The sequence below is a fragment of the Cornus florida genome, unplaced genomic scaffold (assembly GCF_030987335.1).
Source record: "Cornus florida cultivar Cherokee Brave unplaced genomic scaffold, ASM3098733v1 CherokeeBrave_3.0.0_Hap2_Chr04, whole genome shotgun sequence".
NCBI classification, from domain to species: Eukaryota; Viridiplantae; Streptophyta; class Magnoliopsida; order Cornales; family Cornaceae; genus Cornus; species Cornus florida.
The window spans coordinates 26,093,638-26,237,816 of record NW_026775574.1 but is presented as its reverse complement, the minus strand read 5'-3'; the positions used below and the strand labels follow the sequence as shown (position 1 = coordinate 26,237,816).

Genomic DNA, 144,179 nt, shown 5'->3' with positions numbered 1-144,179 from the left:
TTTTATGGCGTGCATGGTGGTTACACCTTCCATCATTCGTAAGGTTTTACAAGCACAACTCACCGATCAGCAGTATATCAACAAAGTTGTAGAGGTAGCTTCTAGGGAGGTTCCATTCTACTATGTTGGGACTGATGGAGGTTTAAGGTACAAAGGACAGTTAGTGGTACCTTCTGCTGATGATTTAAGGAAGGATGTGATGACTAAGACTCACCACTCTGACTTCTCTATTCATCCAGGAGGCGATAAGATGTATCAGGACATAAAGCGGCAATTTTGGTGGGCAGGTATGAAGAGGAACATTGCTCTTTTTGTCTCACGATGTAGTACTTATCAGATGGTTAAGATTGATCATCAGAGGCCGCCAGGACCTCTACAGCCACTACCGATTCCAAAGTGGAAATGGGAGAGCATATCTATGGATTTTGGGGAAGGATTGTTGAATTCTTTCAAGGGGCATAATTGTATATGGGTTATTGTGGATAGATTGACCAAATCAGCTCATTTCTTACCTATTTGCACTGATTTCACTTCGAAGCAGTTGGCAAGGCTTTACATCTCAGAGATTGTGAAGTTGCACGGCATTCCATTGTCTATTATATCGGACAGGGATTCGAGCTTTATGTCTGGCTTTTGGAAGAGTTTTCAGCAGGCTTTGGGTATGGAATTGCACCTTAGCACTGCTTATCATCCCCAGACTGACGGGCAGACTGAGAGGGTGAATCAGATTATGGAGGATATGCTTCGATCATGTGTTCTTGATTTCAAGGGCCACTGGGAGGATTACTTGCCACTTATGGAGTTTGCGTACAATAATAGTTTTCAAAAGACTATTGGAATGGCACCATTTGAGGCATTGTACGGTCGACCGTGTCGATCACCTGTTTATTGGATGGAGGTTGGAGAGAATCAATTCTTGGGTCTTGAGTTCATCAAGGATACCTCTGAAAAGATTGCTCTTATTAGAGATCGCATGCGTACTGCCTAAAGTCAGCAGAAGAGCTATGTTGATCGTCGTACTCAGGCATTGGAGTTTAGGGTTAGAGATCAGATTCTACTCAAAGTGTCACCTATGAAAGGTGTCATGTGCTTTGGGAAGAAAAGGAAGTTGTCACTGCGGTTTGTCGGTCCATTCATGATTACGGATCGAGTTGGAGCTGTGGCTTATCGGTTGGCACTTCCGGATAACTTGGATCGCGTTCACAATGTGTTTCATGTTTCTATGTTGTGAAAATTTTTACGAGATGAGGATCGGTATCAGCATATCTATGTTGGGGAGATTGAGTTACAGCCGGATGCAACTTATTTGGAACCACCATGTCGTATTGTCAACTGTCGGGATCAAATCCTTCGTAATAAGGTTATCCCTTTAGTTCGTGTGCAGTGGAGTCATCACAATGAGGCTGAATCCACTTGGGAACGGAAGGATGCCATTCGCTCACAGTTTCCTGAAATATTGGAAGAAGATAAGAGCGAATTCCGAGGACGGAATTCCTTTTGTTTAGGGGGAAGAATGTAATACCCCTAATTTTAAAAGGATAGTCCTGGCATTTATTTAATTATTTAATCCTTTATTTAATTGTTTAATTGCGTGTTATTTTATTTAATTGGTTATTTTAATTGTGTGTTTCTTCCATAGTTATATAAATTTGGCTTTGTTTTAATTAATTAATTAAAGTGTTTTATTTTCTTTTATTAAATTGTTTTATGATGTTTTATTTGACATAATTGATAATTGGTTTTATTTAATTAAATTGGTTTAAATTAGGGTTGTGTTTTCTGTGTATTCACGTATTAGCCGACCTAGGTTATAACTTAGGATATTCTTGGGCCGACTAAGTGTTGCATTAGGGCTTAACTTATACAAGGATTAGGGTTGGATTACTACGCCTATAAATATGACCTTATGTGGGTTTAGAGTTGGAGAAAAAAATACATAAAACTCTATTCCCGTATACAGTGATACAGAGAGTTGTGAGAGCAGAGAAATAGAGAGGGATTAAGGAGAGAAGCTAGGGTTGTGGGCTTCAACTAAAACTAAACCAAGAGTGACAGAGGTGGAACAACAGTCGGAAACTTCGTTGGAAAATTCAGGGGATGACAGTTTAAAGTTTCAAATCTGAAACTTAAGGCAAGTCTTGTTCTTCTCTATCTCTTTAATCTGTGTTCTGTGCATGATTAGCTAGACTCCAGGGATTAAATAAAGGCTAAAATGAAATAGTAATGCAAGTGTAACTGGACTAAAACAGAGACTTTCATGATTATATATGCTTATTCATGTTTTCTTTATTTCTTTGATCTTTAAGCACGAATTGTTGTTTAAATTGAATCCTTGCCTACTAAAACATCTAAAATAATTTAGTATAGACGTATGGGACATAGGTGGAAGCTTAGAGGACTTAACAATGAAGTTTTAGGGTTTATAGAGGCTAAACAGACGAAAAAGGCAGCTTCAGCACCAACTTAACCGATTCAGTTAGAAACTGAGCCGACTAAGTTGGCAACTTAGCCGACTCTGTTGGGAACTGAGCCGACTAAGTTAGCAACTTAACCTGCTCAGTTGTAACTTAGCTTGCTCAGTTGGGATTTTTGGTTTTAAACGCCCAGATTGGGTTTTTTGTGCACTGTTTGGAATATATAGACTGTTAGCACTTCGTTTAAATTGTTTTAAATGATGTATATTTTTGTTTTAGACCTTTAAGAATATAGGTAAATAATGATTAATGAATGGATTAAGGTATGGGCAGTGTACAGTTAAGGGAAGATCCTACATGTTGAGCTTTGAATGTTAATCAGCTTATACTTTGGAACTTGGAGGATTGTTTATATATGATTTAAATTTTAATTAATCATATTTAGATAGGATTATAAGTAACATGGATTACTTGAATTTAACCATGCTTGTGTTGGATCAAATTAATTTTCACTTTACTATACATCTGCATCAGTTTATGGATAATTTGGAGGATGTGAACGCTTATACTTGTTTTAGCTGTATACATTATTGGAATTGGATTTTTAGGCTCTATAATGATTGCCTAATATTGTTATATATGTGTTAATTTATATTGATGCATGTTTTGAAGGATGGTTGTTGGATATATATAGTGTCATTTTATTAACTATGCTATCTGGAGGATTGTATGCACCGGTATGAAACAGTGACATACTGGGTATGGACTAGTTCAAACACTGTGTTCTACCTAACTTAGATTGAGTTATGGATTAATCACAAAGGTTAAGTCCATCACCTATATGTGTCATATCAATTGTGAATGGAATGATCCACTATCGTTTCAGGATGGATTTGTTATACATATATCAGACCACTACACAGATGGATGGTATTTTGTATTAGGAGAAGTACGGACTTTATATATATATTATATGGTGTCGTGTTATGAGCTTGAGTCTCATGACCATGGTTAGGGCGCATATATCGCCTAGGATGGATAACTGGACATAGGTGTTGTTCCCTGGTAGGTCTAGGTACTCATGCCCACCTTAGGGTGCGTATTCGCATGTTGCCTTCTATTCAGGCTGAGACAGACCTACTGGACTAGCGAGCATCATATAGTGTGTACTATATATTTATATAGACTACTCTAGATATTATTGAGTCTTCTTAGGATGTATCTGCGTATCGGATTACTGTTTAGATTGTAGTAGATTAGGACTTGCATGTAGGCCTAACCCACTTCTTTATTTTTCAGGTGTTCGTCAGTTCCAGGGTTAGAGCTTGGACGTGCAGAGCAGATACAGATATTCATTCCTCCGACTATGTAGGAATCTTCTTTATGTTAGCTTCAGACTTTATTTCTATTATTTCAGTTTCAGTTTGAGAATCTTTAATAAGGGGTCCAATGGATGGATTCCCAAGTTGTAAACCTATGGAGTTTGGATTTAACAGATTAAAATAATTATATTATTTTAAGGATTTTCAATTAGCATTCTTTCAGCTTATTATTTTTATTTTTGTATTTTATCTTGTATTCTGTGTTCGGTTACATATTAATTGTTTGATATCCCTCGGGTTTGGGCCTGGGCCTTATCAACCCGTGTCTCGGATCCGAGGGGTATCACAGTTGGTATCAGAGCACTCCAGGTTCAAGTGTCTCTAGGATTCTATCGTATAAGACTTCCACGTAGCGTTCTCTATTGTTTAGAGCTTAAGTTTAGGATTCTTTGTAATCTTTACGGTTTGGTTTAGTCGTGCTGATGTCTGTCTTTTTATGTTGACAGAATGGCTAACGCAAGAACCAGACGGAATAGTCAGCAACGAAGGGAAGCGGCCCGTAGGCAGCGTTAGGAGAATGAAGGTCAGTTCTATGAGGAGCAGGAGGAAGTTCAGCAGACTCGGGATCAGGGAGGAGATCCAGAGTTTCCTCCTCACCTCAATGACCTTATTGCTCGGAGTATAAAAGCAGGGGTAATGGCTCCTCTTCGGAATCAGCCTCAAGTACAGCCGGCACCGTTACCTGCACTGGTACCAGCACCAGTTGTTCAGGTTGATACATAGGAGAAGGATATGAGTTCTTTCACAAAGGGAAGCCCACCTAAGTTCACAAGCTCCACCGATGCGAGAACAGCTCACCAGTGGAAATAGGATATCGAGCGACATCTTCACTTAGTTCAGTGCACGGAGGTTCAAAAGCAGATGCTTGCTACATTTAAGCTAGTGGGGGATGCACTACAGTGGTGGGAGTCAGTTACCACCATAAAATAGAGGATGGCTTTGACTTATGATGATTTTAGTGCACGCTTTGAAGAAAAGTATTTTCCTTATGCAGTCAAGGCAGCCATGAAGATTGAGTTTCTCAATCTGCAACAGGGAAACATGACAGTAACAGAGTATGAGCAGCAGTTTACATGTTTGTCTCTCTTTGCACCGGAGGAGGTGGATACAGAGGAGAAGAAGCGCAACAGTTTCGTCAAGGGACTGATGTGGTTTATCAAGAGAGCTATTACAGGTAGTCCAACCTATACTACCTATGCTCAGGTGGTAGACGCAGCGCTACAGCAGTATCAGTTAACTATGGAAATCAAACAGGCCAAGGGTGAGAAGCGGGGTGACAGAGACTCTGCTAATCAGTCAGCTGAGAAAGGGAATGGGAACGGACACCGACAGAACGACAAGCGCAGATTCCAGGGACAGCAGCCTTGGAAGAAGCACAAGGGTGGTTCAGATGCTCCTAAGGATGTGGCACCTATTCAGCGTCAGCAGAATGGGGGACCGCAGGTAGGACAGGGTAGTTGTTATACTTGTGGAGAGTATGGTCACACTTCCAGGTAGTGTCCTACAGTTAGACAGGGACGGAGACAGTGGTAAAGACAATATGTGCAATAGGGGCAGAGGGCGCCAATGCCTCTACCAGCTCCACAGGGTCCTCGAATTCAGGGACACACTTATCCAGCATTACCAGCTCCGCCGCAGTCTCAGGGACAGGCACCGCAGCAGTTACATTATGTCAGGGTGTACTACCCTAAGCCACAGGATATGTAGGCACCTCAGGGTGTTGAGGGTAAGTTTCTTATACATGGTTTTTATGGGCGTGTTTTATTTGATACGGGTGCTACACACTCATTTGTAGCTAGAACTTTGGTTGTTTTATCTGGGATGAGGACGAGGGTATGCACTAGACCTCGGGGTATTTCTACACCATTGGGTGATACAGTTATTATATGTGAGAGTGATGGACCTGTGACACTAGATATTGGCAGACTCAGATTTCTAACCAACCTATTGGTCCTAGACATGCACACTTATGATGTGATACTTGGGATGGATTGGTTGTCTCACTACCATGCCCAAGTTACTTAGTTTGATAGGTCTACTGTGTTTACCATACCTGGTCCGGACATGTATGTTGTCGCTATGCCGCGTTCTAGCGGAGTCACTAGTACCTATTTGTTCCAAGTGGAGGAAGAAACGGAAGAGGTGACTACTGTATCATTGGATAACGTACCGATTGTATAGGATTTCCCGGATGTATTTTAGGAGATTCTAGGGTTACCACCTAGTCGCAAGATTGATTTTGTGATAGACTTAGTTCCAGGCACTACGCCTATTGCTAGGGTACCTTATAGGATAGCACCAGTGGAGATGCGCAAGCTGAGGGATCAGATTCAGCAGCTACTCAGCTAGGGTTTCATTCGCAGGAGTACTTCACCCTGGGGAGCACCAGTGTTATTTATGAAAAAGAAGGATGGTTTGTTCCGCTTGTGTATAGATTATAGGGAGTTGAACAAGGTTACGATTCGAAACAAGTATCTTTTGCCCAGGATTGATGACTTGTTTGATCAGTTAAGAAGAGCCATATACTTCTCCAAGATTAATCTGCATTCTGGGTATCATCAGCTGAGGTTTAGGGAGTAGGATGTTCCTAAGACAGCATTTCTCACGAGATATGGTTCTTATGAGTTTCGTGTTATGCCGTTTGGGACGACTAACGCACCAGCAGTGTTCATGGACATATGAACAGAGTCTTCCGGGCTTATTTGGATCAGTTTGTTATTGTCTTTATTGATGACATCTTGATCTATTCTCGGTCGGAGGACGATCATGCTAGGCATCTACAGATAGTGTTGCAGATGCTTTGTGAGCACCAACTGTATGCCAAGTTCGAGGAGTGTGAATTTTGGCAGCGGGAAGTGAAGTTTCTGGGTCATGTGGTGTTAGAAGGGGGGATAGCGGTTGATCCAGCCAAGGTTTCAGCTGTGGTAGAGTGGGGATAGCCTACTTCACCTATTGAGATTCGGAGTTTTCTCGGTCTGGCAGGATATTATCTTCGGTTCATCCAGGGGTTTTCTAAGATAACAGGAGCACTCACTCATCTGACCAAGAAGGGTGTATAGTTCATGTGGGATGAGCACTGTCAGCAAGCTTTTGATGAGCTCAAAAGGAGGTTGACTTCTGCACTGGTTTTGGCTACTCCTCAGAGCAGGATCGAATATCTTGTTTAAACGGATACTTCATTGCAGGGTCTTGGATGTGTTTTGATGCAGGAGGAGTGACCGATTTCTTATGGATCTCGGAAGCTTAAGCCTCATGAGCTTAATTATCCAACACACGATTTGAAGTTGGCAGCAGTAGTCTTTGCCTTACGTATTTGGGGGCATTATCTATTGGGTGAATCCTTCAGATTATTTAGTGATCACAAGAGTCTGCAGTACTTGTTCACTCAGTGGGAGCTAAATACGAGATAGTGCAGATGGTTGGAGTTTGTGATAGACTATCACTTTTCTATAGAGTATCATCCAGGGAAAGCAAATGTGGTGGCGAATGCACTCAGTCGCCGACCTGTTGGTAATCTTTCTGCTCTATTCACTACTGAGTGGAATGCTTTAAAGAATGTAGATGAGTTATCAGATGCTTTTATGCCTTGCATGGTGGTTACACCTTCCATGTAACGACCCGGTCATTTGCCTCCCTTTCCTTTTTCTTGAAATTTTACGAATGAATTTTTTTCGTTTAATTTTCTTTTCTGAGCTCTGTTTCGTGTCGCTTAGTGTCATCTCGAGTGCTCAGAGTTGGTTTCTGAGACTGTTCATGTGAATTGACAACTTCCTTTGAGGACCGAGTCATTTTCGCATTGTTCGTTTTTCGGACACTATGTGCTATTTCGTCTTTTCCCTATTCTGTTATTTTCCCTATTTTGTCTTATCTCTGTTTGTCAGTTTTTGGCACAACCTCACTTCTCATGCTCGGAGTTGGTTTTTGACTTCACGTGCCTTCATCTTGAGTGGTTTCCTCGAAATATGTATCTTTACTTTTGCAAGAAAGTACTCTAGTTGCATCCGGTGTCCATAGGGGCATGAATGCAAAGTTCTTTGAAATTATTTTCTTTTCTTGGGGTGTTTTTCATAAATATATTTTGAAGATATATTATTTCAGGGGTTTTTAAGAAAATATTTTTGGAAGATATTTTCATTCTGGGCCATAAGTGCAGTTTTCACTTTTTGGAAGGGCCATTGTGCAATTAACGAAAGTTATTGCAAAATGTCTCGTCTGGGACCTGGATCCTCGTACGGGATTCATTTTCACATTTCGTCGAGTCATGGACTCTTAGAATTTCCTTCTGGTCATTTTTTTCCAATTTTAGGGTTTCTGGCCCCAGTTTGCGCCAAACTTGTTTTGGGCATAACTTTCTGCTCGGGACTCAGTTTTTGACGCCGTTTCTTCCGTTATTCATATTTTATTATTTTAAATCTTTTTCATTCACAAAGTTTTTTCGTTTGAGCGCGTCTGCTCAAATTTTACTTTTTCGGACCCGGTAGGGCTCGTTCGGGGCACTTTTAGAGATTTCTATAAAAGGGGGGTGAGATATTTCATTTTTCGTCTTCTCCCCTCTTCTTGCACGACCTGGAGCTCCCATGGCAGCCCAAGGGATGCTTCCATCTTCTCTCTCCTCTTTTGGTTCACTTTTCCTTGATGGAAAGTCTTCGGCCTTAACGTTTGTTGTTCCCCTCGCCGTGCTCTACCTTTCCCCCTTATTAGAATTCAGTTTTGACCATTTCTTGAGTTTGGTTTTGAGGTCAAGTTATGATTTTGATGGGGCTTTCATGGGAGTTATGTTCACGGCGTTGTCCCCGACAAAACCTAGTAGTTTTGTCGAATTCGGAGCACTTTTATTTTGGTGGGCCTTTGGGATTTTCATCTCAAATTGAGGTAGGAGATGTTCTAGGTTTAAATTCTTGTTATATAGTATGCTTGTGATGCTTATACTATTTGTTTGCATGATTAAATATAAAATCTAGAGATTTTATTATTTATTTTTCTTGTACGGGATCTAATTTTCCCGGTTGCTCATGACTTGGTTTAAACATGTAGCATGATTTTATATTGCCCCTTGATATGCTCATTGTCATGTATTAAAATTGGAACATTTGAATAAGTATTAAAGATTTTATTTAATATTTATCTTAGGTGAAAGATTAATTCACATAGCCTTAACTAGCTTAAAATCAATATGTGTTAGTATATTAAATTAGGCCTTAGCATGCTCTCCAACATAGTTGAATTTGAAAGTGATTGGAGGTGTTTTGAAAATTAGTAATTATTAATTAATTTGATTAATTAATTTGCCCCGAGTGCACTATTTACTCTATTTAAATTCCAACTTGATATTCTTGACTTACATGCATATAGCTTCACATATGTTTGATTTAGAATATTCGGTTAGGTTTTCAAACCTTTCATTTAATTAAATTCCTTGTTTAAGATTTAATCCTCATGGTGATATACAACTTGGAATTGTATTGTGGCATACTAGAAAATTAAGTTTTGGTATGGTTGTTCACATATATTAAATTGGGATTAATTGCATGAGAATTGCAACTTTTAATTTATATTTAACTTTAGTGAAAGGTTAAGTCACATGGTCTTAAATTGAATGAAATAAACTTGTAATGTGATATTACATTAGTCCTTGGCATATTCTCTAAGATATGTTAAATTGAGAGCATTTGGTTAAGTTTAAAAATCTAGAGATTTTAATTAAAAGAATTAATTAAAATCTATTTTGTGGTCCCATTAGCTTAATTATGGTTTTAACTTGATATTTGTATTGGCCATGACTTGTTTACTAGTATATATTAAATTTGGGACTATTAGAAGTTGTTTTAGAATCTTGGTAATTAAATTAGCATGATTTAATTAAAGTTCTATTTTGTTGTTCCAACAATCTAATTGAGTTTTAGAATGGATATAGGTGATGACCATGCCATGTCCTTTAACATGTATTAAATTGAGATTATTTGGAATTGAATCGGAATCTAGAGAATTTAATTGTGTTTATCTATTTAAATTCTTTTAATTTTCTCCATGATCTAGTTGTGTTTTAGAAGTGGTTTCTATATTCAAATCATAAACTTAGACTTGTTGTATATTCATTTGGTTATGTTTTGAACATTGGATAACATAGTTGCTATGTTTGTATTCGTGATAATATGTTTTCCTTATTGAATATATTGTTGCCTTGTGTAATGATTTGCACACTTCGTGTTTAACATCTTTCATGCATAGCGTGTAACGAATCGCACATTGAAGATTCGACATTCATCATATCATATTAGTTGTGAATTTAGAGCATGTATTGTATAGGTTTCCAAATTTGGTTGTGCTTAGTAGATAGTTGATTATCTTACATATTCCTGTTGACATATGCGTTGTTGCACAACTTGTTGATTTTGGAAACTTGGGGATGTCGTTATTTGACTATGGCTAAGACGTGGTTCTAGTACGGGGGATAGTCCCTCTATATGGTCTAGTGCGCACATAGAGAGGTTACCCATGGGCTAGTAACCCTAAAGTAACTATGTTGTCGGTCTGATCCGGCGTGACGTCCGAGTATCCACTTTATTTGATTTCGCATTTCATTTTCAAGTTGATAACTAGATGATGTTGTAACTTGTTGCTTCTTATTTGTCGTTCCATTTTAAGTTACAAGATGTTAACTTTGCGAAATTATGCTTTATGTGTTGTATTGGAAGTTCCAATGTTGGTTAAATTGCATCGATACTGAAAATCGTGTTTTGACGTTCTAAAAAAGCTTAGGATTGATCCTATTGATTCTTTTATAACATAGACGTTAGGTGGCATAAACCACTACTGTTATTTTGTGCTTTAGATTCTAAGTTGATGGCTTTGAGAACTTAAACCTTGTTGTATTGTATAACATACTCTTTTGTTGTTGAATTGCATAGATAATGTGATTCTTGTTAACTTGTATTCAAATATGCTTTTGTCATGTTGTATGGATTACTCTAGACCTAGTTCAATTGTATTGAAAATGCAATTCATGTTAATCTATGCTCAAGCATTCTTCTTGTCGTGTTCTTTGGATTATCCCAACCATGATTCGTTTCATACACGTATGTATATCATGATTCTTGTTGCTTAGACTCTAAGGTAGCTTAGGATGCTCCCCGAGTCTCACTTGGACACAGACGTTAGGTGGCATGAGCCCCTTTAACATGTTTCACCTTAAGGTGATAAATTTGTAAAATGCTAGGTCGATGCATGCTCATCTCCTATGAGTAGCTTTATGTTACTCACCCCTACGATACTGTGGCATATTTCAGGTATAAAGACTTGGTTCGTGAAGCCTAGCATTCCTTGGATGTCGTGTAGCTTTCAAGTTTCCATTTCATGCAAATGTTAGCATGAAATGTCATTTTGTAGACTTATATGTCCAAATATGTATATTTGATTCCATGTATGTAATGTGTACATAAGTGCACTCCTTTCAATGTATTTGACATGTATGAGATGAGGCCGGAGGCCAATGACATGTGTATTGTATTCTATACAACTTTTTAACTTCATGAAATATTATGAAAACCTTGAAAAATCGCAAGTCATTGCTTCACCATGGTTGCATCGGGTGTGGGAATTCCATTTTCATTCTTTTATAGGGTCCTATTAATCTTGTATGAAGTGTGACCAAGGGCCAAATGGTCATTTGACTCCATTTTACACTTTTGGATTCTGAGTTTTCATTCCAAGTTCCATTTTTGCCTTTTTGCCCGTTGGGGGGTCGGATTTTGTATCGGTGCTATTTTTAAGTTGTGGACCATTGTAGCACGTCCAAATAGGTAAGTTACGTTTGCGTGCATGGTCGTTTCCGGGAAAAACCTTATCGTTTGTGTTTTGAGCCTCTTGTGAATTCATTTCGCATTTTTTTTTTTGAATATTCTGATCTAGGGGCATTATGGACCTTTGACATCAGTTTTATTTTTTTCTTTTGACATGGTTGAATAGAAAACATGATTTTAGGGGGGGTTTCTTCTTCGTGTTTTTCCAGAAAAACTCGTCTTGACCTCCGTTTCAAGCCTCAGTTCTGGGCAGATCAAAAAAAATGTAGCAGCAGCCAAGGGCTGCCACCAGCCGTGTCTATGGGCGCCGGCATGCGCACCGGTGGGCTCGCGCATGGGCGCCGTGTGCGCCATGGCCCTCGTCGGGCCGCCGCGACGTCAACTCTTCTTTTGGGCTTTTCTCCTTCGTCCGGATTCCGATTCAAGTGAATTTTTTTTTTAACTTGACTAATTTTTTGCTGTCTTTCCAACGGTGTGCTCGGTTGCACCTGGTTCTTCCTGAATAATTACCAGTTTACCCTTTCTGCCTTAAGTGCTCGTTTTTCTTCGTCATGCCGTTTCTCCTTCGTCCAGACTCCGAATCATGCGATTCTTGAGTCCATCTTGATTAGTTTTTCGTTGTCCTTCCAGTGGTGTGCCCGGTGGCACCCGAGTCCACAGTTTTCAGAAATGACTATTTTGCCCCTAGGGGCTTATTTGTCATATTTTTGGTCTTTTGCTTCCGCGTCAATTCTCATTGAGTTCCACGACCTCATAGAAGGTCATTTTGACTTCTTGGAGTCTTGTTTTTTGTTTTTGCTTCCGCATATCGGATCCATTATCGGGTCAATCTTCGGTTCATCACAGGACACGCTGGCCTAAAAACCAGGGTCGTCACATTCCATCATTCGCAAAGTTTTACAAGCACAACTCACCGATCAGCAGTGTATCGACAAAGTTGTAGAGGTAGTTTCTGAGGAGGTTTCATTCTACTATGTTGGGACTGATGGAGGTTTAAGGTACAAGGGACGGTTAGTGGTACCTTCTACTGATGATTTAAGGAAGGATGTGATGACTGAGACTCACCACTCTGAGTTCTCTGTTCATCCAGAAGGCAATAAGATGTATCAGGATATGAGGCGGCAGTTTTGGTGGGCAGGTAAGAAAAGGGACATTGTTCTTTTTGTCTCACGATGTAGTACTTGTCAGATAGTTAAGATTGATCATCAGAGGCCGCCAGGAGCTCTACAGCTACTACCGATTTCGGAGCGGAAATAGGAGAGCATATCTATGGATTTTGTGGAAGGATTGCCGAATTCTTTCAAGGGGCATAATTGCATATGGGTCATTATGGAAGTCAGTTCATTTCGTGCCTATTTGCACTGATTTCACTTCGAAGCAGTTGGCAAGGCTTTACATCTCAGAGATTGTGAAGTTGTGTGATACCCCCCCCCCCCCCGAATTTCCGAATGCGGGTTGGCCAGGCCCACGCCCGAATACCCGAGGATATCAAAGCAAATTGATAATAAACGAACACAAACTACAAAAGAATAAAATAAAATAAAATAAAATGCTGACAAGAAACTAAAATGATAATCTAATAATAAACCTCAGAATATATTTCCATTAATTAATAAACTCTTCTGATACAACTGATCCTCCAAAATACAACTTGGGAATCCATACTGTGTGGACCCCTAGAAAATCCAAACTAAAGAAATGACAGCAATAACTGTCTAAATCAGGAAACTGAAACATAAAAGAACTCCTATGTAGCATCGGAAGAATGAAGTAGACTGATCCCTGCTCAGCACGAACAACCTCTACTCTTGACGAACACCTCAAAAATAATGGTGGGTCAGGCCCACAAACAAGTTCTACTCTACTACAGTCCAAGCAGAGATCCGATACACGTATATATCCTAGTCAATCCAACAGTAACTAGTAGTCCGTATATATATATATACACACATACTAAAGGAACCTCACTAGACTATAGGGTTGTCTCAACCAGAATAGTAGGCAACATGCAAAATGCACATATAGTAGGCATGAATACCTAGACCTACCAGGGTACACAACTACACTATATCTAGCTACACATCCCTGGCGAACAGATATGAACCAAATTCCTAAAACCTATATTCTAATCCAATTAAACATACATAATTATTTAATTTTATGTGTTTAATAAATCCTGAAATTTCCTAGGCATGTACAGAAACACGAATCAAAGGGAAAGAGATAGAAGAAGAACTTGTCTTAAACTTTCGAATCGAAAGTTAAACTTCTTCTTCCTTGATCTTCTCTCTACAGAGTTTTCTCCTCCTTCCTTCCTCTTTCACCTTCTCTCTTTAACTCTTTCTCTATAGAACATATTACGTGATATATTTTCACTCCTTTTTCAACCTATAGTTGCGTATTTATAGGCTAAATAATAACCCTAATCTTTTTCCCAATCCAAGTCAACTTAATAAAGAAAAATGAAAAATGAAAATATTAAAAAGGTAACTTAAAATATGTTACGTATATAATCTATGTATATCCTTATTAATTAAATAAAATATATACATTAGATTATTTATTAATACTAAAGTTACCATAATATTAAAAGGTAACTTAAAACATGTTACGTATATAATCTATCATATCCTTATTAAATAAATAAAATATATACATCAGATTATTTATTTATACTAAAATTACAATAATATTAAAAAGTAACTTAAAACATGTTACGTATATAATCTATCAGTATCATTATTAAATAAATAAAATATATACATCAGATTATTTATTTATACTAAAGTTACCATAATATTAAAAAGGTAACTTAAAACATGTTACGTATAAAATATATGTATATCCTTATTATATAAATATATAAAATATGTACATCAGATTAGTTATTAATACTAAAGTTACTATAATATTAATAAATAACTTTCCTTTTTATATATATGTATATACATATATATCAATATATATACATATACAACTACCCATGGGTAATTATCCATACCCATCTAACCTCCTATCCAAGTAGTCCATGGGACCCAATTAGTTAGCCCATTACCACTAACCATAACCATAAAATAAAATAAAATAAAACATTTAATCATTTAATTTACAATTAATTACAATTAATTAAATACATCATTTAAGCACCCAATCAAATTAAACAAATAATACAAATAACACCTACACAAAATACAAATAAAACATAGATAAGTAGCCAATTAATCAAGTAACACTTAATTCAATTAAACACATAAACAATTAGTCAAATAATCAATTAAACAATTAAAAAATACAATAAAATAAATAAATAAATACCGAGACTATCCTTTTAAAATTAGAGGTATTAATACCCGAGGATATCAAAACAAATTGATAATAAATGAACACAAAGTACAAAAGAATAAAAAAGAATAAATAAAATGCTGACAAGAAACTAAAATGATAATCTAATAATAAATCTCAAAATATATTTTCATTAATTAATAAACTCTTCTGATACAACTGATCCTCCAAAATATAACTCGGGAATCCATACTGTGTGGACCCCTAGAAAATCCAAACTAAAGAAATGACAGCAATAACTGTCTAAATCAGGAAACTGAATCATAAAAGAACTCCTATGTAGCATCGGAAGAATGAAGTAGACTGATCCCTGCTTAGCACGAACAACCTCTACTCCTGACGAACACCAGAAAAATAATGGTGAGTCAGGCCCACAAATAAGTTCTACTCTACTACAGTCCAAGCAGAGATCTGATACACGTATGCATCCTAGTCAATCCAACAGTAACTAGTAGTCCGTATATATATATATATATATATATATATATATATATATATATATATACACACACTAAAGGAACCTCACTAGACTATAGGGTTGTCTCAACCTGAATAGTAGGCAACATGCAAAACGCACATATAGTGGGCATGAATACCTAGACCTACCAGGGTACACAACTACACTATATCTAGCTACACATCCCTGGCGATATACTCGCCCTAACCACTGATCCTGAGACTCAAGCTCATATCATGGAACCATACTTATATATATATAATCTAGTAACCATCCTATCCGGTATAAATTAATCCTCCATAAGTCATTCAACTTGTTCAGCTGACCGGACTTGAATATAAGTAGGACTTAACATTTTAGTTAATCCATTCCCTTATATAATAAATTAATCATCCATAAGTCATTCAACTTGTTCAGCTGACCTGACTTGAATATATGTAGGACTTAACATTTTAGTTAATCCATTCCCTTATATAAAATAGGTAGGACTTAACTGATAAGTTAATCCGTCCCTAGAATGCCACCGTCCCATACCGGTGCATTAAACCACACAATCCAACAATTAATGTAACGATTAAGGAAATACATCAAACAATCAAGAAATCACAATGATAATATGATATCAAATTATCACAAAAATGAATGACTTATTATTTATTTAAGCTTCCTATATCATATGTCCTACATAAACTGAATCTTATACATATGATGATATTTTATTATACCATCAAATAAGCATTCTCCATATCCAATTCATCCTACACATTTAATCTCAATTGCTAAAACATATTAACAGATTAAATTCATTTGTTTGTTTAAAACATTCAAATAGCAAGCATCATTATGATAGAGTCTATTTAAATTTATTTAAACCCAAACCTAATTTCTATTTAATGTTCAGGAATCCTAGACATGTTTTTACGTTCATCTTTCCACAGATATGAAAAATACATAATTTAACCATGTAAAAACTCACACCGGAAATCAAATCAAAATCATGGATTTATCAATTCATAACACAAGAACAGATATGAACCAAATTCATAAAACCTATGTTCTAATCCAATTAAACATGCATAATTATTTAATTTTATGTGTTTAATAAATCCTGAAATTTCCTAGGCATGTACAGAAACACGAATCAAAGGGAAAGAGATAGAAGAAGAACTTTCCTTAAACTTTCGAATCGAAAGTTAAACTTCTTCTTCCTTGATCTTCTCTCTACAGGGTTTTCTCCTCCTTCCTTCCTCTTTCTCCTTCTCTCTCTAGCTCTTTCTCTATAGAATATATTACGTGATATATTTTCACTCCTTTTTCAAACTATAGTTGTGTATTTATAGGCTAAATAATAACCCTATTCTTTTTCCCAATCCAAGTCAACTTAATAAAGAAAAATAAAAAATGAAAATATTGAAAAGGTAACTTAAAATATGTTATGTATATAATCTATGTATATCCTTATTAATTAAATAAAATATAAACGTTAGATTATTTATTAATACTAAAGTTACCATAATATTAAAAGGTAACTTAAAACATGTTACGTATATAATCTATCTATATCCTCATTAAATAAATAAAATATATACATCAGATTATTTATTTATACTAAAGTTACCATAATATTAAAAAGTAACTTAAAACATGTTACGTATATAATCTATCTGTATCCTCATTAAATAAATAAAATATATACATCAGATTATTCATTTATACTAAAGTTACCATAATATTAAAAAGGTAACTTAAAACATGTTACGTATAAAATATATGTATATCCTTACTATATAAATATATAAAATATATACATCAGATTATTTATTAATACTAAATTTACTATAATATTAATAAATTACTTTCTTTTTTATATATATGTATATACATATATATCTATATATATACATATACAACTATCCATGGGCAATTATCCATACCCATCCAAACTCCTATCCAAGTAGTCCATGGGACCCAATTAATTAGCCCATTACCACTAACCATAACCATAAAATAAAATAAAATAAATCATTTAATCATTTAATTTACAATTAATTACAATTAATCAAATACATCATTTAAGCACCCAATCTAATTAAACAAATAATACAAATAACACCTACACAAAATACAAATAACACATAGATAAGTTGCCAATTAATCAAGTAACACTTAATTCAATTAAACACATAAACAATTAGTCAAATAATCAATTAAACAATTAAAAAATACAATAAAAGTAAATAAATAAATACCGAGACTATCCTTTTAAAATTAGGGGTATTAATACCCGAGGATATCAAAACAAATTGATAATAAACTAACACAAAGTACAAAAGAATAAAAAGAATAAATAAAATACTGACAAGAAACTAAAATGATAATCTAATAATAAACCTCAGAATATATTTTCATTAATTAATAAACTCTTCTGATACAACAGATCCCCCAAAATACAACTCTGGAATCCATACTGTGTGGACCCCTAAAAAATCCAAACTAAAGAAATGACAGCAATAACTGTCTAAATCAGGAAACTGAATCATAAAAGAACTCCTATGTAGCATCGGAAGAATGAAGTAGACTGATCCCTGCTCAGCACGAACAATCTCTACTCCTAACGAACACCTGAAAAATAATGGTGGATCAGGCCCACAAACAAGTTCTACTCTACTACAGTCCAAGCAGAGATCCGATACACGTATACATCCTAGTCAATCCAACAGTAACTAGAAGTCCGTATATATATATATATATATATATATATATATATATATATAAATACACACACTAAAGGAACCTCACTAGACTATAGGGTTGTCTCAACCTGAATAGTAGGCAACATGCAAAACGCACATATAGTGGACATGAATACCTAGACCTACCAGGGTACACAACTACACTATATCTAGCTACACATCTCTGGCGATATACGCACCCTAACCACTGATCCTGAGACTCAAGCTTATATCATGGCACCATACTTATATATATATAATCTAGTAACCATCCTATCCGGTATAAATTAATCCTCCATAAGACATTCAACTTGTTCAGCTGACCTGACTTGAATATAAGTAGGACTTAACATTTTAGTTAATCCATTCCCTTATATAATAAATTAATCATCCATAAGTCATTCAACTTGTTCAGCTGACCTGACTTGAATATAAGTAGGACTTAACATTTTAGTTAATCCATTCCCTTATATAAAATAGGTAGGACTTAACTGATAAGTTAATCCGTCCCTAAAATCCCACCGTCCCATACCGGTGTATTAAATCACACAATCCAACAATTAATGTAATGATTAAGGAAATACATCAAACAATCCAGAAATAACTATGATAATATGATATCAAGTTATCACAAAATAGTAATGACTTATTATTTATTTAAGCTTCCTATATCATATGTCCTACATAAACTGAATCTTATACATATGATATTTTATTATACCGTCAAATAAGTATTTTCCATATCCAATTCATCCTACACATTTAATCTCAATTGCTAAAACATATTAAAAGATTAAATTCATTCGTTTGTTTAAAACATTCAAATAGCAAGCATCATTATGATTGAGTTTATTTAAATTTATTTAAACCCAAACCTAGTTTCTATTTAATGTTCAGGAATCCTAGACATGTTTTTACGTTTCATCGTTCCACAGATATGAAAAATACATAATTTAAACATGTAAAAATTCACATCGGAAATCAAATCAAAATCATGGATTTATCAATTCATAACACAAGAACAGATATGAACCAAATTCATAAAACCTATGTTCTAATCCAATTAAACATGCATAATTATTTATTTTTATGTGTTTAATAAATCCTGGAATTTCCTAGGCATGTACAGAAAAAAAAGTAACTTAAAACATCATATTATACTAAAGTTAAACAAATAATATACATCAGATTATTTATTTATACTAAAGTTACCATAATATTAAAAAGTAACTTAAAACATGTTACGTATATAATCTATCTGTATCCTCATCAAATGAATAAAATATATACATTAGATTATTTATTTTTACTAAAGTTACCATAATATTAAAAAGGTAACTAAAAACATGTTACGTACAAAATATTTGTATATCCTTATTATATAAATATATAAAATATATAAATCAGATTATTTATTAATACTAAAGTTACTATAATATTAATAAATTACCTTCCTTTTTATATATATGTAAATACATATATATCTATATATATACATATACAATTATACATGAGGTATTATAAATACCCATCCAACCTCCTATCCAAGAAGTCCATGGGACCCAATTAGTTAGCCCATTACCACTAACCATAATCATAAAATAAAATAAAATAAAACATTTAATCATTTAATTTACAATTAATTATAATTAATCAAATACATCATTTAAGCACCCAATCTAATTAAACAAATAATACAAATAACACCTACCAAAATACAAATAACACATAGATAAGTAGCCAATTAATCAAGTAACACTTAATTCAATTAAACACATAAACAATTAAAAAATACAATAAAAATAAATAAATAAATACCGAGACTATCCTTTTAAAATTAGAGTTATTAATACCCGAGGATATCAAAACAAATTGATAATAAACGAACACAAAGTACAAAAGAATAAAAAAGAATAAATAAAATGCTGACAAGAAACTAAAATGATAATCTAATAATAAACCTCAGAATATATTTTTATTAATTAATAAACTCTTCTGATACAACTGATCTTCTAAAATACAACTCGGGAATCCATACTGTGTGGACCCCTAGAAAATCCAAACTAAAGAAATGACAGCAATAACTGTCTAAATCAGGAAACTGAATCATAAAATAACTCCTATGTAACATCGGAAGAATGAAGTAGACTGATCCCTGCTCAGCACGAACAACCTCTACTCCTGACGAACACCTGAAAAATAATTGTGGGTCAGGCCCACAAACAAGTTCTACTCTACTACAGTCCAAGCGGAGATCCGATACACGTATACATCCTAGTCAATCCGGCCAACAGTAACTAGTAGTCCGTATATATATATATATATATAGACACACTAAAAGAACCTCACTAGACTATAGGGTTGTCTCAACCTGAATAGTAGGCAACATGCAAAACGCACATATAGTGGATATGAATACCTAGACATACCAGGGTACACAACTACACTATATCTAGCTACACATCCCTCGCGATATACGCACCCTAACTACTGATCCTGAGACTCAAGCTCATATCATGGCACCATACTTATATATATAAAATCTAGTAACCATCCTATCCGGTATAAATTAATCCTCCATAAGTCATTCAACTTGTTCAGCTGACCTGACTTGAATATAAGTAGGACTTAACATTTTAGTTAATCCATTCCCTTATATAATAAATTAATCATCCATAAGTCATTCAACTTGTTCCGCTGACCTGACTTGAATATAAGTAGGACTTAACATTTTAGTTAATCCATTCCCTTATATAAAATAGGTAGGACTTAACTGATAAGTTAATCCGTCCCTAGAATGCCACCGTCCCATACCGGTGCATTAAACCACACAATCCAACAATTAATGTAATAATTAAGGAAATACATCAAACAATCCAGAAATAACTATGAGAATATGATATCAAGTTATCACAAAATAGGAATGACTTATTATTTATTTAAGCTTCCTATATCATATGTCCTACATAAACTGAATCTTATACATATGATGATATTTTATTATACCGTCAAATAAGCATTCTCCATATCCAATTCATCCTACACATTTAATCTCAATTGCTAAAACATATTAAAAGATTAAATTCATTCGTTTGTTTAAAACATTCAAATAGCAAGCATCATTTTGATTGAGTCTATTTAAATTTATTTAAACCCAAACCTAGTTTCTATTTAATGTTCAGGAATCCTAGACATGTTTTTACGTTCCATCGTTCTACAGATATGAAAAATACATAATTTAAATATGTAAAAATTCACACCGGAAATCAAATCAAAATCATGCATTTATCAATTCATAACACAAGAACAGATATGAACCAAATTCATAAAACCTATGTTCTAATCCAATTAAACATGCATAATTATTTAATTTTATGTGTTTAATAAATTCTGGAATTTCCTAAGCATGTACAGAAACACGAATCAAAGGGAAAGAGATAGAAGAAGAACTTGCCTTAAACTTTCGAATCGAAAGTTTAATTTATTCTTCCTTGATCTTCTATCTACAGGGTTTTCTCCTCCTTCCTTCCTCTTTCTCCTTCTCTTTCTAACTCTTTCTCTATAGAATATATTACGTGATATATTTTCACTCCTTTTTGAACCAATAGTTGTGTATTTATAGGCTAAATAATAACCCTATTCTTTTTCCCAATCCAAGTCAACTTAATAAAGAAAAATAAAAAATGAAAATATTGAAAAGTTAACTTAAAATATGTTACGCATATAATCTATGTATATCTTTATTAATTAAATAAAATATATACATTAGATTATTTATTAATACTAAAGTTACCATAATATTAAAAGGTAACTTAAAACATGTTACGTATATAATCTATCTATATCCTCATTAAATAAATAAAATATATACATCAAATTATTTATTTATACTAAAGTTACCATAATATTAAAAAGTAACTTAAAACATGTTACGTATATAATCTATCTGTATCCTCATTAAATAAATAAAATATATACATCAGATTATTTATTTATACTAAAGTTACCATAATATTAAAAAGGTAACTTAAAACATGTTACGTATAAAATATATGTATATCCTTATTATATAAATATATAAAATATATACATCAGATTATTTATTAACACTAAAGTTACTATAATATTAATAAATTAATTTCTTTTTTTATATATATGTATATACATATATATCTACATATATACAAATACAACTATCCATGGGTAATTATCCACACCCATCCAACCTCCTATCCAAGTAGTCTATGGGAACCAATTAGTTAGCCAATTACCAATAACCATAACCAAAAAATAAAATAAAATAAAACATTTAATCATTTAATTTACAATTAATCAAATACATGATTTAAGCGCCCAATCTAATTAAACAAATAATACAAATAATACCTACAGAAAATAAAAATAATACATAGATAAGTAGCCAATTAATCAAGTAACACTTAATTCAATTAAACACATAAACAATTAGTCAAATAATCAATTAAACAGTTAAAAAATACAATAAAAATAAATAAATAAATACCGAGACTATGATTTTAAAATTAGGGGTATTAATACCCGAGAATATCAAAACAAATTGATAATAAACGAACACAAAGTACAAAAGAATAAAAAAGAATAAATAAAATGCTGACAAGAAACTAAAATGATAATCTAATAATAAACCTCAGAATATATTTTTATTAATTAATAAACTCTTCTGATACAACTGATCTTCCAAAATACAACTCGGGAATCCATACTGTGTGGACCCCTAGAAAATCCAAACTAAAGAAATGACAGCAATAACTGTCTAAATCAGGAAACTGAATCATAATATAACTCCTATGTAACATCGGAAGAATGAAGTAGACTGATCCCTGCTCAGCACGAACAACCTCTACTCCTGACGAACACCTGAAAAATAATTGTGGGTCAGGCCCACAAACAAGTTCTACTCTACTACAGTCCAAGCGGAGATCCGATACACGTATACATCCTAGTCAATCCAACAGTAACTAGTAGTCCGTATATATATATATATATATACACACACTAAAGGAACCTCACTAGACTATAGGGTTATCTCAACCTGAATAGTAGGCAACATGCAAAACGCACATATAGTGGATATGAATACCTAGACATACCAGGGTACACAACTACACTATATCTAGCTACACATCCCTCGCGATATACGCACCCTAACTACTGATCCTGAGACTCAAGCTCATATCATGGCACTATACTTATATATATAAAATCTAGTAACCATCCTATCCGGTATAAATTAATCCTCCATAAGTCATTCAACTTGTTCAGCTGACCTGACTTGAATATAAGTAGGACTTAACATTTTAGTTAATCCATTCCCTTATATAATAAATTAATCATCCATAAGTCATTCAACTTGTTCCGCTGACCTGACTTGAATATAAGTAGGACTTAACATTTTAGTTAATCCATTCCCTTATATAAAATAGGTAGGACTTAACTGATAAGTTAATCCGTCCCTAGAATGCCACCGTCCCATACCGGTGCATTAAACCACACAATCCAACAATTAATGTAATAATTAAGGAAATACATCAAACAATCCAGAAATAACTATGAGAATATGATATCAAGTTATCACAAAATAGGAATGACTTATTATTTATTTAAGCTTCCTATATCATATGTCCTACATAAACTGAATATTATACATATGATGATATTTTATTATACCGTCAAATAAGCATTCTCCATATCCAATTCATCCTACACATTTAATCTCAATTGCTAAAACATATTAAAAGATTAAATTTATTCGTTTGTTTAAAACATTCAAATAGCAAGCATCATTTTGATTGAGTCTATTTAAATTTATTTAAACCCAAACCTAGTTTCTATTTAATGTTCAGGAATCCTAGACATGTTTTTACGTTCCATCGTTCTACAGATATGAAAAATACATAATTTAAATATGTAAAAATTCACACCGGAAATCAAATCAAAATCATGCATTTATCAATTCATAACACAAGGACAGATATGAACCAAATTCATAAAACCTATGTTCTAATCCAATTAAACATGCATAATTATTTAATTTTATGTGTTTAATAAATTCTGGAATTTCCTAAGCATGTACAGAAACACGAATCAAAGGGAAAGAGATAGAAGAAGAACTTGCCTTAAACTTTCGAATCGAAAGTTTAATTTATTCTTCCTTGATCTTCTCTCTACAGGGTTTTCTCCTCCTTCCTTCCTCTTTCTCCTTCTCTTTCTAACTCTTTCTCTATAGAATATATTACGTGATATATTTTCACTCCTTTTTGAACCAATAGTTGTGTATTTATAGGCTAAATAATAACCCTATTCTTTTTCCCAATCCAAGTCAACATAATAAAGAAAAATAAAAAATGAAAATATTGAAAAGTTAACTTAAAATATGTTACGCATATAATCTATGTATATCTTTATTAATTAAATAAAATATATACATTTGATTATTTATTAATACTAAAGTTACCATAATATTAAAAGGTAACTTAAAACATGTTACGTATATAATCTATCTATATCCTCATTAAATAAATAAAATATATATATCAAATTATTTATTTATACTAAAGTTACCATAATATTAAAAAGTAACTTAAAACATGTTACGTATATAATCTATCTGTATCCTCATTAAATAAATAAAATATATACATCAGATTATTTATTTATACTAAAGTTACCATAATATTAAAAAGGTAACTTAAAACATGTTACGTATAAAATATATGTATATCCTTATTATATAAATATATAAAATATATACATCAGATTATTTATTAATACTAAAGTTTCTATAATATTAATAAATTAATTTCTTTTTTATATATATGTATATACATATATATCTACATATATACATATACAACTATCCATGGGTAATTATCCACACCCATCCAACCTCCTATCCAAGTAGTCTATGGGAACCAATTAGTTAGCCAATTACCAATAACCATAACCAAAAAATAAAATAAAATAAAACATTTAATCATTTAATTTACAATTAATCAAATACATGATTTAAGCGCCCAATCTAATTAAACAAATAATACAAATAATACCTACAGAAAATAAAAATAATACATAGATAAGTAGCCAATTAATCAAGTAACACTTAATTCAATTAAACACATAAACAATTAGTCAAATAATCAATTAAACAATTAAAAAATACAATAAAAATAAATAAATAAATACCGAGACTATGATTTTAAAATTAGGGGTATTAATACCCGAGAATATCAAAACAAATTGATAATAAACGAACACAAAGTACAAAAGAATAAAAAAGAATAAATAAAATACTGACAAGAAACTAAAATGATAATCTAATAATAAACCTCAGAATATATTTTTATTAATTAATAAACTCTTCTGATACAACTGATCTTCCAAAATACAACTCGGGAATCCATACTGTGTGGACCCCTAGAAAATCCAAACTAAAGAAATGACAGCAATAACTGTCTAAATCAGGAAACTGAATCATAAAATAACTCCTATGTAACATCGGAAGAATGAAGTAGACTGATCCCTGCTCAGCACGAACAACCTCTACTCCTGACGAACACCTGAAAAATAATTGTGGGTCAGGCCCACAAACAAGTTCTACTCTACTACAGTCCAAGCGGAGATCCGATACACGTATACATCCTAGTCAATCCAACAGTAACTAGTAGTCCGTATATATATATATATATATACACACACTAAAGGAACCTCACTAGACTATAGGGTTGTCTCAACCTGAATAGTAGGCAACATGCAAAACGCACATATAGTGGATATGAATACCTAGACATACCAGGGTACACAACTACACTATATCTAGCTACACATCCCTCGCGATATACGCACCCTAACTACTGATCCTGAGACTCAAGCTCATATCATGGCACCATACTTATATATATAAAATCTAGTAACCATCCTATCCGGTATAAATTAATCCTCCATAAGTCATTCAACTTGTTCAGCTGACCTGACTTGAATATAAGTAGGACTTAACATTTTAGTTAATCCATTCCCTTATATAATAAATTAATCATCCATAAGTCATTCAACTTGTTCCGCTGACCTGACTTGAATATAAGTAGGACTTAACATTTTAGTTAATCCATTCCCTTATATAAAATAGGTAGGACTTAACTGATAAGTTAATCCGTCCCTAGAATGCCACCGTCCCATACCGGTGCATTAAACCACACAATCCAACAATTAATGTAATAATTAAGGAAATACATCAAACAATCCAGAAATAACTATGAGAATATGATATCAAGTTATCACAAAATAGGAATGACTTATTATTTATTTAAGCTTCCTATATCATATGTCCTACATAAACTGAATCTTATACATATGATGATATTTTATTATACCGTCAAATAAGCATTCTCCATATCCAATTCATCCTACACATTTAATCTCAATTGCTAAAACATATTAAAAGATTAAATTCATTCGTTTGTTTAAAACATTCAAATAGCAAGCATCATTTTGATTGAGTCTATTTAAATTTATTTAAACCCAAACCTAGTTTCTATTTAATGTTCAGGAATCCTAGACATGTTTTTACGTTCCATCGTTCTACAGATATGAAAAATACATAATTTAAATATGTAAAAATTCACACCGGAAATCAAATCAAAATCATGCATTTATCAATTCATAACACAAGAACAGATATGAACCAAATTCATAAAACCTATGTTCTAATCCAATTAAACATGCATAATTATTTAATTTTATGTGTTTAATAAATTCTGGAATTTCCTAAGCATGTACAGAAACACGAATCAAAGGGAAAGAGATAGAAGAAGAACTTGCCTTAAACTTTCGAATCGAAAGTTTAATTTATTCTTCCTTGATCTTCTCTCTACAGGGTTTTCTCCTCCTTCCTTCCTCTTTCTCCTTCTCTTTCTAACTCTTTCTCTATAGAATATATTACGTGATATATTTTCACTCCTTTTTGAACCAATAGTTGTGTATTTATAGGCTAAATAATAACTCTATTCTTTTTCCCAATCCAAGTCAACTTAATAAAGAAAAATAAAAAATGAAAATATTGAAAAGTTAACTTAAAATATGTTACGCATATAATCTATGTATATCCTTATTAATTAAGTAAAATATATACATTAGATTACTTATTAATACTAAAGTTACCATAATATTAAAAGGTAACTTAAAATATGTTACGTATATAATCTATCTATATCCTCATTAAATAAATAAAATATATACATCAGATTATTTATTTATACTAAAGTTACCATAATATTAAAAAGTAACTTAAAACATGTTACGTATATAATCTATCTGTATCCTCATTAAATAAATAAAATATATACATCAGATTATTTATTTATACTAAAGTTACCATAATATTAAAAAGGTAACTTAAAACATGTTACGTATAAAATATATGTATAATCTTATTATATAAATATATAAAATATATACATCAGATTATTTATTAATACTAAAGTTACAATAATATTAATAAATTACTTTCCTTTTTATATATATGTATATACATATATATCTATATATATACATATATAACTATCCATGGGTAATTATCCATACACATCCAACCTCCTATCCAAGTAGTCCATGGGACCCAATTAGTTATCCCATTACCACAAACCATAACCATAAAATAAAATAAAATAAAGCATTTAATCATTTAATTTACAATTAATTACAATTAATCAAATACATCTTTTAAGCACCCAATCTAATTAAACAAATAATACAAATAACACCTACACAAAATACAAATAACACATAAATAAGTAGCCAATTAATCAAGTAACACTTAATTCAATTAAACACATAAACAATTAGTCAAATAATCAATTAAACAATTAAAAAATACAATAAAAGTAAATAAATAAATACCGAGACTATCCTTTTAAAAGTAAGGGTATTAATACTCGAGGATATCAAAACAAATTAATAATAAACGAACACAAAGTACAAAAGAATAAAAAAGAATAAATAAAATGCAAATAAGAAACTAAAATGATAATCTAATAATAAACCTCAGAATATATTTTCATTAATTAATAAACTCTTCTGATACAACTGATCTTCCAAAATACAACTCAGGAATCCATACTGTGTGGACCCCTAGAAAATCCAAACTAAAGGAATGACAGCAATAACTGTCTAAATCAGGAAACTGAATCATAAAAGAACTCCTATGTAGCATCGGAAGAATGAAGTAGACTGATCCCTGCTCAGCACGAACAACCTCTACTCCTGACGAACACCTGAAAAATAGTGGTGGGTCAGGCCCACAAACAAGTTCTACTCTACTACAGTCCAAGCGGAGATCCGGTACACGTATACATCATAGTCAATCCAGCAGTAACTAGTAGTCCGTATATATATATATATATATATATATATATATATAAATACACACACTAAAGGAACCTCACTAGACTATAGGGTTGTCTCAACCTGAATAGTAGGCAACATGCAAAACGCACATATAGTGGGCATGAATACTTAGACCTACCAGGGTACACAACTATACTATATCTAGCTACACATCCCTGGCGATATACGCACCCTAACCACTGATCCTGAGACTCAAGCTAATATCATGGCACCATACTTATATATATATAATCTAGTAACCATCCTATCCGGTATAAATTAATCCTCCATAAGTTATTCAACTTGTTCAGCTGATCTGACTTGAATATAAGTAGGACTTAACATTTTAGTTAATCCATTCCCTTATATAATAAATTAATCATCCATAAGTCATTCAACTTGTTCAGCTGACCTGACTTGAATATAAGTAGGACTTAACATTTTAGTTAATCCATTCACTTATATAAAATAGGTAGGACTTAACTGATAAGTTAATCCGTCCCTAGAATGCCACCGTCCCATACCGGTGCATTAAACCACACTATCCAACAATTAATGTAACGATTAAGGAAATACATCAAACAATCCAGAAATAACTATGAGAATATGATATCAAGTTATCACAAAATAGGAATGACTTATTATTTATTTAACCTTCCTATATCATATGTCCTACATAAACTGAATCTTATACATATGATGATATTTTATTATACCGTCAAATAAGCATTCTCCATATCCAATTCATCCTACACATTTAATCTCAATTGCTAAAACATATTAAAAGATTAAATTCATTCGTTTGTTTAAAACATTCAAATAGCAAGCATCATTATGATTGAGTCTATTTAAATTTATTTAAACCCAAACCTAGATTCTATTTAATGTTCAGGAATCCTAGACATGTTTTTACGTTCCATCGTTCTACAGATATGAAAAATACATAATTTAAACATGTAAAAATTCACACCGGAAATCAAATCAAAATCATGCATTTATCAATTCATAACACAAGAACAGATATGAGCCAAATTCATAAAACCTATGTTCTAATCCAATTAAACATGCATAATTATTTAATTTTATGTGTTTAATAAATTCTGGAATTTCCTAAGCATGTACAGAAACAAGAATCAAAGGGAAAGAGATATAAGAAGAACTTGCCTTAAACTTTCGAATCGAAAGTTAAACTTCTTCTTCCTTGATCTTCTCTCTACAGGGTTTTCTTCTCCTTCCTTCCTCTTTCTCCTTCTCTCTCTAACTCTTTCTCTATAGAATATATTACGTGATATATTTTCACTCTTTTTTCAACCTATAGTTGTGTATTTATAGGCTAAATAATAACCCTATTCTTTTTCCCAATCCAAGTCAACTTAATAAAGAAAAATTAAAAATGAAAAATTAAAAGGTAACTTAAAATATGTTACGTATATAATCTATGTATATCCTTATTAATTAAATCAAATATATACATTAGATTATTTATTAATACTAAAGTTACCATAATATTAAAAGGTAACTTAAAACATGTTACGTGTATAATCTATCTATATCCTCATTAAATAAATAAAATATATACATCAGATTATTTATTTATACTAAAGTTACCATAATATTAAAAAGTAACTTAAAACATGTTACGTATATAATCTATCTGTATCCTCATTAAATAAATAAAATATATACATCAGATTATTTATTTATACTAAAGTTACCATAATATTAAAAAGGTAACTTAAAACATATTACGTATAAAATATATGTATATCCTTATTATATAAATATATAAAATATATACATCAGATTATTTATTAATACTAAAGTTACTGTAATATTAATAAATTACTTTTCTTTTTATATATATGTATATACATATATATCTATATATATACATATACAACTATCCATGGATAATTATCCATACCCATCCAACCTCCTATCCAAGTAGTCCATGGGACCCAATTAGTTAGCCATTACCACTAACCATAACCATAAAATAAAATAAAATAAAATAAAACATTTAATAATTTAATTTACAATTAATTACAATTAATCAAATACATCATTTAAGCACCCAATCTAATTAAACAAATAATACAAATAACACCTACACAAAATACAAATAACACATAGATAAGTAGCCAATTAATCAAGTAACACTTAATTCAATTAAACACATAAATAATTAGTCAAATAATCAATTAAACAATTAAAAAATACAATAAAAGTAAATAAATAAATACTGAGACTATCCTTTTAAAATTAGGGGTATTACAAGTTGCACGGCATTCCACTACCTATTATATCGGACAGGGATTCGAGCTTTGTGTCTGGCTTTTGGAAGAGTTTTCAGCAGGCTTTGGGTACGGAATTGCACCTTAGCACTACTTATCATCCTCAGACTGACGGGCAGACTGAGAGGGTGAATCAGATTATGGAGGATATGCATCGATCATGTGTTCTTGATTTCATGGGCCACTGGGAGGATTACTTGCCACTTGTGGAGTTTACGTACTATAATAGTTTTCAGAAGACTATTGGAATGGCACCATTTGAGGCATTGTACGGTCGACCGTGTCGGTCACCTGTTTGTTGGATGGAGGTTGGAGAGAATCGATTCTTGGGTTTTGAGTTCATCAAGGATACCTCTGAAAAGATTGCTCTTATTAGAGATCGCATGCGTACTGCCCAAAGTCAGCAGAAGAGCTATGCTGATCGTCGTACTCGGGCATTGGAGTTTAGGGTTGGATATCAGATTCTACTCAAGGTGTCACCTATGAAAGGTGTCATGCGCTTTGGGAAGAAAGGGAAGTTGTCACCGTGGTTTGTCGGACCAATTATGATTACGGATTGAGTTGGAGTTGTGGCTTATCGGTTGGCACTTCCGGATAACATGGATTGCGTTCACAACATGTTTTATGTTTTTATGTTGCGAAAATTTTTACGAGATGAGGATCGGTATTAGTATATCGATGTTGGGGAGATTGAGTTATAACCGGATGCAACTTATTTGGAGCCACCATGTTGTATTGTTGACCGTCGGGATCAAATCCTTCGTAATAAGGTTATCCCTTTAGTTCGTGTGCAGTGGAGTCATCATAATGAGGCTGAATCCACTTGGGAACGGGAGGATGTCATTTGCTCACAGTTTCCTGAAATATTGGAAGAAGGTAAGAGCGAATTCTGAGGACGGAATTCCTTTTGTTAGGGGAGAAGAATGTAATACCCCTGATTTTAAAAGGATAGTCCTAGCATTTATTTAATTATTTAATCCTTTATTTAATTGTTTAATTGCGTTTTATTTTGTTTAATTGGTTATTTTAATTGTGTGTTTCTTCCATGGTTATATAAATTTGACTTTGTTTTAATTAATTGATTAAAGTGTTTTATTTTCTTTTATTAAATTGTTTTATGATGTTTTATTTGGCTTAATTGATAATTGGTTTTATTTAATTAAATTGGTTTAAAGTAGGATTGTGTTTTCTGTGTATTCACATATTAGCCGACATAGGTTATAACTTATGTTATTCTTGGGCCGACTAAGTGTTGCATTAGGGCTCAACTTATACAAGGATTAGGGTTGGATTACTACGCCTATAAATATGACCTTATGTGGGTTTAGAGTTGGAGAAAAAAATACATAAAACTCTATTCCCGTATACAGTGATACAGAGAGTTATGAGAGCAGAGAAACAAAGAGGGATAAAGGAGAGAAGCTAGGGTTGTGGGCTTCAACTAAGACTAAACCAAGAGTGACAGAAGTGGAACAACAGTCGGAAACTTCGTCGAAAAATTCAGGAGATGACAGTTTAGAGTTTCAAATCTAAAATTTAAGGCAAGTATTGTTCTTCTCTATCTCTTTAATCTGTGTTCTATGCATGATTAGATAGACTCCAGGGATTAAATAAAGGCTAAAACGAAATAGTAATGCATGTGTAATTGGACTAAAACTGAGACTTTCATGATTATATATGCTTATTCGTGTTTTCTTTATTTCTTTGATCTTTACGCATGAATTGTTGTTTAAATTGAATCCTTGCCTACTAAAACATCTAAAATAATTTAGTATGGACGTATGGGACATAGGTGGAAGCTTAGAGGCCTTAACAATGAAGTTTTAGGGTTTACAGAGGCTAAACAGACGAAGAAGACGGCTTCAGCACCAACTTAGCCGACTCAGTTGGGAACTGAGCCGACTAAGTTAGCAACTCAGCCGACTAAGTTAGCAACTTAGCCTGCTCAGTTGTAACTTAGTTTGCTCAGTTGAGATTTTTGGTTTTAAACACCCAGTTTGGGTTTTTTGTGCACTGTTTGGACTACACAGAGTGTTAGCACTTCGTTTAAATTATTTTAAATGATGTATATTATTGTTTTAGACCTTTAAGAATATAGGTAAATAATGATTCATAAATGGATTAAGGTATGGGCAGTGTACAGTTAGGGGAAGATCCTACATGTTGAGCTTTGAATGTTAATCAGCTTATACTTTGGAACATGGAGGATTGCTTATATATGATTTAAATTTTAATTAGTCATATTTAGATAGGATTCTAAGTAACATGGATTACATGAATTTAACCATGCTTGTGTTGGTTCAAATTAATTTTCACTTTGCTATACATCTGCATCAGTTTATGGATAATTTGGAGGATGTGAACGCTTATACTTGTTTTAGCTGTTTACATTATTGGAATTGGATTTTTAGGCTCTATAATGACTGCCTAATATTGATATATATGTAATAATTTATATTGATGCATGTTTTGAAGGATGGTTGTTGGATATATATAGTGTTGTTTTATTAACTATGTTATCTAGAGAATTGTATGCACTGGTATGGGATGGTGACATACTGGGTATGGACTAGTTCAAACACTGTGTTCTACCTAACCTGGATTGAGTTATGGATTAATCGCAAAGGTTAAGTCCATCACCTATATGTGTCATATCAATTGTGAATGGAATGATCCACTATGGTTTCAGGATGGATTTGTTATACATATATCGGACCACTACACAAATGGATGGTATTTTGTATTAGGAGGAGTATGGACATTACATATATATTATATGGTGCCGTGGTATGAGCTTGAGTCTCATGACCATGGTTAGGGCGCGTATATCGCCTAGGATAGATAACTGGACATAGGTGTTATTCCCTGGTAGGTCTAGGTACTCATGCCCACCTTAGGGTGCGTATTCGCATGTTGCCTTCTATTCAGGCTGAGACAGACCTACTGGACTAGCGAGCATCCTATAGTGTGTACTATATATTCTTTCAGCTTATTATTTTTATTTTTTTATTTTATCTTGTATTCTGTGTTCGGTTACATATTAATTGTTTGATATCCCTCGGGTTTGGGCCTGGGCCTGATCAACCCGTGTCTCAGATCCGAGGGGTATCACACTTTGTTTATGGATTGCGAAGTTGCACGGCATTTCATTGTCTATTATATTGGACAGGGATTCGAGCTTTGTGTCCGGCTTTTGGAAGAGTTTTCAGCAGGCTTTGGGTACGGAATTGCACCTTAGCACTGCTTATCATCCTCAGACTGACGGGTAGACTGAGAGGGTGAATCAGATTATGGAGGATATGCTTCGATCATGTGTTCTTGATTTCAAGGGCCACTGGGAGGATTACTTGCCACTTGTGGAGTTTGCGTACAATAATAGTTTTCAGAAAACTAATGGAATGGCACCATTTGAGGCATTGTACGGTCGACCGTGTTGGTCACCTGTTTGTTGGATGGAGGTTGGAGAAAATCAATTCTTGGGTCTTGAGTTCATCAAGGATACCTCTGAAAAGATTGCTCTTATTAGAGATCGCATGCGTACTGCCTAAAGTCGGCAGAAGAGTTATGCTGATCGTCGTACTCGGGCATTGGAGTTTAGGGTTGGTATTAAGCGCCGAATATTGCATATTCAAGCGCCCTTAATTGCATTAGTTAAGTCCATTGTTCGTTTAATTATGTAGATTACTTTCATTTGTATGTTTTTGTGCATTTTTAGGTTCAATTGCAATAAAGGAGCAAGAAGGGTGTTTTGTAGAGTTTTTGAATATCAAGGTGCCAATTCTGAAATTCTGGCAGTAGTGAAGCTCGAATTTTGTTCACTATTTTGACCTACCAAACTCGAGAACTGGACTTCCCTCATAACATGAAAGATTTAGAGCTCTGAATCAGCTTTCCAAATCTTTAAGCAGTTCATCATTCGAAGTTCAGAGCAGAGAGTTATGATCTTCTTATTAGAGGTGCTCAGAACTGCCTGGCAGCAATGAAAGTCTGCCTTGTTCTTCAATTTCGACCAACCAGACTTGAGAATTGGATCTCCACCAAAAATAAAGTTTTTAGACCTCTGAATTACCTTTCCAAATCTTCAAATGGTTTATCATTCGGATTTGGAGCACAAAGTTATAGCCATTTTACCAAAGTAGGTCCGGGCAAAGCAAAGCAAGCATGGAGCAATCTGCTCCAATTTCGAGTGCTCGAGGCCTTGCTTTGAGTGCTCGAAATTCAGGCAGAATTGCCTTCGGGAATTCTCAGTTTGGCAGCCACTTGTGCATTGGTTTCCTCATTTCTACTTACTTCTTTATGAGGTGGTTGGGGATGTTTTTGGAGGGGAGAGAGAGGCCTTACCTATACAAAAGAAGAGAAGGGAGGCCACACATGATATATCTCACTTTCGGATCTGATTTTTGGGAGAGAAGAAGAGAGCAAGGACGAGGGGGTTCTTGGAGCAAAAAGAAGGGAGCTCGAAAATGGAAGGAGGATCCATGCTTCTTCCTCCATCTAGGGCCACTATGGGTAACTAAACCCTCTTCTAGGGAGGTGATGAAACTCCTTCTTGTAAGCATGTCTTGTTTTTTATTTACATTTGGGGATGTAATGTATATATATGACCTCTCCATGAACTAGAGCTTTATTTGATGTGAAGAGCTTCAATGTCTATTAATGATCATTTTGAGTTTAAGATCTTGTCTTAAGATTGTTTCCTCTTATGATTATTTTGCTTCCATTTTCATAGTTACAATGAAGATGAGTTTATGGAAATGTTTTTATTGGCATGATGCTTGGGAAATTTGATAGTCTATAGCTTAGGATTCTCTTTTGATAGATTATTCTTGATTCCTAATGTCATGTGCTTCTACTATGTGATTAAGGGCTTGATAACTCTATGCTTAGTGAGTATGTCTAAGGTTGCAACCTAGTTTAGGTAACCAAAACATGCAATACTTTGAAAAGTTATTCTTGCCTATTGATTTCATAAAAAATTCTTGAAGGTAATGTAGCAATTTTATGTTGTTGCATTTCATGGTTATGTGTATATATTATTCCCCAAGTAAATCATATCCTAGCATGCTTATTGATGGTTGTGGAGTCTCTTCCCTATTCTCTTCTCTATTGTTCTATCTCATCTAATTCTTGCAAGTCACTATTGTTTGATGCACATTTGAATTTGTAGTTTAGTGACAAACAAAACAAACCCTCTATGAACACCCCTTATCACTCTAAAATGACTCTAGACACTTAGGTTGCCATAGATTAGCGCAGTCCCAGTGGTTCGACTTACCCGACCAATAGCCCTATTTTACAATAATTCGTACTATTGCGAAGGTTGATGTTAATTGACCAACCGATCAGTTGAAGATCAGGTTCTACTCAAAGTGTCACCTATGAAAGGTGTCATGCGCTTTGGGAAGAAAGGGAAGTTGTCACCGCGGTTTGTCGGTCCATTCATGATTACGGATCGAGTTGGAGCTGTGGCTTATCGGTTGGCAATTCTGGATAACTTGGGTCGCATTCACAACGTGTTTCATGTTTCTATGTTGCGAAAATTTTTACGAGATGAGGATCGGTATCAGCATATCGATGTTGGGGAGATTGAGTTGCAGCCGGATGCAACTTATTTAGAGCCACCATGTCGTATTGTCGACCGTCGAGATCAAATCCTTCGTAACAAGGTTATCCCTTTAGTTCGTTTGTAGTGGAGTCATCATAATGAGGCTGAATCCACTTGGGAACGGGAGGATGTCATTCGTTCGCAGTTTCCTGAAATATTAGAAGAAGGTAAGAGCGAATTCCAAGGACAAAATTCCTTTTGTTAGGGGGGAAGAATGTAATTCCCCTAATTTTAAAAGGATAGTCCTAACATTTATTTAATTGTTTAATCCTTTATTTAATTGTTTAATTGCGTGTTATTTGGTTATTTTAATTGTATGTTTCTTCCATGGTCATATAAATTTGACTTTGTTTTAATTAATTGATTAAAGTGTTTTATTTTCTTTTATTAAATTGTTTTAAATTAAATTGTTTTATGATGTTTTATTTGACTTAATTGATAATTGGTTTTATTTAATTAAATTGGTTTAAATTAGGATTGTGTTTTCTGTGTATTCACGTATTAGCCGACATAGGTTATAACTTAGGTTATTCTTAGGGCGACTAAATGTTGCATTAGGGCTCAACTTATACAAGGATTAGGGTCAGATTACTACGCCTATAAATATGACCTTATGTGGGTTTAGAGTTGGAGAAAAAAATACATAAAATCTATTTCCGTATACAGTGATACAGAGAGTTGTGAGAGCAGAGAAACAGAGTGGGATTAAGGAGCGAAGCTAGGGTTGTAGGCTTCAACTAAGACTAAACCAAGAGTGACGGAGGTGGAACAACAATTGGAAACTTCGTCGGAAAATTCAGGAGACGACAGTTTAAAGTTTCAAATCTGAAACTTAAGGCAAGTCTTGTTCTTCTCTATCTCTTTAATCTATGTTCTGTGCATGATTAGCTAGACTCCAGGGATTAAATAAAGGCTAAAACGAAATAGTAATGCATGCGTAATTGGACTGAAGCAGAGAGTTTCATGATTATATATGCTTATTCGTGTTTTCTTTATTTCTTTGATCTTTATGCATGAACTGTTGTTTAAATTGAATCCTTGCCTACTAAAACATCTAAAATAATTTAGTATGGACGTATGGGACATAGGTGGAAGCTTAGAGGCCTTAACAATGAAGTTTTAGGGTTTACAGAGGCTAAACAGATAAAGAAGACGGCTTCAGCACCAACTTAGCTGACTCAGTTGGGAACTGAGCCGACTAAGTTAGCAACTTAGCCTGCTCAGTTGTAACTTAGCTTGCTCAGTTGGGATTTTTGGTTTTAAACGCCCAGTTTGGGTTTTTTGTGCACTGTTTGGACTATACAGAGTGTTAGCACTTCGTTTAAATTGTTTTAAGTGATGTATATTATTGTTTTAGACCGTTAAGAATATAGGTAAATAATGATTCATAAATGGATTAAGGTATGGACAGTGTACAGTTAGGGAAAGATCCTATATGTTGAGCTTTGAATGTTAATCAGCTTATACTTTGGAACTTGAAGGATTGTTTATATATGATTTAAATTTTAATTAATCATATTTAGATAGGATTATAAGTAACATGGATTACTTGAATTTAACCATGCTTGTGTTGGATCAAATTAATTTTCACTTTGCTATACATCTGCATCAGTTTATGGATAATTTGGAGGATGTGAACGCTTATACTTGTTTTAGCTGTTTACATTATTGGAATTGGATTTTTAGGCTTTATAATGATTGCCTAATATTGATATATATGTGTTAATTTATATTGATGCATGTTTTAAAGGATGGTTGTTGGATATATATAGTGTCGTTTTATTAACTATGCTATCTGGAGGATTGTATGCACCGGTATGGGAGTTCAAACACTGTGTTCTACCTAACTTGGATTGAGTTATGGATTAATCGCAAAAGTTAAGTCCATCACCTATATGTGTCATATCAATTGTGAATAGAATGATCCACTATGGTTTCAGGATGGATTTTTTTATACATATATCAAACCACTACACAGATGGATGGTATTTTGTATTAGGAGGAGTATGGACTTTATATATATATTATATGGTGCCGTGGTATAAGCTTGAGTCTCATGACTATGGTTAGGGTGCGTTTATCGCCTAGGATGGATAACTGGACATAGGTGTTGTTCCCTGGTAGGTCTAGGTACGCATGCCCACCTTAAGGTGCGTATTCACATGTTGTCTTCTATTCAAGCTGAGACAGACCTACTGGACTAACGAGCGTCCTATAGTGTGTACTATATATTTATATGGACTACTCTAGATATTGTTTAGTCTTCCTAGGATGTATCTGCGTATCGGATTACTGTTTAGATTGTAGTAGATTAGGACTTGCATGTGGGCCTGACCCACTTCTTTATTTTTCAGATGTTCGTCAGTTCTAGGGTTAGAGCTTGGACATGCAGAGCAGATACAGATATTCATTCCTCCGACTATGTAGGAATCTTCTTTATGTTTTCTTTAGACTTTATTTCTATTATTTCAGTTTCGGTTTGAGAATCTTTAATAAGGGGTCCAATGGATGGATTCCCAAGTTGTAAACCTATGGAGTTTGGATTTAATAGATTAAAATAATTATATTATTTTAAGGATTTTCAATTAGCATTCTTTCAACTTATTATTTTTATTTCTTATTTTATCTTGTATTCTGTGTTCAGTTTCATATTAATTATTTGATATCCCTCGGGTTTGGGCTTGGGCCTGATCAACCCGTGTATCAGATCCGAGGGGTATCACACTTTGTTAATGATGATTTGACAAACTTTTTCCCTACATTTGAGAAATGTGCAAAATATGTTGGTATGCTTCCAATCATTTTTTCCTAAAAAAAAGATGGAATGCTTAGGCCTTTAGATGATTTTGGACTAGAAAAAATTGATGATGGTGGCCCATGGACTTGACATGATAATGGTGATGATTATTCCTAGTGTCATATCTAAGTGTTGGAGAAATAGATATGTCAACCCTAGTATGTATACATACAAACTTATCATGGAGTTGGGTGAGTGAATCATTTATATGACTCATGACATGCTACACTATTTGAATTATCTCTTTATGTTTTGTTGCTTCTCCCATTTCTATTTTTGTTTTTGTTATGGTTTTGTGGAGTTTGATCGCGCGTTGATTACGTGAAGTATTTGGGAGGTTTAAGCCTATTGATTGTGTTTCTACATTATCTACTGGTATGTTTGAACTGGTTCAGGGGACTTTGAACCAGTTCAATTGGAGGTGCAAATTTAACTTTGGCTACTACCAACGTTGAACCGGTTTAGCTTCTTTTAAATCGGTTCAAGTGGAGCTAAACTGGTTCAACTCCCCTGGGAAGCTACGTGAAGTGGTTTCCTTATTGGTTTTGGACTCTACAAAAGACAAGTTCTTGTAGGACAAGATGTGTTCCATGGTCTAGGACTATATATACATCAACCCTAATAAGATTTTAGGGTATGACTTGCTGATGAAAGGTTTATCTTACGTGTTGTATGATTGATTAATTTGTGCCAACACAAGAGAGAGCAATTGAGAGAGATTGAGAGAAAATTCTCCATTGTAATTCTTCATCTTTTTCATAATAGAATTTGTTTGGTGCGCTTTATGGACGTAATCCTAATATTTGGGTGAACCATGTATATCTTGTGTTCTTGTGTATTATTGTTTTTATTCTTTATGATTGCTTGTGTTTATTCCTCAAATAGCGTTGTTTTTGCGTTTTCGCCACAACATTTTTTCTCACCAATTCAATCTATCATGCCTATATATTCACTATGTTCTCACACTCTCTGTCTATATTTTCATCCCATTCTTCTAGTCTATCTATTCTTTTGTTTTCTTATCTCTTTCTTTCTTTCTTTCTAGTTACTTGTGCTACGTCAATTGGTATAGAGCAAAACGATCAAGTTTATGAAGACAAAAGGTCCAAGATTAGTTGTAGTTAGTGTTCATCAACCCTAGAACAAATACCTAAACAAACATCCAAACAAGCCCTAACCCATCAACCAAAACCTAGGCGTTACTATTCTGCAACCATTTAAATCACCATTAAAACACAAATCAAACACATTTACCAACCTTTGTTCTCTAACCAAACATATTATACACATAAAACCCTAACTTTATTGGTCACCATAATAACCATAGTCACCATCTGCAACCACTAGAAATCAACCTCACCCAAAATAAACCAGTCCACTCTTCCTGTCCTTGCCATTAGAAAGATTTTTGTCATCATCGAAAACCAGTCGCAATCGTCTTCTAGGAGTTTGCTCTCACCGTCACTACCTTGCTGCCAGAGATTTAAGGTGCTACCATCATTGGTAAGTTTGGTGGTTATTATTTTGTCATGCCAGAGATCTCCAAAATTTTAACAGCGCCTTTGTAATTTTGAAAAGTCAGCTTTGGATTATTATGTGTAGTTTGGAAAGTTCTGATTTGAGTTTGGAAAGTGATGCAGAATAATAATTTTCATATGAGTAATGATACTATGTCCGATCAAATTGGCCTACTCCAAGTCTGAACCCTAGGTGTAATTGCCATATAATTACCTAAATCATTGATATTTTGTTTGCGTACTAAAGATACCAAAAATAAATATGAAAAGAAGCTAAAGAGGTTTTGATGACCCCTCTCTATCTCTCTGATTTCTATATTCATCTTCTTCGTTCTACTGCTTCCTTAATTCTTTCTCTCTTTTACTCACGATTTTCTCTTTCCTCACTTTGCAAATATTAAAGAGAGATCACATCCACTTCGTAATAAACTTTTGAAGTTTTTATTTATTTATTTATTTATTTTTTATCAAATCCCCAAAATTGATACAATATACAGAAGCCAAAATTTATATTGAACCAAAAAACAATATATACATACCTTCAATTTTATTAGGGTTTGTTTTTTTCTCTTCAAGCAAACATACACGTTTATATGTATTTTCTCCATTGATTTTATGAACCAATAGAGACTTATCCATACTTTGTTTTTCCTTCAATTTTGCAAAGTGTAAAAGAGAGAACCATTAATCAGAGAGAAAAAGAATTAAGGAAGCAGCAAAGCGAAAAAGATGAATAGAGAAAAAGAAACGTTATTCAGCTTCTTTCCATATTTATTTTTGATATCTTTAGCGCGCAAATAAAACAATTTAGGTAATTACGTGGCTGTTACACATAGGATTCGGACTACGAGTATGCCAATTTGATCGGACAGAGTATCATTACTCTTTTCATATATATAATATAATACTACATATAATAATGAGCAATTCAAAAATGTTACTGGTTTGTAGGTAAATAAAGAGGAAAGTTCAATTATTTTCTCTGAGTCAGTGAGAGGTAGAAGAAGGATATCTAATATATTGCAGTTCCAAACTGAAAATTTTCCTTTCAAGTACCTTGGGTTGCCTTTGTCCAATAATAATATGAGAGCTGGGGGTTTCAGAATGCTTATGGATAAGATTAATGGGAAGTTAACTTACTGGAACACTATCAATTTGTCTATAGCAAGGAGGCTTGAATTGTTGAGATCAGTACTATACTCATATCTCTACCATTGGGTTTTTGGCTTTAAAATCCCTTGGGAGGTCAAGGTTGGATTAGAAAGGAAATTCAAACATTTCTTGTGGAGTGGAAAACAAGATGTTAAAAAGATGTCTTAAATAAAATGGAGTTAAGTGACTTCCAATTTCAGAGGGAGGTTTCAACCTTAGAAGAGTTCAAAACATAGATGTAGCTGCAAAAATGACCTTGTGTTGGGATTTTGTTCAAAAGAAAGATAAGCTTTGGATCAAATGGCTGCATGCAATGTACCTTCAAAGAGTTTCATTTTGGAATGCAGTCCCAAAACCAACTGATTCTCCTATTTGGAAGCAACTTTTAGGGGTTAAGCAGTTGATTTTACAAAATATTGAGTTTAGAATTGGAGATGGGATGAAATTCAAACTGCTTACTAGCCCTTGGTGTGACAAGCTTTATTGGGAGAGATTATTGTTGATGGTAGATGGGAAAGGCCTGATTATATTCCTGAGAGAGTTTTTAATGTTATAAAAAGGATAAGAATTATACCTGGTTCAGATATTATTGGCTGGAAGCATGGTGGCTTTTCTTTAAAATCTGCTTAGGATTTATGTAGGTATACACATCAAATTGTGAATTGGTGTGACATTTGTTGGAAGCATTGCAGACCTCGAATTGCTATGGTGGTTTGCATTATTTTACACAACAAAAATTTATCTTTAGTGAATTTGCAGAAAAAAAGGCATTACCTTAGCTGCAATCTGTCACAATTGTATGAGGAATGTGGATTCTAATGACCATTTGTTCTGTACTTGTATTTATGCAAACAAGGTCCGGACAGAGATTTTTCATTTACTACATATAGTGTATTTAGGCTGTGCTTCTGTGCTGCAGCTGGTCGATTGGTTTGGTTTGCAAACCACTACCAATTCTACTAAATAGGAAGTGTTGAGTGCAATCTTTGCAACTGCTATTTGGAAAATTTGGGCTGTTAGAAATGAATCTTTGCACAAGGGAGGTCACGAGCAAGCCACACATGTTGCTCAAATTATTGTCTAGGAGGTTCTATCTCATCTCAAGATTCGATTGGAAGACTTACTTATCATTTTTTAATGTTGCGTTTTTCTCTGGTCTTATTGACAAACTTCAGTTTGGTCAATTGGAATTGGAGTTTATCTCATTGAATTTCATGATTGATGTTTGAGAAGGCCTTTGAATTTCTCTGTTGTTGAAGTTTTTTTTCTCTTATATTCTCAATGCTACTGGTTTGAGGGAGATTGTTGCAGAGACGTAAGCTTTAATGGATTTTAAGATCAAAAAATTTTAGAGCAGGATTTTTTTTAGTTCTGTTTTATTTTGCTTTTGTTCCTTCTGGTTCACTCTAGGCTAGCTTGATTTTCTTTTGCTGGTTTGAAAATGGACTTAGTCCATTACTTGCTTTGTACTGGAAGACGTCCTCCATGTTTTTGTAATTGTACTATTCTATTTTTTTTTTTCTAATATAAAACAAAAATCCCATTCAGGAAAAAAAAAAAAAAATGTTGTTACTACTATTTAATAAAAATTATAACTATTATAAAAGTATCATTATTATATATTATTAATATTATTTAAGTATTATTATTATATTATTTACACCCATTATTATTATTATGTTAAATACTATATTGATGATATAATTAAAATGTTACAAAGTCGTATGTCCATAAAAGGAGTTTTCTACTGGGAAAAATCACCTACAGTGAAATAGTACAACCATTTGCTCTAATTTTGTGAATCAACAGTACTTACCATTGTGGGTAAAAAATTGTATTTGTTTTATATAGAATTTTTGTATATATATATGTATGTATACCCTGTTCAAATATACGCGTTCTTTCCTCCCTTATTTCAGCACCCATTTGAAATAAAATTGAAATCCCGCCACCCAGCTACCCTTCTTCTCTCCCAAAATATTAATCAACCTAGTTTAGAATTTGATTTCTTTCCAAATCGAAGTAGAAGTAGGCTTTATTTCAAAATTGAATAAGCGATTCTATTTCCAAAATGTAAGTCAGATTGAACGTCTCCAAATCGAAGTAAGAAGTACGATTTCTTTGTTTCTGCCATTCTTATGGAAATAAGAGGATTTCCTTGAAAATAAAATCTGAAAATTATAGTTGTATCCCAAATTATCCTCATTCGCTGCATCACAACAATTTTTCAACCGCATCACAACAATTTCCCAACATTTTCTTAACATATATCCTAATGTATTTGTAAAGTTATGCAACACAACATTTTCCTAGGATACATCGTAACATTTTTGTACAAACATCCCAACTTATTTGTAAAGTGCATTCCAATAGTTTCCTAAGGTGAATCCCAACATTTTCCTGAGGTGCATCCCAACATTTTAATTGCTAGTGTACCATTAAAAATGGTACTATTTCCTTCTTCTTCTTCGTCTTAGACCGCCATTCTTCACTTCTTCTTCTTCGCATCACCGCCGTTCTGGTGTATCCTAATATTTTCCTATGGTGAATCCCAACATTCCAACCTAGCCTCAGACCTTCTCCTTTCTTCTTCATTTTCCCTTCCCTTCTTCTTTATCTTCGTTTATTCGAAATTCAAACCCTAACCCTCAAACCTTACTTCTTCCCTTCTTCTTTTTCTCCTCAGACCTTCGATCTTTGTGATACCCCCGAATTTCCGAATGCAGGTTGGCCAGGCCCACGCCCGAATACCTGAGAATATCAAAACAAATTGATAATAAACGAACACAGAGTACAAAAGAATAAAGAAGAATAAATAAAATGCTGACAAACTAAAATAATAATCCAATAATAAACCTCATAATATATTTTCCATTAATCAATAAACTCTTCTGATACAACTGATCCTCCAAAATACAACTTGGGAATCCATACTGTGTGGACCCCTAGAAAATCCAAACTAAACAAATGACAGTAATAACTGTCTAAATCAGGAAACTGAATCATAAAGGAACTCCTATGTAGCATCAGAAGAATGAAGTAAACTGATTCCCGCTCAGTACGAATAACCTCTACTCCTGACGAACACCTGAAAAATAATGGTGAGTCAAGCCCACAAACAAGTTCTACTCTACTATAGTCCAAGCAGAGATCCGATATATGTATACATCCTAGTCAATCCAACAGTAACTAGTAGTCCGTATATATATATATATATATATATACACACACACACTAAAGGAACCTCACTAGACTATAAGGCTGTCTCAACCTGAATAGTAAGCAACATGCAAAAAGCACATATAGTGGGCATGAGTACCTAGACCTACTAGGGTACACAACTACACTATATCTAGCTACACATCCCTGGCGATATACGCGCCCTAACCACTGATCCTAAGACTCAAGCTCATATCTTGGCACCATATTTATATATATATATAATCTAGTAGCCATCATATCCGGTATAAATTAATCCTCCATAAGTCATTCAATTAGTTCAGCTGACCTGACTTGAATATAAGTAGGACTTAACATTTTAGTTAGTCCATTCCCTTATATAATAAATTAATCCTCCATAAGTCATTCAACTTGTTCAGCTGACATGACTTGAATATAAGTAGGATTTAACATTTTAGTTAATCCATTCCCTTATATAAAATAGGTAGGACTTAACTGATAAGTTAATCCGTCCCTAGAATGCTACCGTCCCATACCGGTGCATTAAACCACACAATCCAACAATTGACATAACGATTAAGGAAATACATCAAACAATTTCGAAATAACTATGATTATATGATATCAAGTTATCACAAAATAGAAATGACTTATTATTTATTTAAGCTTCCTATATCATATGTCCTACACAAACTGAATCTTATACATGATGATATTTTATTATACCGTCAAATAAGCATTCTCTATATCCAATTCATCATACACATTTAATTTTAATTGCTAAAACATTTTAAAAGATTAAATCCATTCGTTTGTTTAAAACATTCAAATAGCAAGCATCATTATGATTGAGTCTATTTAAATTTATTTAAACCCAAACCTAGTTTCTATTTAATGTTCAGGAATCCTAGGCATGTTTCTACGTTCCATCATTCCATAAATATGAAAAATACATAATGTAAACATATAAAAACTCACACCGAAAATCAAATCAAAATCATGCATTTATCAATTCATAACACAAGAACAGATATGAACTAATTTCATAAGACCTATGTTATAATCCAATTAAATATGCATAATTATTTAATTTTTATGTGTTTAATAAATCCTAGAATTTCCTTGGCATGCATAGAAACACGAATCAAAGGGAAAGAGATAGAAGAAGAACTTGCCTTAAACTTTCGGATCGAAAGTTAAACTTCTTCTTCTTAGATTCTCTTCTCTAAAGGGTTTTCTCCTCTTCCTCCTTCTCTCTCTAACTCTCTCTCTCTAATATAAAATCATGTACTATATTTTTGAATCCTCCTACAGACTTATACTTATGTATATATAGGCTAAAGAAAATTAACCCTAATCCTAATTTCATTCCAAATAAAGAAAAATTAAAATTAAAATATAAAAAGGTAACGTAAAATATGTTACGTATATAATTTATTGTATATCCTTATTAAATAAATAAATTATATATATCTCATTATTTATTAGCAGATTATCTAATAATATTTAAGTTACCATAATATTATAAGGTAACCTAAAACATGATATGAATATAATTTATGTATATCCTTATTAAATAAATAAATTATATATATCCCATTATTTATTAGCAGATTATCTAATAATACTTAAGTTAACATAATATTATAAGGTAACCTAAAACATAACACATATCAAATCTATGTATATTTTTATTATTTAAATATAAAACATATACATCAGATTAAATATTACTGTCCAAGTTACCATAAAAGTAATTTATAAATTATTTTCCCTTTTATATATATTAAAAAAAAGTAAGTAAAATATGTTACGTATATAATTTATGTATATCTTTATTAAATAAATAAATTATACACATTCTATTATTTATTAATGGATTATCCAATAATACTTAAGTTACCATAATATTATAAAGTAACTTAAAATATAACACGTATCAAATCTATGTATATTTTTATTATTTAAATATAAAACATATACATCAGATTAAATATTACTACCTAAATTACCATAAAAGTAATTAATAAATTACTTTCCCTTTTATATATGTATATAATATATATCTATATATATACATACACACCTACCCATGGGTAATAATCCATACCCATCTAACCTCCTATCCAAGTAGTCCATGGGATCTAATTGGTTGGCCCATTACTACTAACCAAAACCATAAAAGAAAAATAAAATAAATAATAAAATAAAAGAAAATATTTAATTTATAATTAATCAAAACACGATTTAAGCACATAATTTAATTAAACAATTAACACATAGACAAATACAAATAACACGTAGTCACATAATCAAATGATCAAGTAATACCTAATTCAATTAAACACATAAGCAATTAGTCAAATAATCAATTAAGTAATTAAAAATACAATTAAAACAAATAAATAAATACCTAGACTATCCTTTTAAAATTGGGAATATTACAATCTTCACTTCTTCTTCTTTGCCTTAGACCGCTGTTCTTCACTTTTTCTTCTTCGCCTTGGACCGCTATTGGTACTATTTCCTTTGTATCTTTTAGAGAGAGAAAGGAAGAGAGCCATGCATAGCTTTAGAGAGAGAAAGGGAGACAGCCGTATGTAACCTATTTTAGAAACAATATTTAAAGTTTATATATATATGAAATACAATATTTAAAGGAGTAGTAAAAAATTAGTTACCCAATTTTTTTAATTAATGTGGCACATTCTCAGCCACTTATTTCAAATGGTGGAAATTGTTGCATTATGCAACTGGAGGTGATCCTGGTCCATTTTCTACCATTAGTATATGATATTTTTGGGAGATATGACAATATTTTTTAGGGGAAAAATTACATAACCCCGTGTTATCATTTTCGTCCAAAAAAATCTCTACTAAAATTAAACACTTCCTGAACTAAAAAAATGTTATCAAGTTACCACATGCTCATAACCGACCCGTTTATTATATTGTGAAATGACAAAATTAACCTTATGATTTAATATTAAATTAAAAATTAATATTTATTGTGAAATTATAAAAATACCCATTATCTTCTTCTTCCTCTTCACTATCTCTAGAACTTTTATCCCGCTCTCTAAAATTAGACCCATCTCCACTCCTTCACCTGCATCAACAGCCTCAAGAAGCTTACGGAGTTTGACTCGGCCAGATGCAGAAGCTCACCGATTTAACAACTAATCATCAATCCAGTTTGAACATTTACCTCTGTGTAATTCAATTCAGCACAACAACTAATCATCAAAGAAAAATAAAATCCTCCACCATCCTCATAGTGAAGGGCATAATCAGTGTAATTGATTGTTTGACCTATGTTTAAGAGCTGTAAATAGTTTTGTCACAATAATTTAATAATTTGGCTTCCTAAAGAGAAATTCGATCAACAGGGCCCCAGAATCGCAGTACCCAGTATGAGGAAGCTTTGGATATTTCGAAATGGAATTGATTGGATAAATAATTATAACATTAATCTACGATCGTCAACATAGATATATGAAATGATCAATGGTCGAAACGCTTTTTCTTTGTTATCAGCACCTGTACGTGGAAGCATCGCAATGATTTGGAGTTTAATTCTGATAAGTTGGACCATGTTCTTCTTGCTGATCGATAGAGTTGTCAGAGATTTTCACGAATACTCTGATCTTCAGAGGCAGAATCTGAGATTTAATATGCCTGTTCAAGTTGACCCTCCTCCTAATCTACGATGGCGTTCTCCTCCTGTGGGAGTTTTGAAACTTAATTTTGACGCTGCTTTTAAAGTTTGGTCCATCTACAATTGGAGCTGCAGTCTGTACACTAGGTTATCATGATGATCTAGTGGTTAAAATTATTCTGTATTCAGCATGTATACACACTACTCTTTTCATATAATTCTATGTTTATTAAAATTTTGTACTAGTTGCGAGAATAAGCTAAAATAAAGAGCAGTGATAACCTACCACTCCAGAAGCACCCAACAACTGATTTTGATTTGTTTCCCCTACATTCACACTCATATATCTCAAATATATACACACGTATATGTATATATATACATAAAGATAAAGCTAAAATGTGCAATACAATATATGAGCGTCTAAACGAATACAAAATTACAGATCAATACAACTGTGTTAGAGAAGAAAGAGCCCGCAGAGAAACTTTCGAAGAGGAGAGAGAGTCGTATTGGGCCTTCCCAGTTTCTTAATCTCCGCTGGATCGCTTGGATTAGGAACTTGTGGAATGATGAAGCCCACGGGAGTTTGGCTCGGAGATGGGTCTAATTTGAGAGAGGGGGAGGAAGAAGAAGATAATGGGTATTTCCGTAATTTCACAATAAATATTAGTTTTTAATTTAATATTAAATCATAAGATTAATTTTGTCATTTCATAATCTAATAAACCAGTCGGTTACGGGTATGTAATAACTTGATAACATTTCTTTCATTCAGGGGTGTTTAATTTTAGTTGGAGTTTCTTTGGACAAAAATGATAGTAGAGGGTTATGTGATTTTTCCCCTAGTTTTTGTTGGGTTTGGGAAAACTTTGAATATAAGACTAGTACAATATTATCTCTCTTCGGACATGCTTGAAGAAGTCTACTGGCAGATATGGGTTGTATCAAGGAGCCATATTGGACCGATATTATCTGCATGCCGAGAGGTCATACGACTTAATGACAATGCTCGCATGTCTCTCATTATCCAGACCCCAGACCGATTCTTTCTAACTTATTTTATTATTAACGGTTTTCTTAATTTATATAATTGTGTTAATATTATATTGGTGAATTATTTGTGTTATTGAAATTCTAAATTCATTATTATATCCATGTTTTTCCAATTGATGTAATATTCATTTTAATAAAAGTATTTGGGATTTCTATATCAATTGATATACTCTTCTTTTTTTTTTTCTTTTTTTTGTTATGACTCGTGTATGATTAAATTTGAATATGTTATATTTTTAACGTGTTATAATTTACTTGCAAATTTTTCGACACATATATAGTTAGGGGTGACAAAATTTGACACGGCCTGCCAACATGATTCGAACACGACACAAATTAAATTAGTTTGGGTTAACTTTAAACAAGTTCAGATTATAAACGGATCAACACAATTAATCCGTTTAATTAATCGTATCGTATTTGGGTTATAGAGTTCAACCCGTGTAATCCGTTTATACATATTTAACTATATATGTTGTAAATAAATTCCTATTTAAGTTCTAAAATTACTATATGAACTCGTGTATTATAATTTAATCTTTTATAAATTATAAATTATTTAGTAATCTGGTTGATTAAAATTTATATTTTTTTAGTATTTATTATTTTATTGAGTATTATTAATAATTTAAATAATATAAATAGGTCATTAAACGGGTTATACGTGTAACCCATTTAATAAATAGGTCGGGTTAGTATTGAGAATTCCTGACACGATTATTAATCGGGTCGTATTTAGATTGAGCTATTTAATATGATACCCTAAAGTTAACACGATTACTGACCCACGAACACGTATTGCCACTCCTATTATGTTTCACAACAATAAAGGGTGTGTTTGTGTGCTAATATACATACATGTAGTAGAAGTGTGATGATGTCATAGTTAGAAAATTGCATGACTGTGTCAAGGAGATCGATCAAAGAAGAAATTCACAAGCTAAAGAAATAGTGTACTTAGTGGTGGAGATATAAAGATATATTTTGGCTGCAATACCAACGCAGCCAATGAAGACTTGTTTGGCTGGAGTGAATTAAATGCGTAGAAGAAAAGTAATGAATTTTTTTTTTTTTTTTCGCAAGCAAGAAAACATATTTATTAATTAGAATCAAAAGTTACATCCAAACTAGCTTTATGCAAAACAAACTCTGGGAAATTATCATCTCATAAACATGTACTTTTCTCTTGTAAAGCATAAGCAGCAACTGCATGAGCAACCTCATCCCTGCTCTAGGCATATACACCAAATCAAAATCAAGGTGATGATGAAGCCATTCATGGATATCTTCTACTAGAGGGCTAAGTAAAAGAGATGCAGACCCATCTAACATCACAGCCTTGACAATGACCTCGTCATCAATCTCAAACACAATACGACTGTAACCCCAATGAATAACCTGGTCCATAACCTTTCGAAGCACCAAACCTTCAGCCAATAATGGATCTAAAACTCTGTGAAAAAAAAAAAGACGCGAACCGCAACACCTTTCCCCTATGATCAAGCAGAACCATTCCACCTCTAGCCTCACATAAGACTTTACAAAATGATGCATCAGTATTAACTTTAAGCACGTCCACTGAAGGAGCTTGCCACCTAACAGGATTCTCATAACTGTTTTGCCCTGTACAGTGTGATCTCATAGTAGCAAAAGGAGCAACATTACAATTTAGAAATTCAAAACAGTGAGCTTCTCCAATTCTAACTATCTCCATTGCATCCCACCATTTTTGCTCAAACACCCAAGCATTACGCGCCTTCCAAATCTGCCAACAAAGAAAAGTAACCATACTTTTTATCGAGTACTCCTCACTTGAGCCTGACCAATTCTCCATTTTTGATCTCCACCATCTATCCCACTGTCCATGGCCAACTTCCTCCCCATCTAATCTAAGCTTAGAAAGCTTCCAAACCAACTTGGCTCTTGGACACCTATAGAGAAGATGACTAACTAATTCAGGTTCCAACCCACATACTTTACATATAATATCATCCATCATCTTCCTCCTGCCTAAACTTTCTAGGACAGCCACATCCTCATTTAAACAAAGCCAAAGGAAATGTTTAATTTTTGGCATAACCTTCAACTTCCATAGATGTTTCCTCTACTGTTGACGTTCTTCTATCCCACTTGTGCCACATTCACCTCTATTGGCATGCCGCATCCCACTTCTTTTTAACTTAAGCGCAACCTGATATGCAGATTTTACACTAAAAGAGCCATTTGCTGAAAAAAAACCACCATGTTTATGCACTCCTTCTGTAACCCGCAATTGGATCTGTAAAATTCTTTTCCAATCTTCTTCTTTAAAAATCTGTTTAATCAAGAACTCATTCCATCCTCCTATAGATTGATCCACCAAATCAACTACTCTGTAAATGCTAAAATTAGAAGGTTCGGGAGTACAAAGAGTAGAATTGTTTTTATCAGGAATCCACTTGTCCTCCCAAATTCTAACACTTTGACCATTTGCAATCTTCCATGCCAGCCCATTCTCAATCACTTTTCTGGCTGAGAGAAAACTTTGCCAGGCCCATGAAGGATTTGAACCTTTTTAAGCTCTGAGAAAATCACAATGAGGGAAATATCTACTTTTATAAATTTGAAAAAACAAACCTTTCCGTTCCACTTGTAGACTCCATGCTTGTTTTGCTAACAAAGCTGTATTGAAAGCTTCCATGTCTTTAAATCCCAACCCCCGTTCTGCTTTATTCTCTATCAATTTCTTCCAGCTAGCCCAATGAATTTTTTGTTTCTCCAGATTACCACTCCACCAGAACTGGGAAATATTTCTCTTTAGCGTATTACAAATTTTGTGAGACACCTTGAAGCATGACATTGTATAAGCTGGAATAGCCTGAAGTACACTTTTCACCATTGTTTCCTTCCCTCTAGTCGATAAAAATTCTCCTTGCCACCCTTTAACTTTAGCAGAAATCTTCCTTTCAATATAGGCAAAAACTTTAGATTTAGATCTTCCCACAACTGATGGAAGACCTAAATATTTTTCATTCATACCATCTCTGGAAACCCCAAGAATTGTGCGGATATAATCTCTATCTGAAAGAGGAGTGTTCTTGCTGAAAAATAATGCTGATTTATCCATATTAATAGCTTGGCCGGATGCCAATTCATACTCCTTCAATATCTCTGCCAATCGTTGAACTTCTTCAGTCTCAGCCTTGCAAAAAAGGAGACAATCGTCTGCAAAAAAAAAAAAGATGAGAGATTGTGGGAGCTCGATGACAAATTTGAACTCCAGAGAGGGAACCTTGTGATAATTCAGCATGCAGAATATTAGAGAGACCTTGGGCACACAAGAGAAAAAGATAAGGGGATAAAGGATCTCCTTGTCTCAAACCTCGAGAAGGGATAAACATCCCATGGGGACTGCCATTCAACAACACTGAGTAACTGACAGTAGCCAAACAAGTTTTAATTAACTGCACCCATTCCTTTGCAAAGCCCATCCTCTCCAGAATTGCTAACAAATAATTCCACTCAACCCTATCATAGGCTTTACTAATGTCCAATTTCAAGGCAACAAACTTGTCCTCTCCGCCCCCCCCCCCCCCCCCCCCCCCCCTTTATGTTTCAGAAAATGTACAATCTCATGAGCCATTAAAATGCTATAAAAAATAAGTCGATTTGGCACAAAAGCACATTGGTGAGCATCAATGACCTTCTCAAGCAAAGGTTTCAATCTATTTGCCAACGTTTTGGAAAATATTTTATAAACCACATTGCATAACGCAATAGGTCTAAATTGTAACACTTTGGTTGGACTTTTCACTTTAGGGATAAGAACGAGGTTAGTATGATTCAAACATTTAAGTAAACTCCCTGAGCTTAGAAAATCATTAAAAGCTCTCAAAATATCATCCTTAACCAAACCCCAATACCGTTGAAAAAATAAAGGAGAGAAACCATCAGGTCCTGGAGCCTTCAGAGAATCCATAGCAAATAAAGCATCCTTTAACTCCTCTTCTGTACCCAATCTCATCAAATTGTCCACCTCTAAAATAAGCGAAGTGGTAGCTTGAAGGAAATTATTGAAATCATAATCTTGCTCTGGTTTATACAGATCTTGGAAATAAGTCAGTATGATATGACAAACCTGATGATCATCCTCACACCAAACGCCTTTAGAATTTTCAAGTCCAGAAATAGGATTCCTCTTCCTTCTCTGCTGCGTTTTAGCATGAAAAAACTTCGAATTTTTATCGCCTTCTTTAAGCCATTGAACCTTGGACTTTTGTTTCCAAAACATCTTCTCGCTTTTCCACAAATTCTCTAAATTTTTACTAACCTCATTAGCTTTGTTTGCATCAAAACTACTACTCTGATGAAGCTTCTTCAGGTCCTCCTCAGTTTCTCGAATCAATTTTCCTGAATTCCATCGCTTTCTCTTGCTCCACTACTTCAACTCTTCCTTACATTTTGAAATTTTAGATCTCATCCGGAATATTTTGAGTTTGAGTTTTGTTAAGTAATAAATTTTTTTAAGTTTTTATATTAATATTGATATATTAATATTTTATTTTTTTATTAATTAATAAAATTTTTAATTTTAATACTGGAATATTTGAGTTTAGCAAAGTAATAAATTCTTTTTGGTAATTTGAATTTTTTTAGGTAATTTGTAATTTAAATTTTATTAGTTAATATTTTAAAATATATATATATAAATAATAGTACAGATTTGAATTTTATTAGGTAATTTGTAATTTGTAATTTGTAATTTGAATTTTACTAGGTAATTTGAAATTTAATATAATTTTAAATTTACAATAGAAATTCAATTATATTAATTTTTAATTAAATTTTAAAATAGAAATTCAATTGAACTAATCAATTATTAGATTGAAATTGATATAAAAATTTATTATATGGAGTTTGTGGTTTTTTTTAAAGACCCTAGGTTATATTTTATTTTCTTTAAATATATCCTTGTCTAATTAGATTTAATTTTATTAAGAAAATCATAATAAAAGTTAATTTGTGGTAGAATTTTAGAAAAATTATTTTATTTTATATATCAATTAATAAATATTTTATATATTAATAATTCTTGTCTAATTAGATTTTCTTTTATAAAAAAATTCACAATAATAAATAGATAAATGGGTTAATTTAAATTTTACTAAGTAGATTTTTGATTTTTATAGAGCTTTTATTATTATTATTTTTTATAAAAACTATTTTCATATCAATTAATAAATATTTTTTTTAAATAAATAAATAAATACTTAAATACTGAAACTCCTTGCACATTTAATAATAGTATGCATAAAAACTCTTTTTATATCAATTAAGAAATATATTTTTATATATATAAATAAATACTGAGCTTCTGTATTTTACTCTGAAATTCTAAATTTCTAGAATTCTCAATTTCAGTACCCATTCCTCTATTTATAGACTTCTTGGATTAATAGGATGATTAATAGGCCGCTTATACTGTGATAGTTATCCATAAAAAATAACTATTCTTTTTATTTCAATTAATAAATATTTTATTGTTACTGATTTTATTAGGTAATTTTTAGAGTTTTATAGAAATTTTTTTTATATCAATTAATAAATATTTTTTTATATAAATAAATAAATACTGAAACTCTTTGCACATTTAATAGTAGTGTGTGTCTATACACACACACATATATAGATATATATATTTGAAGTATGAAGCAAAATGGGGAATGAAAAATTTTATTGTTTCCTTTTTTTTTCTTTTTTTTTTGAAAAGTTAAACTCAGTTTATTATCTTGTTTGAGCTTTTGCTATGTGTTATCTCAGTGAAATTTATTTCTCTTCCCTTTCTTCAGCTACGTTAGAAAGGATATATTTTGTTTCCTTATAAACCACCTTTGACCAAACTCAAATCTAAATTAAAGTCAGATTTAGCCTGATTCAGAAAGTTTCAATGTGATCCAAACTCAGCCGCTCCAACCCAAATTTGGTTAAACTTTGCTTAGTTCCGTTGCGTTACAGCTTTAGTGACAACCAGCCCAGCCTAGAGTTTATAAAAAAACAGAAGAAAAGCCCAGATTTGGTTACAAGTTGGAATTATTTTGTTTGGCCCAGTTCAGTATTAAATCCCATCCTATCCCAGAACCAGACATTTTATTTACTGCCCAGATCAATTTCAGAACCAGATCATAGTAGAATCTGTGAGGCCTGGTACAAGTGTGGACCAGAGCCCAAAAAACACAAATCAGAAAATTAATTTCAAGCGGATCGTCCTACTTCACTCTTTGGAACAACTTTTGGAGGCTTCTTTGTTGGATAGTTACTTCAGACTTCAGTAAAGGCATCGAAGACTAAACGAATTCGGATTATTATTATTATTATTATTATTATTATTTTATTTAGTAGTTTTTTATAATTAAATTTCTTAACTTATATAATCCGCCGAAGAGCGTCCCGCGTAGCTACTTTGATTCAAGATATTTTTGTGCTAAATTTGTCAATAATAGATTGGACTCAACAACAAATAAGCCAGAAATCAATATTTTTAATAATAAATAATATAAAAGATAACAAAAAAAAATTGTCTCATACCGACAAAGTCACTATCATCCACGTTGCGTGTTTCACTTCTTTATTGCTCAACCAATGAAGAATGCAGAAAAATAATGACTCTCAGTCCAAACCGTGATTGCCCCACCATCTTAAGTGGACTGTGCATATGAGAAAGTCATATATACATATATATATATATAGATAGAGAGAGAGAGAGAGAGGGTGTGTGTTCATACTTCATAGTAACTAATATATATACGAGACTAGAGAGTGTGTGTTGATAGTAGTTGTGTTGAGAGAGAGAGATGTGGAATTTAGGGATTATAGGAGTGCTGTTGGGTACGGAGAGCTTGGAGGTGGGATTAAACACCTTAAGCAAAGCAGCAATGAGAAGTGGAATGAGCAACCTAATCTTTGTTTTGTACCAAAATGCCCTTGCAATTCTCTTCCTGGCTCCTTTAACCTTCATCTATCACAGGTTCTTGAATCATAAATTCATTCATCTTCATCTATACTTAAATTGAGACTTTTTTTTTTTTTTTTTTCTCTTTTAATTTATAATATTATTATTCATTTACAGAATAAGATCTCCTCCACCTAGACTCACCTTCTCCATACTCTGCAGAATCATCCTTATTGGCATTGTCGGGTATGCATATACGTACATAATTTATTTATATATATATATATATATTTGTATGCAACTTTATAATAGTGTAATTTAAATTTAATTAAATTTTTTTTTTAATTTTTTTGTTTGGCAGAGGTTGTTTGCAGGTGTTTACTTTTACTGGGATTAGGTTGAGCTCCCCAACTCTGGCTTCAGCAATGTCCAATCTTACCCCAGCTTATACCTTCATACTTGGTGGTGTCACCAGGTACTAGTTTTTTAATAATGAGAACACTCTTTCTGATTTTTTTAATTTTATTTATTTATTTATATAAATGAATAAAATAAATCCTTCATTCTCTCACTATTCCTATTTTTTAACTTTCCAAAAATTTTTAAAATTAGAATCGAAAAAAAAATTAATTCAGAATTTCAACTAATTTTTCTCCCTATCTCAAAAGCAGCATTAATCTGTATTATTATATTTCACAAGTTATTTAAGTGTTTATCCAAACTTCAATTCCTAAACGTGTGTGGTTGAAGTTGGTCCATCCATGTGGTAAAATCAGTAGATTTGAATCACTTATTTAAAGATCTATCGTGCTTGTCTTGGTAGGTCATTATTACTCACTATCCTCTAATGCTTTTATTAGAATAAAACAAAGACTAGAACATTGATATAGGATGAAAATGACCCATCACCGACCTGTACAAAAACAACATTATTATTATTATTTTTTTTTGTGACAAAAAAACTCATACACCCATGATGGAATTCAAGATATTCAACGTGTAAGATTGTTAAACACGTACATGTTCTATTTTAGGCAAAAAAAAATAAATAAATAACTAAATTCTTCTTCCTTTTATAATGAATAACTAAGACACTCATTTTACCTCTCTCATGATAGGTGGACATCCAGTTTTGGAGATATAAGAGATATTATCGAATTACAACATTTTAAGCATTAAATTATGTCAATTTCTATAAAGCTCGGGCGCTATAAAAAAATTTTAAAAATAGTAAAATTTTTCTATAAAATTCTTGATATGTGATGGGATGGGCAAAGTAGAAAACATGTGCGTCCTTTGGTCCTATACCTAAAAAGTATTTGATTTCTTTCTACGCTAGCTTTTGTTGTGTGGTAAATTTATTTATGAAAATGTAAGTATGTGAACATGTTTCTTGTCTGTGTTAAAAATATGTGAACATGTTTCTTGTCTGTGTTAAAATAAAAAAAAATAAAAAATTTGGAATTAAATACTTATACTAATTCCTGTTTTGAGTTTTTAGCCCCTAAAACATAAAAATATTATAATTACGTGAATATTTATTATAGGGGACAAAAAGTGAAAGAAAAAGAAATGGACTTTTAATTTGTGATTCAGTAAGAGCACAGACCTTGCTCATCTAAAGAAGCAATTATGAAATCAAAATTTTATTTTTCTCCTTATTAATTACCATGTCATTTACTTTAACAGAAAAGAAATAATGAAAAAAAAAAAACATTGAAATCGATATGAATAATGATAGATTAGTTGAAAAGGCCATTCGTCATGGAGTGTTCTGTGTGGTTATTACAACTGATAGGTGGTCTGGAATTCATCATTGACTCTTTAGGTATGTAGCACGGACACGATACAACATGATACGTTGGCATGTCAAATTTTTTTCCTAAATAAAAGAAATTTTCATTAATATAAACAATATGCTACAAAAACATCATAGGGGAAAAACCTAAACTAGGAAAACATCAAGATTACATCTTGCAAGCATATGCCTAGAATATCAAGAACCTCCCACATAATACATTTAGCTAACTCCTTTGGACTAGAAAACTTGTCATTATGTAACCTGTCATTCCTTTCCTTCTAAACGAAGTACAAAGCAGCTGTAAAAACCAAATTGCATAATTTATTTATGATATTATTCACTTTAAACCTCTGGACAAAACTTCAGCCATTCCTTGTAGTGTTTGATATCTCTGTAACTGCCAATGACAAATAGCAGCTAACTCCAGCCAAACCTACCAAGTAAAATCACAGCAGCAAAACAGGTGATCCACATCTTCATTCTCCTTGTAGCACAACCAGCATCTGGATACTAAACTCACACCCCTTTTTTGGTAAATACGCACTTGTAAGAATACCATTCTGCAACACCAAAACTGAATGAGAAGACCATCTTGGCCTTCCCCCATTCCTACACAATCCAGCCCAAAAAAACTTCGTTTCTTCTGATTCTACAAGCATTCCAGGCATCCTTAAATGTAAACTCCTTGGACTGCCACTCTATTTTATCCTCACCACCCATAATTTGGAACTGCATAATAAATTGGAGAAACCCATTAGTAATATTATCAAATTTACTCCCATCCCAACTACATGCTTCAATAAAATGTCCTACATTTCTCTGCCTATTTCTGCTAAGATGAGATAAAACCCTATGATTAAAAACCTCTGAGAAATTCTTTCATAAACTTGTTAATGTTCACAAAAGGAGCAACCACATTGGGAGGATTAGGGTGGATGGGGTGAGTACTTTGCGACTTTGTTCACTGAGTCAGCTGATTGGCGTCTTTTGCTTGATGGACTTCATTTTGATTCTATTTTGGGAGAGGAGGGCTCTGTATTGGAAGAGCCTTTTTCAGAAGAGGAAGTTCTCTCTGCTCTGAAGAGCTGCAATGGGGATAAAGCTCCTGGGCCGGATGGTTTTACTATGAGGTTCCTTTTGGAGTGTTGGGAGGTGGTTCGGGAGGAGGTTATGGGCTCTTTTCATGCCTTCCATGCTCAGGGCTCTTTTGAGAAAAGTTTGAATGCAACTTTTATTGTTCTTATTCCGAAAAAGGGAAAGGCATTGGATGTCAGAGACTTCCGTCCTATTAGTTTGGTGGGATGCTTTTACAAGTTAATTATGAAAGTCTTGGCTTCTAGGTTGAAAAGGTGATGGTTTGTGGGAGGTCGGCAGATTTTGGATTCTGTTCTCATTGCTAGTGAATGTGTTGATTCCCGTTTGAGTAGTGGTGTTCCGGGTGTTCTTTGTAAGCTAGATATTGAAAAGGCATACGATCATGTGAGCTGGAGTTTCCTTCTCTACTTGTTAGAGAGGATGGGATTCGGTGGGCGGTGGAGGAGATGGATTCTTTTTTGCATCTCTAGCGCTCATTTCTCTGTCCTTGTGAAAGGAGCGCCGACGGGTTTCTTCTCTAGCTCGAGGGGTTTGAGATAAGGGGATCCGCTCTCCCCTTTCCTGTTCCTTTTTGTGATGGAGGCTCTTAGTAGATTGCTTAAAAGGGCTGTGGAGCTGGGTTTTTTGAGAGGCTTTCGGGTGGGTAGGGATGGTGCTTGTCAATTGGAGGTTTCTCATTTGATGTTTGCAGATGACACTATCGTATTTTGTGATGCGGATGCGTTCCAGCTGAGGTATTTGAGATGCGTTCTGATTTGGTTTCAAGTTGTTTCTGGCCTTAAGGTTAATGTTAGAAAGAGTATTCTTGTTCCTGTTGGGGATGTTCCGGAGATTGAGTTGTTTGCTCACATCCTTGGTTGCTGCACTGCTCCTTTCCCATTTCTTATTTAGGATTGCCTTTGGGAGCCCCCTCGAGATGTGTGGGGAGCTGGGATCCGGTTGTGGACAGAGTCGAGAAGAGGTTGGCGGGTTGGAAAAAGTAGTACCTGTCTAAGGGGGTAAGGGTTACCCTGATTAAGAGCACCCTTTCTAGCCTTCCTACATACTTCATGTCTCTGTTTCATATTCCTGCTTCAGTGGCTGAGAGAATTGAAAGATTGCAGTGCAACTTCCTTTGGGGGGGGGGGGGGGGGGGGGGGGCGCAAAGGAGATGAGTTCAAATTTCACTTGGTTCGATGGGATCAAGTGTGCCGTCCAATTTGGTTTGGAGGCTTAGGGTTTCGGAGGTTGTTGCCGTTTAATAAGGCTCTTCTCGGTAAATGGCTTTGGAGGTTTGGGATCGAGAGGCATTGGTTATGGAGGAAAGTTATTGCTAGCAAATTTGGGGGAAGTCGTGGTGGGTGGTGCTCCCTGGAGTTGCGTGGTCCAAGGGGGGTGGGAGTTTGGCATTTCATTCGGAGGGGTTGGGATGATTTTTGCAAGCATATTCGTTTTCGTGTTAAAGATGGAAGGAGGATTAGTTTCTAGATGGATCTCTGGTGTGGGGATCTTCCTTTTGCTCTCGCGTTCCCTCGGCTTTATAGGATTGCCTCTCATCGACAGGCCATGGTTGTTAACTGTTATCATCTTGATAACGGGAGACTGTCTTGGAATGTTCAATTCAGGAGGCATTTTCAGGATTGGGAGATCGAGGATGTTTCTCGTTTTCTGGAGCTATTGTACAGTCCGGTGATTTCTTTTGGGGGATCGGATTGGTGGTTCTGGATTCCTTCCTCGCATGGCCGTTTTGAGGTTAGGTTCTTTTTCAGATGCCTTTCGGTTGGTCATGGAGATCTCATCCCTTGGAAGTCTATTTGGCGGTCCAAGGCTCCCCGCAAGGTTACCTTTTTTGCTTGGACCTCTGTTCTGGGTAAGATTTTAACCCAGGATAATTTGAGGAGGAGGAATCAGGTGGTGGTTAATCATTGTACATGTGTTTGTGTAATGAGGAGACTGTAGATCACCTCCCGTTACATTGCAGCATGGCCAGAGATTGTTGGGATCTGATGCTTCGTTTATTTGGGGTCCACTGGGCCATGCCCTTTTCCTCTAGAGGGTTGATTGAGGCTTGGAGAGGCATCTCTGTTGGGGCTGGCATTAGGAATGCTTGGAGGGCTACGCTACTTTGTATCTGGTGGTGTATTTGGCTTGAGAGAAATAGGAGATATTTTGACAGGAAAAAGAAGCCTGTTTCTTTGTTTAAGTTTTCTGTTATTTCTACTCTTTTTTGTTAGGTTTCAGGGAGAGATTATAGATCTATGGAGGATATTATTATTTTTTTGGCCTCTCTGAAGGTCTAAGGAACCCTTTGGCCTTTTTGTTCCTTTTGTTCCGTTGGGTTTCGCTCCCCTTTTTAGAGCATTTTTTTATAAAATCTTACTTATAAAAAAAAAAAAAAAAAAACCTCTGAGACCAGCTTCCCGTCATACCAAGGATCCAGAAAGAACTTAATCTTCCTGCCATCCCCAATTCTGAATTTACAATTAACTTTAATGATGTCTCTCACAACAATAATACTCTTCCAAATGGAAGAATGTATATCTCTAGGGCACCTGCCAGTATGATGTATTCCTCAAATAAATATTCTGAAACCAAGATACCCATAATCTGTCTTTAGATAACAATAAATCCCAGGCTAACACACATTTAGATGATCTGCCCACATCTCGAATTCTTCTAATTCCCATACCTCCTTCCTCCTTTGGAATTGCCAACTTCTTCCAATTCAACCTATGCATCTTAATTCTGTTTCCATCATGTCCCCACACAAATTATCTCATTTTTTTCTCAATGATATTAATCACAGGATCAGGCAATGTATAAGCTGAAGTCCAGTAAATGTATCAGAGGAGCGATAACAGCCCTACACAACTCCACTCTACCAGCCAAAGAGATACTAAAACCATTCCACTTGGTTGTAGAAGCATTAACCTTATCAAGCAAATTAGCACATTCACCCCTTTTAAGCATTCTATCAGAGACGAGGAGTCCTAAGTATGTGAAAGGAAGAGCACCTGTCTTGCAGCCCAAAATTCTAGCACTAGATGCCTTTCTTCTCACACTTCTAGTTAAATAAATCTCAGACTTATCTTTGTTAACAAAAAGGCCAGACAAATTAGAAAAGTTTTCCATTATTCTCTTAAGAGTCATCACTGATCCCATATTAGCTCTGACCACAAAAAACAAATCATCTGCAAAGAACTGATGAGTCACATTCACCCCTACTCTCCTAGCACTATCACACTTCACAATCTTCCCTTCTTTCTCACTAGTGACTAGCCTCTACCATACCAGAAAAATAATCAGTTATAATAGTAAAAATAAGAGGGGATAATGGGCACCCTTGTCTCAATCCTTTCTCAGGATGGAAATGTCCATATGGACTGCCATTTATCAGTACTGAAAACCACACTGAAATGATACATTCTATCACCCAATAAATCCATTTACCTCCGAAACCATACAGTTGTAATAAATAAAATAGAAAACTCCACTGTAATGATATTATCTTGTATCATCCTTCCCTTCAAGAAAACATTTTGTTCCTTTCTAACTAAATTTCCCAAGACCCTAGCTAAACTATTTGCAAGAATCTTTGAAATTACTTTGTAAAATACATTACATAATGATATTGGTCTGTAATCCTCCACCTTGATGGCATCCTTCTTTTTCTAGATGAGTGTGATGAATGTACTGTTAACTCCTTTGCCCAGAGATGGATTCTCAAAAAGAACTTAACTGCATCAGTAAAATCATTCCCTACCACAGACCAGTATTGTTGAAAGAACCTCATTGTAAATCCATCAGGTCCAGGAGCCTTGTCTGGGCTCATGGATAATACAATGTGCTTCACTTCCTCATAAAAATCAACCCTTCAAGCGCTGCCATATCTTCCACTGCAACTGTGATGGCCCAAGTTTTTCAACCTGGTGCGTCAGTGATGACCCAAAAGTTAACCCGGTAACATATCAGAAATGTGGAAGCGAAAGATAAAACCAAAGTCTCTAGAGATATAAATCATCCCTAAGACATCAATGTGACCTTCCATGAAGTCACGGAACTCAAGGAGAACGAAAGAGCGAACGAGAGTCAAAACGGGCAAAATCTGTTAATCAAGGGCAAAATGGTCAATTTGTAATTAAGAAGGGAAATTTGACTTCAAGCAAGTCAAATAAGGTCCATACAACATAAACTAATCATTTCACAACATTCCAAGAGGTTCTAAGAATTTTGGCCAAGAATCCTACAAGATTCTCATTCCCGGTTGAAGCAAAATCTAACACTGTCTCACTAAAACATGCATAACTCCCACTGTGATTTGAATCTGAGAATGACATTGGTACCATTGGAAATCTGACTCAAAATCCTTGAATTTAGGCTCAAGAATCACCCCATTTGGATTAGAAATGAAGAAATTATGACCATTTGAAGTCAGAGCAACAATGCTGTCCCAAAATTTGAGAATAAGGAAATAAAGCATTTAAGTCGACCGAAATGAACCCAGAATGGCCCAAAAAGCTGAAAAATGAAGGAAAATCATTTAGGTCGACCAAAATGAAGAATCGGTCAATTGAAATGGACCCAAACAGTGTTTTTAGCTACTAGAAAGTGAGTTTTACTGTGCAAACAAATCCTAAAAGCCATCGGTCGACCAAATTGACCTTTCAGTCGGTCGAAATGACTCGAAATGGTGCTGAAAGACCTGTTATACACCAAAAATGTTGAGGCTTAACCCCAAGCCTCAATTCCCATCGTGAATTGGTCCAAAAACAAATCTTTAAAGCTGTGCAAGCATGCCAACAAACGTACTTTACATATTGAAATGTGTTACAATGGCTCATGGTCTCATTACATATCATTTACTCCAAATCACATGGCAAACCTCCAATGTTAGAAAAATTACATTTCAAAGGCAAAACTTGGAATTTAAATGCATACACTTGAACTTTAAAGTTTGTGGCCTTTAGCCTCAAATCGTACGTATCAAATAGGTTCCAAATAGTGTATCTAAGTACACTTTACATAACATTAGGCAAAAATGGCATATTGAATCTAACTAAGTATTACAACTTTAAAGGTAAAACTTAATCATGCTAACACTTGCATGTGAACAAGAATACATTTAAAAGAACTTCAAATCTAGAAATCACCCAAGGCAAATGCAGATTCCCAAATCTTGAATCCTGTACCTGAAAAATGTCCCCGGTAACTTTGGGGTGAGTAACATACAGGTACTCGTAGGAGATAAGCATGCAAAGACCGAATGTTTTACAAATTTGCATAATTTAATCATTGTGGTTCATTCCACCTAGCGTCTATGTCAAGAGTGAGACCCAAGGAGTATCTTAAGCTATCTCAAAACATTTCTAACATAAACCACATTTTTATGCAATTAAACAGTATAGGAGCATAAGGTATAACACAACAAGATATAGATTATCAAAGTTATCAACTTGAAATCTAAAATACGAAAAGAACCAAAGTGGGTCATGCCACCTAATGTTTATGTTCCAAATGAGTCTATAGGATCATTCCTAAGCTACACTTGAACAATATAGCATAAATGTACTTAACAACATCAAGGTTGCAATGATTCATTAAAAATCATAATGCATAAATGTACTTAACAACATTAAATTGCCAATAACCAAAATCACAAGTCACAATTAAACATTAGTTGTCAACTTGAAATTGAATGCAAAATTAAATAGTGGAAGACTTGGACATCAAATCTCGGAGTAAAACCAAGACCTAAACGGTTATTTTGGGTACTAACCTGCTGGGAATATCACCCTAGTACGCACTATAAAATGGGGAGACCTCATACCTCCCGCACTAGAGCCAAACTCTAGCCATGTCTTTGTAACAATTTCCCAAGTGACTCCAAATCAATAAATAAGTTCACAACTTATACGCAATTAAATAATCCATGCACAAGTAGGTTGAAACCACATAATCCATGCTTTAGAGTTTCAATTCTAAAGTGACATATATAATGTCAAATACAAGTGTGCAATTCATTACACAAGAGAATAATATATTCAATATTGGAACTTGTTCTCATGAATATAAATTTAACAACAATGTTACTCAATGCTTAAAACATAACCAAGTGAATACACAACAAGTCCAAATCCATTATTTAAATATAGAAACAACTTCTAAGACATAATTAAATGCATGGAACAAGTAGATAGAATTTAATTAAATAAAATAATTAAATTCTCTACATTTCAAATCAACTTTAAATAGCCTCAAATTAATGTATGTTAAAGAACATAGTATGATCATTAACAATATCAAGTTAAAAATCCAATTAAGTGAACAAAACACTTAAAATGAAATTAATTAATTAATTTCCTCTAGAATTTAAAACAACTTCAAATGTCCTCAAGTTAACATAGGTTAAAGAACATACCAAGGCCTATTTTAATATCACATTATAAGTTGATTTCATACTAGTTATAACTATGTGAATTAAACTTTCATAAGAAATTATTAAATAAAATGTCTCAATACTTATTCAAATGTCCTCAATTTAATATATGTTAATAAGCATATCAAGGCCTAATTTAATAGCATGCCACAATTTAATTCCATCACATATACAACCATGTGAATTTAATCTTACACAAGAAAATAATTAAATTAAATTCTAGATTATGAACAAAAGTATGCATACAAGTTGTATAAGCATCAATAACATGCAAGACAACACAAATATAAACTTATAACATCCCCTACCTTAATTTGAGATGAAATCAAAAATCCCTACCGAAAGAAAAGTGCTCCAAATCTGACGATACTTTGGGGTTTTGTCTTTGTCGAGGACAACAAGGTGATCATTAAACACTAAGGAGGTCATACCAAAATCCAAACTTGGCTTCAAACCCGAATTTAAAAAATGGCCAAAACAAGATTCCAATCGGTTGGAATCGAAGACCTCGTCAAGGCGAACATTAAACATTAAAGCACTACGACATTTTACTAAAAGGAAGTGGTTGGAAGAGAAGAGAGAAGGGTGGCAGCCCCTTGGCTACCATGGCTGCTGGCTAAGAGAGGAAAGAGATGAGAAAGTTGACTTTTCATTTACTAACCCCCTATTTATAGAAAAACCCTAAAAGTGCCCCGAACGGGTCCTGCCAGATCCGGAAAAGTGAAATTTAAGCAGACGCGCTAAAACGGCAAAACACTGTAAATGAAAAAGAACCAAAATGAGATAAAATAAATAACGAAAGAAATGACATCGAAAATCGAGTCCCGAGCAGAAAGATATGCCCCGAACAAGTTTAGCGGTAACTGGGGTCAGAAACCCTAAAACTAGGGTAAACGACCAGAAGATAATTCTAAGAGTACGTGACTTGAAAAAAAGTGAAAATGAATCCCATATGAGGATTTAGGCTCAAAACGAGGCATTTTGCAATAACTTTCATAAATTACACAATGGCTTCTACAAAAAGTGATAACTGCAAAATTGGCCCAGAATGAAAATATCTTCCAAAAGATATTTTCTTAAAGACCCCTGAAATAAATATGTTCAAAAGATATTTATGAAGAACACCCTAAGAAACAAGAATGTTTCTGAAGAATCCTTTCATCCATGCCCCTACGGGAAAAGGAAACAACCGGCCAGTTTTTCTCCAAAAGTAAAGTTACGCGTTTCGAGGAAATCAGCTGAAATGAAAACTCATGAAGTTAAAACTCAACTCCGAACATGAAAAGTGAGGTTGTGCCAACAAAGAGACGAACGGAGAAAAGGACGAAAAGTGAATAGTTTTTATGAAAATGTGGAATTGACTCGGTTCTTAAAGGAAGTTGTCAATCTAAAGGAAAAAGTCTCGGAAATCATTCCCGAGTACTCAAGATGACACCAAGTGACGAGAAACCGAACTCAAAAAAGAAAAGATAACGGAAAAAAAATATCCGTAAAAATCTGAGAAAAGGGAAAGTAAGGAAAATGATCGAGTCATTACAGCAACTCTCTTTTTGATAAAGTCAACACTTGGTACCAAAGTAGCTGGAATATCATTAGTAAATCCCTTCTTGAAATGCTGAATGAACCTATCCTGTATCACACAAGGATTATGAATGAGCTCTCCATCAACATTTTGTATAACTGTAATATTATTCCCCACTCTATGCTCCTTGATTTTCTAATGGAAGAATTTAGAACACCCATCCTGCTCCTTTATCCACCCAACTCTGGTCTTCTGGTGCAATAATATATTTTCATTTGAAACATCACTTTCCAGCTTCTGCCTGCAACTTTTCTCCTGATAAATTAGCTCCTCATTCATGAAATTACAAGCCAATTCTACCTGTACCTCCTCCAACCTCCACCTACAATTAATAACCTCCTCATACACTGACCCCAACTTATCTATATTCCATTGCTTAACTACAGTTTTGGCTAATCTAAGTTTATACAAAATACCTTGTATAGGATATATGAGATATAAGTTTTGTTACTGCAGCCTGTTTATTCCACAACTGCAATAGCCTAAATGGCTTAGGTCTATCTGCTACCTGTAATGGGAATTTAACAAACAGTCCCCAATGGTCTGATATCAGATGAGGAGTAAGAAAAATTTGTGAATTGGGAAATGTATTAGTCCATCCCTCATTCATAAGCCCTCTATTCAATTTAGCATATATCCTTCTCTGTAAAAACCTATTGTTACACCAAGTGAATATCCCATTGACAGTCAGCCTGTCCACTAGACATAGCTAATGAATGAGATGGTTAAAATCATGCAGCACCGTAGGAGAGAGTCTGCGCCCTCCTTTCTTCTCTGAATTATACCTAACAACATTCCAGTCCCCATTCAGCAACCAAGGGCCATTTATCAAGTGTTAACATTCAACAAGATCTGTCCACAACTATCTTCTTTCATTGTTAATATTCTCAACATATGCAAAAGCAATAAAAAACTACACTGAAGTCCCTCTAACTTCAACCTTAAACAGCATCATCTAATGTCCAGATTCCAAAATCCTCACATCTAGCCTCAAAAAATCCTATCCAAACCAAATCCTCCCACCATCCACAGCATTGTAATTATTTGCCCAAGCCCAATTAGGCCTGATCCTTGAAATAATCCTTTGGAAGTTATGACTTCCTGTTCTGGTTTCAACTGAACTACCTATACCAATTGAGAACTTACTTAACCAGGCCTTAACTTCCACCTGCATGCTCTGCCTGTTGAGTCCTTTAACATTCCACATCCCAATCATTAAATAATAGGTGGTGGGATACTCCCACTTGCCATCATTCCCCTTGTGATTCTGATAGTGTTAGGGTCAATCTCCACTTCTCTTCTTAGATTTACTCCTTTGTTTCTTAGAAGACCCTCCCCCTACCGGGGACTCTTCTAAATTAGTATTTGTAGAGACACTTGTTTCACTTATCTGCATCACATCCCCTTGGTCTGTGCCTACCATTTCTTCTTCTCCAACAACAATATTACTCTTTTCCATCTCTATCTCTTCCTCCCATTGTATCCCTCTTTCAGTACCTTCATCAAGCAATTGGAAGGCATTAATAGAAGCTACTTGTGTATGCACTACCATCACACCTTTATCCTTAGCCTTCAATCTTGAATTAGCCATGACTTGAATAAGCCTTCCTTATCCTCCTTTTGACTGATAATCTCTTGCTGTAAAGAGATTCCCAATTCCTCTGAAGGACCTTCTACATCAGAACCCTTTCCCACCCTTTATTCTGTAATCTCAATTGCCTTAGCATTGTTTTTAACCACCCACTGTCCAACAACCTTAGGTTTCGTAGTTTTATTCTTTGAACAAGTTTTCTCATTGTGATCAGTGCTCTTGCAAATCTTACAAAACACTGTCTTCCAATCATACTCAACTTGTACCTTGCATTGACAATCATGTAGCATTGTGTTTATAACTTCTGGAAATCCTTCTGTAACCTCCATCTCAACCAACACTCTCACATACAATCCCCTTTCTTTACATTGTTTAATATCATCCATAAATAATGGCTTAGCTATATTCAAGACAACCTTTGAAATCGATGTACCACTTCTTGCATGCACAGGTAGATCATATAGGTTCATCCAAACCGGTACCGTTGCTAAAATATCCCTCTCCAGAAGAATACTTTTGTGCCACTTCTTGACAATCACTGTTCTACCTTGAAACTTATGGAAGCGGGACAAAATCTGCATAACATCTTTTTCGTCTGTTAATCTAACCTGAAAGAAGCTGTCCTTTAACGAAACCACAACTGCACTCTTATTCCATCTATTTTGAACGTAATTCTTGAAGTGAGGAAAATATGGCTTGGACCCTAACACATAGTAGATCACAGAATTCTCCCAAAACCGCATTTTATCTTCCATATCCGCATCCTCAATGATCACACAATATTTGTTTCGATTTTCACTATAATAAGTCAATGGCGTAAAACCTGTTTTAGAAGAGCCCTGGAATAAAGAACTCCAAGAAGGACTAATGGGGGAGGAAAAAGGAGTGGTTGGGATACTACCCGCAGTAGAAGAGGAGGGGAGGCCCTCCTCCATTGAGGTCGTCTTCCCTATAAACCCTAGTAAACCCTAGGTTCGCCCTAAAGAGAGAATCGTATAAAAAAAAAAAAAAAAAAAACTTCAAATTTTAAAAAAGAAGGACACGAGTATGGCATGGACATGGCTACATGTAAATATAAATATTTATTTTTATACATCTATTCAGTAATAGTATTGTAAAACTTTAATTCATTTACAATTTCTATACTAAGAGTTGCTCTGAAATGAATTAGAAAATGATATTATGTTATTATTGTAATGATTTTTATATCATATATACCAGTATTTCACTACTTTGTCATGATAGTATTCATATTATTTTCAAGATTAGTGGGTAGACTTGTGTTAGAAATATCCAAAAAGTAAGTGTCAACGAAGTGTCGGTGAAGTGTCCAAAGTAATAAAATTAATTTTTATTTATGGACATGTATATGAAGTGTCGGACATGTATCTGAGGAGCTTCATTATCCGACACGGGTATGGCTCCTTCGTAGAAGTGTCCGTGCTTCCTAGCTCTTAAGAATGGAAATCGATCATTTTTGTTGTTTTAGTAATACATAGAGAAATTTATTGTCTCTTAAATGCTTTATTTGTTTTATATTGGTTATTGCTGATATTCTTACATATATAAATTAATCTGGAATTTGTTAGTACCCAAAAAAAATATTACACAAAAATAATTGGCTGCAGAATCTACTCATCCGAGAGAATTTGGTTTTACAATTTTTTTTTTAATTTTTTCGAATGGTGAAACAAATACATTCTTTTTGTCGACGTCTAGGTTCGACCCCCTCTCCTCCTCTTTGAAGATAGGAAGATTATGGCGCTAGGCCAAAAGCCCTTTCGTAAATTTGGCTACGTTTTAAAAGGATTTCTGGAATCTAGATTGAAACTTGATGCTTCCTCACAACTATTTCTCATACGAGCAAGTCTATATCCCGAGGGTGTGAATTCACGTGAGAACGCCCTCATGTATTTTTGGAAATAGTGAAGTTTGAATTTCAAAAAAGCAAACCTAGAAATCTAACTCTGTGGAGTGTTAAAATGACTACTTTTTGCATATTTCTCATTGAATCTAATGGATGGATTTAGGATGGAAAAGATAAACCTGAAAATGAAGAGCAGTCAGATGAAGTCTGTCGGTACCATAGTATCAATCATAGGGGCATTTGTTGTGACTTTCTACAAAGGCCCTGCAATCATTTTCGCGCCATCGCATTCTACCTCACTGAATGATCAACTTCTTCAGTCCCCGCGATCGAACTGGGTGATAGGAGGATTTCTCCTTTCTGCTGCTAGCTTCTTGATTTCAGTATTGTTTATTGTCCAGGTATGAGTATACTTGTTTGTGTTCTTTCAAGAACTTTCTATGCAGGCATTACCGGTTCAAAAATCATCTAAACATGTGTCCATTTTACGCCTCTAGACGTGGGTTATGAAGGACTACCCTGCAGAGCTGATGGTATCTCTCATTTCTTGCATATTCGCGACAATTCAAACCGCCATTATTGCTCTGTTTATGGAAAGGAACCCGTCTGCTTGGAGAATAAGGCCTGACATAGAGTTGGTTACTATTGTGTATTCGGTAAGCACGTTGAAGAATCTCGATTGATTTTTCGTGTCTTGTTTCTAACAATCTTATTTATTTATTTGCATATGCAATGACTGATATACATATGCTGCTGAATCTCTAGGCAATTTTTGTGATTTCACTTCGAAATGTTGTTTATTCATGGGCTTTACACAAGAAGGGGCCTCTATTTGTGACAATGATTAAGCCAGTTGGTATGGTCATTGCAATTGTCATGGGGACTACTTTTCTTGGAGACACACTCTATATTGGAAGGTACATTCTTTATATTTTTCATATCTCAGGCTTTGTGGTTTGGTTTGGTTAGATAGAAATAGTAAGAAAAGAAAGGAAATAAATTTTTTTTGAAAACCTTACAAGTTTGGTTAGCAGGAAAAAGAAAAATTTGAAGGAAAATTGCCTTCGATAACCACTCGACTTTTTCATAATATTTTCCTACTAAAAACACTAGAATGTTTTGATTTCTTGAGAAAGTCATATGAACTTACAATAATGCTTTTTTTTTTGGTGAGTTTCATGCTATTCAAATCATAAAATGGTAATTTTTATAATTTTCTTAATAAAATTTATGGAAGAATTTATTTTCTTTTCATTCAGTTGACTTTCTTTTATTTTCACTTTCCACTATTAATTTTGATCTAACAAAACGGAGCCTCACTAATTGAGCTGGTTTTTTTTCACTTGGGATGTCATTGCAATATCTTTGATTGAAAACAAATATATCTGTGTTTTTCATGTCCGTGTTTCTAATTGTTTGGATGTTTTCATGTCCATGTTTCTAATTGTTTGGATGTAAAATATTTTTTATTTTTATTTTTTGGTTGTTGTAAAATATTTACGAAAAAAAAAACATTAAAACCTAACAAAATAATTTAATTAATTTTCGACAAGTTATTTTATACATTCCATCTACTTAAACCTTTACCAAATACTGAAAAAGTAAAAATTAAAAAAAATCTTTTATATGAAATAGAAAAATCTCTTCCTAGAAAAAATCTTTCACGCTGAAACTGAGCCAATGCCAGAGGAATATATGGGTAATATGATGGCCTTGATCACTTGCTTTGCTTTTCTACTTGATAATTAAGTATGAAAATAGTAACCATTATGGTTTAATTGAAATGATGTGCAGTGTGATTGGAGCAGTCATAATAGCACTTGGTTTCTATTCTGTAATGTGGGGAAAAACCGAAGAAGAGAAGATTGTTGAGGATAATTCACTCTGTGATATTGATGCTTGCACTGATAAAGTTCCTCTTTTGCAAACGAAGGGCATGGTGGTATAGAATTTCTATACAAAGTAATGGAAGCTATGTTAAACACATTTTTTTCAAGTGTTTGATGATGTGAAGACCAGACCCTGCATCTATTTACTAATTCGATATACAATGATAATCACTTTGTATTGCTTTTGCATAGGAATTGTTTGTACAAGATTATTTTACTTTAATATTGTGAATGTATAAGAACTGAATCGAAAGAGTAATGCTACAATTTACGATTGTTTTTTTGGTTGGTTGTTTGTTTTGTTTTTTATTTTTTTGTTTTTTTCATTTTTTGTTTTATTTTTGGCGACTCCAATCATTAGTGATCAATAAAAATTCTTATTCAGTGATAAATAAAAATGAAATTTCTCTCGTATCAAAGTGTTTAAATTAATAAAACACACATCTATAATAATACCTATAAGGGGTTTTTATCATTTTTTTAAAATAAAAAACACTAACACTCAAAAGAGCAACAACTAAATTGTTATACAGCCAAAAAAAAAAGAAAAAATTTGTGAAATGCCATTTTTTTAAGGTAAAATGTAAGTAACCCCCTCAAATATTGAGGTTTTGCAAGAAACCTCCTTAAATTACAAGAAATTCCCTCAATTATTATTTTGTTGTATTTTACACATTAAGTCACTGGAAAAGGCAAAGGACAATTTTGTCTTTACCATAGAAGGACGCGAGTTTGATATATTGTCATCTTTAAGTTGTTAACGTGGCAAAGAAATCCCTCCAACCAATGGGAGACAACTCACCAAAAAAAAAATGCAAAAGAGACCTAAACTAAAAAAAACGACATAGTCTAAGGGATTTCACACAATAGCACAAGAAAATATACGTGACCTAAAAATCTTCTAACCAGCGTGACCGACACAGACAACACCACCACGTCAATCACCACCATCTCCCCCACCTCCACCACCAGCAACATCACCATCACCGCTCATCTACGTGACCCACTTAGAAACTCAAACAGTTCATGTTGAACCACAAACCATTGAACCCAATCGAACCACAAACCCACTGCAACCACCATCAACACCACCTCCATCACCGCTACCTCCAACCTCAACCTATCCAACCACGACACACACACACAGACAAATAGACTATGTGTGTGTGTATCCTAATCAACCCTAAGCCACAACCCAATCATCTTCCAACCCAAATCACGCCGGCACCAGTATATAATCTGCAAACCATTAACCAAAAACAACCCAAACCCAACCCAAACAACATGAATTGAAAACCATCAGGCATACTATCATAACTATATGTATCTGTTATTGACCAAGTATTCAAGTCCCAACTACACATGGATGCCAACTTCCAACAAAAATTGGAATTGGAAACAATAACAGTAAACGAAGTTGCAACTACAGATGGATATATGCCAACTTAAAAATAAATTCGAAATCAACAAAAGCGAGGGATATCTCGATACACACACACCCCCAGTCATGCATATCGCATGAATTGATAAAAGTAGTTTTTCCGGAATAAAACCGCCAATAACAAACTATCTAAATTGTTATTTTCAGTCTACTAAACCTCAGGGAACAAACATAATGGCCATTATAAAGTTGGAAAGCCCAAGCTTACCTGCTAGTGCCAAGCCATAGCTGTCATGATTCAAACCGTACAATAATCCCTGAGCATATCCCTAAAATCAGAATTCAATTCCACAGGGTAAGCATGTACCAATAAATATACAAATTACACTTCACAAGCGCACATAAGCCAATGGTATCCAAACGGGTCATGCCCTAAGGTCCAAATACTACCATAGTATACTCATAAATGCAATAATACAAAAAAGAGCAATTGTTACCAAGATACCTTATTTTAGCTCATTTAAACATTTCGTCAAAGGATATTAGTATAATAACTTGATATTCACATATAAGCGTGCTATCCAAGACTACAACATCGCAAGTGAGGTAAATGCATAACCACCTAAGCAATTATAAGAATTCACAACAATTCAAGTAAGTCAAAACATGTAATACACCTAGTTTTCGGGGTCTTTATTTTATTTGGTTTAATTGTTCTAATTGATTTATGTGGCCATATTTGTTGTTTTGATTATGGGTGTTAATTAAATTGCTTATTTGTTATTTGTGTGATTAATTATTTAATTGGTTTATTATTGGTTTATTTATTTTAGTTGGTTGGGCTTTGATGGAGAAGGCTTTAAGAATGTAAAGCCTAGATGGGCGTATATCATAGGCCCATGGTTATGTCTATGTGTGTGTGTGTATATATATATATATAATTGTTGATAAGCACTAAAAAATACGTATTTAAACCCTTTAAGTTTGAGTATACTAGGACCTTATTCTATCTTATTTTTTCGCTTTAGTCTAATTTTATGTTTTTTTCCTTTTCAGGTACTTAACCCCAAAACAAGCCAAATCAGTTGAATTAGGGCATTGGAGGAAGCAATCCAAAATCTAGTGAAGAGAAGGAGAAAAATGGAAGCAAAATGGTGAAAATTGTCTCTGTACGATCGATTGAACTATGTTATGATTGATCACGTTGTGATCGTTCCAACCCTGCCTTGATGGATCGAGCTTTTGTTCTTATCCTCAAGAAAATTTCCTCTTCGATCGATCCAACCTTTTCTTTGATCAATCAAACCCTTTGATCTTATCCTCATAACCACTTTTGTCCGTTTCCCCATAAATATCTCAACCTTTGTCCTTATCTAAATAAGTGCGCTGCCATGCTTCGATGATCGAAGCAATAGCGTGATCGATCGAACTTCCTAAAAAATTGTGCAAAACAGATTTCAAGCCTAATTGAAGGTGTACTCGTGGTGCAATCATTTGGAGGTCCTACTGAACAAGTTCTGACCATTTGGGGGTGTCATTTGAGCTACCTATATGAGGGATTTGGTTATTTTTAGAAAGAGAGGTTAGTTAGCTGGATACTTTTGGCTAGAAATTAGAGAGAAACTAGACACAATTTAGGAGGATTCTCTCTCTATTTTCTAGGGTTTCTATCAAGAACACCAAGAGGAGGAAGATGAATTCAACCATGAAGACAGCCCTTGAGGGTTGGATGACAACAACTATAAGTGGTTAGATCATTCTCTTGGGGCTAGAGATATACCTAGGCTTACCTCCTAAACTTTAGTATTTTTTAATTAGTGGGGATTTATGTTGTAAATATTGTATTGACCTCATGCTTATATAAATATTGTTTTTACATGATTTGTGTGATTAATCTTTCAATTATATTCATATGTCTATGTGTGATGGAATGGATGGTTATGTGCTTACACTTGATTCTTTACATGAGATGCATGTCTACGTGTATTAAAATTATGCATTTTAATTCTATTTATACATGGTGCTTAATTGATTACTCTTGTGATTTATTTGATGGATTATGCTTATTTCTTGATGGATTGTGCTACCTCCTTAGCTTAATTAGTTTAATTTCCTTATCATTAGTATAATTGTAGTTTAGTTGCTTTAATTTTCTAGATAGGTTGACAATCCATGCTTATTGTTTGATGATCCATGCTTATGATGCAAGTAGTGCATTTCTCTAGATTTTTGTATGCTCCAATTGTTGATTTATTAAATGGATTAATGGCTTTAGCTTGATAATTTGTATTACACCTTAGCGTAGGTAGACAAGTTACATTTGTTATTGCCATCCACACTTATTGATTCAATTGGTAGCACACACAAACATTTGTTTTACAACATTTAATCCCCCTAAATTGACAAATACTAGATGTTTAGTGAGGTGAAGCTTAGTGGTGAACTTTATATCCTAAGACCCCTCTCTCATTCTTTACACCTCATTTACTTTAGCTTGTTTTACATTGCATTGCTTTTAATTAAATTGTAGTATAATTCAATCAATAAACCACTTAGTTTGATCATTCGACCTACTAATCCAACTTTGATTTCTGTAATACCTTGCAAATCCATTGGGACGATCCCTTTTCACTCATACTACATAATATAGTGTTAAGTGGTTTTTATAAATTTTGTGGTGGCCACTTCACACACTTACACTTTTTACATCATTTTGAGCACTCGGTTGAGACCACACCATGTTTTTAGTGCCATTGAAATGATGTATGTGATTTGCATTCCTACATAAAATTATGTTGATATGTACCTCTTGTCTTAGAAATCATATTTACATAGTTATACACTTTAATTTCTCATAGTGACAATAAGATTTAATTTATGAAATAGTTTTATGGGCAAGTTATGTAAGAATTTGGATAGATTATGCTTAGGGAAGATGGACCATGCTACACCTTTAGATTAATGTAGTTAGGTAGATGGTTCATGCCTACTGAAGATAATCTATACTAAATGCTTGAATTTCATTTGCTTAAACTTACAATTTAAGAACTTTGATAGGCCATGCCTAGGGAAGATGGTTCATACCACAATTTAGTTTAGGTGGATGAGCTATTCCAACTAAAGATGGGTTATGCTTAGTTTTGAATTGTTTGAATTTCTGGAAAATGTTATGGTTGTTTTATACTTCTACACATCATAGTTATATATAATTGTGTTTCCCCAAGTTGATTGCATATAAGCATGTTTATGAGATCTCAGTGAAGCCAATTCCCTAGTCTCCTCTCTCTCTCTCTCTCTCTCTCTCTATATATATATATATATATATATATATATATATATATTCAAATCCATTGAATTCATTTTAAATTCTATTTTAAGTTTAATTTATGCTAAGTGACAAACCAATCATCAAACCAAACTGTTTTCTATCAAACTTGAAATTAATCTTAGAATTTGATTGCCATAAGCTAGCAATCTTCGTGGATCGATAGCCCTTTCTTAGCCATTTTGCTTGAAGAATTTGTGCTACAGATAATAGTTTTATAATTGATACACTAAGGGCACATCACTTTTTAGGGTTATGGTTTTGTTAAGGTTTTGAGACACTGATCATATTTTTTCATGGAAATATTTGTGAAAATTCTTTTAGTTGAATTTATGATCTATCTTTGAATGCAAATTGAGACACATGATGATTTGATAAATATAGATTCTTGGATTGTAATCCGTACAATGAAAAACAATTTGCATTGATTATGAGATTTTTAGACTTGAATCTGTTGAGTTCATTGTTTTTATGTACTAGTCCATCTTTGAGAAATTTGATTGAAAATCATTGGATTATTGACTAGGTTATATTGTTCATAAAAGGTATAAATGTTATTGTTTTATAAAAAATTGGAGCATGAAAAGAAAAGAAATATTAAAAAATTTGCTGAATTCTTTGTTGATGAAAATGCTATCTATTAAGTTTAGGTCGAAAGATCCCATTAGACTTTGAAGTGGAATTATTTGAGTAAAAAACAAAGGTGGAGACAAGTTGACATGGGGAATTGCTGTCTACTCTTTAGTGTGAAAGCCACCTTAGAAAAAATTGCTCAAAACAATATTATCTTGATGCTTTTTGATCCATATGATTTAGACAATGATTTGATAAAATTTGATTGAAAATTGATGAGATTGAATTTTACACATACACATGAACTTGCTAGATTAATTTCTAAATTTTTTCGTTAAAAATTGAAAGTTTAATTTCATGTTGTGATTGCTTTATGAGATTTAAAATTTATTGAAGATTCTGCAAAGTGAAAAATTTGTGTTCATGGATATTCATAAAATTTTATGAAAATTTGGGCTAGTTCAAGGCTTTCAGACAGGTTTAGTAACTTTTGTTTCTTGTTCTGATTATTCTTCTTAATTGGTATAGACTTCTTACTAAAAGTCCTATACACAAAAATTACCTTTTCCTATGCATATCTAGGTTTATGAAGAGTCTATATAAACCTTAATTTACGTCTAGGTTGATACGACTTTTGCATTACAATTTCTGATTTATTAAAAGCCTATTTGAGAGATATATTGCAGAAAATCAAATTTTATTTTTTTTGTCTTTCTTTCTAGAACAAACACATTAATACAAGAGTAATTTTAGAGTGTTGTTCAATTCCTGACCGTGTTCAAAGTTTATTGAATATTACATCTACAACGATCAGAGAAAGCAAATCTACTTCTTCTATATCAAATTCATATCTTGAAGAACATGGGTGAAGCAATCACACTTTAAAAAGGTCAAAGCATTTGAGGAGTGTTGTTTGATTTACCAACAATTCTTTTACAGAGATTAAGAGTAAGCCCGAGGTCAAGAGCTGTTGGAAAGGACATCGCAAAGCTAGAAGATTGTTAGCGATTAGTATTTGGTAGAACGATAGGGTATGAGCTTGAGTCAAAGTCTATTGTACTTTGTTTCAAATATAGTGGATCAGTTTACTTTAAACTACACAGTCCACGAGATTTTTTCCCGTAATAGTTGGTCTATTTTATCAATTGGAGTTTCCTCGTTAAAAATTTTAATGTTATCTCTCAACTCTATTTACTATTATTTTGCATGTGATTAATTGATTAATTGTTAAATTAAGTAAAAAGAATTAACAATAGAAAGACACAGATTGATTTTTAAAATCTAAAACTTTTCACACAAGTAATCTTCCGCTGCACAACTCACATTAAAGCCCCAAAACACAAAATAGTTAAAAAATAGTTACGCAATCATCCCAAAATAAGATATGATTTTCAAAGTGTCCCAAATGAAATATATACATCCACAATGTCCCAAAATGACAAATGCAAAGCGGTAGAAAAAATTTTCTCCAAACACTTTACCTGATCCAATCGCACTTGACCCGGGATTCGAAAATATAAAAAAAATAAAAAAGGACAAGTCCTCACAGGAACAACCAAATAGCACTTGGTTTATTTTCAATAATTTGGGGAAAAGCGGAAGAAAAGAAGATTGTGGAGGACAGTCTATTATGTGATTATGATTCTTCCATTGATAAAGTTCCTCTTTTGCAAAACAAGGCCATGGTGATATAGAAATACTGGACAAAGTAAAAGATAGAAGCTATGTGAAACAACATTTTTAAAAGTGTCTGATAATGTGAAGACCATACCCTGCATTTATATATGTACTAATTTGATATACAATGACATGCACTCACCAATTTGTGTAAAATTTGAATTGCTTTTGACCAATTGGTGTTAGTAAAGGGATTGTTTGTTCTTGATTTTTTTTTTTTTTTTTTTAATATGGTGCTGACACTCAAAAAAGCAACAAATAAATTAGGAAATTATATATATATTTTTTGTTACAGATGACTGATTATGTTAAAATATTGAGTGAGTCAGAAACTTTTTTTTTTTTTTAAAAAAGTTCAAGTAAATGCACACACTTTGTTATGAGTACAACTAGACTGCAATCGGATGGGTTTGGAACTTAGTCTAACCTCAAACAGCTCAACTCATCTTGAGCTTCCCAACCCATTTTAATCTTGCCTCAAATATAAGAAATTGGGATGTGGGTTGGATTCAAATTGAGTTCAGGTTTATAGCAATTCCAAAAAATAATCTTATCTCAAGATTCCAAATTTATACTAATAGGGATTCATATTTCTTCACATGTTAGTTAGTGTCCACTTGGACCACTTGTGTAGTGTGTGTGTGTGTGTCTATATATATATATATTCTGGTGAGGATTAGGTAGAATTGGTAGATACCTTAGTACCAATAGCCTATTTCTAGCTTTAAAAATGGTATAGGATATGAATAACGAAAATTTCAATATAAGATTTTTCTATCCATTAGATAGTAATGCGAGACCTAGACATGAGTCCTACTTTCATCATATGGAATGAGAGTAGATCTGCAACCTGATTGGTAGAAAATTTTAAAATATCTGGCCAAATTACATCCCCACTTTCCTCTCTAATGATATATATATATATATGAAATATATTTTAAAAAATGTAGAGCCTATATCAATAGCCAAGAGGGAATATTGAGGACGTCGTAAAATACGTGAACTTGTGTTTAACGAAGATAACAAGGTACATGAATGACTTTTTTTCTTACTAAAACTAAACTAATAAGTCATAATTACTAACCTAAGTAGAAGAGTTATTGATAGAGTTCGAAAGTTAAACACATTCGGGTTTTTAGTCTGAATGAGACGGAAAAATGACAGATGCATTGCAACGTTAACAAAAATCCAACTAGACAAACGGACCGCGTGGATTTTACCCAGAAAAGTCTCTTTATCATTTTTCAAAACATCATTATAAATAATAATTAACCTAATAGAAGCCTCTTGAACAATTAGTCCTTTGATATTCAACTGTTCATTTGAGAATTGAGATTGACAAACCAAAAAGAAAATGCATTCTGAAGTACTAAAATGCCCCCATCTGCTTACATGATAACATACTTATTTAACCATACCCCATGTGCTAGATATTTGCACAGAGACACAGAGAGAGAGAGAGAGAGAGAGGATGTGGGCAGCAGGGATAATAGTAGTACTGGTGATAACTGAATTCTTAGAGGTTGGTTTAAACACCTTAACTAAAGCAGCAATGAGTAGAGGAATGAGCAACTTTGTCTTTGTTGTGTACTCAAATGCCCTCGCCTCTTGCTTCCTCCTCCCTGCAACCTTCATCTTTCACAGGTTCCATATACATATATATATATATATATATATATATATATATATATATATATTTGAATTCCACCTTCATCTGTCTATGCTATATAGCACATCTTTAATTTTTTTCTTAATTAATTCCTTATATGTATATATCTATAATTCTCACTTATTTACAGGTTTAGACCATGGCCACAACTCACCTTCTCTATCATCTGCAGAATCTTTCTTCTTAGCCTCCTCGGGTATTTTCATATTTTACTAATTAATTAAATTTTGGATAGCTAGCTACAAGTTGTACTACTGTCAATATGGTTCTCATATTGTAATTTATTCTTTAATTTTTTTTCTTTTTTTTGGGAGCTCGATCAGTTTTTCTGTGCAGACTTGTGTGTATATTGGGATTCGGTATAGCTCTCCAACTTTGGCATCTGCCATGATTGACCTCACCCCAGCTTTTACCTTCATACTTGCCATCATCACCAGGTATGTATATACTTCTTAACTTACCGGGAAAAAAATAAAAAAAATGTTATGTATATACTTCTCATTTTCAAGGAAATTTTTACTATGTTCTTAAATTAAAAGAGCAGAGTAGAAAAATAGATTTCATGTAGCCAGTTCTTTGTTTTGTTGAATTGAGTTCAATTGATTGTACCCCAACTGCACAATTTTTTTGCAGCATTTCTTTCATAAACTGCACACATAAAATTATGAACTTTCAAGAGGTGATTTGCAGCATTTCTTAATACTTGTGCAAAAATGAAATTTGATGGGGGAATATAAGAAAAGAACATGTGGAAGAAGTTTAAAAAGTTCCTCCACTCTTCGATCAATCATATTCTATCCCTCATTGATGACCTCCTTTGAAAAAAAAAAAAAAAACACAATAGATGAATGGCTAAAGAGTTATAATGTAAAGTTTGAAAGTCCACACATCCAACCATATTTATATAAGAGTATATTTGGAGAATTTCGTCATCATATCATCATATGCCTAACAGCATTTTTCACTCATATTAAAAAAGAAAAAAAAAATATTAAAAAAGAAAAGTACAAGGGTGTCGTTGTCTTGACTCCTCAAGCTCCTTATTTATTTATTTTTTTGAATGGCAAAGCAAATACACACATACTTTTTTTGCCCACGCGAGGGCTTGAACCTCTCCCCTCTTCTTTGAAGATGGAGAAGTTATACCATTGGGCCAAAGGCCCTTTGGTTCCTCAAACTACTTATTCATTTTCCATGAATAAATAATCTTGACCCTTAAGGTAGGATTAGGAGCTGTAAATGGGTCATGTTGTACCCATGTTATAGTGTAAAAAGGTATGTTTGCAAAAAGGATAATTTTTGAGTGAGACGGAAAAAAGGAGAGACGTTACTTTAAAAAATTACAAAAAAAAAAAGGGGGGGGGGGGGGGGGGGGGGGAGAGAGAGAGAGAGAAAACTACCAAAAAAAAAAAATAGAAAACAAAATATTGTGCTTCAGCATCTCCTTATTACCATCTTGTAAAATAATGACAAATATTTGAAACCAAAGTGACTTGATAATATAATATATAATAGATAAAGTCCATGTTTTTTATAGTCTTGAGGTAAAGATTAAAGTTGTTAATAATTAGTTTAAAAGGTGTTGAGAACAAGATTAAAGTTGATGAGAACAAAATTAAAATGTGTTGAAGTAATATTAAAGGTGTCGAGAATAAGATTAAAGTGTGTTGAGAAAAAGATTAAAAGTGTTGAGAAAAAGAATAAAGGTGTTAAAAACAAGATTAAAAGTATTGAAAAAAAGATTAAAATATGTTGAAAACAAGATTAAAGGTGTTGAGAAAAAGATTAAAGATGTTAAGAATAAGATTAAATGTATTGATAACAAATTTAAAGGTGTTAAGAAAAAAAATTAAAAAGTGTTGTGAATAAGATTAAAGGTGTTGAAAACAAAAAAGAAGGTGTTGAGAAAACTATTAAATCGTATTGAGGTAAAGATTAGAGATTTTTCTTAACACATTTAATCTTTTTCTCAACACCTTTTAATATTTTCTTAACACATTTTAATCTTGTTTTCAATACATCTAATCTTATTCTTAACACCCTTAATATTTTTTTTCAGTACCTTTTAATCTTTTTCTCAACACTTTTAATCTTATTTTCAACACATTTGTATATTCTTTTTCTCAACACACTTTAATCTTGTTCTCGACACATTTAATATTACTTCAACATCTTTTAATTTTGTTATCAACAACTTTAATCTTGTTCTCAACATGATCACCACACACACACCCCGCCACACCCACCACCACAACGCAACCACCGCACACAGCCGCCACATCAAGCACGCCATACACCACCCACACAACGTCACTATATCAAACACGCCACATTAAACACGCGGTCTTTGGGTCAAAGAAGACACTGTCACACCCATACCCGCCTCAACCACACACCGCCACACCGTAACAACCATACACTGCAACACCATCGTCGAGTTCTTCGACTCAATCGTTCCAATCTGTGACCGAGCTATCAAATTTTGAGCCTTGACTCGTACAGACTCTGTCTTCGATGGCGATAGAAGAAAGGCGTCATCGTGATGGGATTTTGAGAGAGAGTGCGAGTTAGAGAGGGTTGGGATGTGAATCAAAGAGATCGGATGAGTTGGGTGTTTAGATCCACGTCGGTTGGGAGGCGAATCGAAGAGATTGGTGAGTTGGGTCTTGAGATCGACATCGAGGACTTCTAAAGAGAGTTGGGAAGCGAATTAGAGAGGTCGGCGAGTTAGGTGTCGCTGCTTACACCTTTTTGACCTCATCGCGACTGAGTTGGTGTCACCGCCGCCTACACCTTTTCAAAAGAATCATGGGTCTTTTGGATCGTGTTCTTGCTCCTCTGATTACATAGTGATGGTGGTGAGGATAGAGGGTGCAGACTTGAGAGAATGATGAAGGTTATTTTGGTAATTTAATTTTAGTTTAAGGGTTATATTTGGCAATTTACACTTTTTAGGTATTTGTTTACCAAGTCAAAGGGCTAAATAGTCATTTTTCGGGTGTCAGAGGTCTAGAGTTGTGTGTATGTATGTATTTGAAACTTCAGGGGGTGTCAATGTAAAATAATACCTTGATTGTCCGCTGAGTGACGTTGACCCAAACATCAGAGAGTGTGAGTGCAAAGTATCCTTAAAATTTTAAATTTCAATAGCATATATGAAAATATATAAAATATATTATTTAAAAAATAAAATTAAATAATTATTTTAGGACAATCCAAATAAAAAAAAATTAATATACTTTCCAGAAACTATATAAAAAATATTTAATACTTTCTCATTCAATTAAACAATCCAATAAATACTCTCTCATACAAATTAAACAATCCAAATTCGTTTTCCAACAGGTTTCCTACGGCTTTGAAATTTGCAAAAAGGGACCCAAAGCAGTCGAATATGTCACAAGCTGACATAGCGTAATGGTTGAATATTTATTATCAGGCCGTTTCAGATAAAATAAAAATAATATATTTTTTTTATTTGTTTTTTATTTATTTATTATTATTATTATTTTTTTATAAGCGTTTGCAAGTGGCAACGGACTCCATCAACCAGACTTCTGTCAGCTCCGTTGTTTGGGGCTTCTTTTGTCCGTTTCGATAATAATTAGTATTGTATAATAGGTGGTCTCCTCTTTCTTTTGGCTTTAGCAGTCATTTATTAGGATGAGACATTACTTGGGACGCAACTTTGAGAGCGACCTCCAATCAACAAATTTTAAACCTTGAGGTGTGTATATATATATATATATATATATATTTGATTGGCATTAGAAACTCGCAGGGCTCCTTCGGAACTTACCTTAAATTACAAATTTGGAATTGTTGTCGATGACCTTACACTTCAGCATTAATTTTAATCAAAAAATATAATGAAAATGGATGAGTTCGAACCTAGAACATAGCATTAATTTTAATCAAAAAATATAATAAAAATAGATGAGTTCGAACCTAGAACATATGGCACTCTAGACCGTTGTCTTACCAACTCTACCAAGCCTCTAGGGACAATCTTGAGATATCTTCTTATATACTCCGTATGTATTTTTTTTTTTTGTCCGTATGTACTCACACAGTTTACACACGCTTTTGTTCACCCCTGGCTTGAATTGCCATAACTCATAAACCCTCTTATATACATGTAAACTTATATACAAGTAAACTTATAAAGAATTGGGTATTTCGGGACACCCAAATTAATAGTACCCGCCAATTATATTTTGTTTACTCCTATCATCAAGAAAAAGGAACCAATTATACTTTGGTGTTTATGAAAATGGCATAAGCAAGAAACATGTTACCTTGAATTCACAATATATGAGTGTTTTGAATTCACAAAATGAAAAAATAATTCAGAAAAATCCAATATATTTGATAATTAATCTGTACATTACACATATTTATAATGAAAGAAAATCTTAATCCATAAGGAAACTAATTGCAAGTTTGCAACTTGAATTCTTATAATAGAAGGAAACCTAATCTCGAAAGGATCCTAATACCCGAAAATAAGTTTAAAAATACATTTTCTTTAAATTTTTTGACAAAATAGAGAAATAAAATCTAAGTAGCACAAACACGAATACGGGACACGAGTACGAAACGGATGCCGCGATACGTCAAATTTCAAAAAAATAAGACACTGACACGACAATACAATAAAATAAAATAAATAATTATTATATATATATATATAATAATACTAATAATTATGTTTTCTCAATTTTTAACCCTTTTAAATTAGGCCCACTAAATATTTTGAGTCTAAGGCCCAAATTCTATTAATATATAAACAAACAAATAAATATTGTATATTCAAAAGGTTATTTTTTTATCTGTAACCAAACAAGGGGTAAAAGTTGATAAGGTTGTAACCAAACAAAGGACAAAAAGAGATAAGGTTTAACTTTTATTCTTATCCACTCTTTCCTTCACTCGTTTTTATCTCTCTTCAGCCATTGTTTTCTCATAACACCACTCTTCTCATCTTATCCGTTTTTTTTTTTTTTTTTTTTTTTTTTTTTTTTCGCTTTCCGATCCCCTCACTGGTGGCCATCCCAACAGCCTTATACGTCTCTGCATCAAGCGATTTTAAAGAGTCATCTACCAAAAATTTCAGATCAGGTGGCATATAAGAACATGATCCGTCAATTCAGTTGTTTTTTTCTTTGTGTATACTATATATATATATATGTCGTCTTCTCTGTTTTTCTTTTCATTTTTTTTCAAAATAAAATTTCTACAATGACAGATATCGTGTACCTCCCGTATAATGCTCTCAGTCTTACGAGAAAGACACGTGATTCGGGATAGAAAGAAAATGATTGAAATAAATCTACGCATGTTGAAGGTGAAGTTTTGAATATAGAACAATTCCTTCTGTCGTGTATCTTCGATTAATGCAGCCTCAGATGCTATGCTTCAATTCTCGATTCTAGTATTGAGCGCAAGGTTATACCTAGAGGTTCTGTATTACAAGTTAATCCTCCTCCACTAGTACCAATAGGCGGCATAGGGGAAGAAGCACTACACCTAGGAATCAACAACACAAAAATCGAGAATATTTACTTCCATAATCTCATCGTTTTTTTACTTCGCAATAACTCGGGATTTAATCATATAGAGATGAAAAATCTTTCGCCTTTGTCTCATGGTAGCCTGCTCCAGTCCCCTTACGAAACTTTTGTTATTGGGTTAGCCATACACTTCACATGTTTCTAGCGATTCACATGGCATCATTAAATGATACAAGTCTTGGATAAGAATCTACAACGCACTAGAACGCCCTTGTTGACGATCCTTTACTCCGACAGCATCTAGGGTTCCTCGAACAATGTGATATCTCACCCGTGTCCGTTCTATATTAAATAATAAAAAAATTAAGACATCGATTTTAAGGTGTCGAACACGTGTCCAGAGCTCCGACACGGATACACGTGTCGAACACGTGTCCGATACTGATACGTTGCACCTTGGCGGTGCTTCACAGAATAAACTAATAAAATAAAATATAAAATATGAATGCACTCCGAGTTCAAAATTCGTTTAGATAACAAATAAAAATATCGAAAAATTCGTTTAGATAACAAATAAAAATATCAAAATATTCAAAAATGAGAAAACGCCATTTTCGAGCCCTAAACGATTGAATTCGGCCAAACAAATTCGGGATCAACCCAGAAAATTTGTGTCCATTTGGTCCCCTAATGGTTCAAACTGGCCATAAAGGTTTCAGCAATCAATTCTATATAAAATAAAATAAAATATGTCTAGAATGCAATGGACATTTTCCAATCAAATAGACAAATTTGTATATTCTATCTCATATATCATATCTTATTGAAAAACAATTTAGACAAACACTCCAGAAGTCTGATCACAATTGTAAAACTCAAACATGTAATTTTTTTGTTAAATCATTTCAGGATGGAAAAGCTAAACTTGAAAGCACAGAGCAGTCAGGCCAAGTCCATTGGCACCATTATTTCAATCACAGGAGCATTCATAGTGACTTTCTACAAAGGTCAGCCAATTATCTTCTTTCGATCGGCTTCCGACTTACTTCATAGGCCGGTTTTGTCGTCGCAATCAAACTGGATTGCCGGAGGATTTCTCCTTGCTGTCGCTAGCTTCTTTCTTGCACTATTGTACGTTGTCCAGGTACACATTTTTCATTAATTAAAGAAAACATTGTTTACAATGCTCCATTAAGGCATTACTTTTCAAAATTTATGTGAATGTTAATGTCTTCTACATCTCCAGACTTGGATTATTAGGGACTACCCTTCAGAGCTGATGGTAACACTCATTGCTTGCGCCTTTGTGACCATACAATCGACCATAGTTGCTCTGATTGCAGAAAGGGAACCAAGTGCTTGGGAACTAAGACTTGATATTGAGTTGCTAACCATTTGCTACGCGGTAAGCATGTGGCAGTTGTAAGATATAATACATAGACTCTTCTATTTTTCTCGAAAGTTCAAGCAAAAACACACTCACAATATATTACTCCTTGTTGGGTTCTACGACACTCAACCTCTCTTTTGAAGAGGAGATATCAAACCATCTGGGCTAATGTGTATTGGTAGTGCCTACTCTAAAATAGATGAAAACTAGAGTAGGTTGTGTCTACTACCCATTCACAACTTTTAAATTCAAGAAGATCTCACGACACATATCCACATCAAACATAGATATAAAATTGTTATGAATATATGTATTATTATTATTATTATTATTATTTTGTATGTAATATATTTACTTGGTTCTTAATCTGTAGGCGATTGCTGTGGTTGCACTTAGGAGTGTGTGTCACTCGTGGGCTTTGCGGAAGAAGGGACCTGTCTTTGTTACAATGTTTAAGCCTCTTGGAATGGTCATTGCAATTGTGATGGGGGTTACTTTTCTAGGGGATACTCTGCATATTGGGAGGTAACAACCTCTATGATTTTCTATTTTATAAATAGGGTTTCTATATACGAGTATATAAATTTAGATGTGGATCTGCCTACCTAAATTTTTTAATTTGTCTAGTGTTATTTTCTCACTTTTATAAGGAAAAATTGAGCGTTCAAGTCCCAACAGGGTGCATGAGTTATGTTTTCTCGTGAAATGTTTTTCTAAATTTTTAATTTTATTTGTCAAAAAAAATTAATTAAGAAATATGGAGATAAAATGTTTGATGTTTGGGCATTTAATTTGTATTACGAACTTTTGCAATCATTGAAAGGTTTCTGAATTAACAAATATGTTTTATTTCAAATATTTGTGTAGTGTGATTGGAGCAACCGTTATAGCTGTTGGTTTCTACTCTGTGATGTGGGGAAAAGCTAGAGAAGAGAAGACTGCAGAAGAGTTAGAGAATGGAATATGTGGTCGGCATTCATCTTCTACCAAAGTCCCTCTTTTGCAAAACAAAAGTATGGATGTATAGAACTTTCGAAATGGAAGCTATGCTAAACATAACTACAAAAATAACCTCTCTAAAAGTAAAGGCTGTAAAACTATGTTTTTTTAGGAAACTAACTGAGATGAAAGCCCGTGGAGGCAAAAAGCAACTCCGGACACGAAGATTGAGGTTACGCGATAGGAAATTTCAACGAAAAAAACATAATCCGTAAAAATGGAGAAAAAAAAAAAGAAAGAAAAATAACCGAGTCATTACAGCAACTCATATTCTCTAAAAAAACATAACGATAACAATAGACCAATTCAAAAGCGCAAAAAAAAAAAAAAAAAAATACTTATTCGAAAAAAACACACACAAAAGAAAAAAGCAGACAAACAAACAAACACCAACTGGAAAAGCATACACTACTTCAACTGCCAAGCCCATTCTGCACGTAACACTCCTCTCCAGACTCGTAATATTAAATTAAATAAGGATAAAAGTACATAATTTTTTTAGTCTAGATATGTTTAGCATATAAGGCATCTGTAGATTTAATACGTGCCTATTATGAAATGACACTTTTTGTTACTGATGACGAATATGTTAAAACCTAATTTCATTTTTATTTTTAATTTTTTTTTCTCCAAAAGTTTCATGTAAGCGCCCAGAAATCCACAATAGTTAAGATACAAGACCTGCTAAAAAAATCTGCTCCTCATCTTAATTTTTTAGAGGTGCACTGAGGTGGGTGGAGGATTTAACTGATCTTAAGCTTCCCAACTCAATTTAATCCTGGCTCAGATATGTGATTTCCGACTAGAAAATCGGTTGGATTCAAGTTGAGTTCTAAGTTTATAACAATTCAACGAATACTCAATCCAAATATCTACTATATTATTATTGAGAAACAAATAAAATAATAATGAACCATATCTTCCTGTATTAATAATTGCCGGAGTCTGTAATATATATATATATATATAATATATATATATATATATATTGCGTGTAGATACCCGAATCAACCAATAATTAATTTGAGGTTGAGATTTTGAAACTCTACCTATTGCTTTTAAAATTAGTATACATATCCATAGAATACGAGATTTGTTGGAGCTGGCTCACCAAGTTACATCCACGTTATATTAATGAATATTTTGGGCCAAATGCTCAGCTTATAGTAACTGCCAAGATGGAACACCGATGAACATGTAGGAGAGTTTTTTTTTTTTTTTTTTGAATTGTGTTACTAAGATAAAAATAATAATAATAATAATAATAAAATAATAATAATAATAATAATAATAATAATAATAATGGTACATGAGTCACATGACACATGATTTTTGAGGGTTGGTAGCCAGTCGCTTTGTGATTGATTGCAAAATTAATCACGAGTTGAAATTAAATTTTATGTTATACCATCATTTTAACCGAATTGATTGATTATGATTGATTTTTTTATTTTTATTATGCCAACAAGTGAAATTTTTAATTTTTAATTTTCTTTCCCTTTAAAAAAAAGAGAATTTCACAATCGAACTGTCTAGCCCAAGTCGCGCCCTTATGAATTTTTTTTTCTCCTTGACAAAAAGCCTAGCTAATAATTAAATCATAATTGCTGACCTACTATAATTTTAAAGACCATTATTGGCCACACCAAAAAGAAAATGTTTTAATTCTGAATTACTAATATGCCCCTATCTAGCAACAAGAAAACAGAGTTTATTAAACCATACCCCCTTGAGATGTATGGTGTACCAATGCGCAGAGACTGACACACACACATACACACACAGAATGTGGGCAGCTTGGATAATAGGAGTAATGGTGACAACTGAATGCTTAGAGGTTGGTTTAAACACCTTAACTAAAGCAGCAATGGGCAGAGGAATGAGCAACTTCGTCTTTGTTGTTTACTCAAATGCCCTCGCCTTTTGCTTGCTCCTCCCTGCAACCTTCATCTTTCACAGGTCCATCTGTAACGACTCAAAACTAATATTTTTTAAACAAAAAAAAATTCGGCATGACCTCCCCTAAAAATAGGCCTATTACAATCTGTTTAAATGCATAATTAACCTGTCATGCAACTAATTCCTGAATTCACGGCAACAAAAGATAATGATACAACCTACTAATCTAGACAATGCTTCAAGCTAGGATTATCCTTCCATTCATCAACCAGTTACATATCATCAAGTTCGCATCCCATATGTCATCAAGTATCATAAGTGTATTACATGATCATGGTTCTTCAAAAGAAATTTACATCATTACACCTTTGGAATTTTACAAAAATGAGGGATGAACAAAGGAGTAGTCTATTACACAATAACAAGGAAAATGCTCCTCTAGCAACTTTCAAAGTTGGGGTGGATTGTCGTCCACCGGTTCTTTTCCAAGACCTGAAAAAAAATATATAGATATAGGGGTGAGCATATAGCTCAGCAGAGACACTTAAGACACAAATATTGTGTCCTTGTGAATTCAAGCAAAGCATAGGCTAATGGGAGATAGGGATCATACAACGTAGGGGATCAAATACAACATACGATTCAATTCCAATTATAAACAATGCAATGCAATGCAATGAATTGCAATGCATGTCAATGACACTCCCCATTTTCATTCTCAAAACCATCACTTTCAAACGTTAATACAGCCCGCCCTTTGGTAACCCCACCGCGACACGAGAGGAGGATTGGCTAGTGTCCCTGACCTTTGGTAACCCCGCGGCGTCATTATGGGGCCCAGCTAGCTCAACCACACTAGGGCGACTCCCTAGTCCCCTCTAGGCTATATTAACCTCCGGCCCGTTGGTAACCCCGCAACGACCGGGTTTATCAAAACCATTTCACAAAAACTATCATTTCCCAAAAATTCCTCATTTTCATTTCAAGACAAATTCTCCCATTTCATGCATCCCAATGACATGTCCATGAATATACATATAATCTCAATATCATGACAATGTGAAATTTTGGCACAATACAATTAAGCATGGTCTCATACATCACTTTTAGCAAGTTTACACACAGTAGACATAAACTCAACACATAGGCAAGCTTTTCACATAATACATCACATGTGCATAAACATACATTTTTCTAGACAACATTAAAATAATCATTAACACAATTAATCCCCAAGTAAAGCATGTTAGCGCATAAAAGAGGTGTAATTCACAAAAAATACCACAAAGCCATCATCTGTACATGCTTTTCACATAGACAAGTCATAACCCTAAGACATGAATTTTTTTCTAAACATCACTTACACCTCATTGAAGCAATTAATTCTCAAATTTAGCATGTCTAGCACAACAAAAGAGCATAACTCATAATGGAACAAGAAGAGAGTGGATTAAGATGCCCCTACCTCAAGATTGTACCAAAACACTAGAAAATGGGTCTAAATTTTCGAGTTCCAAAGAAGACTCAAACTGGAAATTGATGGTATGGATGTATAGAGCTTGACACGAGCTTCGTTTTGCCTCAAACGGAACCTAATTCCAACAAGAAATGAGTGAGAAATCTAACCTCAAAGTTGAAAGCAAAAAAAATAAGAGAAAAATGAGCTTACGGGTTGAGAGAGAGATGCATGAAGAGAGGGAAAGGGAATCAGGAAAATGAGACCAACTTTATGGTCTTGACCCTTTTCTAAAGTGCTTTGTGGGCCCCACCATTAAATTATTTTTCTTTCACTTTTATATTACACTACACACACACAATAAATACAAAGACATCACATTCTCCCCAACTTATAAGGATTTCGTCCCCGAAATCAAGACATACCTGAGGAAGAAAACAACGCTGGGTACTTGGACCGAACCTCCTATTCGAGCTCCCAAGTAGCTTCCTCGACTCCGTGGTGTCTCCAAAGGACTTTCACCATTGGTATCGTCTTGTTCTTCAACACCTTCTGCTGAGTGTCAAGGATCTGAACTGGTCCTTCCTCGTAGGAAACATCCTTATCAATATCCACATCAACCCAACTCAAAATGTGAGATGGATCCAGTTCGTACTTCCGTAACATCGATACATGGAAAATATTGTGGACCTTATCCAACTGTGGTGGCAAAGCAAGCCTGTAGGCAACCTCTCCTACCCGATCCAAAATCTCGAATGGTCCAATCAATCGTGGCGATAACTTGCCACTCTTCCCAAATCTCATCAGTCCCTTCCGTGGAGAAACCCGTAGAAAAACGTGGTCTCCCACCTCAAAGGATAACGGTCGTCTCTGCTTATCCGCATAGCTCTTCTGTCGGCTCTGAGCTGTAAGTAACCTCTGTCTTATCAACTTAATCTTCTCAGTAGTCTCGAGTACAATGTCGGGTCCTAAGGCGGCTGTCTCACCTACCTCAGTCCAACAAACAGGAAACCTACAAGGTCTACCATACAACGCCTCAAATGGAGCCATCTGGATACTCGTTTGATAACTGTTGTTGTAGGCAAACTCAATAAGTGGAAGGTGATCCTCCCAACTACCACCCAAGTCAAGCACACATGCCCGAAGCATATCCTCCAAAATCTGGATAGTACGCTCCAACTGACAGTCCGTCTGTGGATGGAATGCCATACTAAGATGCAACGCTGAACCAAACGCTACTTGAAGTCCTTCCCAGAACTTCGAAGTGAACTTAGCATCCCTATCTGACACAATGGTTACAGGAACTCCATGCAACCTTACAATCTCTTTCACATAAAGAACACCAAGCTTCTCTGCATCATCTGTTGCCTTAATAGGCAAAAAGTGAGCCGTCTTGGTCAATTTGTCAATGATGACCCATACGGCCTCATTGCCCCTTCTTGACCTTGGAAAACCTGTCACAAAATCTATAGCAATATGCTCCCATTTCCATTGCGCTACAGGTAATGGTTGCAACAAACCTGCTGGCTTCTGATGCTCGGCCTTCACCTGCTGACAGGTAAGGCATCTAGCCACAAACTGTGCAACATCATTCTTCATCCCGCTCCACCAATACTGACGTCTCAAATTGTGATACATTTTAGTACCACCTGGATGAACTGCAAAACGGGAAGTGTGAAACTCCCGTAGGACGTCCTCACGACAACATGTGGGAACCACCAACAAACCCCTAAACCGTAGACCCCCATCTGCATGCAAGGCCCAATCTTTCACTGTCTCACCACTAGAGATCAAAGCGTGGATGGCATCTAAGTCCGGGTCCTGTCTCTGTGACTCAATCACTCGTACAACAAGAGTAGGCTGAGCCACAAGACTAAACAAGAATGCCGGCTCGCTGTCAACATCGTCATCAAAACAATACAATCCCATCTCTGCCAGGTCTTCAAGCATCTTCCACTTCCGAATAGCTAAACTGGCCAAAGTTCCATGAGATTTTCGGCTTAAGGCATCAGCTACAACATTTGCCTTGCCCGGATGATACTGCAAATCAAAGTTGTAATCTTCCAAGTACTCAACCCATCGTCTCTGTCTGTTGTTCAAGTCCTTTTGGGAAAAAAGGTACTTGAGACTTTTGTGATCTGAAAATACCTCGAATCTCTCATCATACAAGTAATGCCTCCAACACTTCAAGGCAAATACAACTGCCGCTAGCTCCAGGTCATGAGTAGGGTAGTTGTACTCGTGAGTCTTCAACTGTCAAGACCCATAAGTCACTACTCTACTATCCTGCATCAACACACATCCCAACCCGTCACGTGAAGCATCACAATAGATCACATAACCCAAGCCACGCTCAGGTATCACCAACACTGGCGTTGTAGTTAATCTCGTCTTCAACTCCTGAAAAGATGAATCACAGGCCTCATTCCAGACAAACTTGACCCCTTTCCGGGTCAAACGGGTCATAGGAGCTGCCAAATGGGAGAAATCCTTCACAAATCTCCGATAGTAACCCGCTAAACCAAGGAAACTGCGGATCTCAAACACATTCTTGGGTCGCTCCTAAGTCAAAACTGCTTTAACCTTTCATGGATCAACTGATACTCCACCTTCTGAAACAACATGCCCCAAAAACTTCACCTCCTGTAGCCAAAACTCACATTTCTCGTATTTGGCATACAATCAGTGCTCCCGCAAAATCTATAAAACAATACTCAAATGGACCTCGTGATCTTCCCGAGTCCGTGAGTACACAAGAATGTCATCCACGAAAACTACCACAAACTGGTCCAAGTAATCGTGAAAGACGCAGTTCATCAAGTCTATGAATGCCGCTGGCGCATTAGTCAAGCCAAAAGGCATAACAAGGAACTCATAGTGTCCATACCGTGTACGGAATGCTATCTTCGGGATATCCTTATCCCTAACCCGCAACTGATAATAGCCAGACCTCAAGTCAATCTTTGAGAAACAATTGGCTCCCCTCAACTGATCAAATAAATCATCTATCCTTGGCAAATGATACTTGTTCTTGATGGTGGCATGATTTAACTTCCGATAATCAATGCACAACCTTAACGAACCATCTTTCTTCTTAGCAAACAAGACCGGTGCGCCCCATGGTGACACACTCGGTCGGATGAAACCTTTCATCCTCAAATCATCAAGCTGCCTCTTCAATTCTTCCAATTCAACTGGGGCCATTCGATACGGTGCCATAGAAATCGGCGCAGTACCATGCATCAAATCAATAGTGAACTCCACTTCTCGGTGTGGAGGCAACTCTGTCAAATCTTCTGGAAAAACATCCAAGAAGTCACAAACAATCGCCGGATAAACTTCTCCCACGACATCATCTTCTTCGGCTATAAGGCTAGCCAAGAAGTAATCACCATGACTTCGTCCACGAACTCCATAAAAAGATGAAATGTGGGAATCACTCCGATTTCCCACGAAAAAGAAACAGTCTCCTTCGGGAGTGCAAACTGTAACCCTTCCTCTGTAACAGTCGATCGTGGCATGAAATGAAGCCAACCAATCCATCCCGAGAATGACATCAAAGCTAGTCATCTCCAGGAGGATAAGGTCAAACACAAAGGTCCGCGCGGCTATCACAATAGAGCAATCCCGCACAACTCGGCTCAATGACATTGAAACCCCAATTGGCGTATCAACACATAACGCCCGATCCATGAAACTAACCTCCAACCCCGATGCAAGCGCAAATGATGATGAAATGAAAGAATGAGATGCACCATAGTCGAACAAAACACGGGCCCAACAACCAAACACTGGAAATATACCTCGAAGAACTGACGGTCCAGAAGATGCATCGGTCTGTGCCAGTGCAAAAACACATCCCTGTGGTACCTGTGCCTGAGGACTGCCAACCAGAACACCTGACTGCTGCACTGACATAGTAGGAGTATCCCTCCTAACTGATCGTGAACCCTGTGAAGACATAGTAGGCTGTGGTGGTGGTGGTCTGAAACTTGACTGAACTGTAGCCGATTGTGACGGCCTCTGCTGTGACCCTCTACCACTAATGGTGCCTGCTCTCTGACTCGGACAATCACGAATCAAGTGACCCTGCTGGCCACACCCATAACAAGCCTTCGGAGCTGACGAAACTGAAGACGATCTCATCGGACAACTGGACTTGTAATGTCCGGGCTGCTGACACTGATAACAAACAACTGCACTCCTGTTAGGTCCAGCTGGCATAGGAGTGGTAGGAGCAGATCTTGTAGACTGTTGCTCCTGAAACTGAGATGGACTGCCCCTATTCCTTTTCCAAGAAGATCCCTCTGAGGATGGCCCTGCACCCCTCTTTTGCTTCAATTGCTCTCTTCTTGCATCCTTCTCTCTATTGTCAGCCTCTAGCATCAAAGCCCTTTCCACTGCTTCAGAGTAAACCTTAATAAACTGTGCCATGATCAACGGCCTCATTCGATCATTAAGACCCGAGACAAACTTTCGAGTCTTTTTAGCTTCATCTCTCACCACTTCTGGAGCAAAACGGGAGAGTGAGGTGAACTTGTTCTCATACTCTGCCACTGACATGTTCCCTTGAATAAGATTATGAAACTGGTCTTGTAACTCCCATCTTTTGGAAAGTGGAAAGTACTTTTCATAGAACAGTTCCTTGAACCTGTCCCAGCTCATTTCTTCAATCTTGTACTGGTTGGTGACTGACTTCCACCAAACCTTAGCATCCTTAGCAAACTTATACGTAGCTAGGATGATCTTTAGATGATTCTCTGTCACATCCATTGAAGTTAGTTGGGTTTTAACTTGATCCAAGTAGTCATCTGCTACCATTGGATCCGCACTGCCCTCAAACATAACCGGCATCAGCTGAGAAAACCCTTTATGATCTTGAGATGCTTTTGAGCTGGCGTCTACTCAACTTGAACTGTAGGTTGTGGTGCTGACTGCGACTGAGCAGCAATCGTTGCCCTCACGACATTCTGTAACAAACGATTAAACTCCAGTGCCACAGAACCTTCACCCACTTCTACGGGTACAGGTGTTTCAACATTCTCTCTTCTTGGAGGAACAGCTCTTGGGGGAATCAAGTCCCTAAGAAGCATGTTCTCATCAACTGGCTCCGCCGGATTGGAGCTAGAGCTCTCACCAACATCGCCCCTTGTTGGCCTAGGGCCAACTTCTCTAGGTTCCTCACGCCGTGACATCGTGCTATAAAACGAGAAAACAATTCAGAAACATGACACTAAGGTCCACTGTGGACGACTTAACAAGAATTAATACCGTACAACACTTAGCATGCAAGACTATGCAAGAAACATTTTAACATAAACAAGTAAGAAAGTAAGCACATAGGCAGTTAAGCATGCTCATTTAAATAAGATACCACGTAGTAAGTAGTTAAGTAAACAATACAAACAACATCCCATGCGACTCTATGTAGGCCTCTACCCGTCGTCCTAAAGGTTTTCGAACCTTTGCTCTGATACCAAATTTGTAACGACTCAAAACTAATACTTTTTAAACAAAAAAAAATTCGGCATGACCTCCCCTAAAAATAGGCCTATCACAATCTGTTTAAATGCATAATTAACCTGTCATGCAACTAATTCTCGAATTCACGGTAACAAAAGATAATGATACAACCTACTAATCTAGACAATGCTTCAAGCTAGGATTATCCTTCCATTCATCAACAAGTTACATATCATCAATTTCGCATCCCATATGTCATCAAGTATCATAAGTGTATTACATGATCATGGTTCTTCAAAAGAAATTTACATCATTACACCTTTGGAATTTTACAAAAATGAGGGATGAACAAAGGAGTAGTCTATTACACAATAACAAGGAAAATGCTCATCTAGCAACTTTTAAAGCTGGGGTGGATTGTCGTCCACCGGTTCTTTTCCAAGACCTGAAAAAAAATATATAGATATAGGGGTGAGCATATAGCTCAGCAGAGACACTTAAGACACAAATCTTGTGTCCTTGTGAATTCAAGCAAAGCATAGGCCAATGGGAGATAGGGATCATACAACGTAGGGGATCAAATACAACATACGATTCAATTCCAATTATAAACAATGCAATGCAATGCAATGAATTGCAATGCATGTCAATGACACTCCCCATTTTCATTCTCAAAACCATCACTTTCAAACGTTAATACAGCCCGCCCTTTGGTAACCCCGCCGCGACACGAGAGGAGGATTGGCTAGTGTCCCTGACCCTTGGTAACCCCGCGGCGTCATTATGGGGCCCAGCTAGCTCAACCACACTAGGGCGACTCCCTAGTCCCCTCTAGGCTATATTAACCTCCGGCCCGTTGGTAACTCCGCAGCGACCGGGTTTATCAAAACCATTTCACAAAAACTATCATTTCCCAAAAATTCCTCATTTTCATTTCAAGACAAATTCTCCCATTTCATGCATCCCAATGACATGTCCATGAATATACATATAATCTCAATATCATGACAATGTGAAATTTTGGCACAATACAATTAAGCATGGTCTCATACATCACTTTCAGCAAGTTTACACATAGTAGACATAAACTCAACACATAGGCAAGCTTTTCACATAATACATCACATGTGCATAAACATATATTTCTCTAGACAACATTAAAATAATCATTAACACAATTAATCCCCAAGTAAAGCATGTTAGCGCATAAAAGAGGTGTAATTCACAAAAAACACCACAAAGCCATCATCTGTACATGCTTTTCACATAGACAAGTCATAACCCTAAGACATGAATTTTTTTCTAAACATCACTTACACCTCATTGAAGCAATTAATTCTCAAATTTAGCATGTCTAGCACAACAAAAGAGCATAACTCATAATGGAACAAGAAGAGAGTGGATTAAGATGCCCCTACCTCAAGATTGCACCAAAACCCTAGAAAATGGGTCTAAATTTTCGAGTTCCAAAGAAGACTCAAACTGGAAATTGATTGTATGGATGTATAGAGCTTGACACGAGCTTCGTTTTGCCTCAAACGGAACCTAATTCCAACAAGAAATGAGTGAGAAATCTAACCTCAAAGTTGAAACCAAAAAAAATAAGAGAAAAATGAGCTTACGGGTTGAGAGAGAGATGCACGAAGAGAGAGAAAGGGAATCAGGAAAATGAGACCAACTTTATGGTCTTGACCCTTTTCTAAAGTGCCTTGTGGGCCCCACCATTAAATTATTTTTCTTTTATTTTTATATTACACTACACACACACAATAAATACACAGACATCACACCATCTTTCTATGTAACAAATCAATTCCCCCCCCCCCCCCCCCCACACACACACACACACACACACACACACACACACATTTATGTATATATGTATAATTCGGACCGAATTACAGGATCAAACCATGCCCACAACTCACCCTCTCTGTCATGTGGAGAATCTTTCTTCTTAGCCTCCTTAGGTATTTTCATAATTTTCTTATTAATTAAAGTTTGGATGGCTGAAAGTGGTTTATATGACTAACAATATATATGGTTCTCGTATGAATTTGGCTCAGTTGTTTTGTGCAGACTTGTGTGTATATTGGGATTCGGTATAGCTCTCCAACTTTGGCATCCGCCATGGTTGATCTGACCCCAGCTTTTACCTTCGTACTTGCCACCATCACCAGGTATGTACTCATTTCAAGTACACGTTTCCAACAATTTTCTAAAAATGTTTAAACTAAACTTAGTGAGGAATTCTCTATCAAGAGGTTTGACTAAGACTATATTAGTAAATTAACTGAATATAATGAAAAAAATAGGTTTTATGGAACCACTTTTATTTTGTTTTGTTTAATTGAGTTCGGTTGAGTTTAACCATGTATATAGCATTGGATTCATTGCAATTTTTAATTTTTAATTTTTCATCAAGAAGATAGATGCAAGCCTTCAGAACATAATGGGCATGGCATGCCTGGTCCTACAATATTAAGATGATACTGCCAAGGCCACTTATTTAGGAAAGGATAAGTAGACCATTGAATTCTTGGAGAGAGTTTCGCCCTCGAGTGTAAAGACATTAAAGAGCTTGATTGTAAGACCCACCCATTGGACGAAAGTTGGCCTTAGTGATTCGATGGTGATGAGTGGAAGAAGGGTCCATCGCTCAATGAATTAAAAACACAGGAATACAAGTCATGAAACAAATTTTAAGATGGTACTACTAACAACGTTATATTTTTTTATTGTCAAAATTCATTTTCTTCTGCTCTTGTAAGCCTTACCCATTACGTCACATTCTCACTTCCATCCGGTTTACCTTTTTCTTTTTCGCTAAATCATCCCTTACCTTTCTCTGTCAATTCTCTGTCTCTCAAATTATCAAAATGACATAGAAAACCATTTCACTTGCATTGTGTAACAAATCAAACATCTAAAGTACTTGGGTGGTCTGATCCATGTAATCTTCTGGGGCACATCAACCCTAATTGAATCACATAAAGATCTCGATTCTCTACAACAAAACATCCGTCTTCACTAACCAAAATTCTGAATAGATGCTTGGGATTTTTTGAGTAATCATGGCACTACGCCATAGTAATGTGGTTCACAACACTTGCACAACCTTCCGAAAAGAAAAAACAAAAAACAAAAACACTTACAAAACCTGATCTTTGATCACTTAAATATATTCAGACACTCACTCTTACACAATTTGTTCTCACTATATTGCAAATATAATCCAAATTTGAGAGTCATAATGCAAATTACAGATTCACAACGTATAAAAGTTGTTGATCAATCAAAAGTGTGTGTATATATATATATTTTAATCACATTATTTGTATTCTTACAAGCGTTTCACCGTTTCTCTCTTCCGTTGTTGGGTTCTCTCCCTTCTCTATTTTCTCGCCAAAAAATTTACTTTTAAATTACACTTGGCTTGCCATATCATTCATAATACTATATCATGAATATCATTTATGATATTTTTCATTTCTCTAAACTTATTCCTGCTCCTTTCTGAGTTACAAGAGACGACAGATTCATTGCCTCTAGTTGGCAGTAGCATTGTTCAACAAACAACAATGCTTTTATTGCAATTTCATTTATTCCTCTTCAGGCTTTATTTTTTTACTTACGGAATACGGATTACAAATATATATATATATATTGTGTTTAATTGTTACTTACATCAAATGGATCATTTTAGGATGGAAAAGCTAAACTTGAAAGCACAAAGCAGTCAGGCCAAGTCCATTGGCACCATAATTTCAATCACAGGGGCATTCATAGTGACTTTCTACAAAGGCCAGCCAATCACCTTCTTTCATTCGCTTTCGTCGCCGCAATCAAACTGGATCATCGGAGGATTTCTCTTTGCTGTTGCTGCCTTCTTCCTTGCACTATTGTACATTGTCCAGGTACACCTTGACAAGTAATTGTAGAACTTTGTCTAAAATGCTTCATTAATGCATTATTATCAAAAGTTCATGTGAATTCTAATTAATGTCTTTCTAGATCTCCAGACTTGGATTATTAGGGACTACCCTGCAGAGCTGATGGTAACACTCATTGCTTGTGGCTTTGTGACTATCCTATCAACTATTGTTGCTCTTATTGCAGAAAGGGCACAAAGTGCTTGGGAATTAAGTCTTGATATTGAGTTGCTTTGCATTTGCTACTCGGTAAGAATTTTCCTCCATTTACCGTTAATAACAAGATTGGAATGTCATAATCACTCTCTCTTCAATCTTGGCTGGCGATGTCGAATATCACAAGATATAATTAGTCAATATTTGTCCCACTTTTTATATATTATTCACTTTGCAATCTAATCAATCTATTCACACTCATCAACACGTATAATATGGGTACGAGGCATCCCGCTATAAGAACCTCTACTTCATCAAATCTCATATAATTTAAATTATAATTGCCTATATCATTAAAAAAATAATAATAACAAAATGATATGTTACACTATTATATTATAATAAATTAAATAGAAATTAGGACAACCCATTCCTTCCCATTTTTTAAATTTAAGGTCTCACATGCATGCATTTTCACGCATATCCACATTAAGAATAGATGTATATTGTTATAAAGCTGTGTTTTATTTATTTTTTTTGTTTGTAATAAATTGACTAGCTTCTTAATCTGTTGGCAATTGCTGTGGTTGCACTTAGGAGTGTTGCTCAAACATGGGTATTGCGCAAGAAGGGGCCTGTCTTTGTTACAATGTTTAAGCCTCTTGGAATGGTAATTGCAGTTATCATGGGGGTTACTTTTCTAGGGGATATTCTGCATATTGGGAGGTAACAGCCTCTATGATTTTTAAATTTTATAAATATGATTGTTATATGCAAGTTTTGTTTTTTGGTCCACGGTGGTGGTGTCGGGCTTTTCTAGAACACCCTATAATTTACCACCGCGCATATACAATCCTCCCGTTCCACATGCACTGTGCAATTACCATTTGGAAAGTCTGCTGGGGTGATGGCTTGTTTTCAGCTAGCGAGTGCTCCACCTTAGCTAGGCCTGGGCCACCTATAGTCCATTAGTTCCGACATGCATAAAAAGAAGAAAGCCCAGCCAAGGCCTACCTGAAAGGGCTGAAAACCAACCCATATTTTATTGGGCCAATCAACTACATCTTTGCAAAAATGTTAATTTAGGCCCAAAAATATCGGCATGGTCAACCCATCACTTCTAGAATTCGGCCCGGCCCACCTGTTTAATTTTTCATCTCTAAGTCAACTTTACACTCGCCTACTTCAACTTTAAAAAATAAATTTATTAAGTGGTATTTTCTCATCTTTTAAAATGATGTAACATGTATCTTGATTAGGAAGCTAACCCATGCGCCCATTTTATTTCCCCACCTTCTAAATTTTCAATTTTATTTCTTAAAAAATTAATTAAGTTATATGGAGGTAAAATGTTTTATGCTTGGGCATCTATTTTCAGTTATTTATTTCTTTTGCAACCAAGGTCAATGAATTAACATACATGGTTTATTTAAAATATTTGTGCAGTGTGATTGGAGCAACTATTATAGCTATTGGTTTTTACTCAGAGATGTGGGGAAAAGCTAGAGAAGAGAAGACTGTTGAAGGAAATGGATTAAGTGATTGTGATTCATCATCATCTACCAAAGTCCCATTTTTGCAAAACAAATGTATGGAAGTATAGAACTTTTGTAATGTAGGCTATACTAAATAAAAGAGAGATTTTGATTGCAAAAATGTAATAATTCCTAATACAAACCTTTAGACTATGAGAGGTGAAATTGATTCGCAATTTAATTTTTGATATTTTCAATATTCAAGGATTACATATAATTAACCCATTGTGAATGGCAACACGGTAGGTTAAAGAAAATTTCAGAACCACCTATGTTTTTTGGAAAAATAATTTACGTATACTTAAATATTTAACAATCATTTGAATAATTTTTTTACAAAAATCTAGAAGATCATTGATTTTTTTTTATTTATTTAAAATTTCTAATAATAGTTAATAATATTCCTAATACTAAACTTGAGACTATGAGAGGTGAAACTGATTGACAATTTATTTTTTTTTGACACTTTCAAGTATATATATACCTTAATTTATTTAGTATTTCTCTTGTTCAATATTATTCTCGTAACATTCCTTATAAGTAAAAAGGGAGAAATACGGTTTTGACAAGTTTCTGAAAATTATGTGCTCACATAATTATTTAATTGATTTATTCAATTGAAATTTTTAATTTTTTGAACTTGTTTATCATACATTTTACACTTGAACTAATCCCACTTTGGTATTTCATGTTTGTTTTGCAGACTGTGAGTTGTACGCAACGGAATATTTAAAATTTTTTGTGAATTTTAAAAATAGATCTTGTGTTTTTCTAACTTTCCTTATTTTAGTAATTAAATACTTAATCACATGCAGATAAAATAAGTAAAGTAAAAGTTAGAGATGACACCAGAATTTTTAGCGAGGAAACTCCAGTTGATAAAATACGTCAACTGTTTGCATGAAAAAAAATCTCGTGGACTGTGCAATCAAAAGTAAACTGATCTACTATATTCGAAACAAAGTATACTGAACTTTGACTTTGGCTTACACCCTATCATTATACCAAACACCAATTGCTGACAATTTTATGGCTTTGCGACGTCCCGTCTAACAGCAACTTGACCTCAGGCTTATGCTTGATATCTGTAGAAGAGTAGCAGGTAGATCAAACAACACTCCTCGAATGCTCCAACCCTTTCAAAGTGTGATCGTTTTTACTTCTGTTCTTCAATATCTGAATTTAATGTAAAAATATATCTGATTTTCTCTGATTGATTTAGATGCAACTATATGACCACGATCAAGATTTGAACACCACAACTCTAAACTCATTATATGTTTATGTGTATGTGTTCTAGAAAGATGACAGAGAAATCTCTTAGATTTTCTGTAAAGCTAATCTTCCTAAAGCTTTTATGAATAATGAAGTTGTAGTACTAAAGCTATGAATAAACCTAGATGTGTATTAGGGTTTATATAGAGTTTTCAAAGTCCTATTCCTTCTGAAAATAAAGGAAATTTTGTGCATAGGACTTTTGGTAAACTTCTAAACCAACTGGGAAGTCCAAAACTGTTAAGGACAAAGTTTCCTTAAAGTGAAACAGCAATGGTACTGGTAGGAGGATTGTGGTACCAGTTCCCAAAGGACATAATTGTTTTTCTTGCATCTCAGCTTTTTGAACCGGTTCTCAAATTCAGGTATCGGTTCCCACTTGACATAATCCAACTGGAACTTGGATTTCCTGTTTTTGGTAACTCTGGAAAATATACCTTATAGGTATTTGTGTCATAAGTGGGAAATGACTTCCTAATGTGTTGTTCTTTCCTTTTTGATGATCAACAGTAGATTCTTCTTCTGAACGACCTTCCATATTCCGCAGTTGATGTCGATTTTGATATGGTAACTGAAATTACAATTCGACTAGGACTTATTTTGTTACCGAATATTGCCAATTACAAAAATATATCTCATAATCTCCCCCTTTTGTAATTTCGTAACAAAACCCTAAAAACAATTTAAGCAATCTACCCAAGTAGAAAAGTAATTATAATTGTTTAAGGAAAAACATAATTTTTTTCAATCTCTATTCTCTTGGACAAAAGTTCACTTGAATTCCTGCACATGGATTGAGCAAAACTACCAGTGAAAGTTTAATAAAACAAGTTAAAAACTCCCCCTGAATAAAGTATCCAATTTTTCAGTATTTTCTCCCCCTTAAATTAACCATTGTTCTCCCCCTTTCTGGAACAAAATTGATAAAGCAATAAATAGGTCATTTAGAGTGGAAACATAACTAAAAAAGAAAACAGTAATCAGTTTATTACATGTCAGTAATCAAAAGATAATATCCAAAAATATCAAGTCATAACAAGTAAATCTGAACAAAAAAATATGATGCATGTATGATATGAACATAGAATCAAGCATCAATATCTCCAACAAACGGAACAGTAGTAGTCGTAATATCCTCATCACCACCATCAGTGTCACTACCACTACCATCCTCATCATCCTCTGCATCATCATCTATCTCATCATCCTCATCTCTCTCATCTTCATGAACAAGTGAAGGATCTAGAAGGGCTGGTCTGTAGACATCCTCTGACGTACTACTTGTCCTCTGCTCTCGAAGCAATCTCACCTCAGTTTTTAAATAAAAAATAGCATCCATCATGGCCTTCTGATTCTGTAGAAACAGTGAATAAAGCAGATTTGCATCCTCTGTAGTGAAATTCCATTTAGACGGAAAAATCTAAGAAATCTCTAGAAGAGATGAAGTAGCAGCTGAACCCTTACTAACCTTCCTAGCTGTAGCCCTAGCAACTTTTGACTTATTAAAAACCCTAGCATGCATCTGAGACATAATCTGAACATGATGAGCTCTAGGTGGAAACATAATGTCAAGTTGTCTATACAAACCCATAATGATCACAGGGAATGGAGATGACTTTTTCTTGGTGTTATTCTTATAATATGCAACCATCAACCTATAGATAAAAGCTGCAAGATGAATCTGTGAGATAACAAGATGGAATGTGATCGGGGTATCTCGATGAGTCTGGAACACACAAAGTATCAAAAATATCTTCCCACTTCAACCCTGAATGATCAAGTGGAAGATAGTACCCTGTGCTTAAAAACCTCTTGGGTGTACCAGTAACTTTTCCAATTGCCTCTTCAATGATAACATATTCCTTGCTAAGCAAGAAAACCTCAAAATATCCAAAATCATAAACTTTTCGGATATTTGAGTAAAAGTAGTGAACCATGTCGCACTGTAGGTGTTCTTCATCTTTGTGAAGAAAGCCAGTTGTGATTCTCAATGTAGTCAACAAGCTTTTTACCCGGACTATCTTTGAGCTTCTTCAAGTTCACATTCCATTCCGAATTTATCAGACTGTCCTTGTATACTTTTGTAATAACCCGGTCATTTTCCTTCCTTTCCTTTTCTCAGATTTTCACGGATATTTTTTTCCGTTGTTCTTTTCCTTTCTGAGTTCAGTTTTTCATCACTTAGTGTCGTCTTGAGTGCTCTGGAATGATTTCCGAGAATCTTTTCCTTGGATTGACAACTTCCTTTGAGGACCGCGTCATTTTAGAATTTTCATTTTTCGACACTATTTACTTTTCGTCCTTTTCCCTATTCTGTCTTTTCCCTGTTTGTCACTTTGTTGGCATAACCATACTCTTTGTGTTCAGAGTTGGTTTTTGACATCACGTATCTTCATTCTAAGTGGTTTCCATGAAATACGTATCTTTACTTTTGCAGAAAAGTACTCTAGTTGCTCCCGGTATCCATAGGGGCATGGATGAACAGTTCTTCAGAAATATTTTCTTTTCTTAGGGTGTTTTTCATAAATATCTTTTGAAGATATTTTATTTTAGGGGTTTCTAAGAAAATATTTTTGGAAGATATTTTCATTTTGGGTCATTAGTGCAGTTTTCACTTTTTGGAAGGGCCATTGTGCAATTAATGAAAGTTATTACTAAATGCCTCATTTCGAGCCTGGATTCTCGTACGGGATTCATTTTCACTTTTGTCGAGTCGTGTACTCTTAGAAGTCCCTTCTGGTCATTTTTCTCCAATTTCAGGGTTTTTGGCATTGGTTGCCGCCGAACTTGTTCGGGGCATATATTTCTGCTCGGGACTCAGTTTTTGAAGCTGTTTCTTCCGTTGTTCATATTTTCTCATTTTGGTTCTTTTTTGTTCTTAGATTTTTGCCGTTTGAGTGTGTCTGCGAGAATTCCACTTTTCGGACCCGGCGAGGCCCGTTCGGGACACTTTTTGAGTTTTTCTATAAATAGGGGGTCTTTAAGTTAAAAATTATATTTCTCTCTCTCTCTCCTCTCTCTTGGCCAGATTCCATGGCAACCATGGCTGCCACCTGCTCTCTCTTCTTTTGAGCTTCTTTTTTTCAGTAAAAAGTCATAGTGCCTTAGTGTTTTATGCTCGTCTTGGCGAGGCCTTTGATTCCACCGATTGAAATCTTGTTTTGGCCATTTCTTAAGTTCGGGTTTGAAGTCAAGTTGTGATTTTCATGGGACTTTCTTGGGGTTCTTATTCATCGTGTTGTCCCCGACAAAACTTAGAAGTTTCGTTAGATTTGAAGCGGTTTCATTTTGGTGGCTTTTGAGATTTTCATCTCAAATTGAGGTAGGAGGTGTTTTAGGATTTTTTATGTGTTGTATTGAGTGTTTCCTATAATTATACAATTTGTTTGCATGCCTTATATCAAATCTAGAAAATTTGTAGTATTTATTTTTTTGTATAAGATTTAATTTACAAGGATGTATATAGCTTAGAATTGAATTGTGGCATGATGATAAATTATGCTTTGATATGTTTGTTAATATATATTAAATTGGAATTATTTGAATAAGAATTGCATTTTTTATTTAATAATTATCTTTTGTGAAAGTTTAATTCTCATGGATGTACCTTGCATGAAATTAACTTGTAATATGCTTTTAAATTAAGTCTTGACATGTTCTTTAACATATTTTAATTTGAGAGCATTTGGATGAGTATAAAAATAAGAGATTTTAATTAAAAGGACTAATTAAAATCTATTTTAAAGGTTCTATTGGCTTAATTAAGTTTTTAACTTGATATTGATGATGACTAGGACTTGCATACTAGCATATGTTAATTTGGGACCATTTGATGTTGTTTTAGGAATTAGGGATTTGACTATCATGATTTAATTGAATTCCATTTTACTGTTCAAATGACCTAATTAAGTTTTTGAATTGGTATATGCAATGACCATGCTATGTTGTTTAACATGTATTAATTAGAGATCATTTGATTGAGATTTGAAACTTAGAGAAATTAATTAGGTTATATAATTAATTTCCGTTTCTATTGCGTTAATGATTTAATCATGAGTTTGACATTGATTGTATATTTAAATCATGATTTTGGACTTGTAATAGATTCTTCAGTTTATGTTTTCAATATTGGATTATATTGTTATAGCGTGTAACAAATTGCACACTAAAGATTCGATATGTGATGTTGTTATAGCGTGTAATGAATCACACTCTGAAGATTCGATATTGTCATCCTATAGTAGTTGTGGATACAAAACATGTATTGTGTGGTTACAAACTACTTGTGCATGGGGTGTGGTTTCGTGCTTTATATATATTTCGTATATAAGTTAACTTATTTATTTTGGAGTCACTTGGGACATTGTTACTGTGATATAGCTAGAGTTTAGCTCTAGTGCGGGAGGTATGAGTTTTCCTCGTTGAGATAGTGCGCACTAGGGTGGTCTTCCCAGCGGGTTAGTGGCCGGAATAAGCATTTAGGTCTTGGTACTCCTAGATTTGATGTCTAAGTCTTCCACTATTTGATTTCGCATTCAATTCTAAGTTGACAACCAATGTTTAATTGTGGCTTGTAGTTTTGGTTATTGGCGATTTAATGTTGTTAAGTAAACTTATGCATTATGATTTTGAATGAATCATAGCATGCTTTTAATGTTGTTAAGTACATTCATGTTTTATGATTTTTAATGAATCATTGTAAACTTTGATGTTGTTAAGTACCTCTATGCTATATTGTTCAAATGGGACTTAAAAATGATCCTATAGATTCATTTGGAATACAGACGTTAGGTGGCATGACCCACTTTAGTTGTTTTCGCATTTTAGATTTCAAGTTGATGACTTTGAGAATCTATATCTTGTTGCTTTGTATAGCATGCTTTTATGTTGTTAAAATTACATGAAGGATGTGTTTTATACTAGAAATGATTTAGGGTAGTTTAGGATGCTCCCTGAGTCTAATTTTGACATAGACGTTAGGTGGCATGAGCCCCTTTAACATGTTTCACCTTAAGGTGATAAAATTGTAAAATGCTAGGCCGATGCGTGCTCATTTTATACGAGTAGCTTTATATTACTCACCTTGAAGTTATTGGGGATATTTTTTAGGTACAGGAATTAAAGCCAGAGATTCTTTTTATGCATGGATGATTTGTGGACTTGAAGGTTTCTATTCTTGTAAATGTTGGCTTGAAATGCCATTTGTAGCCTTATTTGTCAAATGTGTATATTTAATTCTAAACTTGTAATGTGTGTCTAAGGGCCAAACTTCTTTTGGAATTACATGTATGTCATGGATGTTAAATCTTGCCTTTAATGAGAATATATGAAATATCATGCATTTTTGTATGCTATTTTGCACCGGAGTGTGCATTGTGTATGAAAGTCATCCATTAGCATTCATTAATAATGTGTGAAGTGTGGCCAAGGGCCAAACGGTATTTTGAAACCATTTCATAATTTTGAGTTCCAAGTTTTCGTTTCAAACTTCATTTTTGTCATTTTAGCCGTTTGGGGGGGGGGGGGGGGGGGGAGGGTTGTATTTTGCATCGGCGATATTTTTAAGTCATGGACCATTGTAGCACATCCTAATAGGCAAGTTACGTTTATGTGCATGATCGTTTTCATGAAAAACTTCTTCCTTGGTGAAATGAGCTTCTTATGGACTTATTTCGCATCTTTATTACATAATCTGGTTTAGGGGCATTTTGGGATTTTTCTTTAGGAAATAAATTCTGGTCTCGACATGGTCACTTAGAAAACGTGATTTTAGGGGGATGTTTCTTCTTCGTGTTTTTCCAGAAAATGTCATCTTGGTACCGAAAATCATTTGCAAAGTTCAGCTATCAGTTTTACATTTTAGCAGTTTTTTGACCCTCATGACCTGATTTCATGGAGGAAATTTTGGGCATTTCAAAGCAAGTTTTTTTCATTTTATTTCATATAGTCAAGTAGAAAACTCGATTTTGAGGGGGGTTTCTTCTTTGTGTTTTTCCAAAAAATGTCATATTGGCCCTCAAAAAACCCATTTTTTTTTACCGAAAAACCCTTACTACCAGGTTTTTGCTGAGTTGTAGTACAAGTGTACGAGTGGTGGCTTTCTCGTAACCGGTTAGAAGACTTGGGGCAGTGTTGTGATCATCATTTTTGGCCTCCTAACCGGTTAGGAAGGTCTCCCAACCGGTTAGATGTCCTAGGGTTGGCTCATTTTGACCTTTTTGCCCCTTCTTCTTCCGTTAGCCATATCTTCTTCATCCGGACTCCGAATCAAGATATTATTAAGTCTAAATTCATTAATTTTTTGTTTTCTTTTCAATGGTGTGCATGGTGGCACCCACTTTCATATTGGAAATGACCATTTTTCCCCTTGGTTCATTCTTGTCTGTTTTTGAAACGCCGCTTCCGCATTTGTTTCCTTTGGGTTTCGTGACCTCATTGAGGGTCACATTGGTGTCTTAGAGGCGTGTTGTATCTATAGAGACTGTTGTTTTATCTTTTACTTCCGCATTTCAGATCCGTCATCGATTCATCTTTTGGTCATCACTAATGCACCGGGTTTATAAAACTTGGGCCGTCACAACTTTAGTATACACCATCCACGCATAGTCATTGTAGAAGTTTTCTGTTGTGAACTCAACCTTCCCAGTGTCAGAAACTAAAGGATACCCAATTGGTACCTCAGTAGAAGGTGAGCTAGAACTCATAGGCAAACTTGGTTCATCCCTTGGAGCATGTGAAACCTCTTATGGTTCCCGGATGGAAATTATCATTTGAGCTCTCTTGGAAGGTAGAGGTTATGCAATACCTTTTCCTTTGGCCTTTTTAGACAATCTCGGAGTCATCTTATGTTCAAACAATTTTGGTTTGACGCCTCGAAGTTCACTCAGTAATTTTGTCTAACATTTGGAATGCGCTTCAACACTTGTTCTTTGACAAGCTTGATTTGAATCTTCAAAACCCCAACCAATCAACAATTATGTAGCACAAACCTTCAACAAGATTCAATCCCACACTTTCAATCATCAAACTTAACAAGATTTTCAACAATTTTAACCAAATCCTCTAAGTTTTTCTTTTAAACCCAAAACTCCTCTTTCAAACTTCAAATTTCTTTTCAAATCCCAATCTTTAATCTTCAATTCTTGATGTTGATACAATGAACACAATGTATGATTGAATGTATGCAAGAATATTATGAGAGCAATCAACTTAAAGATGTATATGGAATGTGAGTTTATATGTGAGCAATATAGAGAGATAATGTAGAGAGGGAATGAGTATGTAACAATGCCCAACATAAAGAAAAACGGGTTGCTTTAAAGCCTTTTCACACTATCAGGAACCAGTAACCGATGTGGGAACCAATTCCCACTGGGAAGTGCTTGGTCGTAATACGATGACCAAACTTGAACCGGTACCAAACTTGTGGTACCGGTAGCCAAGCGCCAGAATGGTTTAGCCTTGTTACTTTGCAACTTGAACCGGTAGGCTAACTTTTGAACCGGTAGGGACATGGCAGTATACTTTTTAGACTTGAAAATTTTTCTTCTGAAAGACTTCTTCTAAAATTTTTCTCTTCAGACCTTTTGCAACACTGAATGATTTAAGCAAAAAAAATCTACAAACTAAAATTAAAAAATCTTTTTAAAATTTTCATAGGTTTTTAATTTTTAATTTTTTTTAAGTAAAGTGACTTTCACTCTAAAGAGCAGACAACAATTCCCCAATTCAACTTGTCTCCACCTTTCTTTTTAATCATTTAGCTCATCTTCAAAGTCTAATGGGAGCATTCGAACACATCTTAATAGGTAACCTTTTCCTAAAAAAAAATTTAAAAATTTTCAAATTTTTTCTTTTCTTTCCAAGCTGAATTATTTTCTTTTTATTTTAAATTCCTATTTTTTTTTATTTCAGACAATAACCTTTATAGCGTTTGTTATCAATATATCCTAGTCAATAATTCAATAGATTTTCAATCAAATTTTTCCAGATTTGGACTCGTGCACAAAAAGTTATGAACTTAAGAGATTCAAATATAAAAATCTCTTAATCAATGTAAATCCACTGTCATTGTATAGATTAGAAATCAAGAATCTATTTTAATAAAAAATCATGTGTTTATTCAAAGATAGATCATAAATTCATTGAAAGAATTTTCACATGTATATCATGAAAAATATGATCAGAATCTCAGCCCTAAACGAAACCCTAATAAGTGATCCAATGGCAACAACATATTCATTTTAAGCACAAGCCATAATCACTAACTATTTTAGGACTCAGTTTAAAGATGAAGTCCTTTTGGAACTTAGTTCGATGGACTCAACAGGCACATAATTGATCAAATCAGTCTTTTTGATCCACACAATCTTCACTCTCACTTCTTGAAATTTTCTTTCATTCTTTACCTCTCTCTTAGGCAAATTTTTAGCTTTAGAAAACTTAGGTGGCACAAAATTATTTTTCTTTATAGAAATCGCCTTCTTCTTAGCATGAACATCATGAGAATGAATTTTAGAAAACTTTTTCTTTTTCCTTTGAAAACATGAGTGATACCTATGTCCATTCTTTCTACAAAAAGTGTAATGCAATAGTTTAGGCATATAAGACATATCATAATGCAATGCCTTAGGAAAACATGGTTTAGGTATACCAGTAAGTTTAACAAAAATTATTTTACCTTGACTAGTAGAAGAACCTTTAACAAATCCTAAGCCAGTTTTATCATTCACATCCTTATTCAAGCTGTTTTGACTCAAATTGAATCCTTTTAATTTATCTTATGCATATTTCAATTTTATTTCAAGATAATCATTTTTTAGAGCAAGAAATTCCTTTGATGAGTTAGCACTACTTACATTATCCTCAAAAATGGGGATCTTCTTCTTAAGCTCAGTGATGACAGAATTGCTTTCAAAAGCCTTCCTTTTTCCTTGATCAATCTGTTTTCTCAAATCTTTATTCTCTCATTTTGCTTGGATAAGCTCCTTTGCTATCTTATTGATAGCCTATTTTACTTCCATGGTTTCTCAACCCTCTTCTTCAATCTTTCATCGTTATTTTCAGCCTCTTATACCTATTCATCATGAACTTCATTGTCTTCATTTTCTAAAATATTAGAGTTAGATAAAGTAACGACATGAGGACCGTTTTCAAGAAAAGCGACGTAAGATAAATCATTGCAATCATTATGAGGAGAATAATTATCACTTAAAGCAGAACTTTCAGAGATATAAACTTTTATTGCGTTTTCTGTATTCCTATCCTTTTGTTCTTTCTTAGGACTAAGACAACCATTCGACGCGTGACCTTTGCCACCACAATTCCAGCAAGTGAATTCAGTTTCTTTTGATTCTTCTACTTTCTTTTCGTTAAAACTAAATTTTGACGTCTTGTCAAATTTTTGAGGATTGGTCATGTTGCCATTCCTTCTCCTCTGTTGTCTTTACAATATCTAATTGAATTGCCTTGACAGAAAAACAAAATCATCATCAGAGTTATCGTCCACAGAATTCTTAACCTGTATAGATTTTAAAGTAAGATTCTTTTCCTTCTAATTTAAATTAAAATTCTGCATCTCAAATGCTTTTAATAAACCTACAACCTCATCAACTTTACATAAAGACAAATTCCAATGTTCAGTGATGGTTTTAACCCTAATCTGAAATCTTTTAGGTAACGACCTTAAGATTTTCTCACAAATTTTCTTATCACTAACTCTTTTGCCTAAGTGACATAGTTCAGAAATTATTCCAAGAAGATTCGAATAAAAATCATAAAATGATTCATTTTCTTTCATCACGATGTCCCCAAAGTTATGAGTCAACATCTGAATTTTGCATAACTTCACTTTTGAAGTCCCTTCATGAGTAACCTGCAAAATATCCCAAGCTACTTTAGCTGTTTTACAATCAGAAATTCTAGCATATCCTGATTGAATAACAGAATTAATAATTCCATATAAAGCTTTTCCATTAGCATCATTACGCTCAGTTTCAATTATAGTAAAAGTAAAAGCATCTTTTAACTTTTTGACTTCTTTACCATCCACAGTCTTATCTACTGTTGTAGGTGCATAGCTAGATTCAACAATAGCCTAAGTTTTACCACCTGAATTTTGTAAATAGGTTCTCATCTTTGATTTCCAAAAAATTGTAATTATCTTTTTCAAACAAAGGATCATGTTAATTAGAACCACATTCTTTCAACGTATAAGACTTGATTAAAAGTTTTTTTGAAATCAATCAAAACTTTCCACAAGGATCAACTCAATGTGTAGAGATTGTCTCTGATACCAATTTGTGAGTTGTACGTAGCGAAATATTTAGAAAGTTTTGTCAATTTTAAAAAAAGGTCTTGTGTTTTTCTAACTTTCTTTATTTTAGCAATTAAACTTGATTACATGCAGATAAAATAAGCAAAGTAAAAGTTAGAGATAACACTAGGATTTTTAACAAGGAAACCTCGGTTAATAAAATACGTTAACTGTTTGCGCGGGAAAAACCTCTTGGACTGTTTGCATAGGACTTTTGGTAAACTTCTAAACCAACTAGGAAGTCCAAAACTGTTCAGGACAAAGTTTCCTTAAAATGAAACAGCAGTGGTATCGGTAGGAGGATTATGGTACCAGTTCCCAAATGACAGAATTGTTTTTCTTGAATCTCAGCTTCTTGAACCGGTTCCCAAATTCAGGTATCGGTTCCCACTTGACAAAATCTAACTGGAACTTGAATTTCCTGTTTTTGGTAACTTTGGAAAATATACCGTATAGGTATTTGTGTCATAAGTGGGAAACGACTTCCGGATGTGTTGTTCTTTCCTCTTTGATGATCAACAGTAGATTCTTTTTCTGAACGACTTTCCATATTTCGCAGTCGATGTCGATTCTAATATGGTAACTGAAATTACAACTCGACTAGGACTTGTTTTGTTACCGAATATTGTCAATTACAAAATTATATCTCATAATCTCCCCCTTTGGCAATTTCGTGACAAAAACCTAAAAACAATTTAAGCAATCTACCCAAGTAGAAAAGTAAATTACAATTGTTTAAGGAAAAATAGAATTTTTTTCAATCTCTATTCTCTTGGACAAAAGTTCACCTGAATTCCTGCACATGGATTGAGCAAAACTACCAGTGAAAGTTTAATAAAACAAGTTAAAAACTCCCCCTGAATAAAGTATCCAATTTTTCAGTATTTTCTCCCCTTTAAATTAACCATTGTTCTCCCCCTTTTTGGAACAAAATTGACAAAGCAATAAATAGGTCATTTAGAGTGGAAACATAACTACAAGAGAAAACAGTAATGAGTTTATTACATGTCAACAATCAAAAGATAATATCCAAAAATATCAAGTCATAACAAGTAAATCTGAACAAAAAAGTATGATGCATGCATGATATGAACATAGAATCAAACATCAATATCTCCAACAAACGGAACAGTAGTAGTCGTAATATCCTCATCACCACCATCAGTGTCATTACCACTACCATCCTCATTATCCTCTGCATTATCATCTGTCTCATCATCCTCATCTTTCTCATCTTTATGAACAAGTGAAGGATCTAGAAGGGCTGGTCTGTAGACATCCTCTGACGTACTACTCGTCCTCTGCTCTCGGAGCAATCTCACCTTAGTTTTTAAATAAAAAATAAACAGTGAATAAAATAGATTTGCATCATCTGTGGTGAAATTCCGTTTAGACGAAAAAATCTGAGAAATCTCTAGAAGAGATGAAGTAGCAACTGAACCCTTACTAACCTTCCTAGCTGTAGCCGTAGTGACTTTCAACTTATTAAAAGCCCTAGCATGCATCTCAGACATAATCTGAACATAATGAGCTCTAGGTAGAAGCATAATCTCAAGCTGTCTATACAAACCCATAATGATCACAGGGAATGGAGATGACTTTTTCTTGGTGTTATTCTTATAATGTGCAACCATCAACTTATAGATAGAAGTTGCAAGATGAATCTGTGCATTAATAGATAAAAGAAATAATACAACTGCACGATCCGAAGAAATAATGTCCTTCTTCCCGAAATAGCCAAGATTTGTAATGGCAAACAAATTCAGAAACGCCGCCTCATTTGTGAGATAACAAGATGGAATGTGATCGGGGTATCTCGATGAGTCTTGAACACACAAAGTATTAAAAATATCTTCCCACTTCAACCCTGAATGATCAAGTGGAAGATAGTACTCTGTGTGTGACGACCCTGATTTTTAGGCCAGCGTGTCCTGTGATGAACCGTAAGGATGATCCGATAATGGATCTGAATGCGGAAATGAAAACAGAAAACAAGACTCTAAGAAGTCAAAGTGACCTTCCATGAGGTCGTGGAACTCAACAAGAACTGATGCGGAAGCAAAAGATCGAAAATATGACAAATAAGCCCCTAGGGGCAAAATAGTCATTTCTGAAAACTATAGATTTGGGTGCCACCGAGCACACCGCTGGAAGGACAACGAAAAACTCATCTAGATGGACTCAAGAATTGCGTGATTTAGAGTCCGAACGAAGGAGAAACGGCATGACGAAGAAAAACAAGCACTTAAAGCAAAAAGGGTAAAATGATAATTATCCAAGAAGAACCGGGTGCAACTGAGCACACCGTTGGAAAGACAGCGAAAAATTAGTCAAGTTCAAAAAAAAATTCACTTGAATCGGAGTCCGGATGAAGGAGAAAAGTCCAAAAGAAGAATTGACGTCACGACGACCCGAAAAAGGGGCCATGGTGCACACGGCGCCCATGCGTGACCCCACCGGCGTGCACGCCGGTGCCCAAAGACATGGCTGGTGGCAGCCCTTGGCTACTGCTACATTTTTTTTTTTTTTGATCTGCCCAGAACTGAGGCTTGAAACGGAGGCGAAGACGAATTTTTCTGGAAAAACACGAAGAAGAAACCCCCCCTAAAATCAAGTTTTCTACTCGACTTTGTGGACGGAATAGAAAAAAACTCACTTTGAAATCCCCAAAATGCCCCTAGATCAGAACTGAACAAGAGGGTCATAAAGCTGCTAAATGAAAACTGGAAGCTGAAACTTCACGAGGGATTTCCGGTACCAAGATGACATTTTCTGGAAAAACATGAAAAAGAAACCCCCCTTAAAATCACATTTTCTAAGCGACCATGTTGAAAGAAGAAAATAAAATTGAGGTGAAAGGTCCATAATGCCCCTAGATTAGAATATGCAAAAAAAATGCGAAATGAATTCACAAGAGGCTCAGAACACAAACGATGAGGTTTTGCCCGGAAACAACTATGCACGCAAACGTAACTTACCTATTTAGACGCGCTACAATGATCCATGGCTTAAAAACATAGCCGATGCAAAATCTAACCCCCCAACGGGCAAAACGGCAAAAATGGACTTGGAATGGAAAACATGGAATCCAAAAATGAAAAACGGGATCAAATGACCGTTTGGCCCTTGACCACACTTCATACAAGATTAATAAGACCCTATAAAAGAATGAAAATGGAATTCCCACACCTGATGCAACCGTGGTAAAGGAATGACTTGCGATTTTTCAAGATTTTCATAATATTTTATGAAGTTAAAAACTTGCATAAAATACAATATATATGTCATTGGCCTCCGGCCTCATTTCATACATGTCAAATACATTGAAAGGAGTGTACTTAAGTACACATTACATACATGGAATCAAATATACATATTTTGACATATAAGTCTACAAAATGACATTTCATGCTAACATTTGCATGAAATGGAAACTTGAAAGCTACTCGACATCCAAGGAATGCTAGGCTTCACGAACCAAGTCTTCGTACCTGAAATATACGCCAGTATCGTAGGGGTGAATAACATAAAGCTACTCGTAGGAGATGAGCATGCATCGATCTAGCATTTTACAAATTTATCACCTTAAGGTGAAACATGTTAAAGGGGCTCATGCCACCTAACGTCTATGTCCAAGTGAGACTCGGGGAGCATCCTAAGCTACCTTAGAGTCTAAGCAACAAGAATCATGATATACATACGTGTATGAAATGAAGCATGGTTAGGATAATCTAAAGAACACGACAAGAAAAATGGTTGAGCATATATTAACATGAATTGCATTTTCAATACAATTGAACTAGGTCTAGAGTAATCCATACAACATAACAAAAGCATAGTTGAATACAAGTTAACAAGAATCACATTATCTATGCAATTCAACAACAAAAGAGCATGTTATACAATGCAACAAGGTTTAAGTTCTCAAAGCCATCAACTTAGAATCTAAAGCACAAAATAACAGTAGTGGTTTATACCACCTAACGTCTATGTTATAAAAGAATCAATTGGATCAATCCTAAGCTTTATTAGAACGTCAAAACATGATTTTCAATATCGATGCAATTTAACCAACATTGGAACTTCCAATACAACGCATAAAGCATAATTTCGCAAAGTTAACATCTTGTAACTTAAAATGGAACGACAAATAAGAAACAACAAGTTACAACATCATCTAGTTATCAACTTGAAAATGAAATGCGAAATCAAACAAAGTGGATACTCGGACGTCACGCCGGATCAGACCAACAACATAGTTACTTTAGGGTTACTAGCCCATAGGTAACCTCCCTATATACGCACTAGACCATATAGAGGGACTATCCCCCGTACTAGAACCACGTTCTAGCCATAGTCAAACAACGACATCCATAAGTTTCCAAAATCAACAAGTTGTGTAACAACGCATATATCAACAGGAATATGCAAGATAATCAACTATCTACTAAGCACAACCAAATTTGGAAACCTATACAATACATGCTCTAAATCCACAACTAATATGATATGATGAATATCGAATCTTCAGTGTGCGATTCATTACACGCTATGCATGAAAGATGTTAAACACGAAGTGTGCAAATCATTACACAAGGCAACAATATATTTAATAAGGAAAACATATTCTCATGAATACAAACATAGCAACTATGTTATCCAATATTCAAAACATAACCAAATGAATATATAACAAGTCCAAGTCTATGATTTGAATATAGAAACCACTTCTAAAACACAACTAGATCATGGAGCAAATTGATAGAATTTAAATAGATAAACACAATTAAATTCTCTAGATTCCGATTCAATTCCAAATAACCTCAATTTAATACATGTTAAAGGACACGGCATGGTCATCACCTATATCCATTCTAAAACTCAATTAGGTTGTTGGAACAACAAAGTAGAACTTTAATTAAATCATGCTAATTTAAATCCCAAGGTTTTAAAACAACTTCTAATAGTCCCAAATTAATATATGTTAGTAACAAGTCATGATCAATACAATTATCAAGTTAAAAGCTTAATTAAGCTAAGGGGACCATTAAATAGATTTTAATTAATTCTTTTAATTAAAATCCCTAGATTTTCAAACTTAACCAAATGCTCTCAATTTAACATATCTTAGAGAACATGCCAAGGACTAGTGAAATATCACATTACAAGTTTATTTCATTAAATTTACGACCATATGAATTAAACTTTCACTAAAGTTAAATATAAAATAAAAGTTGCAATTCTCATGCAATTAATCCCAATTTTATATATGTGAACAACTATACCTAAGCTTAATTTTCTAGCATGCCACAATTCAATTCCAAGTTGTATATCACCATGAGGATTAAATCTTAAACATGGAATTTATTTAAATAAAAGGTTTCAAAACCTAACCGAATATTCTAAATCAAATATATGTGAAGCTGTTTGGTATGTAAATCAAGAATATCAAGTCGGAATTTAAATAGAGTGAATAGTGCACTCGGGGCAAATTAATTAATCAAATTAATTAATAATTACTAATTTTCAAAACACCTCCAATCACTTTCAAATTCAACTATGTTGGAGAGCATGTTAAGGCCTAATTTAATATGCTAACACATATTGATTTTAAGTTAGTTAAGGCCATATGAATTAATCTTTCACCTAAGATAAATATTAAATAAAATCTTTAATACTTATTCAAATGTTCCAATTTTAATACACGACAATGAGCATATCAAGGGGCAATATAAAATCATGCTACATGTTTAAACCAAGTCATGAGCAACCGAAAAAATTAGATCCCGTACGAGAAAAAATAAATAATAAAATCTCTAGATTTTATATTTAATCATGCAAACAAGTAGTATAAGCATCACAAGCATGCTATATAACTAGAATTTAAACCTAAAACATCTCCTACCTCAATTTGAGATGAAAATCCCAAAGGCCCACTAAAATAAAGTGCTCCGAATTCGACGATACCAAGAGGTTTTGTCGGGGACGACATCGTGAACATAACCCCCATCAAAGCCCTATCAAAATCATAACTTGACCTCAAAACCAAACTTAAGAAATGGTCAAAACTGAATTCTAATAAGGGGGAAAGGTAGAGCACGGCGAGGGGAACAACAAACGTTAAGGCCAAAGACTTTCCATCAAAGAAAAGTGAACCAAAAGAGGAGAGAGAAGATGGCAGCACCCGTTGGGCTGCCATGGGAGCTCCAAGTCGTGCATGAAGAGGGGAGAAGATGAAAAATGAAATATCTCACCCCCCTTTTATAGAAATCTCAAAAAGTGCCCCGAACGGGCCCCGCCGGGTCTGAAAAAGTAAAATTTGAGCAGACGCGCTCAAATGGCAAAACTTTGTGAACAAAAAAGATTCAAAATGATAAAATATGAACAACAGAAGAAACAGCATCAAAAACTGAGTTCCGAGCAGAAAGTTATGCCCAAAACAAGTTTGGCGAAAATCGGGGCCAGAAACTCTGAAACTGTAAAACATCGACCAGGAGGAAATTCCAAGGGTACACAACTTGATGAAATGTGAAAATGAATCCCGTACGAGGATCTAGGCTCAAAATAAACCATTTTGCAATAACTTTTGTTAATTGCACAATGGCCCTTACAAAAAGGGTTAACTGCAAAACTGCCCCAGAATGAAAATATCTTCCAAAAGATATTTTCTTAGATGTCCCTGAAATAAAATATCTTCAAAAGATATTTATGAAAAACACCCCAAGAAATGAACTTAATTCCAAAGATTTATGCATCCATGCCCCTATGGGCATCGGGAGCAACCAGAGTACTTTCTTGCAAAAGTAAAGATACGTATTTCGTGGAAACCACTCACGATAAGGTTACGTGAAGTCAAAAACCAACTCCGAGCTTCAAAAGTGAGGTTGTGCCAAAAACTGACAAACGGAGATAAGACAAATAGGGAAAAGGACGAAATAGCGCATAGTGTCAAAAAACGAAAAATGTGAAAATGACTCTGTCCTCAAAGGAAGTTGTCAATCCACGGAAAAGAGTCTCAGGAACCAATTCCGAGCACTCAAGATAACACTAAGCGACACAAAACAGAGCTCAGAAAAGAAAATTAAACGAAAAAAAATTCATTCGTAAAATTTCAAGAAAAAGGAAAGGGAGGCAAATGACCGGGTCGTTACACTGTGCTTAAAAACCTCTTGGGTGTACCAATAACTTTTGCAATTGCCTCTTCAATGACAACATAGTCCTTGCTAAGCAAGAAAACTTCAAAATTTCCACAATCATAAACTTTTCGGATATTTTAGTAAAATTAGTGAACCATGTCGCACTGTAGGTGTTCTTCATCTTTGTGAAGAAAGCTAATTGTGATTCTCAATGTAGTCAACAAGCTTTTTACCCAGACTATCTTTGAGCTTCTTCAAGTTCACATTCCATTCCGACTTTATCAGACTGTCCTTGTATACTTTTGTAATGACCCGGTCATTTTCCTTCCTTTCTTTTTCTCAGATTTTCACGGATATTTTTTTCTGTTGTTCTTTTCCTTTCTGAGTTCAGTTTTTCGTCACTTAGTGTCGTCTCGAGTGCTCTAAAATGATTTTTGAGACTTTTTTCCTTGGATTGAAAACTTCCTTTGAGGACCGTGTCATTTCAGAATTTTCATTTTTCAACACTATTCACTTTTCGTCATTTTCCCTATTTTGTCTTTTCCCCATTTGTCACTTTGTTGGCATAACCATACTCTTTGTGTTCGGAGTTGGTTTTTGACTTCACGTATCTTCATTCTAAGTGGTTTCTATGAAATACATATCTTTACTTTTGTAGAAAAGTACTCTAGTTGCTCCTGGTGTCCATAAGGGCTTGGATGCACAGTTCTTCAGAAATATTTTCTTTTCTTAGGGTGTTTTTCATAAATATCTTTTGAAGATATTTTATTTTAGGGGTTTCTAAGAAAATATTTTTGGAAGATATTTTCATTCTGGGTCATTAGTGCAGTTTTCACTTTTTGGAGGGGCCATTGTGCAATTAATGAAAGTTATTACTAAATGCCTCATTTTGAGCCTGGATTCTCGTACCAGATTCATTTTCACTTTTCGTCAAGTCATGTACTCTTAGAATTCCCTTCTGGTCGTTTTTCTCCAGTTTCAGGGTTTTTGGCACTAGTTACCGCCGAACTTGTTCGGGACATATATTTCTGCTCGGGACTCAGTTTTTGAAGCTGTTTCTTCTGATGTTCATATTTTCTCATTTTGGTTCTTTTTTGTTCATAGATTATTGCCGTTTGAGTGTGTCTGCAAGAATTCCACATTCCGAACCCGGCGGGGCCCGTTCGAGACACTTTTTGAGTTTTTCTGTAAATAGGGGGTCTTTAAGTGAAAAATCAGATTTCACTCTCTCTCTTCTCTCTCTTGGCCGGATTCCATGGCAGCCATGGCTGCAACCTTCTCTCTCTTCTTTTGAGTTTCCTCCCTTCAGTAAAAAGTCATAATGCCTTAGTGTTTTATGTTCGTCTTGGGGAGGCCTTTGATTCCACCGATAGTAATCTCATTTTGGCCATTTCTTGAGTTCGAGTTTGAAGTCAAGTTGTGATTTTCATGGGGCTTCCTTGGGGTTCTTATTCATTGTGTTGTCCCCGACAAAACTTAAAAGTTTCGTCGGATTCGGAGTGGTTTCATTTTGGTGGCTTTTGAGATTTTCATCTTAAATTGAGGTAGGAGGTGTTTTAGGATTTTTTATATGTTCTATTGAGTATTTCCCATGACTATACAAGTTGTTTGCATGCCTTGTATCAAATCTAGAGAATTAGTAATATTTAATTTTTTGTATAAGATTTAATTTACAAGGATGTATATAGCTTAGAATTGAATTGTGGCATGATGATAAATTATGCTTTGATATGTTTGTTAACATATATTAAATTTGAATTATTTGAATAAGAATTGCATTTTTTATTTAATAATTATCTTTTGTGAAAGTTTAATTCTCATGGATGTACCTTGCATGAAATTAACTTGTGATACGCTTTTAAATTAAGTCTTGACATGTTCTTTAACATATTTTAATTTGAGAGCATTTGGATGAGTATGAAAATCTAGAGATTTTAATTAAAAGGATTAATTAAAATCTAATTTAAAGGTTCCATTGGTTTAATTAAGTTTTTGACTTGATATTGATGATGACTAGGACTTGCATACTAGCATATGTTAATTTGGGACCATTTGATGTTGTTTTAGGAATTAGGGATTTGACTATCATGATTTAATTGAATTCCATTTTATTGTTCAAATGGCCTAATTAAGTTTTTGAATTGGTATATGCAATGACCATGCTATGTTGTTTAACATGTGTTAATTAGAGATCATTTGATTAAGATTTGAAACTTAGAGAAATTAATTAGGTTATGTAATTAATTTCCATTTCTATTGCGTTAATGATTTAATCATAAGTTTGACATTGATTGTATATTTAAATCATGATTTTGGACTTGTAATAGATTCTTCAGTTTATATTTTCAATATTGGATTATATTGTTATAGTGTGTAACGAATCACACATTGAAGATTCGATATGTGATGTTGTTATAGCATGTAACGAATCGCACTCTGAAGATTCGATATTGTCATCCTATAGTAGTTGTGGATTTAGAGCATGTATTGTATGGTTACAAACAATTTGTGCATGGGATGTGGTTTCGTGCTACATATATATTTCGTATATAAGTTGTTAACTTATTTATTTTGGAGTCTGTCACGCCCCAAAAATTCTAACACAAGAACCCTTGTCTTATACTAAAATTCAGTACGTGACTCACATCATACATCCATTATAATCCCAGATTAAATCAATAAGAAAACATTTTATTTAAAAATCCATCTATCCAAAGGAAAATTATTACATCCCCGACTAACAAAAACTCCACCAACAATGAATCTTATTACAAAGTGGTTGCTAAGAAACAATAATAAAACCAAAATGTGGAAAAAAAATCCGGAAATTCTCCATCTCCCATCAAGCCTCCTTTGCAAACTAAATCCGTGTGCACCTGAAAGTGATAAAGGGGTGAGCTCACAAGCTCAGCAAGAAATTGCTAAACACTATCATCATTCAGCAAGTCAATCCTTACTTATAATCCGTATATATATACATATATAAGTGACCACGACATATCTACTAATTATTGTCATTCTATAACATTAACCCAAACTGTGAACTTGTAACCCATCTAGAATTTAAATTACTAAAATTCCACTTACCTCACATGAGCCCCTGGTTCCCCTCAACCAGTTAGCGTTTTAATGCCATTACCTCACATGAGCCCCTAGCTCCACTCCGAATAAATGGTGTGAATTGCATAGTCCCTGACTACCAAATACACACATGTGGTTGGGTTGTACGTCTACTCACCTAGATGGCCCCTGACCACGTCCACATACTAAGGGCACCTTTTGCCCAATGGCCACAGCAAAATAGTACTTTCACTCCCGAAGACAGTCCCTGACTGCGCTCAACAAACTCATTCTTGAATAAGTCCGAGACTATCGCTCCAACTTGTTTAATCACATCAATTAAACACTGAATATATTTAAATAATTCCTACTCATAATATCATGAGTTGATCAAACCCCTTAATTAAATTAACTAAAAAAAAAATATAATAATTAACATAATTAATAGGTACTAATTTAACAATCTGAACCTAACAGTGACTCAAATATACACTTTCGTTATCACACCCAACACCAAGGTTCAGCTGTGTGACTAACTACTCATTAAAATCAAACTCATTAGCAGGCCCTCAAACACTTCACTGTAGTCACCCTTAAATTTAACTACTGATATACATCATGCTGTGTGTAAAAGAAAAATTTATAAATCTATGGATTCCCATAACCGAGTCATGTAATCAAATGCACATAATATCACAATTCCACCTATACATATGTAGATATACACCATCTGCCATGTATATAAATCTTTCTAAAAAAAATCCATTATATTATCTATGTAATCATCAAATCATTTATAATACTTTGTTCAATCAATGCCTACACCTGATTGCTAAACAAATGTCTCCAAAATTAATAATTCAACATTTAAAAAATCTAGTTCTAGAGGACTCCAAATAGTACCATAATCATAGGCTTCATACAAAATTCATCTATGTCCATTTAAAATATTTGCTACCTGAAGACCCACTTGCTACCATGCGTGTAAAGACATACCCACACTAACCAACTCACTGATGCATTCCTCATTTTACACCAGTCCTATACATGCTCATTGAGATACCATATGAGTAATGCATAATTAATAATAGTAGTGCTCCACCAAGGTGTGATTGAGTTAACAGTAATTACCATACCCATGTTTTCTTCAATATTCTTTCACCCCAGTCCACCGATCCATCTTCATTATCTAAATTATCACCTACTTAAGTCATGATTCATGGTGGATAACTATATATATATATATATATATATATATATACAGATCTATATTCATTTTGCAACCTCTAATTAATCTAGAAACAGAGACCGACTACAAAATGGCAACAAAAATGGTAACAACAAGATCATCTATAGTGCAATCCTAAATAAAAATTAACTTATCATTCCTTGCCTAAAATAACATATACTGTATAATCCATATTAAATAATAGATCATGCTACGACATATACACGAAAATAAAAGCAAGAATTAACTTGCCTGACAATGGAATCTGCTTAAGCCTCTTCGTTACTCACAGAATAGTATTGCGCCTCTTCATTGCTCACAGAATAGTATTGCACGTAATAAAATACGGATACACCAAGTCTAGATATATATCTAGTAGTTGAGTTCTACAAGGACTCTTTTAAAAAAAAAAATATCAAACTAAACTAGTAGCCTTATATCTCTCAAATTCCATTATACGATAACCCTCATATTCCTCATAATTCCACATAGATATATATTATATGGATAAAACATGAATTCAAAAATAAATAAATAAATATATATATATATATACAATATATATCTGGGTGTTACATTCTACCTTCCTTAAATGAAATTTCGTCCTCGAAATTTACGTACCTTCATTTATGGTCCAGCGACTCTGCCTTAGGATCCTCTTTAGGATCATCCTCTTCACTTTTCATTTGTTTGAGAGGAACTGGGTTTGCATTGGGTCCACAAAATGGAGGCCAATCTCGTACACTAGATACCTTTCTCGGTTTGTACTTTGGAATAACACCTATTAGAATAGAACTTTTGATATCCATTCCTGCCTTTCGAGTTCTCCCTCGCACACAAGCCGATAATTTGACCTTTTGCTCTTGTTTGTTCTCATTAATTTTCTTTCCAGTCATCCTGATTCTAGAGTGCAATCAGATAAAAATAAAAATAATAATAATAATAAAAGCCCGTCTAACTTTTTCACTTATAAAAAAAAAAATCAATGGCAACCATCCAATAATAATCAATGAATTTACAAGACTTATAAATCCAAATTTATTCATGTCCAAATGCAAAGAACAAACCAAATGTTCAAAGATAAAAAAAAAAAAATGCTTAACAACCATTAATAGGTAACCATAAGCCTCTACTTTATTCCTATACCAAAAGCTGAAGAGAGAAAAACAAATAATCATAATAATAAATTCCCACTTCTTCATTCATAATCTCTTCCTCCTACTTCTGCGGCTGCCGTTCCTTTTCACCCGTCTCAAAACTCTTATGTGGCTTTGGACAAAACCTTGCCATATGTCCACTCTCCAAACAATTATAACAATTTCCCCAGAATTTATATGGTTCCTATCCCATTTTTGTTGGCCCTACTGATTTGATTTGTCCAGCACCTTCAATTCTATGTCGTTTCCATTTCTGCTCATTTTGTTCGTCTCTTGAACCCCATTGGCCATGTTGGAACTGATCATTCTTACTTCCTTGAGCTTCTTGGAAAGTACCCTTTCCTTTTCCTTTCTTTTCTGACTGTTGCTCCTTTTTCTTTTGAAAAATATTGTTGTTATTTTCTTCAATTGCCATGGCACATTCCACAACCTTTGCATAAGTATCACACCTAGGCCCGACTACCAATCTTTTAACATGGGAGATCAAACCCCACTCAAACTTTCGAATCCTGTGTTCCTCATTAGCCACTATGTGAGGAGCAAACCGAGAGAGTTCCGTAAACTTTATCTCATAGTCACTAACCGTCATTGTGTTGCTCTGTTCTAATTCTATGAATTCAATTCCCTTCTTTTCTCTCACAGACCGCGAAAAATGTTTTTCATAGAATCGTGTCTTAAATTTTTCCCAAGTCATAGCGGCTATGTCTACAGTAGTCCTAGTCACGGTCTGCCACCACTGGCGTGCCTCACCCAACATGAAAAATGCAGCTATCATCCTTTTTTACACTTCAGTGCAGTCCATCATCTCAAAATACTTTTCCATGTCATCGATCCATTTTTCGGCATCAGGTGGATCGGCAGCTCTAATGAACTCAATAGCTCCTAATTTGTGTATACCCCTTATGTATGTAGTCATGGGAACTTGTTCCGCATTAGGATTAGGCATTTGAAGTGCCTCATCCATCTGAGCCATGCCACGGCCTGCACCACCCTGATCGGCGCCTCCTTGACCTCTGCCTCTAGCAGGTCGTCCTCGGCCTCTACTAGCTCCCGACATCTTATTTAATGAAAAATTATATAATCATTAGTCTTAACGATCAATCAAACTTAAGATGGAGCATGCTACGAAAGTAGATAATCTACGCATTTCATAACACATTTCATTTCTTAAATTCCATTCTTACAACATTCCCTTCACCCTAGGATTCTTAAACCTTATGCTCTGATACCAAACTATCACACCCCAAAAATTCTAACACAAGAACCCTTGTCTTATACTAAAATTCAGTACGTGACTCACATCATACATCCATCATAATCCCAGATTAAATCAATAAGAAAACATTTTATTTAAAAATCCATCTATCCAAAGGAAAATTATTACATCCCCAACTAACAAAAACTCCACCAACAATGAATCTTATTACAAAGTGGTTGCTAAGAAACAATAATAAAACCAAAATGTGGAAAAAAAATCCAGAAATTCTCCATCTCCCATCAAGCCTCCTTTGCAAGCTAAATCCGTGTGCACCTGAAAGTGATAAAGGGGTGAGCTCACAAGCTCAGCAAGAAATTGCTAAACACTATCATCGTTCAGCAAGTCAATCCTTACTTATAATCCGTATATATATACATATATAAGTGACCACGACATATCTACTAATTATTGTCATTCTATAACATTAACCCAAACTGTGAACTTGTAACCATTTAGAATTTAAATTACTAAAGTTCCACTTACCTCACATGAGCCCCTGGTTCCCCTCAACCGGTTAGCGTTTTAATGCCATTACCTCACATGAGCCCCTAGCTCCACTCCGAATAAATGGTGTGAATTGCATAGTCCCTGACTACCAAATACACACATGTGGTTGGGTTGTACGTCTACTCACCCAGATGGCCCCTGACCACGTCCACATACTAAGGGCACCTTTTGTCCAATGGCCACAACAAAATAGTACTTTCACTCCCGAAGACAGTCCCTGACTGCGCTCAACAAACTCATTCTTGAATAAGTCCCAGACTATCGCTCCAACTTGTTTAATCACATCAATTAAACACTGAATATATTTAAATAATTCCTACTCATAATATCATGAGTTGATCAAACCACTTAATTAAATTAATAAAAAAAAATATAATAATTAACATAATTAATAGGTACTAATTTAACAGTCTGAACCTAACAGTGACTCAAATATACACTTTCGTTATCACACCCAACACCAAGGTTCAACTGTGTGACTAACTACTCATTAAAATCAAACTCATTAGTAGGCCCTCAAACACTTCACTGTAGTCACCCTTAAATTTAACTACTAATATACATCATGCTGTGTGTAAAAGAAAAATGCATAAATCTGTTGATTCCTATAACCGAGTCATGTAATCAAATGCACATAATATCACAATTCCACCTATACATATGTAGATATACACCATCTGCCATGTATATAAATCTCTCTAAAAAAAATCCATTATATTATCTATGTAATCATCAAATCATTTATAATACTTTGTTCAATCAATGCCTACACCTGATTGCTAAACAAATGTCTCCAAAATTAATAATTCAACATTTTAAAAATCTAGTTCTAGAGGACTCCAAATAGTACCATAATCATAGGCTTCATACAAAATTCATCCATGTCCATTTAAAATATTTGCTACCTGAAGACCCACTTGCTACCATGCGTGTAAAGACATACCTACACTAACCAACTCATTGATGCATTCCTCATTTTACACCAGTCCTATACATGCTCATTGAGATACCATATGAGTAATGCATAATTAATAATAGCAGTGCTCCACCAAGGCGTGATTGAGTTAACAGTAATTACCATACCCATGTTTTCTTCAATATTCTTTCACCCCAGTCCACCGATCCATCTTCATTATCTAAATTATCACCTACTTAAGTCATGATTCATGGTGGATAACTATATATATATATATATATATATATATATATATATATACAGATCTATATTCATTTTGCAACCTCTAATTAATCTAGAAACAGAGACCGACTACAAAATGGCAACAAAAATGGTAACAACAAGATCATCTATAGTGCAATCCTAAATAAAAATTAACTTATCATTCCTTGCCTAAAATAACATATACTGTATAATCCATATTAAATAACAGATCATGCTACGACATATATACGAAAATAAAAGCAAGAATTAACTTGCCTGACAATGGAATCTGCTTAAGCCTCTTCGTTACTCACTGAATAGTATTGCGCCTCTTCATTACTCACAGAATAGTATTGCACGTAATAAAATACGGATACACCAAGTCTAGATATATATCTAGTAGTTGAGTTCTATAAGGACTCTTTAAAAAAAAAAATATCAAACTAAACTAATAGCCTTATATCTCTCAAATTCCATTATACGATAACCCTCATATTCCTCATAATTCCACATAGATATATATTATATGGATAAAACATGAATTCAAAAAAAAAAAAAAAAAATATATATATATATATATACAATATATATCTGGGTGTTACAGAGTCACTTGGGACATTGTTACTGTGATATGGCTAGAGTTTGGCAATAGTGCGGGAGGTATGAGTTTTCCCCGTTGAGATAGTGCGCACTAGGGTGGTCTTCCCAACGAGTTAGTGCTCGGAATAAGCATTTAGGTCTTGGTACTCCGAGATTTGATGTCTAAGTCTTCCACTATTTGATTTCGCATTCATTTCTAAGTTGACAACCAATATTTAATTGTGACTTGTGGTTTTGGTTATTGGCGATTTAATGTTGTTAAGTACATTTATGCATTATGATTTTGAATGAATCATAGCATGCTTTTAATGTTGTTAAGTACATTCATGTTTTATGATTTTTGATGAATCATTGTAAACTTTGACGTTGTTAAGTACATCTATGCTATATTGTTCAAATGTGACTTAGGAATGATCCTATAGATTCATTTGGAAGACAGACGTTAGGTGGCATGACCCACTTTAGTAGTTTTCGCATTTTAGATTTCAAGTTGATGACTTTGAGAATCTATATCTTGTTGCTTTGTATAACATGCTTTTATGTTATTGAAATTACATGAAGGGTATGTTTTATACTTGAAATGATCTAGGGTAGCTTAGGATGCTCCTGAGTCTCATTTTTGACATAGACGTTAGGTGGCATGAGCCCCTTTAACATGTTTCACCTTAAGGTGATAAAATTGTAAAATGCTGAGTTGATGCATGCTCATTTCCTACGAGTAGCTTTATGTTACTCACCCCGAAGTTACTGGGTATATTTTTTAGGTACAGGAATCAAGGCCAGAGACTCTCATTATGCATCGATGATTTGTGGACTTGAAGGTTTCTATTCTTGTAAAGGTTGGCTTGAAATGCCACTTGTAGCCTAATTTGTCAAATGTGTATATTTGATTCTAAACTTGTAATATGTGTCTAAGAGCACTTTTTGATTCTTATTTTATGCATATGACATGAGGCCAAGGGGCATACTTCTTTTGGAATTACATATATGTCATGGATGTTAAATCTTGCATTTAATGAGAATATATGAAAAATCATGCGTTTTAGTATGCTGTTTTGCACCGGAGCATGCATTGTGTATGAAAGTCATCCATTAGCATTCATTAATCATGTATGAAGTGCGGCCAAGGGCCAAACGGCATTTTGAAACCATTTCATAATTTTGAGTTCCAAGTTTTCGTTTTAAACTTCATTTTTGTCATTTTGGCCATCGGGGGGGGGGGGGGGGGTTGTATTTTGCATCGGCGATACTTTTAAGCCATGGACTATTGTAACGCATCCTAATAGGTAAGTTACGTTTGTGTACATGATCGTTTTCATGAAAAACTTCTTCCTTGGTGAACTGAGCTTCTTACGGACTCATTTTGCATCTTTATTGCACAATCTGGTCTAGGGGCATTTTGGGATTTTTCTTCAGGAAATAAATTCCGGTCTTGACATGGTCACTTAGAAAATGTGATTTTAGGGGGGGTGTTTCTTCTTCGTGTTTTCCAGAAAATGTCATCTTAGTACCGGAAATCCTTTGCAAAGTTCAGTTTTCAGTTTTACATTTTAGCAGCGTTTTGACCCTCATGACCTGATTTCATGGAGGAGAATTTTGGGCATTTCAAAGCAAGTTTTTTTCATTTTATTTCACATAGTCGAGTAGAAAACTCAATTTTGAGGGGGATTTCTTTTTTGTGTTTTTCCAAAAAATGTCATATTGGCCCTCAAAAAACCCATTTTTTTTCCAAAAAAAACCCCTGCTGCCAGGTTTTTGCTGAGTTGTAGTACAAGTGCGTGAGTGGTGGCTTTCTTGTAACCGGTTAGATGACTTGGGGCTGTGTTATGATCATCATTTTTGGCCTCCTAACAGGTTAGATGTCCTAGGGTTAGCTCCTTTTGACCTTTTTGGCCATTCTTCTTCCGTTAGTCATATCTTCTTCATCCGGACTCCAAATCAAGTGATTCTTGAGTCTAAGTTCATTAATTTTTTGTTGTCTTTCCAATGGTGTGCATGGTGGCACCCACTTTTATATTGGAAATTACCATTTTTCCCCTAGGTTCATTCTTATCCGTTTTTGAAACACCGCTTCTACATTTGTTTCCTTTGGGTTTCGTGACCTTATTGAGGGTCACATTGGTGTCTTAAAGGCGTGTTGTATCTCTAGAGACTATTATTTTATCTTTTACTTTTGCATTTCGGATCCGTCATCGGGTCATCTTTTGGTCATCACTTACGTACCGAGTTTATAAAACTTGGGCTGTCACAACTTTAGTATACACCATCCATGAATAGTTATTGTAGAAGTTTTCTCTTATGAACTCAACCTTCCCAATGTTAGAAACTAAAGGATACCCAATTGGTACCTCAGTAGAAGGTGAGCTAGAACTCATAGGTGAACTTGGTTCATCCCTTGGAGCATGTGAACCCTCTTATGGTTACCGGATGGAATTCATTGTTTGAGCTCTCTTGGAAGGTGGAGGTTGTGCAATACCTTTGCCTTTGGCCTTTTTAGACAATCTCGAAGTCATCTTATGTTCAAACAATTTTGGTTTGAAGTCTCGAAGTTCACTCGGTAATTTTGTCTAACACTTGGAATGCGCATTAACACTTGTTCTTTGACAAGCTTGATTTGAATCTTCAAAACCCTAATCAATCAACAATTATGTAGCACAAATCTTCGACAAGATTCAATCCCATGCTTTCAATCATAAAACTCAACAAGATTTTCAACAATTTTAAGCAAATCCTCTAAGTTTTTCTTTTAAACCCAAAACTCCTCTTTCAAACTTCAAATTTCTCTTCAAATCCCAATCTTTAATCTTCAATTCTTGATGTTGATACAATGAACACAATATATGATTGAATGTATGTAAGAATATTATGAGAGCAATCGACTTGAAGATGTATATGGAATGTGAGTTTATATGTGAGCAATATAGAGAGATAATGTAGAGAGAGAATGAGTATGTAACGATGCCCAACATAAAGCAAAATGGGTTGCTTTAAAGCCTTTTCATGCTGTCAGGAACCGGTAACCAATGTGGGAACCGATTACCACCAGGAAATGCGTGGTCGTAATACGGTGACTAAACTTGAACCGGTACCAAACTTGTGGTATCGGTAGCCAAGCGCCAGAATGGTTTAGCCTTGCTACTTTGCAACTTGAACCGGTAGGCTAACTTTTGAACCGGTAGGGACATGGCAGTATACTTTTTAGACTTGAAAATTTTTCCTCAGAAAGACTTCTTCTAAAATTTTTCTCTTCAGACCTTTTACAACACTTGATGATTTAAGCAAAAAAAATCTACAAACTAAAATTAAAAAATCTTTTTAAAATTTTCATAGTTTTTTAATTTTTTAATTTTTTGAATTTTTAATTTTTTTTTTGAGCAATTTTTTGAAGTAAGGTGACTTTCATTCTAAAGAGCAGACTGCAATTCCGCAATTCAACTTGTCTCTACCTTTATTTTTACTCATTTAGCTCTTCTTCAAAGTCTAATGGGAGTATTCGAACACATCTTAATAGGTAACCTTTTCCTAAACAAAAAGTTTAGAAATTTTCAAATTTTTTCTTTTCTTTTCAAGCTGAATTATTTTCTTTTTATTTTAAGCTCCTATTTTTTATTTCAGACAATAACCTTTATAGTTTTTGTGATCAATATACCCTAGTCAACAATTCAATAGATTTTCAATCAAATTTTTCCAGATTTGGACTAGTGCACAAAAAGTTATGAACTTAAGAGATTCAAATCTAAAAATCTCTTAATCAATGCAAATCAACTTTCATTGTATAGATTACAAATGAAAAATCTATTTTAATCAAAAATCATGTGTCTATTCAAAGATAGATCATAAATTCATTGATAGAATTTTCACATGTATATCATAAAAAATATTATCAGAATCTTAGCCCTAAACTAAACCCTAATAAGTGATCCAATGGCAACAACATATTCATTTTAAGCACAAGCCATAATCACTAACTATTTTAGGACTCAGTTTGAGGATGAAGTCCTTTTGGAACTTAGTTCCATGGACTCAACAGGCACATAATTGATCAAATAAGTCTTTTTGATCCACACAATCTTCACTCTCACTTCCTGAAATTTTCTTTCATTCTTTTCCTCTCTCTTAGGCAAATTTTTAGCTTTAGAAAACTTAGGTGGCACAAAATTATTTTTCTTTATAGAAATCACCTTCTTCTTAGCATGAACATCTTGAGAATGAATTTTAGAAAACTTTTTCTTTTTCCTTTGAAAACATGAGTGATACCTATGTCCATTATTTCTACAAAAAGTATAATGCAACAGTTTAGGCATATAAGACATATCATAATGCAATGCCTTAGGAAAACATGGTTTAGGTATATTAGCAAGGTTAACAAAAATTATTTTACCTTGACTACTAGAAGAACCTTTCACAAATCCTAAGCCAGTTTTATCATTCACATCCTTATTCAAACTGTTTTGACTCATATTAAATCCTTTTAATTTATCTTATGCAGATTTCAATTTTATTTCAAGATAATCATTTTTTAGAGCAAGATATTCCTTTATTGAGTTAGTGCTACTTACCTTATCCTCCAAAATGGTGATATTTTTCTTAGGCTCAGTGATGATAGAATTGCTTTCAAAAGCCTTCCTTTTTCCTTGATCAATCTGTTTTCTTAAATCTTTATTCTCTCCTTTTTCTTAGATAAGCTCCTTTGCTATCTTATTGATAGCCTGTTTTACTTCCATGGTTTATGGACCATCTTCTTCAATCTTTCATCGTTCTTTTCAGCCTCTTGTACCTGTTCATCATGAACTTCATTGTCTTCATTATCTAAAGTATCAGAGTCAGATAAAGTAACGATATGAGGACCGTTTTCAAGAAAAACGACATAAGATAAATCATTGCAATCATCATGAGGAGAATAATTATCACTTAAAGCTGAACTTTCAGAGATTTAAACTTTCATTGCTTTTTCTTCATTCCTATCCTTTTGTTCTTTCTTAGGACTAAGACAAACATTGGACGCGTGACCTTTGCCAGCACAATTCCAGCAAGTGAATTCAGTTTCTTTTGATTCTTCTACTTTCTTTTCGTTAAAACTAAATTTTGACATCTTGTCAAATTTTTAAGGATTGGTCATGTTGCCATTCCTTCTCCTCTATTGTCTTTGCAATATCTGATTGAATTGTCTTGACTGAAAAGCAAAATCATCATCAGAGTTATCATCCACAGAATTCTTAACCTGTGTAGATTTTAATGCAAGATTCTTTTCCTTTTGATTTAAATTAAAATTCTACATCTCAAATGTTTTCAATAAACCTACAACCTCATCAACTTTACATAAAGACAAATTCGAATGTTCAGTGATGATTTCAACCCTAATCTAAATCCTTTTAGGTAATGACCTTAAGATTTTCTCACAAATTTTCTTATCACTAACTCTTTTGCGTAAGTGACATAGTTCAAAAATTATTCCTAGAAGATTAGAATAAAAATCAGAAAATGATTCATTTTCTTTCATCACGATGTCCCCAAAGTTATGAGTCAACATCTGAATTTTGGATAACTTCACTTTTGAAGTCCCTTCATGAGTAACCAGCAAAATATCCCAAGCTACTTTAGCAGTTTTACAATCAGAAATTCTAGCATATTCTGATGGAACAACAAAATTAATAATTCCATATAAAGCTTTTCCATTAGCATCATTACGCTCAGTTTCAATTACAGTAAAAGTAAAAGCATCTTTTAACTCTTTGAATTCTTTACCATCCACAGTTTTATCTGTTGTTATAGGTGCATAGCTAGATTCAACAATAGCCCAAGTTTTACCACCTGAATTTTGCAAATAGGTTCTCATCTTTGATTTCCAAAAACTGTAATTATCTTTTTCAAACAAAGGATCACGTTAATTAGAACCACATTCTTTCAACGTATAAGATTTGATTAAAAGTTTTTTTGAAATCAATCAAAACTTTCCACAAGGATCACCGCAATGTGTAGAGATTGGCTCTGATACTAATTTGTGAGTTGTACGCAGCGAAATATTTAGAAAGTTTTGTCAATTTTAAAAACAGGTCTTGTGTTTTTCTAACTTTCTTTATTTTAGCAATTAAACTTAATCACATGCAGATAAAATAAGTAAAGTAAAAGTTAGAGATGACACTAGGATTTTTAACGAGGAAACCTCGGTTGATAAAATACGTCAACTGTTTGCGCGGGAAAAACCTCGTGGACTGTACAGTCCAAAGTAAACTGATCCACTATGTTTGAAACAAAGTACACTGAACTTTGACTCTGACTTACACCCTATCATTTTACCAAACACCAATTGCTGACAATCCTCTGGCTTTGCGACGTCCCGTCCAACAGCAACTTAACCGCAGGCTTATATTTGATATCTATAGAAGAGTAACTGGTAGATCAAACAACACTCCTCGAATGCGTTAACCCTTTCAAAGTGTGATCAATTTTACTTCTATTCTTCAATATTTGTGGTGTGTTTAGGACCAAAACACGCAATTGCTTGTAAAAGTATGTAGTGTGGCCAAGTTTAAATTTGGAAAATGCCACTACTACCTCTAACTACTAATATAGCTATGGTGAGTAGGGATCGTCCCAAGGGAAAGAGGGCAGTATTTGTGCGAAAACAATGTTAGATTAGTAGGTCAAGTGATCAAAAGATGGGTTATTGGTTGAGTTAAACTACAAATTAAGCTAGACAAATGCAATATAGAACAACTAAATTGAGTAAAGTGTAGAGAATGAGAGAGAGGTCTTGGGATTTAAAGGTCACCACTAAACATCACCTTCCTAGACATTCAATGTTTGATGGATGAGGAGAATTATGTGTTGCAATACTAGTATGTGTGTCATTGATTGAATCAACAAGCATGGATGACTAGATAAGTATATATTGTCTAGACAAACTAATTAATAACACAACATATCAAATTGAGCTATTATTCCTTCCTTTAAGTCCATAATCAACACGCATCATTAAATTAGAGAAATATACTACTTGCATTCATAAGTATGGAACATCAAACAACAAGCATGTATTGTCCTCCCATCTAAGAAAGTAAAACAACTACACTACAACTAAGCTAGGGACATGAAAATTAAACAAATTAAACTAAGGAAGAAGCACAATCCATCATGAAATGAGTATGAACTATCAAATAAGCCACAAGAGTATTCCATTTAAGCACTATGTCTTGACCATCACTAGATTCATAGCATCAACAGACATAGACATGCATCAATATCACAAAACCTAGAGATAAACACATGAACATCTATTCTAGCATAAATAGACATATGAATAGAATGAGATGATCAATTGGAAGTATTAAACTACATAAATCATGTTAGAAACAAGATTTATATATATATCAAAGGTCAAAACAAGAATTACAACACTAATCCTCATTAATTACCAAACATCAAAGTCTAAGAGGCATGCTTCGGGCTAGTTCTAGCCCCAAGAAGATGTTTAGCTACTTATTGATGTTTTCATCCAACCCTCAAGGGCTAACTCCATGCTAGAAATCTTCTTCTTCCTCCTTGGTGGAAACCTTAGAAGAGATGAAGAACTTTCCTAATTTGAGTATTCTCTCTCTAACTTTTAGCCAAGTATCTCTAATCTCACCAACCTTCTTACTCAAAATAGCCAAAATCCTTATATAGGTAGCTCAAATGTCACACCCAATGGTTAGACTTCATGCACTAGAACCTCCTAATGATTGCACCACGAGCACACATTTAATTTGGCTTGAAATCAACTTTTCACGCAACTTGAGGCAGTTCAATCGATCTCAAGGTTGGTTTGATTGATCGAACCATGGCGGCGCCTTTTTGGAATAAAGACAAGGCTGAGATATTTTTAGCAAGAGGATAAAAGTGGTAGGTGCAGATAAGATCAAAGATGTTCGATCGATCGAAGAATTGTTGGATCGATCGAAGAAAGCATTTTACTGAGGACAAGGACAAAAGGCTTGATCCATCTTGGTATTGTTGGAACGATCAATGTGAGATTGATCTGAGATCTGTTCAATTGATCGAAGGGGCTTCCTTTCCCCAACTTGCTTCCACTTTGCTCCTTTCTTCCATTGAGCTTGAGATTGCATCTTTTATGCTCTAATTCAGCTGGATTAGCTTATTTTGGGGATAAGTGCTTGAAAAGGGAAATAACATGAAATTAGACTAAAATGAAAAAATAAGATACGGTAAGGTACTAGAACGTTCAAGCTTAAGGGATTTAAATGCGCACTTTTTAGTGCTCATCAATTTGAATTCGATGTAGAAGTATATCTAATTTTCTCTGATCGAAGTAGATGCAACTATATGATCATGATCAGGATTTGAATACCACAACTCTAAACTCACTATGTGTTTATGTGTATTTATTCTAGAAAGATGACAGAGAAATCTCTTGGATTTTCTGCAAAGCTAATCTTCCTAAGGCTTTTATGAATAATGAAGTTGTTGTACTAAAGCCAGGAATAAACCTAGATGTGTATAAGTGTTTATATAGAGTTTTCAAAGTCCTATTCCTTCTGAAAATAAAGGAAATTTTTTGTATAGAACTTTTGGTACGTAAATTTCTAAACCAACTGGTAAGTCCAAAACTGATCAGGACAAAGTTTCCTTAAAGTGAAATAGGAGTAGTACTGGTAGGAGGATCTTGGTACCAGTTCCCAAAGGACAGAATTATTTTTCTCAAATTTCAGCTTCTTGAACCGGTTCCCAAATTCAGGTACTAGTTCCCACTTAACAAAATCCAACTGAAACTTAGATTTCCTGTTTTTGGTAACTCTAGAAAATATACCATATAGGTATTTGTGTCCTAAGTGGGAAACGACTTCCTAATGTGTTGTTCTTTCCCTTTCGATGATCAATAGTAGTTTCTTCTTTTGAATAACCTTCCATATTCCGTAGTCGATATCGATTCTGATATGGTAACTGAAATTAAAACTTGACTAGGACTTGTTTTGTTACTGAATATTGCCAATTAAAAAAATATATCTCACATAAACTACATGAACGAAAGCTTCAATGATTATAGTGGATGCATTGAGTAGTTTTTTGATGTATATTTTCTATTTCTTTTAGTTTTGTCACGAAATTGCCAAAAAGGGAGATTATTAGGAATTTAAAAATTTTGATACTTTAATTGGCAAATTTCGTAATACAAAACTCACTTTGTAATTTAATAATTATATGATTAGTGAGTGAGATAGAAATAGAAGAGGTTAGATAATTTAACTATGAAGACAAAATTGCTTGAAGAAAACTACATCAAAAGGGTAACTAGGTTCATGATCTTCCAGAAAGGGCAAATCAGTCAAAGAACTACTATAAAGGACAATTTAGTCAAAGTTCTTATTCAAGGGTAAAATGGTCCAAAAAATTACTACAAGAGTAGAATGGTCAGAGTTTTACCTCAAAGGGCAAAATAGTCTAAGTACCATCAAAAGGGCAAAATAGTCCAGAGTTTTACTACGAGGGGTAGAATAGTCTAAGAACCATCAAAAGGACAAAAAGGGTAATGATGTAATTATTTCAAGTATAGACTTCAAAGGTAAGAATCACACTTGAATTTCATCTATTACCATTTAGGTTCAAGCGTACATAGTATTCATGATCACCTGTTATTAGGTGCATGGTAAATCCTATAGTCTTTGATGTAGTTATTTATATAAATTTTGAAAAAATGATTTTCATGAAAAAAATATATACTCCCTCCATCCCGAAATACTTGTCCATCTTTCTATTTTGGGATGTCCTAAAAAAAAAATATCCCATTCCGAAATTGGATTTACTATTTTTTATAGCATTCCCAAACTATGCTTTCAACTAAACAAGTGCACTAGTTACAAAGCACTATTTTGTATTTTAAGAAGGGCATATTTGAAACTTAACACTTATTAATACGATAAAAAACTATTAAAACTCCTCTATCATAAAAGTTGGATTCCCCATGTCAGATGGAGTATATTATATTTAGATTAAGTTTCTAGAGATTTCTACTAAATATATACGTGATATATATTTACATATATATTTTTCATAAAATATAGAGAAGGTAAATATTGCTTAAGATTAATTTTGCTAAGAATGCTAATACTTTTCATATTAATATTTACGCAGAAATATTTTTTAAAAGATTGCATATACATTATTTTGTTAAGTTCTAAGTTACTTTAGACACTAAATATGAGTATGCATCAAGAAAATATATTTTCAGAATCTTTTTACACGTTTTATACTAATTAAAACATGTGCATAACTATTTAAGTCGATCACTATGCAAGGAATCGAAAATAGCAAGTTATAACTGTCTCGATCGAACCCAACACTTTTCGATCGATTGGCACCATCACAACTTTGATCAGCAAAACAAGTTGATAATGTTGATTGAACTAATGCATACCTCGATCAATCGAAGGCTTAAATAGTTAGATCGACAAAAACATTTTAAGTAAGAAACTTAATTTCATATTGAGTTTACTTAAACTTTTTCTAATGATTTAATAGGTCAAGTTTAAAATGTTTTTTCAGAAGAAAATATATGTATACATGATATATACAATCTTCTAGAATTATCTTTTCTTGTATATAATATTTTATTATATTATGTTTTGCATTTGATATCTAGTATACTGCTTGAAAAATAAGTTTACTTGCAAACTAAGATATTTGAGTGGCGAACAAGTATTGTTCTCTATAATTATAGGGTCTGAAATTCAGACTTAGTATTCTAAAAAAATATTATACATCCCTAGAATGCTTAATACCTCCAAAAGCATTCTTTTATTTATCCATAAGTGTTCTGTGTTTGAGTTAGACTTTCGTGTGTCCAAAAGAGAGTCTGTGTGAGAGATATTTCTTATGTGAGTTGAGGGCACCACACTTGATATATAATCTACACCATATATCTTGTGTGTGTGCGTGTGTATATATATATATATATATATATATATATATATATGTTTTTTTTTTTTTGCCTCAATCATACATATCATATACTCTACATTAGATCTGGTGATGATGATGTATTCATTGTGTTGATAATATTGTTACAGTGTGAGATGAAAGTTCAACATCAACACAAGGTTAAAAAGTTCAAATTCATAAAGCCAAATTAGACCAAAACAAGTGGTGGACAAATTGGTTGAGGGAACGAGTCTGAGGTGAATAAGCTCTACATGGTGGGATTGATGTGAATTAATGGGATCACATAGTGGTTAGATCGATCAGCTGAAGGATACCTTTAGATCTTCTAGAGTGCTTTAGTATGATGTTGGAAGAAACAGGTAAGAGTAGCCAATGGTAGGGTGAACGAGCATTAAGGGGTTTGGTATCTTGCTGAGTCTAGAGGTTAACTGGTATTCTAAGAACCCATCTGGTTGTGCGCTAAATGGATTGTAGTTGGTAATTTAGAAACATCATCTAAATAAATGAACTTTATTGGTAGAATCAAATGACCCTCATTTCATGTAACACCCTAAATCCCATGACCTGGTACATTAACCAAAAAGGTCTAACCCGACTCGAAACAAACACTGAATGCGGAAGCTAAAACCTACATTAGCCCACATGGAAAACGTGGCCATGAATGATGAGTCAAATATAGTCCATTAATGTTAAAATAGGCATATGTGAACATTATATAAGGTTCTAGGCCTTAGGGAAATAGTTGTCACAAAACGACATTCTCCAATTAAGAGATAATACAAACATATCTCACTAAAACTGTCATAACTCTCACTATGGTTGGGGATTATTTTTCGTGGCTGTTGTATTTCTTACATCATTATTTAATACATATTTATGTGGCTATGTGGTTAATTAAGTGTTGTGGTATGTGTGTATGTGTATTTGTGTTTATAATAAAGACAAAAGAGATATTTTGATTGGTTGAACCACACTCGTTATAAAGCTTATTACATATATCACAAATAGCTATTTTTTGGCCATTTCTCTCTTTCAAAACCGTGGCTAGCTTCCTCTCTCTACAAAGTAAACTTTTGCTCTTTAAAATTGTATATTTAAGCTTCTGATCTTCCTTTTTCTGCCTAGATTTTGACTTTGCCATAGAAGGCAAAGTTGACAAGCTCTATGAGAGCTTCACTTTGATAGGAGCTGACTTCTATCTAGGCCATATTTGGATTTCATGATTTGGGCAAAATTTAGGGCTTTTCTCTAAGATTTGAGGTAGGAGTTTCTAAGACTTTAAGCTCTGTCTTTCATTGAGGATTTTGCTTTGTTTCTATTTTAAATTCTATTCTGAGGCCATACTATGAAAATGTTGCTAATAAGGTGTTAATGAGATGATTATGTGTTAAAGCATGCTTATATGAAAAGAATGCACAATTCTATGTTAAATCTTAAAAACTAGTTTAATTGTGCTACCACGACTTGTGTGAAGAGCATGTTTGTTATTAAATGATGGAGTAATGCCATGTTTCTAGTTAATTTCCTATCAAATTATTGTTTGTGATTCCATTATGAGAGTACCATGCTTATATTGAATGTATTGATAATGTCATGTTATGCCATATTTGCT

General features: G+C 34.2%; 4 protein-coding genes and 1 long non-coding RNA gene across 5 annotated transcripts; 3 read left to right on the top strand and 2 right to left on the bottom strand.

The window, feature by feature from the left end:
• Nucleotides 1–51,905: 51,905 nt before the first annotated feature.
• LOC132304855 (uncharacterized) lies at nucleotides 51,906–54,071 on the bottom strand. The gene is made up of 4 exons (XM_059802564.1): nucleotides 53,704–54,071; nucleotides 53,109–53,191; nucleotides 52,418–53,005; nucleotides 51,906–52,312 (listed from the first exon to the last, which is right to left on the bottom strand). Exons 1-4 carry the CDS (start codon nucleotides 54,069–54,071, stop codon nucleotides 51,906–51,908), a joined length of 1,446 nt encoding a protein of 481 aa, XP_059658547.1.
• A 2,453-nt stretch (nucleotides 54,072–56,524) lies between these two features.
• LOC132303022 (WAT1-related protein At3g28050-like) lies at nucleotides 56,525–73,236 on the top strand. Its single transcript, XM_059800038.1, has 7 exons — nucleotides 56,525–56,804; nucleotides 56,907–56,975; nucleotides 57,091–57,204; nucleotides 71,244–71,481; nucleotides 71,578–71,736; nucleotides 71,846–71,997; nucleotides 72,875–73,236. The coding sequence occupies exons 1-7, from the start codon at nucleotides 56,632–56,634 to the stop codon at nucleotides 73,026–73,028; spliced, it is 1,059 nt and encodes a 352-aa protein (XP_059656021.1). The 5' UTR covers nucleotides 56,525–56,631; the 3' UTR covers nucleotides 73,029–73,236.
• An 8,117-nt stretch (nucleotides 73,237–81,353) lies between these two features.
• Nucleotides 81,354–89,612, top strand: LOC132303021 (WAT1-related protein At3g28050-like). Its single transcript, XM_059800037.1, has 7 exons — nucleotides 81,354–81,569; nucleotides 81,725–81,790; nucleotides 81,918–82,031; nucleotides 88,017–88,251; nucleotides 88,354–88,512; nucleotides 88,871–89,022; nucleotides 89,365–89,612. The coding sequence occupies exons 1-7, from the start codon at nucleotides 81,397–81,399 to the stop codon at nucleotides 89,522–89,524; spliced, it is 1,059 nt and encodes a 352-aa protein (XP_059656020.1). The 5' UTR covers nucleotides 81,354–81,396; the 3' UTR covers nucleotides 89,525–89,612.
• A 1,697-nt stretch (nucleotides 89,613–91,309) lies between these two features.
• On the top strand, nucleotides 91,310–104,005 carry LOC132304854 (WAT1-related protein At3g28050-like). Its single transcript, XM_059802563.1, has 6 exons — nucleotides 91,310–91,455; nucleotides 100,381–100,494; nucleotides 102,021–102,231; nucleotides 102,337–102,495; nucleotides 102,962–103,128; nucleotides 103,849–104,005. Exons 1-6 carry the CDS (start codon nucleotides 91,310–91,312, stop codon nucleotides 104,003–104,005), a joined length of 954 nt encoding a protein of 317 aa, XP_059658546.1.
• LOC132303020 (uncharacterized) lies at nucleotides 98,516–100,046 on the bottom strand. Its single transcript, XR_009481051.1, has 3 exons — nucleotides 99,937–100,046; nucleotides 99,733–99,859; nucleotides 98,516–98,759 (listed from the first exon to the last, which is right to left on the bottom strand). It is a non-coding gene; the product is annotated as an uncharacterized LOC132303020 (long non-coding RNA).
• Nucleotides 104,006–144,179: the final 40,174 nt, after the last annotated feature.

Bases quoted from the DNA above. Each gene is read 5' to 3' on its own strand.
- LOC132303021 (XM_059800037.1), top strand. From the start codon at position 81,397: ATGTGGGCAGCAGGGATAATAGTAGTACTGGTGATAACTGAATTCTTA. The intron at 88,252-88,353 runs GTACACATTTTT...CTACATCTCCAG, and splicing joins CACTATTGTACGTTGTCCAG to ACTTGGATTATTAGGGACTA. The intron at 88,513-88,870 runs GTAAGCATGTGG...CTTAATCTGTAG, and splicing joins TGCTAACCATTTGCTACGCG to GCGATTGCTGTGGTTGCACT.
- LOC132304854 (XM_059802563.1), top strand. From the start codon at position 91,310: ATGGTGACAACTGAATGCTTAGAGGTTGGTTTAAACACCTTAACTAAA. The intron at 91,456-100,380 runs GTCCATCTGTAA...AATTTGGCTCAG, and splicing joins GCAACCTTCATCTTTCACAG to TTGTTTTGTGCAGACTTGTG. The intron at 103,129-103,848 runs GTAACAGCCTCT...ATATTTGTGCAG, and splicing joins GATATTCTGCATATTGGGAG to TGTGATTGGAGCAACTATTA.
- LOC132304855 (XM_059802564.1), bottom strand. From the start codon at position 54,071: ATGTTTTGGAAACAAAAGTCCAAGGTTCAATGGCTTAAAGAAGGCGAT. The intron at 53,192-53,703 runs GTATTGGGGTTT...GTTGAATGGCAG, and splicing joins TCTCCTTTATTTTTTCAACG to TCCCCATGGGATGTTTATCC. The intron at 52,313-52,417 runs GTTTGTTTTTTC...GTTTTCTCTCAG, and splicing joins TCTACAAGTGGAACGGAAAG to CCAGAAAAGTGATTGAGAAT.
- LOC132303022 (XM_059800038.1), top strand. From the start codon at position 56,632: ATGTGGAATTTAGGGATTATAGGAGTGCTGTTGGGTACGGAGAGCTTG. The intron at 56,805-56,906 runs GTTCTTGAATCA...ATTCATTTACAG, and splicing joins TTAACCTTCATCTATCACAG to AATAAGATCTCCTCCACCTA. The intron at 71,482-71,577 runs GTATGAGTATAC...TTACGCCTCTAG, and splicing joins CAGTATTGTTTATTGTCCAG to ACGTGGGTTATGAAGGACTA.